General features: G+C 40.9%; 2 protein-coding genes and 2 long non-coding RNA genes across 5 annotated transcripts; 2 read left to right on the forward strand and 2 right to left on the reverse strand.

The window, feature by feature from the left end:
- The first annotated feature begins 6,771 nt into the window (after nt 1–6,771).
- Nucleotides 6,772–33,701, forward strand: ferry3 (FERRY endosomal RAB5 effector complex subunit 3). Its single transcript, XM_076302983.1, has 14 exons — nt 6,772–6,909; nt 8,807–9,064; nt 10,207–10,352; nt 11,051–11,232; nt 14,053–14,152; nt 14,255–14,376; nt 15,237–15,343; nt 18,841–19,038; nt 19,259–19,387; nt 22,305–22,376; nt 23,348–23,550; nt 26,776–26,833; nt 32,717–32,784; nt 33,029–33,701. Exons 2-14 carry the CDS (start codon nt 8,887–8,889, stop codon nt 33,119–33,121), a joined length of 1,656 nt encoding a protein of 551 aa, XP_076159098.1. The 5' UTR covers nt 6,772–6,909; nt 8,807–8,886; the 3' UTR covers nt 33,122–33,701.
- Nucleotides 33,702–52,322: 18,621 nt separating this feature from the next.
- LOC143142223 (solute carrier family 45 member 3) lies at nt 52,323–105,463 on the forward strand. The gene is made up of 5 exons (XM_076303003.1): nt 52,323–52,599; nt 82,594–82,898; nt 83,340–84,161; nt 101,024–101,289; nt 101,407–105,463. Exons 2-5 carry the CDS (start codon nt 82,751–82,753, stop codon nt 101,821–101,823), a joined length of 1,653 nt encoding a protein of 550 aa, XP_076159118.1. The 5' UTR covers nt 52,323–52,599; nt 82,594–82,750; the 3' UTR covers nt 101,824–105,463.
- Nucleotides 65,388–66,649, reverse strand: LOC143139089 (uncharacterized). Of its 2 annotated transcripts, XR_012990338.1 has the most exons (4): nt 66,485–66,649; nt 65,831–65,922; nt 65,588–65,717; nt 65,388–65,473 (listed from the first exon to the last, which is right to left on the reverse strand). It is a non-coding gene; the product is annotated as an uncharacterized LOC143139089 (long non-coding RNA). The 2 variants fall into 2 exon arrangements; XR_012990337.1 differs by having other exon boundaries at nt 65,831–66,645.
- Nucleotides 92,967–97,136, reverse strand: LOC143142220 (uncharacterized). Its single transcript, XR_012990908.1, has 2 exons — nt 95,895–97,136; nt 92,967–93,876 (listed from the first exon to the last, which is right to left on the reverse strand). It is a non-coding gene; the product is annotated as an uncharacterized LOC143142220 (long non-coding RNA).
- Nucleotides 105,464–113,841: the final 8,378 nt, after the last annotated feature.

The raw sequence follows: 113,841 nt of genomic DNA on the forward strand, positions 1-113,841 counted from the left end.
TAAAACCAGGTCTTGCGAAGCTGTGTGCAAAATCAGATCAATATAGAATGAAAAATTAGTACTTTAGACCATTATTTGCCAAGGTATGCTCATGCGTTTTGTTATGCCCTATGGAAACTCCACATAGGACTTTTGGTTACCCAAATGCATACTGACAATACTGACACAAAAGTCTCTATTTTTGCATTTTCTTTGTTGGCTTCATGGGTTTGTATAAGATGGACTATACATCTGCACAACTAATATTGGATAAAACAACATGAATATTTAATTCCTATGGATTCCTGTGAATATTTCAAGACCAGGAATGTAGTGGGAAAATAAAAGGTGGGTAACTATGAATTCTGTGATCACGGTAAAGTGGACTGCGCCATGCGGTATCAGATTTTTAGAAAAGGCATTCAGAACATGTTTGATGATGGTGGAGGTTATTGTACAATGCTTATAACAATACAAGTGGCATTAAGTGGTTCATAGAGTGTTGATGTGTACATATTGTTATTGTGGACACACACACACACACACACATACACACACACACACACACACACACACACACACACACACACACACACACATAAACATACACACAGGCAAGCACACACACACATAAACACACACACACACACACACACACACACACACACCATTAGCCCACACACACAGGCAAAGCATACACATGTCCGTATACACACACACACACACATACACTCTTATACACAAAACCAAACTCACACTTGCACACATTCATTTACATGCACACATGAGTTGCAGGAGTAGGTGATGGAAACAAATTGACAAACGTGATTTTGCGGAGAGAATGTGCAGGACTGAGCGGCGGCCATCTTTTGTACCGCTATGCGGTACATCTAGGCTATGTTTGCAACAAAAACGCTGTGGCTAGAAGGACACAGATGGCTTCAAAGAAGGATGTTTCGTGTGTTCTTCCTACATCTCACGGTAAGTTATTTCGTTGCTCTGATTGGTTAGGTCTATCCAATTCCCCCTCTCTATCGGTTGAAACACGCCCCATAATTACGTCCCAATGGAGCAGTATCAGACTCATTCGCCTTATTCACCCGGCTGCGATAACAAGGCTGAGGGGTACACTTGCCATTACACCTCAGTCCAGCAGATGGTGGCCATCGAGCCATCTCACAGCCCTTGGTCAAATCCCATTGTGTTGGTATCAAAGCCTGATGGGTCCTGGAGGTTCTGTAATGATTTCCGCAGTTTGACAGTTACCCACTTCCTCGTGTGGACGAGCTAGTGAAACGTCTTGGGAAAGCAAGGTTCATCTCCACCCTAGACCTCACTAAGGGGTATTGGCAAGTCCCCTTAAGCCCTGATGCCAAACCAAAAACAGCCTTCCGCACACCTAGTGGGCACTGGCAGTACAGAATCCTCCCTTTCGAGGTGCATGGGGCCCCCGCCTCGTTCCAGAGGATGATGGACCAGATCCTGGCACCACACCATGAGTATGCCGCCGCCTACATAGATGATGTGGTGATACATACAGAGAGCTGGCCAGATCATGTCCTGCGGCTCAGGAAAGCTCTAGCTGCCCTCCGCCTGGCCGGCCTGACAGCTAACCCTTCCAAATGCCACCTGGGGCTCACAGAGGCTCGCTATCTTGGTTACAAGATTGGCCGCGGACTCATCAAACCCCAAGAAGCAAAGATTGCAGCAGTGCAGAACTTCCCTCACCCAACCATTAAACGGCAGGTACGAGCCTTTTTAGGGTTGGCAGGGTACTACAGACGGTTCATTCCTTCTTTTTCATCTACAGCTGCAGTGCTCTCAGACCTGACTAAGAAGGGGCAGCCAGAGAAGATCTGCTGGAGCCCGGCTGCGGAAGCTGCTTTTGGTGAACTTAAAGACGCCCTGACACGTGAGCCGGTCCTCTGGGCCCCAGACTTCTCTAAACCTTTTCGCCTTTACACAGATGCTTCAGATGTCGGCCTGGGCGCAGTCCTGTCGCAAGACCAGGAGGGAGAAGAACATCCGGTCCTTTACCTTTCCCGCAAACTAAACTCAGCTGAAAGAAGGTATGCTACTGTTGAAAGAGAGGCCTTGGCAGTAAAGTGGACCATACTTGAACTCCGGTACTATCTGTTGGGCCGGAAGTTCACGCTCCTGACAGACCATGCTCCTCTTAAATGGATGGCTTGTGCCCGTGTCACCAGATGGTTTTTTGCACTTCAAGATTTTCAGTTTACTGTCGAGCATCGCCCGGATACTGCCAATGCCAATGCTGATGGGTTATCTCGGTCCTGGTCAGGGTGGGCTACCTCTGCTTGCCGGACGTGTTCCTTTTCACTCTCCCTGCTGCCTCTTCTCCTTATAGAGCCTCTCTTCACCCCGGCTCAACACCTGGGGGGGGGGGGGGGGAATGTGACCAGACGGCCCTCAAGTCGGTGTCATGCCGGGCTCACACCACCAAGAGTCGCTTCAGCACCCTCTGGTGGGCATGCACGGCTAAAAACACAGGGTTTGTCAACAGAAGCACATGGCCGACGCAAACCGGCTGGCAGCCAATCATCGCCACCCACACCTACATCGCATCATTTGTCGAAGTACAAAAAAGGAGCAGCGCCGTCGAGGAGAAGTGAGTCGGGATTTTCTAACCCTCACTCCCATATCTGTTTTCCACAGAAGGCGCCTAAAAAAAAGACGACCCACAAACGACTGGAGCCCCGACTGGCCGAAGCTTGGATACAGTGGTGACCTCCAGCCTCCCTTCCTCTCCACAGTGGTGAGCCCCTCCTCTGCACCTTGCCTGCCTGGCTGATTTCCCCAAGAACCTTCTACCCACGCACCGGACCATGACGAGGGGCAAGGGCGTCGTAGTGGGGGGACAAGTGGGAATAAATTACCCGGGCCCCAAGTGGGGGGAGGGCCCCTAAGGAGTTGAATTTTATTTTCCTTAATAATAAATAATTTCCTTAATTTAAAGATCTTAATAAATGTTAACTAATATAGATGCAAATATTTCGGGTAAATGCATCAGTTGATTGATGTATTAAATTGTATCCAAGCCAACATTGTTTGAGGGCAGGCACCCTCTCCCTTGCACGAAATGGTTCAGTCCGCCTTCCCCTGCTAGGCGCATTTTTGAAGTAACGTTCTTAGTGATGGGACAACCGACTCTTACAAGCAAGTCGGTTCAACCGGACGGTCGTTGGTTGGCCTACCGAGTTAATAGATTCGGTCACCGGTTCCCGCGACGGGGGGGGTATATCGCGCGTTACTTCCCCCGCCATATCGCTCCAAGACATGTAGCCTCAAGCTGCAAATGTCATGCTCTCCATGTCTCTGAAATTAGCTGACATACACACTCATATTGACCTACACTAGACTCAAGCACTGCCCATGGTTAGCCTACATTCGGTCTTGTTCAGTAGTCAGCTGTGCGCGCGGTCTCCTCGTGAGCCTACCAATAGCCTATTCACTTCTAACATTTAACTTAACTACCAAGATAACATAGCCTATGTCATATAATATTTCCCCCCTTTGTAATTTAGGATATGAATTTCAATGAACAATTCCAAGATGCACGAAACATAAAGGCTTTCAACTTACCAAGAACCTAGACACCCGTTTGATTACTCATGCATTAGCACGGTTACGGTCTCTAACCTGTTGTACAGTCCTCGTAACAGCCTACCAACAAACATCTCATTTAACAACTACCAAGATAACATGACGTGTATTTGTATTGTATATCCATCGGTAATGTAGCCTATGAACCTCTATGTAGGCTACATAATCACCTAAGATGCACGAGAAATAAATAGGTTTCTGCGATCGGTTGATAACTCAAACTTGCGATAACACCCGCTTGATTAGACTCATACCCTCGGTTACGGTCTCCTTCAGTAGCCTGGCGCGCGGTCACTTCGTGGACCTACTATGAAGCCAGCAACATTCACCTCTCTAACATTTAACTTTCTAACTACAAAGATAACATGGTGTATTTGTAGGCTATGTGATGAACTTCCCCATCGATATATGAATGGCCATGAACACAAGCATCTACGATGCACTAAAACAAGACATTAATAACTTGCCGCGAACCCAGACAACCGTTTTGATTACATAGACTCATAGCCTATACCTCGGTTACGGTCTCGTTTAGTAGGCGAAGTAGCCTGATGCGCGGTCTCTTCGTGACAAACGAAGCCAGCAACATTTAACTTTATAACTAGTACCCAGGTAGCCTATTTGAAGCGTATGTGATGTAGGCTACTTCCCCATCAATAATGTGTAAATTGAACACAATCATCTACGATACTAAGGCTTGGTTAATAACTAACTTGTCGAGAACCTAGACCGTTTGATAACATTAGACTCACCCTCGACTACGGTCTTGCTCAGCCTGGCACGGTCTTCGTGAGGCTAAGCAACATTCACTTCTCTAACATTTAACTTTATAACTTTAAGATAATATGACGTGTAGGCTAATATGAGATGTAGGCCTACTTCCCCATCGATAATGTGTGAATTGCCATGAATAAATAATCTAGGCTACGATGCACTAAGGCTGGTATGAATCAAACTTGCCGAGAACCAGATAAAGGGTACAGCGGTTGTTGCACGGTTACATTGTGACAGCCTGCAGCCTACAGTCATTCACTTCTAAGCATTTATTTAACATGACTAGGCTACTAAGATAACATTAGGCCTATGTGTATTTGTAGGTATGTGATCTAATACTTTCCCATCGATAAAATGTCCATGAACATAAGCATCTAGTTTGCACTAGAAAGGCTTATGTGATCGGTTGATTACAACTTGCCGAGAACTGTTTGACTCGTGTGGCAGCCACGGTTACGAGGCCCGGAGAACCTAGCGAACTGTTTGACTCGTTTGACAGCCACGGTTATGAGGCCCAGAGCCATACAGGCTCATCATAGTTTGACTGATTATACTACCACTCCAGTAGAGGCGCTAATACGCGATACGATGAAAGAGTAGCGACGAGAACACTCGAGCACAGCCAATCAAGCCAGTGTTGCTCTATATGTGAAAATGGATGTTAGGAACACTTAGTCGGTTTTTGACGTTTGGCACTCGATTCTCCCGGCTCAGTGACACGAACCGGGTTATTTAACCGACACTTCGGTCAGTTCGTCAACACTAGTTCATTTTGCCAAAGCGGCAATGCAGACGGTCACGGTGTGAAGATGTCTAAGTCTAAGAAAGCTAAATCCGGTTCCCAGAAAAGAAAAGAGAGGCAAGAAAGGGAGAAAAAAAGAAAAGAGGGAAAACAACAGCCTTCTTTCCCAATAAAGGTGAGCCCAATGAGAAAGCAATAGTCTACAAATTAAATGAATTCCTGAAGGTTACAAAACACTTCAATACCACCGCGAATCCGCGATTATCAGTGCTAAAACAGCATTAACACAAACTTAGAAATAACATGATGCCTGATTTATAGCCTACCACAACATTTCAATAGCCTACTAATTCGAAAATTATTATGAGCTAATAGCTTAACTTAGTAGGCTCAATGTTATATAGGTTCATGAGGAAAGGCTGTCAAATTAGTAGCAAAGCTAACCTGTGAAACGCATCACACTCAGTTTCAGAAACTCACAGAGGGTGATGCAGCAGCAGCAGACCTCTCACCATCTGATGTGGACTTGAGACAAGGTGAGCCTATAGGCTAGTTTAAAATGAAATCACACGAAAGGCTATACTGCAATGTATATTTAGCAACACTGTCTTTCACTGTAGTCTAGTCTAATTAGAATAGACCATTTTTTTGCCACAACCATCAGAAAAATAAAATGTTCTCATGTTTTTATGAAGCAAATGAAAAATGAAATTTGAGGAAATTTAACACAGAATATTTAAATATTAAGCATGTTCAGTCACATCCATAAGGCTACATTGGAATTGCCTGCTAATATATCTATATGCCTATATGCTTGTAGAGGGGTCTGTCCAGGTAGATAGAGAAGATGTGATAGAGGATGAAGGAAGTGAAAGCAGAGAAGGTTCTGAAAAAAGTGAAAGAGATGAAGAGAGGTCAGAAAGCAGTCAGGGCAGTGCTAAGGAGTATATGCCATTGCCTGAGGATCCAGCACCATGGCCAGAGAAGTTGACGAATGAAGAGAGAGACACAATAGTACGCAGATTGGTGAGCAGAGAAAAAACAAATAAAATCACAGCAAAAGACAGGGAAGGGAAACCATTACCATTATAAGAGTTGTTTGATTAATTCAATGTGTGATTAGATAGTAGTTAGTTGTGAACCTCATGCTTCATGCTTACAGCCGGTGGTTGGTTGGTTGAGGGGGGGGGGGGGGGGGGGGGGGGGGGGCATGGCCACCACTTGTGCATAGAGCCCAGAATTTGGTGCTACGCCCTGACGAGGGGTCTTCACTTGCACCCACCAAGCTACCACTATACATCCTGATAAAGTTCCCTTGGCCTTTAGAATTAAAATAACCCCACATCATCACATACCCTTAAACATACCTAGAGATTGTGATGGTTTTATTTCAGTTAGCCTAATAGCTGGTTTGATTTGCATTGAGAGATGATGTTATGGAAAGTACCATGCCAATGGTGAGATATGGTAGTGATTGCATATATATATATATATATATATATATATGTATATATATATATATATATACACAGGATTCTTGGACTTTTATTTTGATTTCCAGAAATCGAAACAGGAAGTGTGCTTCTTAGCAAAAATGTCTTTGGCTTTTATTTTGACACTTCAGTTCTCTCCTACAGAAATCGTGACCGGATGCAGCGATAGTTTCCGCTTGTTTCAATGATTTTTTTTGTTCCCTTCAAGTGTCAACGTATTGAAAGTGTCGTTTTTGTTTGTAAATATCAAGGTGGAAGTGGACAAGGTGGAGGCAGACGGAGGACTTTAGGCTACAGGTAATAGTTAACGTTACAGCCTTAACGTTTTAGCATAGGCTGTATTTAGTCATAGTCGCTGATATGACAACACTATTTGTGCCCATTAACTTGTGATATCTACTTAGGTAGCGAGGTTATTAGGTCGTGGCATTTATTTCACACAAACATACGGGCATTTGTGGATATGTGTCGATATTTGTGGGCGGTAACTGGTATGCCATGTTGTTGGAGGTGCAAACAAACGCTGCATCGCCATTGAGATCACGTAAGGTGCCTGTTTCGAAGTAAAGAGCAACTTGCAGGTTGGAAACCCCTATAAAGCATAATAGATAAATGATGAAGTAACTAGGACTCTAGAAAGACTCAGAAAGAAAGAAAATATAACTACCCCAGAAACAACATATTGTGATAAAATTATGAGAAAATAACTTCCGGATATCCATAGGGGACATGCAAAAAAGTCCTAAGGTTTAGTTTCATGTGCTCACGTGAAACTTTCATGTGCGCATGTAAAACTTGAAATGTGCAGCACTCCACCAAACAGGCCTTTATGGTAGAGTGGGCAGATGCAAGCCGATTTTTTCCAGGATTTTCCCAAAAAGCACCTGAACGACTCTCAGACTATGAGAAGTAAAATCATCTTGTCTGATGAAACGAAGCCTGAACTATTTGGCCACAATTTCCAATGGCGTGTGTGGAAGAAACACTGAGCTGCACTGATGTTTGTCCTTCTTTACGCTTTTCTCATCTTCTCAAAGGAACTCTGGATCTCATTCATAGTGACCATTGGGTCCTTGGTTACCTGTCTGACCAAGGCCCTTTGTCCCGGATTACTCAGTTTGGCTAAGCAGCCAGAACTTGGAAGACTGTTGGTTGAATGAAGTTTGTACGTTAAATGGTTCAAGCTGAATTAGATTCAGAAAAACTGTTGGAGGAATAATAATAATAATAAGAAGCCTAGTGATAACAGAACAGTGCATTTTCATGCACTGTAACAATAATAATAATAATAATAATAATAATAATAATAATAAACCTATTGAGAACGATACAGTGCATTTTCATGCACTGTAATAATAATAATAATAATAATAATAAGCCTAGTGATAACAGTACAGTGCATTTTCGTGCACTGTAATAATAATAATAATAATAATAATAAGCCTAGTGATAACAGTACAGTGCATTTTCATGCACTGTAATAAGAAGCCTAGCAAAACCAGTTTTTATGCAATGTAATTACAGAAATTTTGGTTAGAAGAAGAAAAAGAAGACGATGAAGCCTATTGATAACGGTACAATGCATTTTCATGCACTGTAATGAGAAGCCAAGGAATTTTCATGCACTGTAATGAGAAGCTAAGGAATTTTCATGCACTGTAATAATAAGAAGCCTGTAGTGATAACAGTACAGTGCATTTGCATGGATTGTAATAACATCCTACTTTCCTACCTATCATAGCTGCTTAGAATAAGGTAAACCATGTAGAACTCATTGTGTGTTTCAATTTCACTTTCTGTTCACGGAGCCTTTCACCATGGTCTGAAAAACATGTCAGCATTGATAACGCTTGAAACATACGATGCCAATGGATCAAAAATATTGGAACCGGTTCTACTCGATTTTGATTCTCGATTCTCACCCCTACACAAAACTATTGCAAACGAAAGTAATGGTGCATTCAGTTATGCGGAGGGACAGAGTTGCTAAAAAGTGTTGGCAAAATTGGAGCTTGCCAGATGAATGGCTAGCTAGCCATTGAACATAACAAGGCTTGTGATCATAACAAATGTTACATAACCATTTGTGTGGCAAGAATACAATTACCAATAACCATATAATAACCAATCAACTCCCTCACCTACAATCAGAGTAAATGAGATAATGATATACTGTTTGTGTGTCCCTTTTTAGGTATTGAATGACCGATACTAAGCTTTAATTAGCAATTGTAATATTCAGAAGAAGCATTCATACATTGCAGAAGAGGGAACATGAAGAGGAATAAAGGAAAAGTAAACATTGCGGAAAAGGAATTTATGTTTGAGTTCAAGGCAGGGAGGCAGCAGTGTGTTTTGAAAACTCCACTGCAGTTCCCAGTCCAAGAGAATATAAATGACCTCCATGGAAGAATCATGCTGCTGCATAAAATCCCCTGCTTTGTAGAGAATGGTAAATCCTCCTCATTTGTACAGTATTTGCATAAGAATTAGGGTGTTTTCACACTTGGTCCCTTTCAGCCTTCTAAACGAACTCCAACTCCGCTTTTTTATGCATATGTGAACATGGCAACTGAACTCAGACCCCTCTAACATGAACCGAACTGAGACCACCTCGGGAAGTAGTCTCAGCATGGTTCGCTTTGAAGTCCACGGCATGGTTCGCATTATCTGTGCATTGTGAACACAAATCGCCCTGGGTTCTCTTTCACATTTTGCATTGTAGGTTAGCTAAAATTGGACATAACAACAGTAACCAGGTGGGGCGGGCCTACCACCGAATTAGAAAGTGTGATTGGCTGACGTGTTGACTGACAGTTCAAGAGAATCTTTGCAATAACTCGTAATTCATTCTGAAAATGTATTATAATACTGTATATATATTTAAGAAAAAAAAATATTTCTGAAACAAAATCACCACACCAATTGTGGGTTATGATAATTATTTCAACCTGAGAGCAATGATGATGAACTCAAATTTATGATGATGAATACAAAATTAACTGTCCCTTTTGTTTTGGTCCACTTTCTGGTCCCCTTTTAGTGGACTGAGTTCAGGTCTTTTAGAAGGGACTATATGGGAAAACACCCTTACAAAGCAATTTGGGTTTGGAAGATACCATTTGTACTGATACCTGATTAAAGGGATACGCCACCATTTGGGGAAATACACTCATGTTCCACCTCCCTTTGAGATAAACAATTGATTTTTACCTTTCTCCAGTTCATCCAGCCTCTCATTACGCCTGGATGAGAGTATAGTTCCATGTCAAATCAGCCTAGAAATTGCCACGTTTCCCTTTCCGTTAGTCTTATTACACTCTAACTTGAGAAGAGACCTCTAAGAACTCTTAGTCACTTTTAAGCATGATGCTAGCGGGCAAGGTGCTAATGGTCTAATCCGATTCAATGATCTATGCTAGGCTGGAGTTAAAAGTGGTATCACCAGACTCTGAGAACGACTGGATGAACTTGAGAAAGGTAAAAAATAAATTGTTTAACTGGAGGGGAGGTGGAAAATGAGCATATTTCCCCAAATGGTGGCCTATCCCTTTAATGTGAAGTAACATGTAACATACTGTACCTTCTCAATAGACTTGAAGTCGTGTCTGTCCACCTTCATTGAGAGAGAAACCAATCAAGATTATGACAGGATTTCTGAGCAAGCCCTTCAGAATTTGTTGAATGGTGAAGTGGACATTGCTGAACTCACAAATGCATGGGCCAAGGCCTATTCTGAGGTAGGTGAAACATTAAAGCCTGTCCTTTTGGAAAGGACATTTTGCTGGCAAATACACCTGCCTGCACATGCACACTCCATAGAAAACCCGTGGGGTGAGGCACAGGTGCAAATACACAAGAGAGGAGCTAGGAATCTGGACAGTTTGGAGAGATTGTACTCTACAACTCTAACAACTTCATCAAAGGAGAAGATGAAGAGTTGTTTTTTATTGGCAAGGGGAGTCTTGGGTACCAATAATTATGGTACATGTGCTATTGATTTAAAAAACAAAAACAAATTAAACTGTTTATTTTTACCCTCAGAATACATTTGCTTTCCTTCAGGGTTGGATTTTTCCTATTTCTTATATACTGTAGACTCCCTCACTCAACTTTAGTTCATATGCCTCAGGCCAGCTTGGTTGCAAACAAAGAGGCCTTGAAGAGATATTCAGGACAGTGAACATATAATGGCAAATATTTTTCAATGTTCTCAAGTTCTACAATCATATTATGCATGGTTTTGATGAGATTGAAGGGCATTTTATGGGCTGGACAATAATTTTAAGTATTGTTTGTAATTCAGAAAAGTGTGGTGATTTCAATGGGTTGAATACTTTTGAAAAAGAAATCCTGAAATCTGATGACCAGTAGCCATTGTTATGAATAGTCATCCAACTACATGATGATGGCTTGTGTACTTCTTGTGTCCATCCAGACCACTCTGGAACATTCACATCCAGAAGAGCCAAGTTGGGATGAGGACTTTGCAGATGTATACCATGAACTGATCCACTCACCTGCCTCCGATACCCTGCTCAACTTGGAGCACAATTATTATGTTAGCATTTCTGAACTCATCAGTGAGCGGGACATGGAGATCAAGAAATTACAGGAGAGGTTGGTACGAGAAATGTGGCTTGCTTCAACAAAAGAAACCCACATGAGTATATACAGAAGAAATACAGGAAATGTTATGCCACTCTTGAACTTCAATGTCAACATATCATTTTAAAACCCTGTCAGTCAAAAAAGAGGTCCAGCCACTTTGACATTCCTCCAATCATCATATCCAATCATCATACAGCACCTGTACAGTTAAGAACAAAATTATCCATAGCCCTGGCAAATATGGATTTAATGTTGATTTTCTCTTGACCAATAGTTTTCTCTTGACCAATATGTTTGTTCTGACTGACGATGACATTGCCACGTGGCATTGTAAGACAATGTGGTAGAAACATGGAATCAAAAAAAGAAGTGGCGTTTTAATCTTTTTTAAAAAAAATTTCTGAAAAATGGCATGTCCAAAATTATTCATACCCTTTTTAAATAATCAGTGGAAACATCTTTTTTGCATTCACAGCTTTCAAAATGGTTCTTATAATACCGACCAAGCCTCTCCATGTCTCCACAATGATTTTAGACCACACCTTTTAGCTGCAATACGGGTTTTGAGGCAGGAACGATTCTTTGCCATCACTTGTGGCTTGTGCTCACTTTTTTGACGGATTGAGGTGTGGACTCTGGCTGGGCCACTCTAAAATGTTGATATTGTTCTCTGTTAATAATTTCTTGCCTTGTTTGGCTGTATGTTTTGGATCATTGTGTGGTTTCATGGTCCAGTGCCGTCTTTTGGGGTAGGTCTTTCGGCACTGTTGATATGGAGCCTTGTGGTCAGGAGAAATTAAGCGCAGCCAGTGACAATGAAAGTGGGTGATGGAAAATATATATGATTTTATTTGAACCGAATCCAAAACCGGAGAGAATATATATACAAAAGTGAAAATAAAGTAGAGAAAAATATTTTTTTCACTAGACAAATAACTTAAAACAAGCAAAAGAAAAATGGTAAGTCGCGCAACCGACTGGAGAAAACCCCGCAAATAAATCCGGCCACTGCCGCACAGCACATTACGTGCATACAAGAAAAAGAAGAGCTCCCCAGCACTCCCAACACTGGAATTTAAATTCACAGGTGCTCAGCCAATTAACCAATCACAAGACTCTCCTAATCAGACTGGCACTAGCCAGCCAGGGTCCCCACTAATGGGGAAACAAGGGGAACTTGCCCCACTGCGTGACATGCGCAACTCAAAGCAAAGTAGACCTACATACATAGAAAAGTAACATACAGTACAGACAAAGACATAACAGAACCCATGTGCACCTGGGGGATATTCCAAGTACATGATTTAGTGACACCTGGGTAAGTTAACTCAGAGTAAGTCTAATAGAATAGCTGTATGGCTTCATTCTCCTAAGAAAACAATGCCATAGGGCTCTTGTTGTAGGAGGTTTACCACTTACTCTTAGTTAACTTAACCAGGTTTGCCACTAAACCATGTACTTGGAATACCCCCCTGGTTACTGTCAAAAGTGTACAATAATAAAGAAAGGGCAAGCAAACAATAGACACAAAAGACAAAATGACCAAATATAATTAAATTGGACCCCGTTTACACGAGCATGTGTATTTTTATAAACGAAGACATTTCCCTACGTTTGAGCCTTTCATTTAGACGCAAACGGAGAATTCGCCCCGTAAAACGGTTATCCAAAAAAACTCCGGCCAAAGTGTTTTTTTTTTGAAAACTCTGTTTATGCGTTTGGTTCTAAACTGTGGTAAACGGAGTTTTGGGCAGCCAACGTCACAGTATGCGACAGAAGTACACCAAATGTGCGACCAATGTTTACATTTACATGTTCTCACGTGCGACTTTTCAGGGTTCTGATTGGTTAATGTGAGCTTGAGGCTATCGTTAGACTGCCACTGTGGTTTGGCGTGCTCATGACAGCATGTATGTACACGGGTTCGTGTAAACACATTAAAAAAAAAAAAACGGTCTCGTGTACATGCAGTTTTATTTGCAAACGTAGATGGCCAGATATTCGTTTAGGAAAATACCCTGCTTCGTGTAAACAATATCTTAATCAGTGAGATGTGGATCACAGTGTCACAGGCACACTCCCTGATCTTTTCCTCCCGAATCTTAGGCCCCGTTTACACGTACATGGTTATTTTGAAAAACTGAGACATTTCCCTTCGTTTGTGCCCTTTGTTTACACGCAAACGGAGAATTCGCCTCTGAAAACGAGGTTTAAGCAGCCAACGTCACAGTAGGCCTATGCGCCAGAACTTGCACCTGCAACCTATGTTTTGCCTACATTTACATTTGGCTATGGTGATCATGGATGCATTCAGAGTAGCATTCGCATTTATGTTGGTGCAAAATCTTTTCGTCTGTTTGCAATTGCAAATACAGTTTAAAAGAGAAAGAGGAAGTAATTTGTTGCTATTGTTGCTATTTTCGGGATTCTGATTGCTAATGTGGGCTTGAGCTTCTCGTTACACTGCCACCTACAGGTTTGGCATGCTCTTGACGGCATATATACACGGGTTAGTGTAAACAAAAACTTTTCTGAAAACTGACAGGTATACACTATGTTATTTTTGAAAACGGAGAGGGTGAAATGTCCGTTTATGAAAATAGCCGGCCACGTGTAAACGTTGCCTTAATGTAGTCCCTTGTTTTAGTGTTCCCATTCTTTGAGGTCACATCCCAGAAACATCCCAGAAGGTCACCAGGTCCAACCCTGAAGATTCTGCAATGTTTGACAGATGAAAATATTACTTTTGTAAGGGTTCAATTAAATTTGTGTCTGCAAAATTTGACAAACTGTTATGGGCATAACAAGAAATGTCCTTTTCAATCTCAGGCAAGCAGCTGAAATGGAAACTGTGATGCAGGAGCTGGGAAAGACATTCAGTGATCATGATGTCAATTCAGTGGCCTCTCAGCATTTTGATGCTCAGCAGGTAGGACATATTTCACAGATGAACAAATGACCGTTATCATTAGTTGTTCTCTGTCCTTGAAAACTGTAACAGTGTTCTCTCTGCTTCTTTGATTATGATCAGGTACTGGAAAGTAAATGGGCCACTGAGTTAAAGCACGTTACAGGCATTCAAAAACAAGAATACCAGGAGTGGGTGATCAGACTCCACCATGATCTGAAAAACCCTAACAACAGTGCAATTAAGTAATACCTTCTTACTTTTTCAGTGCATTATTACTCAGACCTGCCAACCTGTATGCATTTGCATACCAACCATGAATTTTCACATCAAAGTACGGTACGATTATTTACTTAAAACGAGCAGACATCCAACTTCTCCAGAAAGTTCCTAATTAGAATCTCCCGCAAATCTAGATGACCTGATAGACGAGGCACTGTTGCTCATCTGTCCATCATCGTACAAAGCCCAATTTGATTGGTCCGAACAGCTCTGGTTCGGGCATAGTTACTCCACAACGGAACCAAACTGAACTTCCCGACCTCAAATGTAGTGGGTCAGCTGACATCCAGGCTAACTGTAGCCCATGTTCAAGTGAATTAAGTATGTTGGCATAACATCAGGGAGATGTATTTCTTTACAAAAGAAATATCTAATATTAATGGATTTAAAAGAGCTAATAATAGACCAGGCATGATTGAATAGAGACCACAGATGAGAAAATGGACAACATATCCACATCAGTCCTCATCAACATTTTGGTGTTTTTCATAGGTCAGGATTAGTAGACTCTATAACAGATTGTCAACATTATAGAACTACTGTAAAAGTTTCAGTTTGCACTTTCAGGAACACATTGGATCAAATTTAGATAGATATCCAACATTAAAGATGGGTTGCTATCCAAACTGTATCCTGCGTGTATGGCTATGTCTGTTTTTGGCTGCATGAATGAAGGCCAACATGAGGATTTTTTTTTTCTCGGCTCGAGGTGCTACTCAAAAAATGTCTTCAAGGTCGGCAGGTCTGTTACATGTGCATTTTGTGTTGCTATACACGTTTAAAAAGTGATGTAGATACTTCCAATATTCTTTTTTTTTTTCAGTGAGGAGATTAAGGTACAAACCAGCCAACTAACAGAAGCCCTTGAATCTGGCTCTTGTCTTTTTGAGGAGCAGAGGCAACTGGAAGAAAGCTTTACAATCCACTTAGGTATGTCTCTGGACACCGTGAGAATCAAGAATCAAGCACAAATCATATTCATTTTGTTCTGTGTAGTTAAATGTTATACTTGAAGTCATTTTGGCAGAGGAGATATGTGTGTTTGGGATGAATGACACAATAGAAACAGATTTTCAACAACACAGAAGTAAACAATTTTCACATGCAACTGAAAATGGTTGTGTCTGCTGAACCTCCTGTTTAAAATAGCAATTGATTAGTAATTAATTAATTGTGTAGCAGTGTGTTTTGGTTTGAGCATTTTAGACAGTAAATAATCAGATAATGCACTGTGTTTAAATGAAGAAAGCACTTTATAAGAAATTATTATGACTTATTAATTATTGACATACTGTGCTGAGAATGGCCACTCAAAATATATCTCAATACAATATGGGAGGCCGGCGCAGCACATCATCTACCCACTTCGTAGAGGTGAATAACCTTGGGTGGCGAAATACAATCTTGCCATCTGACCTCCTAATTGTATTTTTTGTTTCCTCCCAAGTTAGCTTTTCCATCCTCTTCTGTCGTGTTATCCCAGTGAAGCGAACTAGCCGGAACTAGCCGTCCGGAACATTGAGCACAAGGCGGAAAAAAATACATTTCTAAAATGGCCGTGGTGAATAGATTTTTAGTTCTTCAGTTAGATTTTTAGAAAAAAGTTTTATCAGAAAAATATAGGCGTTGCTTTGCTTGTTTCTATGACAAGAGTAACTTCACAATATATTACCAGGATGGTTAGCTTGCTAATGTCCTAGATTTATATAGACAGATAAATACTTTTATTTATCCCAAGGGAAATATAGGCAACTTGCCTATATGCTCTAAGTTCACTTTCAATCTCGCTCGTTGTTATTTGTTAATCACTTGGTGTGATTAAAATTAATGGTTTATTACAACTGACTGTTTAATGGCGTGAAGATTGGTGTTGTTGCAGCAATTTTTCGAGGGGTTGGGTTTCAACTGTGATCAATTAAGAGTTAGTTTATGCGTTATGCCACTCCTACAGCGCTGTCAACTAATTATGCATTTTTCCACACAAGTCGTTTATCTGGTAGAGGAGGTGGGACAAGATTTCTTGTCTCTAACAACTGGAGCACAGTTGCTACCTGCTGATGGTAATTTTGATACCACAGATAAATGACGACCCAGTCAGGCGATGGAAGGAAGGTTATTTACAATGATTCACATCAGGGGAGAGACAGCATGACTTCACATTAAGATTCACCAGCTATTCTAACTAAACAGGAAAATAGGCAGGGTTTAAGTATCCTTCCAGGTTGACGGGAGATTTTTTTGGTTATACCATCTTACGTGGACCATACTGAATTAGTCCCTGATTCGTGCCAACCTTTTCCAGTGTTTCTCTGCAACTGTGCAGAGTTTGATGATCAGTTTGGAGGGGATGATGGTGTTGACTGCTGAACTAAAGTCAATGAACAGCATTCTCACAAAGGTGTTGCTATTGTCAATGTGGGACAGGACAGATTGAAGTGCCGTAGAGACAGTATCCTCTGTGCTCCTGTTCTGGCGGTAGGCGAATTGGAAGGGGTCCAGTGAGGGTGGTAAGCAGGTCTTGAGATGGGCCAGGACCAGACTCTCGAAGCACTTCATGATGATGGGGGTGAGTGCAACTGGACGGAAGTCATTGAGGCTTGTTGCAGTGGAGTGTTTTGAACCGGCATGATGGAGGTGGTTTTAAAGCATGCGGGAACAGCCGCCTGGGCTAGTGACAGATTAAATATGTCAGTCCAAACCTCAGTCACCTGCACAGCACAGGCCCTGAGTACGCGTCCGGGGATACCTTCAGGACCAGCAGCCTTGCGTGCATTAGTCCTGCTCAGTGCCGTACACATATCGGTGGCGGAGAGTGTGAGGGGCTGGTGATCTGCAGAGACCACTGCCTTGATGGCCACCTCCTTGTTGTCCTTATCAAAGCGGCCATAGAAGTGGTTCAGCTCATCAGGCAAGGAGATGTCGTGACATATTTGCATCTTTTTAAAACTGCTTTTCCATGTCTCCATAAAATATAATAATGTAAACACAGATATTTGTGCTTTTATTTAGAATACATAGGGTTACTGCCTGGACGGGATGAATGAAACACGTGTTTCATACTTTTTTTCATGATAAGACGTCTTAAAATAAGTAAAACTCTTATGAAACTCTTACATTACTTTGGGTGTCATGAATGGCGATTTTAAACTAAATGTATGATTTTTATTCCTTGAATTAAATAACATAACAATGTATTTAACATACAAGTTCTAACAATGTTGAAAATTAGGACAGAACAGGCATTGAAATCAAAAAAGAAAGTTTGGGATGGTGTGATGGAAGACTTTTTAGTTACAGTAACAGGATTTTCAGAGAGAAACCGAAATGGCTATGTTAAGTAAAAAAAGTGTGCAGTATGTATTCCTCTGTAACTTTTTAAAGATATATTGGGGGGAAAGCCAAACAGATTGGGTTCAGTGTTTTTTTTCTAGCTGGCCACATACACCATCTCCTCATTGGGGAAAATAAAAAAGAGGCATTCAGAAAAAAAACACTTCAACATCAGTGCTTAAAAATAGGTACTTCTCACAATGGAAATGTGAGTACAAGACCTTGTACCTCATACAAGACACATTCAGATTCTGGTAATGGCTACATGAGCATTAAACCTTAAATATTAGGGTGGTCCTTATATGGGGTGAAAACATTTTTTTTGGATATGTTCAACTCTCACCCCCTAAATGTGTTACGATATCAATAAAATTACACTCTGCAAAATTTTGAATTGTTCCTACAATATCTAGAAGTAGCTCAATGCCTTTGAAAATATTTCCGGAATCACTCATTTTTGCAGAAATTGTACCATTTAAGAACGCACAACAAAATAAAATGCAATATTATTTGTTGGTCAGACTATATAATAAGGAGAATAGCAATAATAAACAATGTCAGTTAAAGGGGAGCAATAATAAACAATAATGTCCATTTAATCAATAATAAAAAAAACTATAACATGGTAAGACTGCATTAAAGAGAATATCAATAGTAAACAACAATGTCAAATTAATCAACAGCCTAATGGAAATAAAACAATATTTTACAAACCATAACGCATAAGAAGCACTTAATGAACTAAGATATGACAGATATGCCTTTAGACCCCTCTTAAATGACCCAAAACTATCACAGGAACGGAGAGCACTGGGCAACTCATTCCACCAACATGGAACCACTGAGGAAAAGAGTCTTGTGTGTGTTAAACTTCAAATGTCTTAAGCAACCTCTAAATATTGATTAATATTGATACAATTTTGCCCAATTATTTTTTTTATTTATTCAAACATATTGGTGGGGTGACTTTCAAAAGTTGAAAAATAAGGACCACCCTATTAAATATTAATGGGAATGGGACCTTTCCCTCAAAGACAGAACTATGCATTTTTGTTTTGTTATACTATGATGTGATGTGCTATTGTCTTTGTGATCAGGCGCTCAGCTAAAGACCATGCATAACTTGCGTCTGGTGCGGGGCGATGTGCTGGAACTCTGTAAGCACCGTCGGCATGGTAGCAGTGGAGTGAAATTGCGCCGACTACAGACTGCCCTCTCTCTGTACTCCTCCTCACTCTGTGGCCTTGTACTGTTGGTAGATAATAGGGTTAACTCCTACAGCGGCATCAAGAGAGGTTTGTGAACCTTACCATGTTTTTTATTCTTGTCCCCATGCTACACAGAGTTAGGGTTACAGTTTGTTGATGGTACAGCCACATCTATATATTTACATATAAACTAACATGTGTCTCAGCTGTATTTCTCTGAGACATTCTGTATAAAGTTCTTCTTAAGTATTTTGTTAGGCCATTAACCTTCTTTACCCACATTTTTTTGCATTGGATTTCATTTCAGATTTTGCAACTGTTTCCATGGAGTGCACAGACTTCCATTTTCCACGTCTGGAGGAACAGTTGGACATGGTACAGCAAGTGATGTTGTATGCACGAGCACAACAAAGTAGTAAGCAAAGAGAACAGCCAGGTGAGTAACATTATCTATGAACTATGTCAAATGTGACACAACTAGTTAGACTGCAAGTGGTCGATTGCTGTAGTCAGCTAGCTTCTAACAAGCAATAGCTCTCAGATTACCCAGTTTTACACCCACACCGGCTGATCCTCAGATCAAACTAAACCTCAATAGAATTTTGGGTAACACTTTACTTGATGGGTGAGTTCATAACACATTCATAGCAGCTGTCATAAACTGCACATAAAGCATTCATGACTGTTTCATGAGAACCTTTCTCACGACATTCATACTAAACCTTTCATGAATGTGGAAGACAGAACAACGCCAACTTGTCAAGATACAAATCCAACAATCGCAAAGCAGCATTGCCGTTTTTGTTCCAAACCTCTTACCTGGGGCCTATTGCACAAAATTAGGATAAGGGATTAAGCCGGGATATCTTGGTTATCCTGGCTCAATTTATCCGTGATCCAGTTGCACAAAAGCGGGATAGGGGGCAGTAGGATATGTTATGGTATAAGTTACCATGGCGATTTATTCTGTGGAGCTAGCCTGCTCCAGACCAGGCTAAATTCCAGGATCTATTTAATCTCATCCCTTATCTCAGTCAGCAGTCACCACAAACGAAAACCAATAATTATTCCACTGCCCACTACACATTGTTATCACATATATCTAGACCCACTGTCATTATTTAAACGTTTGTGATCATTAATTAACTTTTACATACTCGCCATTCCCGACCTGTCATGCGACAATGTGACGTCACGGGAGTGCCTAACCATTTCGCGTGTGGTGGTCGCGGAACTAGTTGCAATATTCTCCTAAACAGAGGTGTTGCTGTTTGTTGCTGTTGTGAAAAGGCCATCACTACCTACTTCACACCGTAGAACAGGGTTGCCACGGTGAAATTGGACAGGGGGCCAGATTTTTTTTAAGTGAGACCTCGGGGGCCGGATTACACTTTCGGACTGAAAATGCCAAACACTGAAAATGCCAAACACATGGATAGGTAGGCTATTTGAAATTATTCATGAAGGCCTACACATCAAAAAGAAATTCCATTGGCACCAAAATAGCCTCACAATGAGCCCTACAATTACATAACCTGAAGCAGGAGACAGTTACCCTCTAAAAACGTTTTCCTATCCATCCAAGTAGCCTACATTTCTAAATTAGAAATGCAACAAAATAGACTAGGTGCCAACAAAACACATTTCCTATAAATAACACAAGAAAGTAAGCGCCAGAATAAAGTAGTCCAACAATAGGCCATGAGATTGAATATCCAGTAGGAATTAGTAAAATAAAAAGATACCTTTTAACTTTCACCAGCTTGTCCATATCATGGGACAGTTTCTGGGCAGTGGCTATTTAGCCTACATAACATCATTCAGATGTCCGTGCGTGTGGTGGCAAGGATTAATTGCAACAGATACATAGTAGGCTAATCCTTCGACGGTGCAACACTGCCGTTTAATCAGTTCCATTTGTATCGCCTCTGGGACCTCGGAAGCGTCAATCGTGAATGGAGAGCAAAAAAGCGCCAAGTCCTTTTCCAGTTCAGCAAAAAAATGTGAATCGATTGTCAAACTCCGGAAAGCAAGTTTGCGTAGCCTACATGTCCATACTTGATTAACAGGCTGAGATTTTAGACAGGGGAAGTGGGCTGCATTGCGCTTGGAGAGCTGCGTCTTCCATAACGCCGGTTTACTTTGAAAAGCACGACCACTATCATAATACTTCGTAACGAGTTTGATAACATTTCGATAGCAACTAGTCTACCGTCAGCATGCTGCTGTGGCTGAGGCGAGCAGCAGCAACAAACCAACTGACGGATTCCACCGAAAATTAAATACAAATAAAATAAAAATATGTTCTCCCCTTATCACCCGCAGGCCGGATGTGACATACAGTCGGGCCGGGTCGCGAATTTTTTTTTTGTAGGGTGGTAGGGGAAGAGTCCCGCCCTACTCGCCCTGTGATTGGCCAGCTGAGGCTAGAAGGCTACTACCTCGTCCGTTTCTATGGAGATGGGTCCGGCCCGCGGGCCGTAACCCTGGCATCACTGCTGTAGAAGAAGCAATGAAGCCGCTCTAGTTGCCATGGTGAATCAGTGAATCTGTGATCGGTGGCGGGGTCTATTTGAGGGAGCCGTGAACGCGCACTTATCCAGGATAGGTTTCACCTGGCTTGATGAATCTGTGTCTGCTCATTCTGGCTTGATCGTTGTGCAACTAATTAAGCCTGTACACTCTTGTTTTGGATTCATTGAGAGCAGCTCAGTAACTTATCCCGGATGTCTTAATTTTGCTTTTGTGCAATAGGCCCCTGAACATACCACATCTGAGTCAATGGGCTACTCCAGTGCCAAAAAGACAGAACATGGTCAAGCAAATAATTGTTGTTTCATAAAAATGCATTTGTTTTATGATGTAACCTTTGCAGATGATTTTGAGTATACGAGAACATGAAAACGCCATAGAAGTGTTTGGTGGTGGTGTCTGGAACACTCAATTTTATCATTATCAAGGCAGCTGTACATCATTGTATTTGAAACTGTGTTTTCACTGTCCACACAACAACACAAACCCAGCGTTTCCAAATGTATGCACCTCAGAGAGTGTTTTTGGTGACAGAACACGCCGTTTTAATATGGATGGAAGGGCTAAATGGAGAAATAATTAAGCCTATTCAGAATTACCCGGCAGAGTGTTGACAGAGTTGAAACTGAGAAATGTGTTATTTTATGAAAATATACAGTATATAATAAAATATCTTTTTGAATTTGATGCCAACAACTGGGGTTGTACTTAAACTAATGAACTATTGTGCAACTGTTCTCAATCTCATCTAACAACAGATTTTTTAGGTGAGGTCTTTAATATTGGATAGTGTGTTTGACACATATCTTTGTGCACAATAGAACTGCCAAGAACAAGTGGAGCTGAGGATAAGAACAAGAATGTTGACAGAAATCCTGCAAATATCTTGCCAGGTATGCCTGTCTGTCTGTCTATCTGTTTTGTTGTGCAGTGTTTGTTAAGAGCGTAATTAGCACGCCAGTCCACATTAAGTTATAATCACTTAGAGTTCACAGTTAAATTCTGATGAGTAAAGGATTAGCAATTAGTGGTGATGCTTTACATTCCAGGTGTGAGGTGCTGCCATCAGGCAGGAGGTATAGGGTACTGTCTAAACCAACCGGACTTGCAGATCATTCATCCCTACCAGTATTATACTGTTGAATACGTTACGAAGGGAAAATTATATGATCGTCTCTGTGTGATAATACTCTGGTGTTCTATTAAAATTCCACTGATGATATTGCACTTTACTATTGATACCGGTACTAATAATGCTGCACTTTACTATTTTATGTCGAGATACTTGGTGTTGTGTATTGTTTTTGTGTGGGGTTATGGGAGGGTTTAGTGTTCCTGTTGTTGTCTGTTGTCGGTTGTCTATCTGATGAGCCGCATGGTGATGAATTTTCGAAAGGATCAATATCTATCTATCTATCTATCTATCTTTTTAGAGCTAAATAAATAATATACTGTATAAAGAAGACATATATTTGGCCCTCCAACGTCTGTCTCACACCTAAGCAATGTACTGAAAAATACTTTTAGTTAATTATCTCCATTTCTTCTCGGAATTTATTTATTTATTTATTTATTGACAGTTAAGAGTGTTAGTGTGTTGCTTAGTGTGTCTTCCATATTAGAGTTGCATGTATTATTATATTCCGTTGACGGTATTAACATATTCCTTTACTTTTCTATCCACTTTTATTTTATGATGTGGTTTTCTTTCACTTCTGTCTAACATCTACTCCTTATTCCTTTTATTCATGTGTGCTTGTATTGCAAAATGATTAGTCTGAACTCTAAAGCACATTGGGTCAGTTTATGTTGCTTGAAATGTGCTATAGAATTGAAGTGTGAACTGACTTGACTTTTTCCCCAGGTGAATTCTACATTACTCGACATTCCAACCTGTCTGAGGTCCATGGTGTGTTCCACTTGTGTGTGGATGACAATGTGCGCTCTGGGAACATCACAGCCCGTGATCCAGCCATTATGGGCCTGCGGAATATTCTCAAGGTCTGCTGTACCCATGACATCGTCACCATCACAATTCCCCTTCTGCTGGTGCATGATATGTCAGAGGTGAGACTTTGCTTTGTATGGTCACATGAGGTATGTCATTTTTTTGATTGTCCATGAAAGAGCCTCTACAAAATAGGTTAGGAATTTCAGATCTCTATAATGTTTCATAAACATATAGCCTGGTTTCTTGCATACATTAACAAAAGAATATTCATAATTGGGTGGTCTAGTATTGCCATTGTGCAGAGCTTAAAGCCATTTCCTTAGAGCCATCTTCCTGTGGGGGTTTCAGTATGAATAATGTATTTTAAATCTTTATTTTTCATCCCAACTCTATATCCTTCCTTTCACATACATACATACACAGACACACACACATCAGCAGTTTTGAAATCTAATAAACAGCTTCTTTTCCGTTCAGAAAATCGAAATTCTGCTTTAAACCTCAGATTTTCACCCCAACTCTATATCTCCGACTCTTTATCTTCCCCTTCGTATATTTATACGTTGTACATTTTTGTAATTGCTTGCAGGGGGGTTTTCTACTAAACTTTATCATGCCATAATCAGTAGGCAATCACAATCTTCAGTTTTGTCATTTGTAGACCTTTGTCCCAAGAGTTATCACACCAACTTTCACGCCAAGAACAAGCAAGTCAGGGTTGCCTTCTACAAGGATCCTTTGAAGTTTGTGAAGTCTTTATTGATGGTTGAAAGAAGTGACTTAGAGGAGTATCTTCAACATTTCAACAGTCAGAGGCATGTGGATGTTGCGTTACACTCAGACATTCCTTCAATTGGAGAGATACATTGACCATAGGACAAGGCCCCATCTTGCACCCGTTGTGCACAGGCTGCATCCTCTCCCGGCCTGAATGGGACACCTTATCGGGTCTATAAAGGAGCACCTGATGTTCTGAAATTCATTGTGATTGCATGGAAGAAAGAGACAATTCCAAAGATGTGTTGCTGGGCAGGCAGTATTGTTATTCCAAAGTAGAGGAATGCAACAACCACAAGCCAGTTTCAACCTACAAGTTCCCTTAATGTTGAAGGAAAGATTTTTCTTTAGGCTGGTGGCACTTGCTAACAAGGCATTCCTTCAGAGAAAAGTTGAAAATGCCACTGACAGTAGCCAATTTTTCTCTACTTTCAAGTCTGTTCTCAATCCTTCACGGCCGCTATCATCTACAAAAATATGAATTTATTGTCCAAAATACAGGCAGATCCGGGAAGCAAAATTAGAGTCCAGGCATGAAATACAGGGTTCTTCAGTACACTCTACGCAACACTTCTTATAGCCAACGACCTAGGCCATTTCTTCTAGGCACCTGGTCCAAATAAGGCGACCTTGCAAAACTCTGGACCAGCTTTCCCCTTGCCTCACAGCAAGCAAGGATTAACTTTGTAAATTCAACTAACATTACACTTTAGATTCTCTGACTTTCTTGATTTCTGGACCTCCAGCTCTTCCATGTGCCTTCCCTCGTCTCCTGTGTTTTCCAGTCTCTAACATGAAATGAGCCAGCATTAAGTAGGCCAGCAAATTACCCAATCAAGACCTTGGGTTAAACCATTTTAGAGGGGTGACAGTCTGTACCAGTATCCCTATACTGTTAAAATCTTTTCCAGTACAAAGACACATACACCTACATACACAAAACATAAACACATACACAGCAATAAAACTGCCACTGAGTGTAGGTCGGTGTAGGTTCCACAGTCTTTGCAGATGAGGCACAAGGCAGTCTTTCAAAAGTGTATCGTAGGAGAGTGGCTAGGGGCTAAAGGAGAGGGCTCCTTTTCACACACAATTCCTCTTATGAAGAAGTTTCTTTACTTCTTCAGCAAAGTTGTCCCAAACATTCAGAAGTCCTTTGCCATGTGTAACAGACTGCTGTCAATGGCATTGATTTTGTGCTTCTGATTCATGTCTTTCATATCACTCCGCAAGTAATCTGTTCACTAATGGATTTCATTGAAAGTGAAAGCAGACGGGTTGATCAGCTGCGAGTGTTTTATTCAAGGTCAGTGTGTGTGGCAAACAATTTCTTTCTCAGCAGAACCCATGAAATGGTAAAGGCCAACAAATCGACACATAAAACACAAAAACACAAACACAAAAACACATAATTTATAATAACAATAATTAAGTTGTTACCGGGTTCGCGTCCAGCTTTATGCTGATATTGAATTTTCATTTCTGCCGTGTGAAGGCTACTGTGCTTTAAGCTGCCTGGATCTGTAGTGGTTTCCGCACGAGCCGGAAGGCCCATTAGGAGGGCATTGCAGTAGTCAAGGGCAGAGATAGCCATTACCTGTACCAAGAGCTGGGTGACGTGTTGGGGTAGATATGGCCTGATTTTTCTTACATTGAATAGTGTGAAGCCGCATGACCGCATGGTCAGAGATGGTTTGCTAGTCATCAATCATGACACCCAAGTTTCTTATAGCCTTGGTTGGAGATATAGAGAAAGAGACCATTTCCATGTTGATGTTGTGATACATGGTATGTTTGGCTGAGAAGACCAGTAGCTCAATCTAAGAGAGGTTTAGTTGGAGGTGGTGTTCCTTCATCCAAGTGGATGTGTCAGAGAGACAATCCGAGATCCACGCCGAGGCTTCAAGTTGTCTAACTTCATGGTGACTTCCTGTCATCTAACATTGCAAGAGATTGAATCCCACCATGTCCAAAAACAACTCCATTCCTTCAGTTATATCCTCACCACAGAGTACATCCACAAATGCTGGTTTTCTCCTGTCTATCAGTATTATCTGCCGTTAAAGCTGACTTCAGCAAAAAAGTGTTTACATGCGCTTCAGTATCCCGGTTATGATCTGGATTTTGAAGTATCCTGGTCTTGTATTTGTGCATGTAAACATCATACTGCCGGAATACTGAAGTGCATGTACTGTAAATGCAGTGAGAAGGCATCCATGCAAAATTACTTCAACAATTTCATTTTCAGGAGATGACAACACCTTGATCTCTATCTATATAGTATACTGTTAACCTTTATTACATTTAGCAGACACTGCTGTCCAAAGTTACTTACATACATCAACTTTTAACAAGGGATTACATTGTCCCTGGAGCAACTTGGGGTTAAGTGTCTTGCTCAAGGGCACAACGATGGAAGCCAGGAATTGAACACACAACTTTCAGGCTACTGCATGCTAGCCCAGTTCCTTAACCACTACACTACCACCACCTATGTAGTTAAAGCTGACTTGAGAGAAAATGAGAAAGGGATCATTGCAAAATGACTTCAATTTCATTTTCAGGAGATGACGATACCCTGGTGTCTGAAGCGAGCCGAACTGGTGTTCAAGTGTGTCAAAGGTGAGACTGACCAGGCAAATTAGAAAAACAATGCAATGCAGCACAAATTGTGATGAAAATGCAGGCTTTGAATTTAGTTGCTACCAAAATGCTACAGCAAAAATGAGGTGTAGCAACAGTCATTTTTTAAAAAGGCTTTTAAAAATGTGTCTTCAAAATAATCTTAAAAAAAAGAAAAAGACTGGTTGTGCAACATTTACAGCGGGTTTAATACATTTTTAGACTGTATTTGCAATTTCACCACCCAAAAAACGTCAGGTGGCGCAACCAAAAGTAAAAAAAAACAAAAAACGTTTTTTTGTAAGTATACCTAGTGTCTACAGTGCTTAAAGGAACCGTATGTAAGATTGTGGCCAAAACTGGTACTACAATCACTTTCAAATTACAGTAGAGTGGTGTATCCCCTCCCCCTCCCCTCAGTGTGGCAGAGCTGGCTACCCGGATGCCGAAACACTACTGACTTTGTGATTATTAGATAGGTGGAGGGTGGCGCATCAGGTCAAAACACAACATGACAACATCAACATCAGTTGAGGGCTGCAACTTCACTTTTTAAATGACAATATCCATGCCGGACTACTGTTGTCAGTGATATAAGTATTTGAAATGAACATGATTTCTTAATGTCTAGTGACATATCAGGGTCATTTTATGATTAATTGAAATACATTTCTTACATACAGTTCCTTTAACACATTATTATTTTGTAGTTGCCCTTAGTATCAAAAGTAACATATGAGTACTTTATTGTAGATAATAATAATAATAAGCTTTATTTGTATAGCACCTTTCATACACAGAATGCAGCTCAACGTGCTTTAAATTTGAAACATTTAAGACAATAAACCAACAATTTCCTACAAGTTCTTCAGTCATTCCTCTTTGTTGCTGTGGCCGTTTATGATCCGATCAGCAACATATAGACCGGTTTCAGGTCCCTAACAACCGTCGTTAAGGACGAACTCGGAGGACAAGCAAACCCAGAGCCGTATAGCAACACATTGAGAGAAAGACGCAAGGAGCTTGAAAATTGCTAACTTTTGGCAGGGAAAAGCAGACGGAAATTCCGCTGTGTGGTACAGGAGACATTTAATTTTTTTGTGATGTGTCCATTCAAAGCTAAAAATGTTTAAAACGCCAATAAAGTAGGCAGGCCTAGGTGCTAGACATTTGGATACGAAGCATTATGAAGCTACGAAGTTATGCCACAAATGTTATCTTCATGCTCAAGAGGAAAAACTCAAGTCATGTAGGCTAAATAACAGGGTAAAACAGTAAAACAACAACAAAGTGCGTACAGCGTTTTTATCATATTCCTCAGCATATCATTTTAATGAGAGACTTATGATCCATGAGAACGGAGGCTAACGTTAGCCTACATTTCAGGCAAATGACAATATGCAGGGTAGCCTAAGTTAAAGTTGACACTCCATTTGAGTTGTTTGTTTTAAGAAAGAAAACATGGGCTTGCAAGTAACGTTATTGCATAGGCCTACTATAAGGTAGCCTAGCTTATTATACGGCTCTTCACAATGCAAGTAGAATGCTCCATTGACTTGAATGGGATTTCCGAAAGTTCTAGCGGTCATTATTTGTTGGGAAAGGACCTCTGAAAACAAGAATGACCGCTGTCAATGGCAACGGAGTTTGCGCTTGGAACTTCATTCAAAAGTGAAAGCAGACGGTTGATCAGCTGTGTTCTAAAGAATGTTTGATTCAAGTTCAGCGTGTGTTGCGAACTATTTGTTTCTCAGCAAAAGCCACGACGAAACGGTAACAAAAAAGTGTAAAGAGACATATCATGGAGTTTATTTTTTCGTTTTGGCAAGTAGCCGTATAATAAGCGGGATAATGTATAGAACACCGGTCATTATGGGAAAATAAGCCCCTTCAGGGCGAAACAAGACCCCTCCGCTGGCGCGTCGGGGTCCGGTTCGCCCTGTCGGGACTTATTTTCTCCATAATGACCGGCGTTCTATACATTATCCCTTACTTATAGCTAATCCGTCATAGGCTCCTGCCCTGTCAGCTAACATCCAGCACAATGAATTTTGTGCATTGTAGTTCTAACGTTATTTCAGTCAATCGTTCAATGTGTGGCCAGGATAGGCTACTTTAAAGTAATTATCCTCTGACCTCAGGGGGAAATGATTGTCCACCCCTGTCATTATGTACCCTTTGAGTAGGTAATGTTCTTACTAAATCTAAACTAATTGTTTCTGCAGTCGAAGCCCTAACGTTAACATTAGCTTAAGCCTAACCTAACTTTACAGTGACTGGCCACATGTTTAGCCTACCTTCCGTAAAATCCGTTGCTTTTTCATAGGTAAATCCGCTACACCTCTAGATGAAAACAATTCAGACTCGGCTACACCGAAATATTTCGGCAATATGTTTTTATTCTTCATCTTATATCAAGTTCAGCCAGCTTGTTTTCTATGCGCTGTCAGTGTAAACAACTAGTGCTTGTCCTCCGAGTTCGTTCTTGACTACGGTTGTTAGGGACCTGAAACCGGTCTATACAACATAACATACCAAGAAATATAATATAATATAATACAAATACAGCGGTCGTGTCCTTCGTATGTTCTTTGTAATTGTTATGATTATATGAATTTATATACAGACGTTTAAGGAACAGCACGACCGGCAAACTGGCAGCCTTAACCCTAAACCCCCTACAAGCACGCCATATGGCAACAGTGGCAAGGAAAAACTCCATATTCCATATTCCTGGAAGAAACCTTGAGCAGAACCCGACTTAATAGGGGAGGTCCATCTGCTTCTGGTTGACTGCAGCACTAATAGCAGCAGTCAAATGTAGAATAACCTGAAAAGGTAGTCTACAAGATAAGATGACTTAACTAAAAGCTCCCATATACAGGTATGTTGTCAGGTTTTTTTTTAAAGATATCCACTGAACTCTCCTGTTTAATGTATAGAGGCAGGGTGTTCCATAGCTTTGGTGCATAATGGACAAAAGCAGCTTCTCCACTTTGCTTGTGGAGCACTTTGGGTACAATTAAAAGATTAGCATTGGAAGATCTAAGTTTCCTTTGTGGTTGATAAGATATTAAAAGCTCAGAGATATATGAAGGTGCTATGCCATTCAGAGCTTTGTAAGTAATTAACATAACCTTAAAATCAATTCTATAGGAAACAGGGAGCCAGTGCAGTTCAGCTAACACAGGGGTGATGTGCTCTCTTTTCTTGGTCATAGTTAAAAGTCTAGCAGCAGAGTTCTGTATGAGTTCCAATTTCTTTATATTTTTTTGTGCATTGCAGTACTCTAACCTACTAGTGATAAAGGCATGGATTAGTTTTTGTACCGTATTTTCCAGACTATAAGTCACTCCAGAGTATAAGTCGCATCAGTCAAAAAATATTTCATGAAGAGGAAAAACACATATAGGTCGCACTAGACTAGAAGTCACATTTATTTCAAAATTTATTTAACAAAATCCAAGACCAAGAACAGACAGAGACTATGTAACTGGACACAGAGGACAAAAACATGGAGGGCCCTATCATGACATTCTAAAGTGCATCGTCACTCGTCAAAAGTCTATTCAAATTTAGTAGGATGTCCAGTTCACATTGGGAGGGGTTTCGTTATCAAACGTGGAGCGCATGGCGCAACAAGGTGTTCCTAGATTTTTTAATCAGTCATGGGTGTGTTTGGGGCGTAACATCATTTTAAACCAATGAGAATGACATCTGTCATTCCCTTTAACGGCGCAAAGCGCGATATGTCAAATAAATGCATCGGTATTTTAACATTCAACGGCGCATTTGAAGGAGGCTGCTTGCGAGACCGTATGGAATAGTCATTCCTAAACCATGCTTTACTAAAACCTAGCATAGCTTTCACGCATTTCCACTCGTCTATTATTTGAACTCGTTGGCAAAGTGAAACTAACTTCACCAAGGAGTCAGTCAACGCAAGACAGTTATATGCAGTTACTTTCAGTATTGACTGACAATGGGTTACCACCGAAAACATAGGCTGGAAAAAGCAACACTTACCCTAATGTTGCTCAAATGACTGAATAAAACAACATTTATCCTGCAGAGGAGTTGCTTATATCTCGTGACAGTGAGTCTTCAGCTGTGCTCCATACGTGTCTTTCGCCTCTCCCCTAATCACTTTTAACCGTCATTACCAATTTGCAAATGATGGTGAATAACTACTCATCATGAGATGTACAGTATTTCGTAATATCTTTATTCTAATTATGTTTCCCATTGTAATCGTGCAATTTGTAATGCTTTGCATGGACGTGCGCTGGTGTGCGTTCATGAATGATAGAAGGATGGTGCGTGCACCTGCCAATATGACTGTTGACATGCGCTCTTAAAATAGCATATGAACAACTCGCCATTGACTTCTGACCAGGTTTAGGTGGTGTATGATAGCGATTTTTAGACAACACGCCAGGCCCCTCCCTAGGTTGTTAATTGCCACACCCCTGGGCGCAATGCTTAAAAAATAAACGTGCAAAATACCAAATTAAACTTTCCGCGGGTGAATAACGAGCTTTACGCCATGCGCTGGTGCCCAAAATACAGCCCGGAGAATTCTACCTGGAATGTTAATGAAGACGAAGGAGTGAAGGGCGACGAAGCTGAGGAGAGCCGGGCGATAACAAAGGCGGCCAAGTAGGAGGGCCCGAGGGTAATTTTAAAGCAATTTACAAAAGATTCACTGAACGTAAATGCTGATGAGGTACATGAAAATGTAGCAAAAAATGTGGAGAATGCAATGCAATCAAGTATTTTGGCCGATGTGAAGGCACAGGCCGGCAGCAGAGCAAATGCTCGGGAGGCTACCTCCGAGAGCGACAGAGTAAAAATGATCTGCGTTTTAAAAGAATGTGCAAACTTTCAACAACGCTTTACTAAGGGAGCTAAAATTATTTTAGAGACTGTTCACATGCCTTTCTTAACCAGTATGGACATTTAATCTGGAAAGGCAAGTTATTCAACTTAAGTCTTCAAAAGTATGTTGAAGGTGGTTACATTTATTTCCATTCCAATAACTTCACACATGCCTTTCTTAACCAGTATGGACATTTAATCTGGAAAGACAAGTTATTCAACTTCAGTCTTCAAAAGTATGTTGAAGGTGGTTACATTTATTTCCATTCCAATAACTTCACACATTACATTTCTGTTTGCACTGGTAGGCTATGCTGCTTTTCTTTGTCTAATTTTTCCTACTGTTTAGTTTACTCTTTTTTTACTCAACTACTTGAACTACTCTATTCCTCAGAGCCATATACGGCTCTGCTAATTTTTATCCTGGACTGCCACCTACTGGATAGAAAAGGCAACAACCTAGTAATTATGTGAATAAAAACCTACAACATGTTTGAATGGCCAAAAAAATGGACAAGGTGGTTTACCACACATTATCTTGGTGTTAGGGTACTGCTCATGTCATTGGAAACTTCAGTTATTTGCATTTATCATGCTAAAAACCTGACACCATGCACTATGCTGATGCGTGCGCCGTAAAAAAAAAATTAAATAAAAGAGAGACGTTGAACTTTAAAGTCTATAATGTTGGTTTGGCTCTTGATTGATTCACTCATCTGCCAAAATTGTTTTTAAGATGTTCATAGCAAATATGGATGCATGCGATTAATTTAGATTAATTAATCACAGAGTATGTAATTAATAAAAAAAAAAATTATCAATTCGTCAAGCCCAACAGCCCTAATATTTATATACTAAAATTTTATATTACTGTAATTTAAGTGGGGCAACTGTGGTATAAATGGGATAATGGGCTCTGCAGAGTTTGGGTAGCAGAACATGATGCACTAATAATAATATCCTAAATTCCTTTAAAATGACAAGAACCTTGCTTTCACATGATAGGCTTTATGATGGAGATGGCCTCGTGGGATGGTGGCATTTCAAGGACCGTCCAGTTTCTTGTTCCACAGGTAAAATCTTTGTTCTAAATGTACAAAATCTGAGCCCAATCTCTGCTTCATATACAGTTTGGTAACCCTTGTTTGAAATGTACTTTTAAGCAGTGCCATTGACTGAAGTATTAAATCTGTGCACTATCGAAATCATTTTAAAAGCTTTACAAAGCCTCAAAGTTCCTCTTACACTGTATTTGACATTTGTAGATTTTGTTTGTTGTAAATCCACTGAGATATTCTCTTTGTGCTTCATTCACAGAGTATCTCAGAAGAGATGTTCTATCAGCTCAGTAATATGCTTCCTCAGATCTTCCGTGTCTCCTCTACCTTGACGCTCACTTCCAAGCGCTGATTGAAACATTGTGTTGGACATTGGCTACATCAATGGCTGCTATCAGCCAATACCACTTTGTAGGCTACTCAAAGCCTACATGGTGTTGGGGGAAAGTAACAAACATCCATGTTAGGTGCAAATAAAACTGCATAGAAAATTTTCTCAGACTAAATCAACTGGCTGAAAAATGAGCCTATCAAAACAAAATTGTAAGGCCTGCTGTCATTTGTTTTTATCTCATTAAGATTTTCGAATTCACAGATTTGAAGGCCCCTATTCTGGGCCTTTTCTCTGCGATTTTTACTAAAGTGTCTAGTAGTGTGAACTTGCAAGAGATTTTCTAGTCCAAACTTTCCATAAGTGTCCTGTAGGCCAGAGTAAGGGATTTGAATCAGTCCTTTTAGGCAAGCCCCTAGCTATTTTTCTATTCAAGTGAATGGAGAGGCATACAGGAGGTGGCGGGATATGTGTAGAGACTACTGCCATATTGGTGTTACAAACTAATTCTGGACACTATATGAAGACAATGAAAAGTAACAAATGAATGAACTAATAACTAATGTCTTCTTTGACTGATTAAAGTTCAGACAAAACACAATGCTGCATTTTGAATCTGTAATGGTCTTACTACACTTGCAGGTAGGTAAGCTAATATTGCATTGCAATAGTCCAGTCCAAGAACCATGGCCTACACAAGAGGTTGCGTAGCATGTGAGATGGCGTCTGAGCTTCTGAATATTGTTGACTATAATTCAACATGACTGTGACAGGCTACATGCTCAGGGAAATTAAGTTGGTCATCAATTATGACACCAAGTTACTTACCATTTTAGCAGAGGTCACTGAAAATGAGCAAGCTAGATTTTGATGTTGGGAATAGCTAGATTGACTGGGATTAGGAGCTCGGTGTTCAAAAGACTCACCTGAAGGTGTCAATATTTCAACCACACTGAAATAACACTGAGGCATGCAGAAATAGTGGAGTCATCTGGGTTGAAGACAAGTAAAGTCGAGCATCATCTGCATAACCATGATAGAAATTTCTCTGCAGCAGATGGTCTCACCTACAGGTGGGTCTCAACAATTTAGAATATTGTGAAAAAGTTCATTGTATGCTTGATTGGCCAGTTCATCGAGTTGGCTGGCCAATCAAGCATACAATCAAGCATGGTCAGCAAACCACTTTGGTCCTTTTAGCACTGTGGGCAGGTGCCAAGTCCTGCTGGAATAGGAAATCACCATCTCCATAAAGCTTGTCAGCAGATGGAAGTGCTCTAAATTCTGGTAGACTGCATTGACTCTGGACTTGATAAAAAGACATTGGACCAACACCATTGCACCACAAATCATCACTGACTGGAAACTTCACACTGGACTTCAAGCAACTAGGCTGTTGTGCCTCTTCACTCTTCTTCAAGACTCTGGGACCTTGATTTCTAAATAAAAATTACACTCATCTGAGAAGAGGACCTTGGACCGCTGAGCAACAGTCCAGGGGCCAGTTTCCCGATAACGTTCACTCTTAGCAAGCTAAGGTAAACCTTACCAAAGTTGTTTACCTTTATAGTTGTGATTCCTGAACTGTCCCTTAGGAGTCTTCTTACAAAAAGCTCCTTACGTCCGACGTGCAAGGCACTGTCCACCCTGAAGGTGCTGAATTGGTTGACATCGATTGCTCAGAAATCGATTTTTCACTTCATGGGGAGGCATGAATGCGGTATGAAAGACAGTGCATTCTTTGCAAAAAAAAAAACATTGCTCAAATATCGCCTCCAGTAACGTTCAAGCTACTTCAACATGGATAAACGTATTAATAGGATACAATGATAAAAAGTAGAAATGAAATGATCTACCCTTAATTAACAAACTTTTCACAAGGTCTGTCAGGGGAAGCAATACGCAATCTGTCGGCATGACCAGCTAACCCCCTAACACCTTTACCCGTTATAGGCCTACCATCTTTCATCACTCCATATCAATAACTTATTTGAATAATAGTATTTAATTGTTGTTTTGTGCCATTGGTTAACATTAAACATAAAAGCAACCCCCCACATGAAACATTGTAGCCTAGAAGATGGTGTGGGAAAAGCAAGAAATAAGAGAATAGGCCTACAGCTTTTAATTATCAAATCCGTGCACATTATTTGTGTGAAAACATTTCCAGAAACAATTTTCTTAATTAGCCTACATAAAATCATTCCAACGTTGGAGGACAGTATACATTGGTCGTAGTGTTCCGTTTGCATCAATGTCCGAAATCATTCAGAGTAAACATGGTCTAGTGTTATCCAATTGCGTGCAGTGAGATTTTTAAATGCAAGCTTGTTGCCGCCCCTCGAGTTGGGCCATTACATTGCTCTTTGCCAGACCCTTAATCTTTCTAGATTATCAGGGTCTGGATTTTCCAGGCTAACAATAGACCACACTTCCAGACAGTCACTGTACCATTTAGTAACTCCTGCATTTTACATTGGTAATTAAATGACTGGACAGGCCTTTACCAGGCATGCCCTCTAAAGTCAAAGTCAAAGTCTGCTTTATTGTCAATTTCTTCACATGTCAAGACATACAAAGAGATCGAAATTACGTTTCCTACTATCCCACGGGTTAGAGACAAGACATATTTTACCAATTAGGTCCACAGACAAACATAACATTCAAGTAAACAATATAAAAAGTAAAAAATAAGAAGGCACATACAATGAAGAAATAAGAGCAGCAAAATTGGGTTGAAATTGTGCATACAGTACACAGTCAATATAATAGTGCAAAAGTCAGGCCAATAAATGGCTGAGGTAGTTCTGTTTGACCTAAGTATGCAAGTGGCATAGTGGTGCAAGTTATGTAAGAGCAGAAGTGTGTTCAGAAGTGTTTTCAGGACAACAGGACAACAACAAGTTGCAAAGTGTGCAAGTGTACAAGTGGAGTAGTGCAAGTGGAGTAGTGCAAGGCAGCCATTGTGGGTCCAAAAGTCCAGGATGTTATGTAGCTAAGGGTGGAGGGGGGAGAGAGTTCAGCATCCTAACAGCCTGGTGTATGAAGCTGTTGGTGAGTCTGGTGGTGCAGAGCGCAGGCTTCTGTACCCTTTTCCCAGAGGGCAGTAGATCAAACAAATTGTGAGCGGGGTGACTTGTATCACATAATTGTGGTCGCCTTGCGGGTGAGGTGGGAGGTGTAAATGTCCTTCAGGGAGGGGAGTGAAGCACCAATAATCCTTCCAGCTGTGTTCACTATGCGCTGCAGGGCTTTCCTGTTGTATTCAGTGCAGCTTCCGCCCCACACAGCGTTACAGCTGGAGAGGATGCTCTCAATGGTGCCTCGGTAGAATGTGGTCATGATGGCTGGTGGAGCACTTGCTCGCCTGAGTTTCCGCAGGAAGTACAGGCGGCGCTGAGCTTTCTTTCGCCAGTGATGCAGTGTTGGTGGTCCAGGAGAGGTCTTCACTGATGTGGCCTTTACCAGGCATGCCCTCTAAATAATCTATTAGCAGTGAGGTCACTTTTAAAGATTTTTTGGAGGACTTGGTGACCCCAAGATGACACCTTTGTCTGTAACTCTCCAATAGTGGTTCTTATGGAATTTTTCCCAGTCTTACCATCCTCCATACTGTATGTGGGGGCAAGATAACCTTGGGTCTTTGTCCAAGCATGTTTGTCACATTTCCAGTTGATTAGAACCATTTAATTATTGTTTTAACTGTAGATATAGGCCTAGGCATTTTCAACAAAGTACATAGTTTGTATCGACATTCCCTGACTTACAAATGTCAACACACTTTCTTTTTATTTAAATTTAGTGTATAAGTCATGAACTTCTGAAAGTTCACAGACACTTTGATTAACTTAAATAAGTTGAAAATATAACCGCAAGCGGTGATTTAACGGGGTCCGAGCAAAATAAACATAAGGTAGCATAGCTTTTTAGTTTACATATGCTTTGATTGTTTGGGCCCAAACGTGATTGGATTTCGGTTATCCGATTTCAGTTACCGGATTCCGGCTATCAGATTTCAAATCTTGAAAATGGGTTGTTCAAAGGGAAACAAGGATCCTGAAATTGGATTAGATCACATAATCTATTCTTGGTTTTGATCTGGATAAAACCTTTGTGTTGTTCAAAACTTTTGAGTTGGATTGGAATAAATTTGATCCATAAAATTAGGATTACCCTGTTCTGTAACGTTATAGTGTGCTAACCTCCACAACCCAACAGTATTCTAACAGTACTCTACTCTAGTGTGCTAATCTCCACAACCCAATAGTATTCTAACAATACTCTATTCTAGTGTGCTAATCTCTACAACCCAATATTATTCTAACAATACTCTATTCTACAGGACTATGCATTTGTCGTAGATAAGATGAAGGGTCTGATACAGAATTGAATTGTATTTGTGGTGGTAGGTGAAGGGGGGTGGGGGTGGGTTCTGTGTTGGAGTCAATAAGATGAACAGCCTATAATTATACTTGCCTTGCATGACAAGTCCTGACTAGTAGCTGTAATGTTATAGTGTGCTAACCTCCACAACCCAACAGTATTCTATTCTAGTATGCTAACCTCCACAACTCAACTGAAGGAACTCTAGGGGGCGATGTGGGTTGAGGTAGAGTGAGTGTGTGGCGAGCAGGCAGAGCCTCGGTCAGAAGGCTCAATGGTATGGAGTGATGACACGGAGATGGCAGGTTTTGGTGCAACACAAGTGAACTTTATTTGAGTTTCAATTCATCTGTTCTTTTGTTCTTTACTTGTATGTGTGCTGCATCAAAGAGGAAACAAACAGAAAATGTAGTAATCAGTGAAATGGGGTAAATCAGTACAGATCCCAACTCACAACAATAAACTGAAATCATATGGCTATGTAACGTACAACTAAACAATACTTGACATCCCAAGTCAACCAACATCATCTAATCATGGGATCACATGGGACTCCAACACACCAAACCAACAAACAAAGACCTTAAATTTACACATGATGGCAGAGCTACTCTACAAACTGATAAACATCACAAAAGTCATAGTGAGGGTCATTAAAGTGATGACTTACGTTAACTCAAAGACGCACACAATGCAGGACACACTGGAGTGCTGGGTTGAGATGAACAAAAGAGTGAACTGAGGGCGAGCAAACAATTTATCCTGGTCTGAGCCTCTGCTCCGGAGCTACAGGGTTTTCCAGCAGGTAAACTGGGCGTGGTTAGGTGGCAGAGCCAAACAATCCTGCAATTTCTCCACAGCACTTTGACCCATGGAGGTATTATATATAACTGGAGAGAGTGACTAAGTCCCGCCCTCCATACAAATGAATGGTGGAGGCTAGGCTAGTAAATCCGGCCAATTCATAGTCAACGCCATCTTGAACACTGGGGTTCGGATCCAGCGCCAGTTGACTCTGACCATGCGCCAGTTACAAAGCTGGAAATGACGCATGGACCAACGTCGATTTTTATTGGATATTCTGTGTCATCCTCCAGTAAGAGGGTGGCGATAATGCACATAAAGTCCTTGCCTCATAACAAGAAGAAGAAAAAGTTGCTCGGGAACGCGCATGGAGTCCGAGTGGAGTCGCCCTGAAGCGCAACTTAATTTCATTGGATAACACAGCGGCTCTAACTAGGAGCGGTCTGCTTGCTGTCCTGCTGCAAATATGCATTCGAACTTGACGTGAAATATCCGTAGTCGAACTATAAATAAACTATTCTGTTTTTAGTGCCAAGTGTAGCGCATTTTTACAGTCTATGATTAGTTTGTTTTTTATTTTATTGTTTGCCATCTCATAGCGGGTGCTCTAAACGTATTCTAGCGTTGGCCCATGACCAAATCAAGCCAATAATAGCCAGTAGCCACAATAATGACTGGAGCCAGAGCCCTCAATAGCCACCCTGTTTTGAAAATAATATTGAAGATAGTATTGAAGATAACGCACAAAACGGTCAGCCTGAGCGGACAATTACGTCCCCAACTCATCTAAAATGTGGAGTCTTTACTTTGAGTTGTACACCGCAGATGGTAAAGTAACGGTTAAAGAGAATGTTGTCTGCGGACTCAGCAAAAAACAGTTTACTTACGCATCCACGACGTCCAATCTTCGCGCTCACCTGTGGAGTTACCATCCAAATGAAGCAGCGGTGTCAGAGGCACAGTAGACGGCCAGAGCATCGCCAGGCGTCCAACATCGTATGATTGCATTTCCGTAAATCCTAAATTATGTCCAGGGTCTGCTATTTACTTAGGCTGCAAAGCACAAGTATTTATTTGAGGTATGCTTATTCGAGGCAGACCTTTATTTCTTACATTGTACGTTATTGTGAGACATGCATTTTGTTTGGAGCGGCATACCAGGCTATCAAACGCAGACGATTTTCGGCTTTGGTATGGGATTTAATTTACTTTTTGACTTTTATTATATAGTTAAATGTTGAGGCTGATGGGCATTTAAATATAGAGGGTATTTGATGATCACTGTAAAGTTTCGTGTAGTTGAAAAAGTGTTGGAATTTCCAGCTGTTTATTGCGAGACAAGGCCATTTTCATTCATTGAACGTGCGCTGTGCTCTAATGGAATCCTTATTGCATAGAGAAGTAGCCTAAATTGAGTTTTTTTTTTTAATTATGCATGGTTTACTTTTTATTAAATTCGTAGGCTGGAATGCCTCGCGGCAATAATTGTGTTTAAATGTAGTAGCCTAGTGCTTCAGCCTCTGGCAAGCTCCAAAGGGGGCGGCTAGGTTGAGAGCAACGTGTTGGATGGTGTAAGGTCTTTATGCCGCTGTTGTGTAATTTATTGTCTTTAATCATGTTTAGGCTACGTTTGTTCGGGACAAACAACAACGAAACAAGATCAATACAATTTTCTTTATTTGTTTATTTGTCATATGATGGATAAACAACCATAATATGCACGTCTTCTCATAGGATCCTCAAGAAATACGCACTGAATAACGTTTGGCTGTAGCCGCCGGATAGGTACCCGCCCACCAACATGTACGCGCATGAGAGCTCGTGCCCAACACGGATTTTCGTGCATGGAGCTGGTTCCAAATGCTCCATGCAGCGCCATATTTGAAAATGGCGTATGCTAACATGCCGAAGCTAATCTGCACGCTCTTGACCCCCTGCTTTGACCTCAAGGACTTTGTGCAGATTTAAGAAATTAGCATAATTAACTTTTTTTCCCCAATAGTGCCACCTTTGGGTGCAGTACCCCAAATTTTGGGTTATGGGTAGAGGGGGGTACTGGTAACCATACCTGAAAATTTGAAGAGTTTTGGAGTTACGGTTTAGGCTGCAGTATGATTTTTACAGAATTTTGGCCAAAGCTACGCTGCAGCTACGCTGCTCGGACTTTTACGCTTTTGGCCAAAGCTACGCTGCAGCTACGCTGCTCGGACCCCTAATTGGGGGCCAAGCAGCGAAGCTGCGAAGGCACCCATTGAGTTACTAGCTTTTCCTATTATTATTGGGGGCCAAGCAGCGAAGCTGCGAAGGCACCCATTGAGTTACTAGCTTTTCCTATTATGATTAGTCTGCCATTGGAGTCTATGGCAGCCCATAGAACGCCTGGCTAAAAAGTTCAGATTTTTTGGCAGAAAGTTTCGGGACACTCCACTCACCACTCATTTACAGACCACTAAACCCAGCCGTCTAGCGCCACCAACAAGTCAAAATCTGGCCGAAAATTGAACCGCTGGGTCTAAAGTTATGAAATTTGGCACACTGATTCAGCACTGTCCCATGATCACTTTCACCAATTTACAGAACTCTATGCCCAACACTCTAGCGCCACCAATGGGTCAAACCTGGATTGCATTCACGCATGTAACCATTGAACGGTGCATCCGATTTTCACATATCAAGCACCATTGGAATCCCTGGACGGACCTAAGTTCAGTGACCCCTATTACGTCACTTTCCGCCACATTGGACCTCCGCCATATTGGACCTCCGCCATATTGGATTTAGTCCAAACTCTACGAAAAGTTTCAGCAGTCACAAATTTAATCCGATTTTCACGGAACTTGGCGGAGATGATCTTCTGCATGAGCCGCATAAACGATACTTGTCAGATTTTTCAATTTCATTTTTGTTTGCCCGTGACAGCCAATCAAATACGGTGATGAACCCGGCAAACAGGAAGTGGACTAACATCTTTGTGACGCTTTCAGTTAACATAAATAACAAAACTTGATACCATTAGTCAAGACACTGTCCCAATCACTCACAGCAATTTTAATGCATATAAGTTGAACAGTCTAGCGCCACCACCAGTTCAATGCTGGACATGCATTCATGCGCATGATCCTTGACTCTTTTGTCTGTTTTTCACAATTGAGGTAGCGTCTGAATCCTTGGACCATCCCGAGTTCATCGACCCCTATCCCGTCACTTTCCGCCATATTGGACCTCCGCCATATTGGATTTAGTCCAAACTCTACGAAAAGTTTCAGCGGTTACAAATTTCATCCGATTTTCACAGAACTTGGCGGAGATGATCTTCAGACCGAGCCGCACAAAAGATACTTGTCAGATTTTTCCAATTCCACTTTATTGGCCCATGACAGCCAATCAAATATGGCGATGAAGCCGCAAAACAGGAAGTGGGCTAACATCTCGGAGACGCTTTAATGTACGAAGTCCAAACTTGGTACAGGGACTTCGTATCTGATTGTGAGGACACAGTAGGAAATTGACATCATTTGGCCTCTATAGGGGGCGCTGTAATACAGGAAGTGAGCTCGTATCTCAGCAACACTTCGGTGTACAAAGTCCAAACTTGGTACAGGGTCTTGGAACCTGATTGTGAGGACACAGTAGGAAATTCACATCATTTGGCCTCTATAGGGGGCGCTGTAATACAGGAAGTGAGCTCGTATCTCAGCAACACTTCGGTGTACAAAGTCCAAACTTGGTACAGGGTCTTGGAACCTGATTGTGAGGACATGCAAGGAAAGTGGTCTCATTTGGCCTCTAGGGGTGCTGTAATAAAGAAAGTGAGCTCACATCTCAGCAACACTTTGGTGTATGAAGTCCAAACTTGGTAGAGGGACATGGTAGCTGATTGTGAGAATGCACAAGGACATTGGTGTAATTTGGCTTCTTGCTGTGAGTGCTTGCTCATGCCATGGCAATGCCATTCCTGCTATAGCGCACTGCTTGGCCCCCACATTGCTGCTTGCAGCTATATTTAGATAGGAAAATGCTTCTGTTAGGTTTTGTATATAAGATTTTTATAGGGGTACCAATAATTATGAGCAATGTGTTTCGTTAAAAATATATATTTCTTTATGAGATTTTCCTTTTTCTCAGAATAAATTTTCTCCCCTTCAAGGCTGGATTTATTGGATCTGTGCTGAGGTCTCACACACACATGAGAAGGGATAGGAGGAGGGGCAGCCGGTGGATCACACTGTCTCCCTGGAGTGGGGAAAATTGCACAAACGCAATTAGTAGCACATTAAACGTTAAATGTTGGATATGCTAACTGTCAATTCGTGGGATATCTGATATGGAAATGTAAAATGCATAATTTAACGTTTGCATTGGTTGAGTGATGGAGGCTAGTTTGATTGTTGGTGTAGTTGTGAAACATAAACGCGGTTATACCGAGCAAATTGATAACAGTAGGCCTACTGTAATTGTCTCTTTTGACTGTCATCCCATTGTGTTCTGACCATACTGACAGGAGCTAAGTTAGTTAGCCACAACACTAACGTTCGCTAATGCAATGGTTTGCTGATGGAAGATATACAGGGCACCTGTCTCTTATGATGCACCCTAAACACCAAGCTAGGACATTTCTGATTGCTAAATAGGGTTTTCTGCTGTTGATTCGTTCATAGTCCTTGGTGGCCCTGTCAGCTGCTTCGTAAAATGTTGCGTTAAGACCACAAAAAGTCTACACAAAATAAATGTGAGCATCTGAGCTAACATTCATTCCCAAACACTCACTAGACTACGTGCAGTGCCAAGTTTGACGTTGTTTGGATTAGTAGGCCTATAATGCATAGCCTATATCCTATAACCTTAAATATATCAGTAAAAGTAGCACACATTGGCTTTCTCCGCTCTACCCCTCTTACACAGCACAGTGCAGGACCAAGGTACTTGGGACTAGACTGAGGGGGTAAGCAGAGTTTTAACAGCATTAAATCTTCACAGGTCAAAATGCAAGATGTTTGGATGATTATCATGTCTACCATCAACAATGAAGGCTCCCTGTATGCAGTTTGCTTGCATAAAATGATTCTGCGGATTTTGCAACAACGCCCCAACAAACACAAAAAAATGATGTGCAATAAACTGACATTTGGAATAGCTCAGGCTATTTTGGACTTACTTCGACAATTCCGGCAGCAAGGTCCCAAATTGAAACGAGCGATATTCTAATGGTCCCGAATAAGGACGTTTCAGAATGCCACACAGCTACAGAAAATGATTGGCAGACAGAGCGAGATGTCACTCATGCTGCCTACCAGAGACTGTTTTTACGTCACATTGTTGCAAATTTCATATGATGATGCATCATTCCACAAAATGGTTTGTCTTCTCTATCATGAAGTTATTCAATAGGCTTAACAATAAACATATAGCCTTAACTCAAAATAGCTGTTAGGCTCATCATTTTGAGCTGTAAAGAATGTTACATGCGGCCATGGAATGATGTTTTTCCCTATCATCTTAATTTTAAAACATGCCTACGGGCAATGGGTTTCTACAGGAATAGCATATTTGAACGGGCACTGCAAGTATAAATTGCTCACAATGTAGTTTATGGCAATGTGGTTATCACATAACAAAGACCTATTGTATTCTTATTCTTTTCTAGTCTATACATTCTTTTATTTCTTAAACAAATGAATTACTGTAATATGAAGAGCCTTAGACATCTAGATAGTTAGGCCTATTGAAATGCATAATGCCCTACCTTGATTAGAACCTTGTTATTGTGTTTGTTAAAAATGACTATTGGCCGATATATCGGTGATCAGTTTTTGAAAAATTCAAACATCGAAATCGGTAGGTTATCAGCCTTCAAAATCCCATATCGGTCAGGCTCTATAGAAGATGGAGACAAATTGACATACACATACGCATGCACACACACATCCACACAACCACACACACACACAAACAGGCATGCACATACAAGCACAAAAGTTGAAAGAGTAGGGGGTGGAGTAGGACATGCAGACAAATTGACAAGCGGGAAAGGATGTACAAGACTGAGCGACGGTCTTATTTTGTACCGCTATGCGATATATCTAGTTTCCCTTGCATTTTGCTGTGAGGCATGGCACGTGCCACAGAAATATTATTTCATTTAGTGAGTGAGATGTCATAGACTAATATGAACCCATTGAACAACGTGGGATGTGTGCCAAAATCTCTACCCGGGATGAAAGTCCTGAAAATGACCACAACAGATGACACTATTATCACACTACCACACTACTATTTTCCCTTTATAGATATCCCCATACATTTATACCAGATTAATCTTCATATTAAGAGAAATACTTTTTGTATTACACTTTGCCTAAAAAATAAAATAAAATATGCAAATGAGGCAATATCTCATTAAATATGCGTACATATAAACCCTTGAAGCTACATATTTTCTGAGGTGATCACAATGTTAAGTAGCAGGTGCGCGCACATCCAACTTACAGGTGCAGGGTAAAGTAGATCCGTGAAATAAAGAAAATAAGAAAAAAGTACCCGCACACTGTTGCTGCTGCTCCCAAAGTGATTTATTGCACAACGTTTCGACCAATTTGTCGGACCATTGTGATCACAATGTTCACAGTGACCATAATTATAATTTCTTAGAAGAGTGTAAGCATTCTGATTTGAAATAAAGAAAATAGCTTAAAACAGTCAACCTATTACATATGTAACCTGCGTTGAGTTGAACCTGCGCGATTCAGCCCTGCACACGCCCAGACTCGAACCCGCGAACAGCAGCACCTCGGATCGGGAGGCGAGCGCGCCGACAGTTGAGCCGATAGCCCAGTCTACTGGCCGGTTTGCCAGCAGCACTCTTGAGGCGTCGGGGAGCAGTGTTGGTCAAGTTACTTGGAAAAAGTAATTAGTTACTGATTACTGATTACTTATCCAAGAAAGTAATCTAGTTACTTTACTGATTACTTATTTTCAAAAGTAATTAGTTACTTTACTATTTACTTTACTTTAATAAATGGTGATGGTGCCCAAAGCAGAACTGTTAGTTTAAAATATTTCTTAAGAAATACTACTAATTTGATGCAGTTTAACTCATTTATAAATGGTGCGCTGTCACTTTAAGAGCATCTATACAACTCTCATAATGATCAGCTCCATTCAAATATAAGCCTATGGCTAGTCCACAAACTCCACATTTGGCACTATATTAGCAATAGTCATGATATTAAGTTGGTATAAACAGCTAGCTAGACATTTTCTGTTTGCAATTAAAAGTGATAGCCTATATGAGCCTGGTAGCACCTATCTGAGTGGAATGTGTTTAAATCGGCATAGGCTACTGTGCTTCATGTAAATGCTTAGTTTAAGGCAGTGGTTCTCAAACTTTTTCTTTCATTCCCTACTTTGATCAGGGGGGCCTTTTCGAGCCCCACCTGTCCTTCATTGCTCTAAGAAAGTGGTAGGTCAAGCTTAAAATTGTCAAATGTATTGTATTGGGGAGGTTATAAGGTTGCACTGATTCGGGTGTAGGGTAGTGGCACTATAATGGATGGTATATCGGTCAGAATATATGACGAAGAAGAGATGGGGTTTAACTCTGTATTGTTCCAGCATTGATATTCAGTTGCCAATATGCACTCACATGCATACATATATATACATATATAGTCTGAAAGAAAAGAACAAAATACAACTTAGATTCTAATTCCTTGCAAATAATCTTTCTGCAGCTCATCATACATAAGTGCACTATTTTGCTTATCAGGCTGAAATAGTAGGCTAGAAACACATACAACACGAATTCCCTTCAAATTAGGAAGTAGAACTTTAGTTCGTGACTATAACTATTCCATGGTCAATGTTGCCATCTAGTGGCTTAAAACGGTACTGTGTAATGACGTTAACGGCACATGTAGACTCTTTTCCTCCGTTCGGAGATGCTACGTTCTTACAACAGTCTAAACACCAGGTGGTAAATTCCTAAGCTTAACACAAGAAATATTACAATCTCCTAGAACAGTTACACTATATTACTTCAAGGAAACTACAGCAAGAGCCAGTTTAACTACGTTAGCAACTTCTTGCATACCAGTATGGATTCACTCGACATTAATTTCATACGAACTTACTTTTCGTCAATGACTCGACACTCTGAATATTAACGACTGGATTACTCAGGATAACTACAGTAATAATAGGTAAGTAACTATACTTTCTTGGAGCACCAAACTTGCACGTCTGCTCATTACTGCAGGCACTGGCAGAGAGAAAACTAAAACAGGAAATACGTAAATCTAACAAAGAAAATATCGCGACAAATGATATATCGCGGCCAATGCACGTAATTAGTCCAAGCCTTTTCTACATATTGAAATAATGACAAGTTCTAAATATATCCTCTTCAGCAGAGTTAAAATGGTGCTGCAGATATAATAATAAATAAATACATAATGTACCATTGTAAATTAAACACACATATTTCTGTTTTCCAGCAACATATTAGGAAGCATAAGCCAATATTTTACAGCATTGTACAATAGCCTATATTCAATGCAATACCAACATGCTGCATTAAATGGATCCATAATCCAGTCATATGAGCACTGCTGGTTGGGAAATATTTTTTAAATAAACTTTGCAGGGATGTGATGTAGGCCTACTGTTTAATACATGGGATCACAAGAGTGGCTCCCGAAGCAGACGTTTCAGCGATTTCACTCAGATTCTCAAAGGCATAGGCTACTGTTGCGATCGAGGCGCCTGTCCCATACCTCAAGTTTTTTGGTGAATGCAGTAGGCTAATCTTATCTGCTAGGTGAGGTAGGTGCTTGTCTTTGCCTTGTAACTGGATATTTAACTCATTGAGCTTTCCAAATATATCGCAAAGATAGGCCAGCTTTAAGAAATGTTCATTAGTGAACGTGCTTGCAGATTCAAACATGCACTCACGCTGCCTTGACACGAGCGATTCCCTATGAATAACACAGTGCGTCCATTGCGCATCGGGTGCTACCTGGGCCTAGGCTACAGATAAAAAAATAAATAAAAAAAAACCCATCTGGCATGTCTCCGCGAACCAGTAGAGAAACGCTGGTTTAAGGGAAACGAATTATTGAAGACTTCAACACTCACCAGTCCCATAAGGCAAAGACCACATTATATTTTTGCCCATTTTCCAAATCACAGTGAATGCAGCCAGAATATTATAATGCCCTGGCTTCTGTTATAACGGGCCAGTAGGCTACAGGGAACCCGCAACGTCCTCTATTTTCACCTGTTGCTGAAGCCGTCATGTCGGGATCTGGGGGTGTCTCAATGAGTTTCACATTTCTGTGCCGGCTTGCTAGGTGCTTGCTCAGATTTGAGGTGGAATTTTTCGCTGTAGACAACATGTTTCTTCCCATGAAGAGTGTACAGCGTTAATGTTTTTTTCATAATGTCTGAACTGCAATGAATTAAATGCTCCATGTTCGCGCTCTCTCCCTCACTCCATGTCTTGCACACGTGTGTTTGTTTACATCTATATCATGCAGCTATAGCCTACATCATTGTCACAAGTTAGTCTCACAAAATCCATATGGCAAAATCCCAAATTCTTTTACTGCCTATGACAAAATCACGGTTTAGTAACGCAGTAACGCAGGCTGCTTGCAGGAAAGTAAAGTAATCTAATTACTATTTTTGCAATTGTAATCCCTTACTTTACTCGTTACTTGAAAAAAGTAATTGGATTACAGTAACGCGTTACTTCTAACGCGTTACTGCCCATCACTGTCGGGGAGTGAGGTTTACCAACGTTCCAAAAGCACAGATAAACTAGCTGGCATCCGTTACACATACACTGTGACATAGGGGAGCGCGGGGCACAAAGTAACGCGGGGTTAAATGTAACACGGACTTTTTCCCTATTTGCAGGGGGTTGATCGAGGCATGCTATTGGTCAGTTAATCACATTACTATGAGACGGTGTTCCACAAATTTTCAGTCAGTATGGACGTGTTTCCACGTAGATCTGCAGCAAAACGCCTTTTGAAGACATCAACTTAAATGTCTAGGTGGTACTTGTTTTTCCATTACTGAGTTGTGGGTGCAGCTCTTTGACTCCAATCTTCTATCATCTTAATAACCGTCTTGTAGGCTAAAAATGAACACCGTTTTGAAACATGTAGCCAACTCATAGCAGGAGCTAGCTTATCTTATAACAAACGTGACCCAGCGGGGTTAGTTGTAACGCGCTGTTACAACTAAGCCACTCATACTGTACAATGATGTTGCAATACAAAAATATGCACGTATTAGTGTTAGTTTTTGTGATATTTTGCATTTTGCCTCATGTGTTTTCAGGTTTGAGGGCTTTTCTTGGCAGGATTGACCTTGGTTAGACTCATTTGCTTCCATTGGCGCATATTTCTCATGTTATTTCTCCGTATAGAAAATAAAGTCAATTTTCGACACACGTCTGTTGTTAGTTCATGACTTATGTATCATAAATAGTCAGATCCTATTCTATCATACACATTCAGATAAATTTATTGAATTAATTTAATTAAAAACAGCCTTTGGGATGAGTGTTACAACTAACCCCGCATATGGGGCAGGTTGTAACATTTCACCTATCGCCACTCTCGGTGGAATTGTAAAAGAACAGTAGCTCCTACAAACAAACTTCCAGTGCATATGTGTAACAGAGATATGTATGTTGCTTGTTAAAAAGTATAACTAGCGAAACTCAAATGATTTTAGAATTATTTAGCCATAACCAAAAAGTGTTACTTTGTGCCCCGCGCTCCCCTACATAAATTGCCAGTTATTTATTAACCTAATCTTTAAAAGCTTACATTTTCTACCTGATCTAAATATTGCTGTCATCACGCCATCACCTCCAACTTTTTTTTCTCCAACAAAAGCTTACTTGGCAGCCATAGTGACCTAGTGTTTTTGTTTTGTTTTTTTGCAAAATGGGGAAAATGTCATCACCAGATTGCATAGTCTCAGACTACAAATTTATGAAGTTACAATGTCTTCATGTCATGAAGTTATTCCTCACAAAAACAGATAAGTTGGTACATACCAATTACTCATATTTGAAACCTTATTTTACAAAATTCCAAAAGATCTGGAGAAAGTGAGAGAATAACTTATCCACATCTACATCACTGACACTGTCATCAGGTGACACAGATGTCTTTGTGTGCCTATTATACCATAACAATTGTTCTGGCTCATCCGCAACTCAGGAGTGAAAAGATCAATATTACCACTTCATGATTTCTGCATAGCGATGGGAGACGAGCTCACACAGTGTCTCCCAGCACTACTTGTGCTGACTGGGTGCAATACAACCAGCAAAATATCTACCAAACTTGCAGCTCTGAACAATGTCCACAAACCAGACAACTCTTTTCTGATTGTCAATGTCAACTGTCCACAGCTAACAGAGTGCAATACAAATGGCAGAAACATTCTTGGTCAAATGTCTCAAACCATCAACGGATATGGAGACATTTCACGATCTGCGCATTGCTGCGTTCGATAGATAGAGATTTTGGCACACATCCCACGTTGTTCAATGGGGTCATATTAGTCTATAACAGTTGAGATATTCTCTGCTAAATGAAGTGCATACAAATCTTACCCACGACCTAGACTAAGGATTTTGAATAATCGCACCTGTTAAAGTCTCGTGGGGATGAAAAAGTCTGAAATGCAGACGTTTTCCTGAACACGCTTTTGTCCTCTGCCTTGGAGTAGATACTGTGATCTCCGGTAAGTGAAGGCGGCACACTTAGATTTTTGCTACCCCAGAGCTAACTTGCAATGCAATTTGCCATAGGTAGTTAGCTTCAATTAACAAAATACAACTTAGATTCAATCAATAATTGATACAGTCAATTACTTGGCAGCCATAGTGACCTAGTGTTTTTGTTTTGTTTTTTTGCAAAATGGGGAAAATGTCATCACCAGATTGCATAGTCTCAGACTACAAATTTATGAAGTTACAATGTCTTCATGTCATGAAGTTATTCCTCACAAAAACAGATAAGTTGGTACATACCAATTACTCATATTTGAAACCTTATTTTACAAAATTCCAAAAGATCTGGAGAAAGTGAGAGAATAACTTATCCACATCTACATCACTGACACTGTCATCAGGTGACACAGATGTCTTTGTGTGCCTATTATACCATAACAATTGTTCTGGCTCATCCGCAACTCAGGAGTGAAAAGATCAATATTACCACTTCATGATTTCTGCATAGCGATGGGAGACGAGCTCACACAGTGTCTCCCAGCACTACTTGTGCTGACTGGGTGCGATACAACCAGCAAAATATCTACCAAACTTGCAGCTCTGAACAATGTCCACAAACCAGACAACTCTTTTCTGATTGTCAATGTCAACTGTCCACAGCTAACAGAGTGCAATACAAATGGCAGAAACATTCTTGGTCAAATGTCTCAAACCATCAACGGATATGGAGACATTTCACGATCTGCGCATTGCTGCGTTCGATAGTAATGCCCTTAAGATGGACTTTGAGACGGCCGCTTGCACCTCAACTAATGCAAGAAAACATACAAAGAGCCTATTCAACAGCAGTTTTGGGTCCAAGCACCATTTACAGACACCACCTTGATCTTAAATGCAGATGCTTATGGTTTTGTAAGAAAGGGCAGTTTATTAGTCCCTGAGATTGTAATCTCAAAATCTGAAGGTTTACCAGATCCCTGCTCGTGTGGCAAGTGTGCACACAAGAATGGGTGTCCCTGTCGGGTAGCTGGTATCCGTTGTTGCAAGTACTGCAAATGCAAGGGAGGCTATAGTTGTAAAAATCCTATCACTGAATGAGGTCTCATCATCATCCCCATACCTGGACTCAGTTGTGAAAGTTTTACCTTGCAACACAGGGAAAAAACCTGTTGTTTTGTATTTTTCAATTTAACGTTCCAATGATAATAGCAAGGTTGGATATAAACTTTTTAAAATATATATATAAAGTTTTTGCCCCCAGCCAACATTGTACCATTGCGGAATGAACATCAATATTTTACAGATATGTAAAATATAAGTTATAATAATACAAATTATCATAGGAAATCATCAAAACAACTGTTATATACTAGTTAAAAGCTCCACAAATCTCCCCAAACATTCTCCGGTACAGTATACAAACACACACAACCACACAGTTGTTGATAATACACCGGTAAATGTATACCTGATCAGTTGATAAAAATAAAAGGTTCCTAGGGTTAACCTTTGAAATTCCATAGAAAGTGCTTGTATTGGGGACATTTTTGACCCCATGAATGGAAAAGTGTGGTACTGATTTGTGGTACAAAAAATACAATTACTTAAATAATATACCAATTAGATACAAATCCAAATGGCTTCATGTCAAAGACAACCTATTTGAGGAATACATGGAAGATTAAACAATAACAATTTAAAATGACCAAGATATTGCAAAAAAACAACCGCTGGGGTCCCCACTTATGCATCCCTTGTTTGTATACAATTAATTTCCATTCAATACAGCACAAAACACAATTCAAAATATCAAACCAGAATTCGTACACATCCACTACATGGTCATTGTATAGTGATCACCTCATAAAATCTGTACCTTCAAGAATGAGATGAGATGTCTAATTTGCATATTTTGATTTATGCATATTTTATTTTATTTTTAAGACAAAGTGTAATACAAAAAATATTAATCTTAATATGAAGACTAAACTGGTAGAAATGTATGAGGATATCTATAAAGGGAAAAAAGTCCCATTCACCTGTAGGCCTAGTGTGATAGTGTCATCTGTTGTGGTCATTTTCAGGACTTTCGTCCTCGGTAGAGATTTTGGCACACATCCCACGTTGTTCAATGGGGTCATATTAGTCTATAACAGTTGAGATATTCTCTGCTAAATGAAGTGCATACAAATCTTACCCACGACCTAGACTAAGGATTTTGAATAATCGCACCTGTTAAAGTCTCGTGGGGATGAAAAAGTCTGAAATGCAGACGTTTTCCTGAACACGCTTTTGTCCTCTGCCTTGGAGTAGATACTGTGATCTCCGGTAAGTGAAGGCGGCACACTTAGATTTTTGCTACCCCAGAGCTAACTTGCAATGCAATTTGCCATAGGTAGTTAGCTTCAATTAACAACCGGATCTCCTTATATGGGCAAAGATGGCCGTTTTGGATCTTTTTTGTAGGCGAACTTCAGAGGTCTATGTGCATTTCAAAGTTACGCGACAGCAGAGGGTTTGTGCGCTGACATCTAACGTTACGATGATTCCGTTCATAGTAAGTTAATTTCTCCTAGACATTGTATATCCTGCCGTCGTTATGACAATGTCTCCGTGAAAGCCTTTTTAAAAGTTGCCTAGAAAATACTGAGTACATGTTTGTTATTAATGGAACTTATACTTCCGCCTGCTGTAGCCTAGGCTAGGATAGCAATAGTAGGCTACTTCTATTATTCCCACCAAATTCTGTGGTCTGATGAAAGTTAGGCTACTGAACGGCAAACGATTTCCCCTTTATGATACTCACGACATACGTTTTATCTTTGTTTGCTAAAGACTTCGGCCCGTAGCAGACCGGATTTCTGTGATGGTCCAACTGGGTAAAGCAGTAGTAGTTTTGACGGACGGTAGACTAACTCGAAGTGGGCCGATTTTGTTCGGTGTCTGGGGTGCTGATAAAGGTAACCCTGCCGTTAGGCAAATAAAAACATATTTACGTAGTTCATCCCTATTTCTATACTTTCACGTTACACGTCAAAACGTCCCGTTGACAACGATAGTTGGTGGATTGGATAACATCAGCTGTTCTCCTTGTCACACTTAAAAGTAGTGATTCTCATCCGCTAACACCCCCAGATAGCAAGGCTGGCGGACCACTGTCGGTACTGGCAGATCTGGCGGTCCGCTGGCGTTATGCTCATCGGTGGCAGTCCGCTGTCGGGTAGCAGACATAAGTCAAAGTCAAAGTCAAAGTCAGCTTTATTGTCAATTTCTTCACATGTTCCAGACATACAAAGAGATCGAAATTACGTTTCTCACTATCCCACGGTGGAGACAAGACATATTTTACCAATTTTTAGTCCACAGACAAACATAACATTCAAGTAAACAAAAAAGTAAGTAGATAAGTAAATAAGAGGGCACATATAATGAAAAAATAAGAGCAGCAAAATTTGGTTGAAATTGTGCATAGACAGTCAATAAAATAAAATACTAGTGCAAAGTCAGGCCAATAAGAGGCTGAGGTAGTTCTGTTTGACCTAAGTAAGAAATAAAGTGGCATAGTGGTGCAAGTTATGTAAGAGCAGCAGAAGTGTTGTGTTTACAGGACAACAGCAACAAGTTGCAAAGTGTGCAAGTGGAGTGGTGCAGGCGGCCATTGTGGGTCCAATGTCCAGGATGTTATGTAGCTGAGGGTGGAGGGGGGAGAGGAGGGAGAGAGTTCAGCATCCTAACAGCTTGGTGTATGAAGCTGTTGGTGAGTCTGGTAGTGCGGGAGCGCAGGCTTCTGTACCTCTTCCCAGAGGGCAGTAGATCGATCAAACAGATTGTGAGCGGGGTGACTTGCATCACTCACAATTTTGGTCGCCTTGCGGGTGAGGTGGGTGGTGTAAATGTCCTTCAGGGAGGGGAGTGAAGCACCAATAATCCTTCCAGCTGTGTTCACTATGCGCTGCAGGGCTTTCCTGTTGTATTCAGTGCAGCTTCCGCCCCACACAGCGATACAGCTGGAGAGGATGCTCTCAATGGTGCCTCGGTAGAATGTGGTCATGATGGCTGGTGGAGCACTTGCTCGCCTGAGTTTCCGCAGGAAGTACAGGCGGCGCTGAGCTCTCTTCGCCAGTGATGCTGTGTTGGTGGTCCAGGAGAGGTCTTCACTGATGTGCACCCCCAGGAATTTGGTGCTGCTCGCTCTCTCCACCACAGCACCGTCGATGGTCAGTGGCAGGTGTTGGGTGTGACCTCTCTGGAAGTCAACAACAATCTCTTTGGTCTTGCTGACGTTCAGCAGGAGGTTGTTGTCCCTGCACCACGTGGTCAGATGGTCGACCTCCAACCTGTATTGAGTCTCGTCGCCCTTGGTGATGAGACCCACCAGAGTTGTGTCGTCAGCAAATTTCACTATGTGATTGTTGCTGTAGGTTGCAGTGCAGTCATGCGTCAGCAGGGTGAAGAGCAGCGGACTGAGCACGCAGCCTTGGGGGGCCCCTGTGCTCAGTGTGATGCTGCTTGAGGTATTGTTGCCAACACGTACTACTTGAGGCCTCTGACAGAGGAAGTCCAGTAGCCAGTTGCAGAGGTAGGTACTGAGTCCCACAGTCCCACAGGCGCACAGTTTTTATTGATGAGTCGGAGTGGCAAGTGCTGCGCATAGTTGCAGTGGAATGTGGCTGCCCAGGGCATTATACAACTTCTCACTCTTAGACCTACTCATACACGGCGGTGAAATGGCGTATTTAGCAGTCTAAATTCGAATCATATGCTGGGGGAGAAATCGTCGGACATCCATGATTATTTTGTTATTCAGCTACCCTGGTCATAAATATGTTCCCGCGAGCCTGGAATTCAGGCTGTGATTTGAATGTAGACTGTTGTCAAATCTGGCAAATACAAAACGGGAGAAACAATATGGTTCATGCTCTCTCATGCTGTTTCGTTCGTGCCAAAAAGGAGGGAGAATGAAACATTAAGCACGTTCTTTTGCATAAATAATTCCTGAACAGTTTTGGTCAGGGCTGATAATGCAACTGTATTTGACAAAGGACCGATATAGGCTATTTGCTATAGTGACAAAATATGAGCTCTCAGTGTGATACGATCTCTTTGTAGATTACGTTTAATTAAAACGTGTTTCATCTGTTCTGGCTATCCCCGCTATTTGGATCTTACTGTATCTCACTCAATGAACAAAATCTCAACACTACTAAATGAATGATGATCCGTAATTGTCATCAGATAGCCTAGTCATGTAGGTAGACATTCAGTGTGTTGAAATAATTAATTCGATAATATTTTCCATCTTTGCAGAGGAAAAGTTTTGTGTAAAGGGAGTTAAAGGCCTGTCTCATATAGACGCCTGTCTCTAATACTAGCCGGTGCAGTTTGGTGATTTGGGAAAATAAAAGCCCGGGCTATTATTTGGAGTTTTACGGTATATTACTTAAACAAAACTAAGGAAGGCTTGCTTGTAAAGATGAGTTTTAAGGAGGGATTTAAAAGAGCATACTGACTTGTCTGACCTGATTTCATCAGGCAGGTCATTCCAGAGCCTAGGTGCCCTGACACTAAATGCTCTCTCCCCTTTAGTTTTGAGATTTACCTTAGGAATAGTTAGGAAACCACTACCAGATGATCTTAAAGTACGCACAGGTGTATAAGGTACTAGGACAGGGGTGGGCAACTAATTTCCCCAAGGGGCCACATGACAAACTGGGACTGTTGAGGAGGGCCGTACTCAAAATACCGAACTCAAGTCTGAACTCAATTCTGTTCAATTCTATTCTGTTCTTGTATAACATTAAGTAAATCATATGGTTTTGTTTACTAGTCGTAAGAACAGATGAAAATGTGAGGGAGACAAAGGAAAAACAGCAATATTTAATCTATGTCCAGTATTTAATCCTCATTCTCGAAAATGATTTTTTGACATTGACATTTTTTTCAGTTTTCAAAGACTGATATAAAAAAGTACTATAATATCTATATAATTAGGCTAGGTCATGAAAATGTGAAGGAGTCAGTAGCCTACAACCGATAGGCCTGTACCATTGCATCAACACTCAGCAATATTTCATCATTAAATCATTACCATCATTAACTTAACTCTATGCAGAATTAGACTACGAAAATGTGGAGCAGACAATAGTAGGCTGTCATTAGTTAATCAACATGCACAAAGAAAACTATTTAAAAAATGTAGGCTATGTTTTTGCTTTAACTTTATGCACATAACTGTGATTGGTGAACTCGCTCTGTGTGTTGAGCCGGTTGCTTCAAGCAACCTGTGGGTAGTAGCATCATACTAGTTCGCTAACATAAGCTTTGCAAATAAACTCAGACATATTTTGGTTACAATTACGGGGTTATCCGATTGTAAACCGTCTATCTGCCAGTAACGTTTTGAAATGAACACTTCGTATCGCCAACGAGCAGCAGTAGGAGTTCGTTCTAACAACCTTTGCGGTGGTGAGCGACGCAGACATAAGAGACACAAAACTTTGAAAGGTTTACGCCGACGTAAAGGCAACTGCATTGTGTCGACGCAGAAGCATAAATTCTATTCACCAGCACATCAGTGAGGGTGTTTACGTCGTATGCATCCACGCACAAATGTATGGGCGTACAAATAGCAGTCGCTTTGAAAATAAAAACAACGATATTGATTTGCATGCATTATCTCTATGCTAGGCTCTTGACTATTGTTCTTTCACGGACCTTACGCGGGCCGGTCAGGGAAAGCCCACGGGCCGGATGTGGCCCGCGGGCCGTATGTTGCCCATGTATGTACTAGGAGGTCAGATATGTAGTTGGGAGACAGGCCATGTAGAGCTTTAAAAGTAATCAGAAGAATCTTAAAATCAATTCTAAAGCTTACTGGGAGCCAGTGCAGTGAGGCTAAAACAGGAGTAATGTGTTTACAGTACTTTGTCTTAGTAAGAAGCCGGGCAGCTGAATTCTGAACAGTTTGAAGTCTCTTTATAGATTTTTGGTTCAGACAAGAAAAAAGACTATTGCAGTAATCCAGGCGTGAAGAAATAAATGCATGTATAATGGTCTCAGTGTCTTTAAAAGTTAAGATGGAACTAATCTTGGAAATATTTCTGAGGTGATAGAAACAAGACTGTATGAGCTTTGTGATGTGACGTTCAAAGCTTAAATTACTGTCAAACCAGACACCAAGATTCTTTGCAACAGGTTTTACACAGTCTAAAAATTGAAAGGGACCTAAGGATGGTATCATTTGTTTCACTATGTGCTGGGATCCAATGATGAGGACTTCTGTTTTGTCAGAATTCAACTGGAGGAAATTGTTTGACATCCAGTTTTTTATGTCACAAAGACATTCATTTAGGGAATTCAGCATACTAGGATCAGAGGAACTAATGGGCAGGTACAGCTGTGTATCATCAGCATAGAAGTGGAAGGAGACACAGTGTTTCTGGATAATGTGCCCAAGAGGAAGCATGTATAAACAAAATAAGATTGGTCCTAAAACTGACCCTTGAGGTACCCCATACTTGACAGGAGAAAATGAAGATGTGTAACTGTTTGCAGAAACACAAAACTTCCTATTTGACAAGTAAGATGAAAACCATTGTAAGGCTGTACCAGAAATTCCCACCCAATGTTCCAGTCTATGCAGCAGTATGCTGTGATCAATAGTGTCAAAGGCTGCGCTAAGATCAAGAAGTACAAGGACAGAACACATGCCATCATCAGCTGTTCTTAAAAGGTCATTTGTAACTTTCAGCAGTGCTGTCTCAGTGCTATGATACTTTCGGAAACCAGATTGTAGCTTTTCAAAAATATTATTATTTTCCAGTGCAGAGACAAGCTGCTTGGACGCTAAGGGCCAATCTCAATTCTCTGTTTTACCCCTTCCCCTTCCCCTATCCCTTCATCTTACCCCTAGCCCTTGTCCCTCGAAACCGAGTGGCAAGACATAGGGGTGAAGAATATTCCCCTTGGAAATGAGATACCACTAGCCAACCATAAGGGAGAGCGGGATGATTGAAACACTTGAATTAACGTCATTTACAGAGATCGTACCACACTGAAAGGTAATATTTTGTCACTAGCAACCTGTCTTCTGTCAAATAGGCTCTCATTGCATTTTCAGCTCGGAATAAAACCGTTCAGGAATTATTTCAACAACAGCAGAACGTGCCTATGTTCGTGCCTACCTTCTGGTCCGGGTGAATGAAACAGGGATGGGGGACAAAATAAACATGCAGTTTGCTATGTAAACATCCCACAACTCCTTCGATATTTTACACTAATATCCAAATGGTCGTTACTTGACATCAGAAGCAATCGCTACCTGTAATGCCTATGCGAGGAGTCGGCAGCAGTAGGCCTATGCAGCATTCATATCAGACGAGCGGTAAAAAAGTTCAACGAATTTAGCTGCTGTTGGACTTTACATTTCTGACATGGTATGCTGCCAATTCGGGGGGAAGACATGGAAATATGTAAAATGCGAGACATTCGCGCAAATAATGATGTGCTTTTGTGAACATTCACAAAACAGGCGATTTTTAAAAACTTCCTCGTGAAGAACAGGACCTTCAATATATGTTCACAAGATTGAATGCAACATAAAACAATTACCATTTTAATTTTATAATCCTTATTAATGGCAACATTTCATGTCAATGAATCTCTCGGTGTGCTTATTTTTCCGGTGTGAGCGTTGTATGTTGGGTATTTCTCTTACCCCTCGGTTTCACCAACTTGGTTTTAAGGGGTATCTACCCCTTGCCCTTATCCCTACCCCTTGATCGAAATGAGAATTGAGATAGCCCTTCGTCTCACGTGCACGCGCAAAACTAAGGGGAAGGGGGAAGGGGTAAAATAGAGAATTGAGATTGGCCCTAAATCTTTCAAGAATCTTTGATACAAATGGTAACTTGGAAATAGGTCTGTAGTTTTGAGGTAGAGATGGATCAAGCCCTGATTCCTTTAGCAATGGGCTCACACTTGCAGTTTTAAAGTAATCAGGGACAATGCCATTTAAAAGTGAACTATTAAAAATAGAAAGCAAACAGGACCCAACAGATTCAATTACTTCTAATAGGAAATTTGTTGGTACTACATCAAGAGGACTGGAAGATACTGTCATATGTGACACTGTCTCTAGAAGTTCAGATAAAGTAACTGTATTGAAGTGGTTTAAAGTATGCCTATCCTGTAAGAAAGAGACTTCAGAGTGCATAGTATTAGGAGTGATAGAGGTTCTAATTGACTCTTGATGTGTAAATGGAAGGCTACGCTGCAGAAAAAGCAAGCAGATCAAAACATTGTTTTATGCAATTTAAACAAGACTATATCCTTTGGTTTGGACACAAAACACCAAAGAAATATTGTGCATTTCATATTTGATATGTCCCATCACCAGTGTTGGGGAAGTTACTTTTAAAAAGGGTTTGCTCATTACTCCTTACTTCTTAAAAAAGTAACCCGTTACTTTACTTAAGCTTTTAAGCTTATAGATACCCTATGGAAAGTAACATTTGACGTTATTTGTTACTTTAACGTTACTTACTTTTATGTTGCTCGACTTTGGGCAGAACCAAATGGATTTCTGTGCAACGTCACGAAAACATGCGTGCACAACCAAGAGGCAGAAAACACCATAGAACAGCATAGAGCAATGCAAAAGAGCAAAAGAATAAAATGAGTTTTTGTGCTGAAAACTGCACCAATTCGAAATCACGATGGTTAGAGAATGTTAAATATGTTCAATATCCCTAACGGAATGCATGTCTTCGCCAAAAATGACAAAATACGATGTTATATTAATAATGCAAATGAACGGCAAACTTTGAAATAAAGTCTGAAATGAGATGTTATTATCATTGAGACAACAGGGGTTTACAAAAAAATAGGACATAACAGGTAATTACAGTGCATGAAAATGCACTGTACTGTTCTTCCTAACTTCTTCCTCTTATTATTATTCCGCTTACCACTTTTTCCGTACGCAATTTCTCTTGAACAGTTTAACTTAGAAACTTCATTCAAACTTTGTAACGTAGGTATTCAAACGGACCAAGCTGCTATGTCTTTTCAACTTTGAAACTTTTATACTTTTTAAACTATTAAAGAAAAACTTTTAAAAAATCCCCATAGACTTAACATTGCCGATTATGACATCATAATACAGCCATTAAGCAATTAGAATCCTATGGCAGGTGTTCAGGCCACCTGCAGCCTCAAGCTTTAAGCATACAATCTGGGTCAATTAAGACTACACATCCTATTCAACGGTTTCCTCTGCCCAAAACTGTTTCAAAATAAAAGTCCTCACTACAATAATCCACTGTTAAACAATGTAACCCATTAAACTACTGAACTTTTTACATTCAACTTTTAAACGGTCTACTTTTAAACTATCTATCTATTAAACTAGCTTTCTATCAACAACTTTTAAACTATCTACATTCAACTTTTAAACTTTTAAACTATATACATTCAACTTTTAAACAGTCTACTTTTAAACTATTATTATGACCGCCGCGCAGCGAAGCGGCGGTCATATAGGTTTAGTCAGATTTTTTTTTTTTTCTTTTTCGCATGTCCAAATTTCCGTCAATGAGTCCCGGGACACTGAAAGACCGGGGTAGACGAAACTTGGTGGGCATGTAACCCCATATGGATAGCATGGAACCATCGTTTTTCGTTTTGATCTGTAGCCCCCCCGCTGGACTGCACCCCCCGAAAGGAGGGTAGGGCAGACACAGTTTTCTGTGAATATCTCGAGAACCGTAAGGTTTAGGAGGACCATTTTTTTTTTGTAAGTTGATCTCAAGGGGCCATGTCAACCCATTCCATAACCACTCATTTCATGTATAGCGCCACCTAGTTAAACACAAAAAAGTAAAAATGAGGTGTTGTAATCGCAGGTATCTGTGACCTAACATAGTCAAAACTGCACGAAATTGGAAGTGTAGGATCATTATGACACCCTCTGAATGCACGCCAAGTTTCGTGGAATTCCGTTCATGGGGGGCCACACAATAAATTAATTTATGTTACTATACACCAACTGGCCTGTAGGTGGCCGGAGACAGTTTTCTGTGAATATCTCGAGAACCGTAGGGCCTAGGAGGTCCACCTTTTTTTTGTATGTTGATCTCAAGGGGCCATGTCAACCCATCCCATTACCACTTATTTCATGTATAGCGCCACCTAGTTAAAAATTAAAAAGCAAAAATGTAGGTGTTTTCATCACAATATCTCTGGCTGACATGGTCAAAACTGCACGAAATTGAAAGTGTAGGATCATTATGACACCCTCCGAATGCATGCCAAGTTTTGTGTACTTTCGTTCATGAGGGGCCTTACAATAAAATAATTTATGTGTACATTTAGTGACGTACACCAACAAGGATTCCCGGGACACTGAAAGACCGGGGTACACAAAACTTGGTGGGCATGTACCCCCACATGGATAGCATGGAACCGTCATTTTTCGTTTTGATCTGTAGCCCCCCCGCTGGACTGAACCCCCCGAAAGGAGGGTAGGCCAGACACAGTTCTCTGTGAATATCTTGAGAACTGGGCATAAAAAAAAAAATTCTTGGGTTCCGGTTTCCGACCGACCCTGTCAATTTATGTGCGAACCAAATTTATTTTATGAGCTTGGGGGAGAAATAACACTAAATATATTAAATAAATCCACAAATAAAAGGCGAACTATAATTACATTAATTACCCCTTGCGTTATCTATAGGGATGAGCGTATTCTCTCTTTTACAAAGTAGCCTATGCACAGCTGTTCACGAAGACGATTGTTTTCGTCACTTACCAAGGCACTCGCAATTTTGTCCAAACACCGCAACTTTTTCGCAAATTTGACCAATCATCGTAGTTTCACCGTGAAATTTCACATACCACAACAGTCCCTCGCGCAGAATATTGAGCCAGATGGCACACTTACTTCTGCACCTTTTGCATATGACACCAAAGACTGCCCTAACGTGTTCGTTCCTCTACAGTTTTGATGACAATAAATAGAAGGGTAACGTTAATGATCTGCTTACTTGCATCTCTCAACCTGGTGTTGCTAACCTACCTAGGCTATGAAAGTAAGTTAATTAAGGCCTACTTGGTTTACTGATTTTTGAGTAGGCTATGCAACCCATTGGCAAACGTTTACCTGGATATGTCCTTTTAGCTTATGTCATGTTTGCTAGCTTGTGGGCTTAGTTTGAGTAGTGCTACCAAAATCATAGAAATTAATAAAATTGCAAGACATTTACCTCTTCTATGATCCAATAATGATTTCATTCGAGTTGTTTTTTTTAACATTTATTTTAACTAATGACATAGAAGACATTCCCAATTGCATCCACATATCGTAATGCACTATGCAAAAAGTGATTTACACTCGTAGCCGAACACAGTGAGATGCAAGCCTTCCAATCCACTCAGAAATGTACTTAGGCTACTCTCACGTCCTTAAAGGGGCAGGTAGTCAATTAGACGTACACCACCAATGTAATGACATTAAACAGAAGTGTAGTCAAATAGTTTAAATCAATATGAAATTACTAGATACTTACTTGGCTATTAGTAATTATGCAGGCCACAGACTATGAATTATTAAAAAGATATGAACTTAATATGAATTACAAAATATATGAATGTATTGAAACATATGACATGATGCCATCTCTTTAGGTGACTGTCTTTTTTGGACAGTTCTACTATAATGCTTTGTGAATGACCTCAGTCAAAGCATTTTCACAAATAAAGTAGGCCTACTTTGATTTTCTGTAATCCTTACTGTTTACCTTTGATTATCCTTTTTAATAAGCATCAAGATTATCAGTGTGATTTTGGTCTTACTAACCTTAATTGCCCTAAATTGAAACTATTTTTGCAATTTTCACTTCCTCCCGCAATTTCTCCACAAGAAACAGCTAAAATCACCGCAACTTCCATCCAGGCATTTTAGGTCGCAACAGTCTCAAAAAACCTCGCGAAATCCTGGTGGGATTGATTTTCTACCTTTTTAAAAAAAAAAAAAAAAAAAAATGTCCCTACCGACCCATGGCCTCAACTGACAACCAACAGGAACCAAACCTTTTTTTTTTTTATGCCCTGTAGGGCCTAGGATGACCATTTTTTTTTCCGTATATTTGCCTCCAGGGGTCATGTTAACCCATTTCATGTGCACACATGTGCACAAACAGATACACACGCACACACACACATTCACAGTAATCATACGTATGACATATACTCACACAGTAGACATATGTACGCTTCCATGCACAGGCACATACGCAGGCACACACACAAGCACGCACACACACACACACACACACACACACACACACACACACACACCCACACACATAACATAAACATAACACAAACAATCAAGAATTTCTCAGAATTATGAACAGGCAAGATGGAGGTGGGGTTGTATAAAATGAATTTTACATGTGAAATCTATGAACTAATCATGTTTTGGGACTTGTTGTCTAGCAGATACCAGTGAGAATTGAGTGTGGATAATGCAATTTAGTGAGACAGTTAGAATCATATAGGCCTTTCAGCGTGATTTCTTTTTGTGGAAAAAATGTGCTGGACTGGGCGGCGGTCATATTTTGTACCGCTCTGCGGTACATCTAGTTAAACTATCTATTAAACTAGCTGTCTATCAACAACTTTTAACTTGTCATCAACTATGTCAACACTTGTCATCAACTATGACTCCTACCCACTGTAGCTATAGTTAGCATGGTTAGCATTGCTAACATTGTTAGCATTTTTAACAAAACTGCTAAAAATGATTAGCTAGGTTAGCTAAGTCACATGGTTAGCATGTTAGTATTGTTAGCATGATAGTTAGCATAGTTAGCATAACAACTAAAAATGATTAGCTAGGTTAGCTAAGTCACATGGTTAGCATGTTAGCATTGTTAGCATGATAGTTAGCATAGTTAGCATAACAACTAAAAATGATTAGCTAGGTTAGCTAAGTCACATGGTTAGCATAGTTAGCATGTTAGTTAGCATAGTTAGTATAACTATTGAAAAAATGATTAGCTAGGTTAGCTAAGTCACATAGTTAGCATTGTTAGCATGTTAGTTAGCACAGTTAGCATAACTACTAAAAATGATTAGCTAGGTTAGCTAAGTCACATCCCACACAGCAAAAGGACTCCGCGGCGGATCCGCCGCGGATGTATGACGGCCTCCGGAACGGACCCGCGAAACGGACCCGTATCGGAGTCCAGATGCTCTCAGGAACGGATCCGCTACGAAGGCGGATCGCGGACCCGACGTGGCTCCACGCTGCATCCGCCCCGCATCCGCGATTAAAACCTTACCTCCGCGGCGGGTCCGTTTGGGACCCGCAAATTGATACATACATCCGCCGCGGACCCGCAACGGACTCATAAAGGCTCATCTGGCCCGGGTCCGTTTCGGACCCGTTTATCTCATTTTCAAAATTCCTTCTGTTCTTGCTGTAGGATTAAATAGGATAAACTATAGGATAAAAGTAAAACTATCACTAGGCCTAGCCTAGGCTACTACAGCAAGATAGGCCTACGATTAGCATCGCCTCGTATTTTTAACTTAACAATACTGTCAATAAACCTAACAGAAAAGGTTTAAGTCAAGACATCAATTTACTGTACAAACGTGATCACTACTCAATGGAAATATAAAATGGACATTTATGGAAAGTTACAGGTTATAAGCTATTCTGTTTTTGTTAAGTAGCCTACGTTGCCTAGGCTACTCTACATGAATTTTGAGGTCAAAACCTAATTTAGTGCTTTATCAGCCTAGGTCAGTGCAGACATGAAATATTTTATCTAATAGGCTACAACTTCAATGAAATGCTGTGCTATGCACATCTAAAATATCAGAAAATGAATAACTGGTGAATGACAAGAAGTTCAATAAAAAGATTGTTTAATGCTTATTTCTCCTATTACTCCATTTGTGTGGATGGAGGCGGAACACGTCTCCTCGTTGCCCGATCCACCGCCAGTTGAAACACCTAATTGCGTGCTTGGTGACCTCAGCGTCCGTGGCTGACCGTGTCACCATGTTTTTCCTCACAGCACCTGTAATCAAACAGACAGATATGTTTATGTTTATGGTATGTAGCATCCAAAGCCAAGTATGCTTACACAATACAATATATGAGATAGGTATTAAGGAGATTAAATTTAAAAAGAAACATGACTTTGGCTGAGATTTATGTAATGTATGAAGTATGCAGAAAATCTGAGATGGTAATGCAGATGCAATCTGTTGATTTGAAATAGAGTGACTACTGCTGTGTTAATATAGATGGGGCCACTGTATTCCATTTTATTTCAGAGATCAGTCTTTACCTTAACAGTTTTCTCCAGGTTGAGGGGTAGTGACTCTGCTGCCTGGCACTCGGCAAGATGGTGGAGCTGGAGGAATAGATACAAGGAGAGGGGAATGTCTTTAGCACTAAGAATGTTAACCATATCTCTAATATTAATATTATGATTTAGTTATTTCAATGTTAAGAGATTATTACTTACTTTGCCAGTGCAATTGGCTTAGGTTTGAGGCTTCAACTGATATACCAGGCGAGTTGGAAGGTACCTCAGAGATGCAAGGTCACCATTTACTGGCTCTTCTTCACTCTCATCAGAGTCCCCGAAACGATGGCTGTTAAATAACCATAACATTATGGTTATTGCAATCCCAAAATTTCCAAATATACATATAGTACAAGCATCTCTAGTCTATTTTGGAATGCTACGGGAATGTGTTCACATTACATTTTAACAACCCAGAAAGTATCTTCATCAAGCGAACCCAACAGAGGCAATCGTAACGTTAGATGGTAGAATCCAGCCGATAAAAGTTGACGCTGCAGAACAAACAAAATAGAAGATGGGGACCAAGTTCCATACAGTTAAGTTACGTTAGCATAATAAATCACAAACAGACGCCAATACCCATTAGTTGTCTGAACCGACTTAAACAGTGATTAAAATGCCGAGGCTTTCATTACAAAGATGGCAGAAGGACACTAAAGTTAAGTTACGAATGAGACCAAACTTGGCAAAATGCAAACGTTAATGCACAGCTAGCTAGAAGCTAGGGCTAAACCATTATCAGTGAGTCAACATGCTAAAGTTGTAGCTAGGTAGCTTTCATAGCAGACGAGTGCTTCACTGACATCATTGACTGAAATACCAGTGCCAATGTATCAGCTTAATCAAGGATTGCATCGCAAACGTGATCTCAAACATATATATGTATAATAGACATTAGCAATAACTTATGCAATTGCGCCTAGCAGCATGCTAGCTAGCAGCTGTATGCCACTAGCATAGTAGCACTACGGACTATGGACAACAGCAACACATTAAAACAGACAAGACCAGACTAACGTTAAATAACAATGTGTGTTTTTTAAATCACACTACCATAACATATTCTGCCGAAATTGCTAACCCATTTTAAATCAAATAGGCTACAGACTCATATGAGCATCACAGCTAACAATAACGTTAACTTAGCCTGTTGCTCAAAATTACAAACGTCTGCACTAACGTTAACGTTAGTCCTAATATCAAACAGTGTACAGTCATGTTCAACCGTTACAGTACAGGCGCGTCCGCGCCCGCGGATCCGACATGGGTCCACTCAGGACCCGCTGTTGTACAGTAGAATTTACGGAGCCGCCTGGAGGCAGAGCTGATCCTCTGTGCGGCACCAAAACGAATGCGACAGTCACGCGGGTTTGGCGACTTGAAGGCGGATCCGCCTAGGAGTCTACTGCTGTGTGGGATGGTTAGCATAGTTAGCATGTTAGCATAGCATAACTACTAAATATGAATAGCTTAGTTAGCTAAGTCACAGCATGTTAGCATTCTTAATATTTTAGCACAACTGTTATAAATTATTAGCTAAGTTAGCTAAGTCACATAGTTAGCATTGTTAACATAGTTAACAGCATTAACATTATTAGCATTTTTTTTCAAAACTGCTAGAAAACATTAGCTAAATTAACTAAGTAACTTGGTTAACATTATTATCTTTGTTAACATAGTTAACATAACTGCTAGCAAACATTAGATCCATTCTAACTATCAGTTATCGTCAACTATCTACCTAAATAATTTAACCATTTAAACTATCCACCTATTTAACTGTTCAGTCATTCCAACTATATTAAACCTCATCTACCTAGCAACCAAAATAGTTTGTTTTTTCTCTGTATATTATTTACTCTGTTTTTACTCTGGATATTTTACCTCATATTTTTGCATTTTCATGCACTGTATTTCCTTCAGAAAATGCTTTTCTAGTTTCTTTTGTGCTCTTAGTCTTTATTATAAAAAATTGCCACAAACAGAGCACTTGACAAGAAAACATTGGGCTATTATAGGTTTCAACACCACCACTACAGCCCTATGAAACAATAACATATAGCCTCGATACATCTTAAGGGCATAGGTGAACACAAAATACATGAGGGCTTATTTTATAGCCTTATACTCTTTCATTAGGGACTGTACGATATTTACGGGGGGGACCGGTCGTCAGGGAGGGCCTAAGAGAATTTTTGAAGCCTTAGGGGAAGGCCCAGGAGAATTTTTTTGGCCTGGGGGGAGGGCCGAGGAAAATTATTTTTTCCTGATCCATGATATTTTTTTTCCCTGATCAATGATCCGTTTTGGATATTTTAAAAGGTTTGTAGGCCAAAACATGATTCACGTCTCTTTGACAGAGTGGGCGAGTCCAAAAAGTCGCAACCCTACCTGAATCTCCCACAACCCCACTGCAGGTTTTTAAACATGGCGTCTAGCAGTGTTGCGCGGTCTGCCCAAAATTAAGCGGTCACCCGCGGTTATGAGTCATAAACAAAATATTTTAATGATATTCGGGTCATTTGCGGGCGGGTCAGTTAAAATTAATTAAATATATATTTTCTACAAATAGGCCTACTTAAAATATCACGAGAAGGCTAGCATCAATACAGTAAAGCATCAATACAGTAAAGTCAACAGTAAAGAAGCTGAAGACGCAAGTTAAAATAAGACACCCCTTCAGGAAAAGCGATATAGGCTATGGGAAATATTGGGAAAAGTTCTTAAAGAAGATGACAGTAAGTTATGGTCTATGTAGGCCTACTTCTTGCGAAGCCATTTAAAAGTAAGACAGCCAAAACGGGCAGCCTGCAGGAATAAATGTTATGGCACAGACTACACAGCCTATGTATAGGTTCACGTTTGGACCAGCAATGTATCTGTCTTGCCTACCTTGCCTCACCATATCTGTTTTCAAAAGAAAGATGTATGTCCATGGCCTTCAAATCTTATCCTAGTGTTCTAATCCTTGGTGATCGCATGCGTGCTTGCGCTCTTATTCTCATTCTCTCTCCTGCGCAAACATTATGTCCTGCATGCCTAAATAGGCGGGTCAATATATGAAAAAAAAAAAACACCTAACCTCAAAAAAATGTCAACAAAAGGTTTTTCAACTGATTATGATACATTTAGATGTACTTAATAACATATTAAAAATGTAGTAAAATCTGACCCGAGTAAAGGGGTCATTTTCAAGATGACGTCCAAGATGGCCAAGCTAATTTGGGATATCTGAAGCATTATTCAGCCTAGCAAAGTGTTTAATCAGATTTAGAGGTCACTGATTCATATATGTCAGACTAAAGTATCAGTTCATCATTTTCAAAGACTTATAATTTTCAAGATGGCGTCCAAGATGGCCACCAGAAGCTAATTTTGGCTATATCTGACGCATTATTCAGCCTAGGAAAGTGTTTTTCGTGTTTAATCAGATTTAGAGGTCACTGATTCATATAAGTCAGACTAGTATCAGTTCATCATTTTCAAAGACTTGTCATTTTCAAGATGGCATCAAAGATGGCCACCAGAAGCTAATTTTGGCTATACTGTATCTGAAGCATTATTCAGCCTAGGAAAGTTTTTTCGTGTTTAATCAGATTTAGAGGTCACTGAATCATATATGTCACACAATCCTTCATTAAATCATGCCACCCTAAAAAGATGATTGTGGCATAACAAGAGGTCATGAATTAATTATAATCTATTGAATTGTAATTAGTCCCTCCTTTTCCACAACTTTCTAACCATGCTGCCAATTCAGTCTACTTAAAGCATAGAGAACGACATAATTTCATTCTACTTTTTTTCACGACTTTCTGTCAGTTCAGTCACATACATACGACAGACTATTAGGGCCACACATGAAGAAAACAAAGAAGCCAAACCCAACATGTCGTTTAAAGTCGACATGTCAACATTAAACACAACATTTTGAGAATAAAGTTGAAATATCATGTCAACTTTAATCACTAGGATCTTTGGTGTCAGCAAAAGACAGCATTCCAGAAGAGGAGATTTTGTCCTTCAGTCATGTGCCAATGCCTTCACTACTCCCAATCAGACAACAGAGGTGATTGGTGAATTAAGATGCCAAGTGATGGCTGTACTTTTTGGTGGGAAGTCCACAGACTCTCTTACAACATTACGGCACAACACCCTGAGTAGGAAGGTTGTCCTTGCGTCATTATTTGTGACTCCAGAACGTCTCCCTCTAACTGAATCTGCTAGTAAGCTTCACAGCTTTTGAAAGTTATCCTCTGTAACTGTGTGCATTTCGGCAAGACACTCTTCTGTTAATGTAGATACGGATTACGCTTCACTGCTGCCTCTGGAACATGTCAAAATGAACAATGTGACAATCTGCACAACTTCCTTTCAGAGGACTGGAGGATGATGGATGATGATGAATAATGATATAGTAATTATTTCTAATATACTAATAAATATAGTTTAATATTAAGTTGAATTAGCTCCCCCCTTATGATAGATGCCAACATGTATTTGATGCACACAAATATATAATGCATGCCTATGCATGGGTTATGGTTCACTAAAGTCATAGAACAGCCAGAACTATATTATAAAAGCATATACCCTGTACATGAAATATAACATCAATCAACTTATGTTCCCAACTTCCACCACACTTTGCCAAATACATACTCTATTCTGTATAGGCGGATCTAGTGTGCAGCTGATACATTTTGGTATGTACAGTCCAGGGGAAACAAATTAAACATCCTAAACTATATATTTTCTGAAAGCATATAACCTGTAGATGAGACATAACACCAGTTAAGACATGTCTCATCTTCCTCCATGAATACACAATACATTGCCCTCTATTCTGTATAGGTGAATCTAATGTAAAGTGGATACATTTGGGCATGTCCAGTCCAGGGGAAACAAATTAAACACCCCAAACAATGATTTTCTGAAAGCATATAACCTGCAGATGATATAACACCAGATAAGACATGTCCCATCTTCCTCCATGCCATGAACAATACATTGCCCTCTATTATGTATACACAAATCTAGTGTAAAGCGGATACATGTTGGCCTATATGGTCCAGGGAAAACATATTAAACATCCTAAACTATATATTTTCTGAAAGCATATAATCTGTAGATGAGATATAACACCAGTTAAGACATGTCCCATCTTCCTCCATGCCATGAACAATGCATTGCCCTCTATTCTGTATAGGCGAATCTAGTGTAAAGGGGAAACATTTTAGCCTATATTGTCCAGGCAAAACAAATCAAACACCCAAAACTATATATTTTCTAAAAGCATATAACCTCTAGATGAGATATAACACCAGTTAAGACATGTCTTATCTTCCTCCATGCCATGGAGATGGTTCATAATCCTGTATTGCATTTGCTCTGTATTAAAACGCATTGATTTTAATATATGGCTGAAAAAAGTAGAGCATTGAAACATGTTCAATATTACCATTTAAAATCATATTCTTGTTTAATATGACCACAATTTGACATCAATTCACCCCTGTAGGATGAATAGTAATTGAGATATAGCCATTTTAACCACTTGACAGCCATTTTGGTGGCCATTTTGAAAATGACCCCTTTCCCAAAGCATGTCCAACAGTACCAGAATCCATGAAAAAACCTTTTGTATCAATTTTTTTGACATTGAACCCTATATTGACCCGCCTAAAATAAATTAGTTTGTTTTACAGAAATGGCCTACTTTCACACTGCATGCAGGCTATAACCAAAAGCACACATTTTCTAAATAAGCAGGTCGGATCGCGGGTCGGTATAATTTTGTCCTAATTAATATTCGCGGTCGGTTCGAGTTGCGGTCGGCAAGCAAGCAAGACGCGGGCGACCACGGGCCGCTTGTGACCAAACCCGCGCAACACTGTACCCGTGTGTGTGTATTAGGGGTGTAACGGTACACAGAAGTCACGGTTCGGTTCATACCTCGGTTCGGACATCACGGTTCGGTACGAGTTCGGTACAATGGAGGGAAAAGCAAAACAAAAATGCAGAAAGCATTTTTTTTTTTACATGTCCCAGGCTGTACCACCTAGTGTCATACAGTCTCTTCCCTGAGCTATCTGCAACAGCCTGAAGTGTGTAAGATGTAGGCTAAACAGTACAATAAGTGCCCAGACTCAATCTGTAACTTGTAAACAAAATAAGACAATCAGCTATAAAACTGAAAATAGGCCTACAGCATCTCTTATTTCTGAAAGTGCAAATTACATAGAAAATGATTTGTAAAAATCCACTTAAGCAAGACCTTCAACATCTGTATTTAGTTGTATATGGAAGGGTCTACAATTTGCCTCAATATTTTTCATTGTGTGTAAAGTAATAATCTAGCCTACTAACTGTGAAAATATCACACTATTTTGCCTTTTTTTTAAAAACGAAATTGCTCCTTTCATTTCATAAACAGACTACAACTAGAAGTCACGTGACTTTGCCCTTTGACGTTAACTCACCGTAGCATGGTTTGTTTATTAGCCTGGTTAGCGTTGTCACTTTATTTTACTGTCTATGCACTTAACACTACCAGCTCCTCGTGTGAGAAGTTACAAGTTACCCCAACTTAAAGGTAATTACCACGCGATTTACATAGCTTTCTGTCATTACGAAATCATTTAATTTAAGCCATAGGTTTTGGCCCTATTTGTATGTGTATCCAAAGGCTGCTGAAGCGCACGGGAAGTTTCTTTCCCCTCGTTTCAGTGATTGGTAGCCTACATCATCTGGGTGATGGCTTCGAATATGTGTAGCATTTTTTCCACTCACATACCCAATGCTGAACAACGCCGACACACAATTTCATCTTATCCACCACTCTTTCGCCTGTACTAACGTTACTGTAACTGAAGTTCTCAAACTTGCGATCTTAAAGAGACCAGCGGATCCTCTAACTCTTGTAGGTCTAACCTTAGTGCTGCTAATGACTGACGGACTCGACCGACGACCTGACAAAAAAAAACATAGGCGCCAATCAGAGCTTCAGAGCTAAGGCAAGCCTACAGATTAGCGTTAGGTGTCGCTAAAGAACTCCCGTAACTCTCGCTACTTAACAGTAATTGCGCATGACATTAATTAATCCGCACACGAGTTTTATGTATTTTTATACCGTGTATTCTCCGTGTAAATTCATGCACCGAACCGTGACGCCCGTACCGTTTCGGTTCAATACGAATACATGAACCGTTACACCCCTAGTGTGTATGTGTGCTTATGACATTTGCTGGCCATTTTAACCATGTAAACGTAATTTTTCGACCAGTTTTATTTGATTCACGTAGGGGGGAGGGCCTAGGAGAATTTTTTTTGAGCCGGGGGGAGGCCCCTGGAAAAAAAAATTTGACCAGAGGGGATGGCCAGGCAGAACATTTTTAACCCAATCGTCTGGCGACCCCCCCCCCGCTAAATATCGTACAGTCCCTTAAACAGGCACTCCTCTGAAATTTGGTGCAAAGCTAGTGCAAATCGTGTCAATGAGTTAATGGCAGTGGACAAACGTTTCTCACCAGAGCGCAGTGTAGGCTACAACTTACACTCACATTCCTCCCCTTAGTTTCAACGAGTTCGAAGTAATGTGAATACCTCCCTCAGAAGTTAGCGTTGACTGCGTCTTGCTTGCTATGATTGCTCTTCATTGCCACCAGTCTCTGTCGCGTACCCTGTGGAGCTATGATTGTACTTCATGCTACCAGCCTGTCACGTAGGCTGCCATGTGGAGCTCGTGCCTATTGCGCAAGCGTGCAGCTGAGAAAGCAGCGTAGCTGTCAAATCTGCCCCTGGGAAAAGTAATGTTGCGGCGATTTGAAAAAGGAACTATGTTACGTTACCAAATTTTCAGTAGTAGCGCGTTACACTACTTTTTACCCGAAAAAGTAGTTACGTTATTACACACAAACACTGCCCATCACCCCCTAGGAAAGTTTGATAACATTCTGTAAATATTGTCTCATTTATGAAATAGGTCGGTACTACATGGTTTGAAATGCTTTCTTGGAAGACAAAACAACAAAAGCACTTAAGCTTTAATAAAAAAAAAACAAGAGTAGCAAAATATTTGTATTATACTTTGAATTAGTAATATACTTGGTTTGACACAAACAAGACTGTAACATCACAAATATAACTAGAATTGCACCTCCGAGGAACTGCAAGAGTGGGCGGGTGTAGTTTGCCAAAAGGATTGCAACAGTACCTCATTTTTGAAAATTGGGCACACGGATAAAAAGTTATCTGCATTAACGCAACATCCAATAAGCCGCATAAATAAAGTGGTTGCTATGCTGGTTGCTAGGGTAATCATTGTTGGTTGTTATGGTGGTTGCTAGGGTCACATTATAGTGGTGGTTGCTAGGTTATTGCTAGGGTAATTAGCATGGTTGCTAGGGTGTTGCTAGGGTAATTATGATGCCAGGGCGTTTCTAGGGTATATATGGTAGGGATGTCCCGATCCAGCTTTTTGCACTTCCGATCCGATACCGATATTGTAGCTTTTAGCATCGGCCGATACCGATACCGGCCGATCCAAGCATGTATTAAAGATTAAAGATATACTTATTTTGTTGTTATACTCATGTTGAAAAGGGGTTTACTATTAAGAACAACTAGCCAACTTACTAAGGTTAGTTTGAATAATCCACAGTGGTTGGTAATGAGAAGCTGACTTGTTTATTCTTAACAGGGTTAAATAAACACAAAATAATAAATAGTCAATTAACCACACAAACTGAATTGGCATCAGTGCTCTGCTCTTGAACAACAAGAGTGTAAACCAAGGCTTAAAAAGCCATCAGTGCAAACAATATTGTAAACTGTATAAAAAAAGCAAAACACACAGAAAAGCTGAGTAGAAAATAGTCAATTAACCACACAAACTGAATTGGCATCAGTGCTCTGCTCAAGAGTGTAAACCAAGGCTTAAAAAAGCCATCAGTGTAAACAATATAAAATTATATATAAAAGCAACACACACAAAACCTGAGTAGAAAATAGTCAAATTACCACACACACACTGAATTGGCTATAACAACCCAAATAACTGCCTTCTACAGTATTGCTATCTCCTCCACACTTTACTGCTCCATCTCCATACTCCCTTCAGTTTCTACTGTTTGCCCTGGCTGCAGTCTGAGCATGATGGGGAGATTCTTCTTCTATTCACAAAGGGGATCATTTCAACATGCTCAGGTGTCAGCCTGCTCCTGTGCTCATCAATGATAAGTGAGACTGCGCTAAAAAGCCTCTCACTGTTGCGTTTTAAAAGCGAAACTGATGCCACAACTGGTCTGGGTTTGCTGAAGTAACCTAGGCTACAGGCTGCATTTATTACAGAAAATCAAGCAACATAGCACGTAGGCCTATCTACACTATTTAGAGACAGGAGCTTAAGTTTACTGCGACAACAGCTGTCACTAATTCACATCGTCGTAGGCTGCGCCGATGCACAGACTAAATGGTAAAAAAATTTATGATAGCCTACTGGAAGCTTCTACCCTTTTGGATGTGTAGAGTTGTAGGCCTAGGTGCACTTAGTTGTTAGCGATTGATCAGGTTGCTTTTTGAAATGAAATGCGTTTGTTAGGCTAGCCGATTGTAAAAATAGGGAAATTAAAGTGCGTGCTGTGCCTATACATTACACAAACAATCTTAAATCGCGGAGATAACATTCGTTAGACAGGCAAAGCTGTCAGCAGCAACATGCATAAGAGCCTTAATAGTAAGAGGGTCTCGCGGACACTCGCGGTCGCGGTTAACATTAGGCTATATTAATTCAACTGTGACATGAAATGTTTGCTCGATAACTTTAAGTTTTAGTGGGACATGCACAGACAAGTGGGATGCTGGACAGGTCGCTAGGTGTGCTGAAAAACGCGGACCGGATTTGGGGGGGAAAGCTGAAAAAAACTGGAATGGATTACCTACATCGGTGCGCTGGAAAACACGGACCGGAGTTTTGAAAACAAACTGGATCGGGAGTCCGGATCGGGATTTTCCCGTGCAGGCCGATCCCACATTTTTTGCTAATATCGGCGGCCGATCCGATCCAAATATCGGATCGGGACATCCCTAATATATGGTGGTTGCTATGCAAAATAACACTATGGTCGTTGCTTATGTAATCATGTTTGTTGCTATGGTGGTTGCTAGGTTGACATTATAGAGGTGGCTGCTAGGTTGTTGCTAGGGTAGTTAAGATGGTTGCTAGGGCGTTGCTAAGGTAGATATAGTGGTTGCTATGCTAAATAACATGGTTGGTATGCTGGTTGCTAGGGTAATCATGTTTGTTGCTAGGTTGACATTACAGTGGTGGTTGCTAGGTTGTTGCTAGGGTCATTCAGATGGTTGCTAAGGCGTTGCTAGGGTACATATGGTGGTTACTATGCTAAATAATACTTGCTATGCTGGTTGCTAGGGTTAAAGCCAAACCATGTGTACAGGTCATGTACATGGTCTACTGTGGATCTACACTGTCTCTGTTTGTCATGGATTGGCTTTTTTACTATGCGATAAATTTACGATGACGCGATTTCTAAACATTTGGGTAGTGTTTCGTGTGTGGGTTGCGTTTTTAGACTTGTTTCCAAAAGTGTAGGTGCTTATTTGGGCTTGCTCAAATTTCTTCTGTCCACTATTAGCGGTCTAATAAATCACCGAAACGGCATAGTTATTAGGTTATGGCCAAAATGATAATCACGACTATTTTGATCAATATTGAGATCACGATTATTTATCACGATTATTAATTAATTTTAGTGACAAAAATATTTTTTCCCTTAAACATATTTGACTTGCTATCTGGCTCACCCAAATTCTTCCCCTCACATTTACTCCCCAAAATTACTGCAAATATAGATTGACTGCGACTTCCAAACTTCCAGCTTGCTACTTTGTTAATATTTGGGGAAACGTTAACGGCAACACAGTAATTACAAAGTATTAAGAAATACTGTTAATTTGATGCTTTTTAATTCATTTATAAATGGTGCACTGTCAATTTAAGACCCTTTGCCAGATCCACTCAAATAGCCTATGGCTAGTGCTGTGCCCGCTCAGTTTGTAAATGGTCAGTAATGGGAACTGTTGCCATTGCGCTCTCTCTCGTGCACGCTCAAATGCGTTCCCAATTAAATGGAGTAGCATAACGTAGTTAGATCTGCTGCAATGGAGATACTATGTATCTCGATGTAACAAGCTGTTTTGACATTGACATTGTAAACGTTCTTTAGGAAGAGTGTAAAGCAGTTTGCAGTAGCCTGAAGTTAATCACAACGTCGTCTATCGCTGGGAAAAAAATAGCTAGCTATGATAACCTAATTATATACTTGGCAGGCCGGATTAAAGTGTGGCTGCCGGATCTATGATAAACTAATAAATGCTCGGCGGGCCCGATTAAAGTGCATGGCTGGCCGCAGTTTGAACACCCCTGGTTTAGTCATTCGTTGATATGTAAAACACTGACGTGTAGGCTACAATTTCATTATTGTTCACTCGTTTTGAGTAGGCTGTGTCTTGAAACGCATATGCATTGTAGGTTGCACATGTAGCTTATAAAATACATAAATATAATTCACGGATCCCGTCGTTAGCTCAACTCTTATTATAGGCTATATCGGAGGAAGCAAACAAGGACTAAAAGTTAACGTGATAAAAAGGCATGTGTGGTTTCATGTGATGTGTTTCACGGTATGAGTTGAGAGCCCTGCTTTGCTTAAGTTTTTGGTTAACTCCACTTGCCTGAAATCCGAAATGTTTTCGAACAACGGATGATCCGTTTCGAGGGACAAGCTCTTGGCCTGCTGTGCCACACATTTGATTTTTGATCGTCGTTTTTTGTATAGTCTAACTAGCCTACTAATAGTTAACATAATGCTACTAGTCCACAGTGCATCCAAACTGAGCATTGCATCAGGCTGAGCAGTGCAGGGAACAGTTGTCATTGGTAGGCTGCATGCAGGCACATTGTTTTGTAGCGGAGTGTTCTATGGGTTGCCAGGTTGGTTCAATGGGTAGAGCACGCATTTTTAATATCGCTCGATCACGCAAATTTGATCGTGGGAAGCCAAAATCGTGATCGTGATTAAAATTCGATTAATTGTGCAGCCCTAATAGTTATGCCCTATTGCTGGATCTAGAACCCTTGTTTCTTACACCCCTCCTTTGCCCAAAACTGCACAGACTTTTTCTTTAGCAAGTTCAAAATAAAGGTCCAACTGCGAAATATAGGAGCCCATATATAGCCAGCGAAATATAGGAGCCCATATATAGCCTAACGTTACAGTGGTAGAAAGCCCGAGGTCTGGTAGCCATAACACTGCCTGTACACGCATCTTTACATGTTAGCCGAAAGTTACACCACCATAACCTGCTAGTGGCCCCGTGTTTAATTACTGCTTGAATCGATTGCTGAATTCAGGAATAGTGATGATGATGATGATGGGGATTGCATGCTTTCAAGTGTTGGTCAGGATGTAGATTGGATGGATGCATATTGTTGTAAATTGAGAGCAGTCAGCTCATGGTGTGATAGCCTTCATCTCTGCGACACATTGTAGCTTTTTCAATCTTGGCGAAATTTGTAGTACACAAGTTGTGTGTGTATATATGGTTAATTGTAGCCTACTGGGAATTAAATCAAAATATTAGCAGAAGGCATAGCCACACTATGGTAGGCCAGGCCTTTTTTCCTTTCGTAGCTCCTCTCTCTGAGTTTGATGTCACGTCATGTCACATTGTCAACATGGTAGGCTACATGGATACATGAAGCAGAACATAGGGGGTCATATGTCTAATGCTTTTTGAAAAGGCTTTCTTCTTCATAAAACGTGTCGGACATCATCACATTTTTGTATACATTTTTATTCATTTACATTAAGCTACAGGACTGCGAAAGAGAAAAAAAATGAATGCGTCATTGTACTCAGCACTTCTGAAATTGCACTTTCGATTGCGTCTCTGTCCCCAGCACATTTCAAACCAACCTGACGCCCATGCATAACCATGTTGTGGTGGTAGGTTTGCAGAATTAACTTTAATCTAACCAGATTTAAGCACAATTTAGTACAACCTGGAAAATCATTGTGTGGTGGGCAGTGTTGATATTGTGGTGAGCCGCCACAAATAAGTCAATGTATGGGGAAAACTGCCCTACCTGCATTATAGGCTACATGTGCTATACTGTAATAATGTTTAATGCACAGGTAGGAATAACCACAAACGAAAAAGCCCTCTGTCACAATCAAGATAGGCTAAACCTTCCTTGCACAGAGACTTTAGGCTATCAAACATGTCACGGCGGGCTAACATCTAAACCGTGTGGCCTACCTTGACGGTCATAGCTTAGGCCAGGGATTCCCAAACTGTGGTACGCTTACTACCGGTGGTACGAGAGCAGCCACGAGGGGGTACGCGAGATGAAAAGGGCAATGTCGGAAAGGTGTTAAAAAATGATTAATTCATTAATAATCAAATTAATTCATAATAAATCATTTGGTCCCAGCTGTGGCGCAACTTGCTGGGGCACCTGCACCGTACGCCGGCGACCGGGGTTCGATTCTGGTCCTTTCCAGATCCCACCCCTGCTCTCTCTACCATATGCTTCCTGTCACTCTCCACTGTCCTATCATTAAAGGTATAAAAAAGCCCCGAAAAATATACTTTAAAAAATAAATAATAATAAATAATTTTGAATCGGGTTATAATGATATGGAAACGTGAAATTAAAGGATTTTCATTAAAAAATACAAGCTTAAAAGTAAGACGGACAAGACCGGGGCTGGTTGGAACACTTTTCACTCTCGGCTAGGGGTGGGCGATATGGACAAAAAATAATATCTTGCTATTTTTTGTGATTTTGAGATAACGATAATTAGTCGATATCCTTTAAAAAAATGTTTTGTTAAAGTCTGACTTACTTTACAGCTCATTATTTATGAATAGCATCATTACAATAATAACCAATAACCTAACCTGTGACTTTTTAACCAAATCAACCAATGCACTCTGACACATTTCCAATTCTGCCCCCACTTGTGTGTGTGGCAATGACATGGTCTAGCCCGCTACATTAAAGAAGATGAATAGGCCTAACAGTTTCCCAAGAGAATTTCCTTTCAAACCTTTACATAGGATTCACTGTAAAACTAAGAGCAGACCAACAGAGTAGCCTACATCTCAGTTATTTCCATATGTTTTGTTTTAGAGCAATCACGTAGGTTAGCATTCCAAGTTACAGAATAGAAACTAATGCGTTAGCTTATGGCTAATGTATATGAGAAATCCCATAGAGATGCTAACAGTTAGCATAATCGGTAAACGTAGATATTTAGAGCGAACTTCAGTCCATTTACAAAAGAGTTACATGAGAATAGTTATTTGTTTACAACTGACTATTAAAATACTCAAAGGCTAATGTTTTCTCTCCATATAATACCGTCTAGGACAAAACGTGACTGTCTCGTCAATGCTACTTGAACAGAAGTAGCCGCATAAAACACAAAATAAACATTAGGCGTGTGTGGGACAACGTTGTGACCCACTAGTGATCACGTAACACTTGCTCTGCTGCACTTCTCCCGCATAGCCTACCTCCTGGGAATGTATGAGTCTTCAGTGCGTGATTTCGAGTGTTTTTTTCCCCATAAGTAATTTAAATACTCGATAATGTCAATTTCACATCGTTAAAACAACAATCACGATATTATCGCAGACGATATCGCCCACCCCTACTCTCGGCTATATTTCTCTGTCTTACAATGCGTTGAAATTGTCAAATTGTGATTAACTGAAAGCTTGGGATCTCAGCTACAAAATGTATACATTCAATGTCAACAAATTACCCCTTGTTTTGAGTTATATTAAGATATGATTAAAGTGGTGTTGTTCACGTGTGCCAACCTGCCCCATGCACAGGGTTGGTTGGCACATGTAGTCGGGGTTGGTTGGAACACCTATGTTAGTCCTTTGCAGCCCACCGTCAAGACCAATTTGGTCCCTACCGATTTGTTTTTTACTTCAAATGTTTAAAAATGTCTGAAATGCTTCCAAATGTAAAACTATGTTCAGTAATTCAGTAAGTCTGGGAGGCTGTAAATCAGTGTGCCAACCTGCCCTGCCCACATTAGGTCAAACTTTTTTGCACAAATGCTGTTAGCCTGCTAATAACCCAGGGTTACTTTGTTAAATGCACAATTATTATGACAAGTTATGAGGAATTAAAACCCACTCTACGACAAAAATCAAATACGTCGGCAGTGAACAAAGCAAGGCTGTTGGCAACGTATTGCAGATCGGGTAGCAAATGCCTAAAAGTAAAGTTTTATTCCCACATGTTCTTCAAATATGTGTTACGGAGGATTAGTATCTTGCGGAATGTCTGAAATGAGTTGAAATAATTAAATAGCCTATTTTGAGTTCATAGAAAGGCCTACAGATGCAACCCAATTCAGAAGTGGGCATATAGATTACAGTAATAAGGATAATTGAATGTTTAAGTAGCCCCCATTGACTGATTTAGTGTAGCCTGTGAACATTTCAGATGCAACACCATTGCCAAACGCACATGGCAGCAGGTGAAAATGAAACACAAAAACATTATTCAGAATAGTAGGTTTATATAGTTATAGCTTGCATTAATATTTCTTAATTATGAAAACATGTAGGCCTAGCTTATAGCCTTCACTTTGCCTCTGTTTTACAGCTAACAAGAAAAAGGTGTCTTTGAACACTACTGTAGGAGGAAAGGCACCAGCGTGTTTTACATTAGCAGAAGAGTTGGCCATCGCAAATAATAGTGGAAGGCCGATTATGGAGGGGGTTGAGGGAGGCATTCGGTCGGATTCTGGTGCTGTGGAAATGTGTAGCCTTTATGTGCAGGGTACAGTAATATGACATTCAATTCAACAAGTTTGTTACAATTTATTAGGCCTACTGTAGGCTATGTCTGATTTATTTTAGGCTATTCTTGCTCAGATTTTCAGCATACTGTAGTCCGATTTATTTTCGGGCAGTATTATTGCATCACTGATGGAATACATGAATGTCCACGTACTGGCAGCTATGAGACGTCTTCCTAGATCATCTGACAAAGATAACGAATTCCCTTGGCTGACAATATAGAGAATATCGTCTGGGTAGGCTATATATATTTTCTGGCGGTCTCTAAAACCCCTCGCCCTGCGAAGAGAGTCCCTCACGATTTGCGCTCCAATGTCGTATGGATCATCCAGGTACGCCGACATGTCTCGGGAGAAATTGTTAGTGGAGGGGTGGTACCACAGGGTGGTACTTATAAAGAGTGTGGTTAACGGAAACCTCGGGTTAACCAAGAACATAACCTGGTCGGAGCAGGTTTGAGATGCAGCGTAAATTGCCATGGCAGCATACCTCGGTTAAAACCTATCCACCTTTCGTAGTACGGGTTAATCGGGAAGTTACGCCACACGTGATCAAGTTACTCTCGAAGTTACCCAGATAAGCCAGTAACCCCGCTTCGTAGTACAGGCCCCAGTTACATACGTGAGTTTACTCTACTCAATAAGGCTGTCAGTTTAGTGTTGGAATTTTGTTGCAGCTCCCTCTAGTAGCCTGGATATTAACAGTGTTTCAACCTGCCCCTGTTCCAACCAGCCCCAGTCTCCCCTAATTATGCTTTTAAATGAAAGTTTTACTAGCGTACATTCATAAAAACACCCTAGGATGCATTTTGGCGAAAGTTACGTTTTAACGTTAACTTGACATTGTTGACGGTGTCAGCCAGGTTTGTTAATCAGAAAAAAAGGACTAGAATAACACAAAAACTATCGAAAATAATTACAGAATTTTATCTTTGGCTTGCATCAGATTTAATGTAGCCCACTGGCATAGCCTATTTACGGTCACTGAATAGTCTACCAAATGTGCATAGGCCTATATGGAAAAAAAATACAGGATCTATCCCAACCCTCATTGATTCAATATCGGACAAGCATTTTACTGTTCAGTGTGGGACATTCTCATAATTATATGGGGCAGGTGGTAAATCTACTGAATGGATAGAAGTATGCATACCTCTGTATTTCTTAATAAACATCTTATATGTCTATTTGAGAGGAGATTCTCTTACTGCCATATCTCTGACATTATATCCACTTGCTCTGTTTTGTTAGATCTGGAATGCCTAAAGCAGGATGGATCCATTAAGATATCTGAGACGTCTTGTCCCAGCTCCCATTCTCCGGTTGCCACTTTGCTCTCAGGCACTAAACTGGACCCTATCTGTTCGATTTGACGGCTCTGAAGGACAGGCAGGCAGGCTGTGAAAATATGCCTGAATGGAGGTCCCGGTGGCGACTCATCCTGCTGAATTCCATGACCTGTGGCTTAGAGATCTGTGTAGCAGCTGGGATCACCTATGTGCCACCACTGCTGCTGGAGGCAGGGGTGGCGGAGCAGTACATGACTATGGTTTTAGGTACAGCTCTCTATACTACATTGATCTGATCTTTCACTTTCTGTGTCTCTTTTCACTCACATGTAATATGCTCGCTTCCTAGTGAGTTCACACATTTTCCTACATATCAGAAATGGATTGGCGTAGAAATACACTGCATGCTTTGAAAGGTCAGCCATTATTTAACATTGGCATTGAAGCTTGAACTTACTGTATAAGTACACATTTTCGTGAGTGTGTGTGTGTGCTACCTATAGTAGGTAATGAACCCATGGCCTTGTCATTAGGGCTACCCGCTATTGGAAAAAAAAAAAAAAAAAATCCTACATTAAACTGTTATGATATGACTAACTGGAGAACTCATAAAACCTTTTTTTGTGTTGTTGAGTCATGTTGAATTGCATTAATAATTTGTATTTATGGAGATGAAGCACTATTCACACTCTGACCCTTTTTTTCCAGGTATTGGACCAGTCCTTGGACTACTATTCATCCCACTGATTGGTTCTGCAAGTGATCATTGCAACAGCAGTTATGGCCGTCGATGGCCTTTCATCTGGCTGCTGTCACTGGGTGTGCTGCTTGCCTTGATCATTATCCCACATGCAGATGCTCTGGCCGCATACTTCTGGGGAGGTCAGATGCTTCATGTCGGCCTGCTTATCCTGGGTGTGGGCCTGCTAGATTTCTGTGGCCAACTGTGCTTCACTCCTCTTGAGGCCCTGCTGTCTGATCTGTACCATGACCAGGGGGACTATAACCAGGCGTTTGCCATGTTCTCTTTCATGGTTAGTCTGGGAGGCTGTATTGGGTATTTGCTCCCTGCTCTGGATTGGAGTGGAAGTCTGCTGTCAATTTACCTTGGGGGGCAGGCCGAGTGCCTTTTCTCACTGCTCATTCTCATCTTTGTGTCGAGTGTCCTGGTCACTATGAAGGTATCAGAGGAACCGTCGCATCCGTCTGCATCTCTGGAGCCAAATTCCCTACAGACCAGTCGTTGGATGCCCTGTTCATGTTGTTACCTGCTCAGATGCAAGTTCAGGTTGCTGAAGTCTGGTGCCCTGCTGTGCCTACTGCAGACATGCTGGTCCATGACACCTGCCATCTACCGTAGCTATTGTCATGTGCCACGTGTGATGCGACAGCTTTGCGTAGCACAGCTTTGCAGCTGGATTGCGGTTATGTCATTCATGCTGTTCTACACAGACTTTGTGGGAGAAGGGTTGTATGAAGGTGTTCCCAATGCTGCTCCAGGGACAACGCTGAGACAACATTATGATGAAGGTAAGAACTACATCTATAGTTTAGTTTTTTTTTTGGAAAGGGCCTCATTGCACAGTTAATCAGCTGTTTTGAAGGGACATTCTAAAATGCTTAACGCGAAAAAAGCTTAATGTGCATTAATTTCCCCAAACAGTGATCAATCTTCAAAATTCCTCTCAGACATCACTTGTTATAAACACTTTTACCTCTCAAAACCGAAATCCAAAAATGAGGGATGTTATCTTACAAGTCAAGTCAAGTCAAATGTATTTATATAGCACATTTCAAAGCAATAGCATTGCACCAAAGTGCTTTACATAAAATAATAATAATAATAAAAATAATAATAATAAAAATAATAATAATAACAATGATACATATACATACATATAAACAAAACTTACGTTAAGCATTCTCTTCTCTATAGACTTCCATTATAGAGAATAAAGCTTAACGTGACTGTCCCAAAACAGAAATCAAATATCACCAAATTTCTATCAGACATTGTGATCCTTGTCGTAAACGTTCACCACTGTGAAAAGATCAAAACTATAGTCCAATGATTACTGATGTTATACATTAAATGTTTTCCCATAGACACCAATTGAAGGAAACTGTGACTTAATGTCCCAAAACAGGAATCAGATCTTCTCCCCATTTCTTCAGACATCTTTTGTCATAAACACTTAGCCTATACCAGTCAATGAATATGTCAAAGAAAAGTTTGGTGATCAGTGACCGCTGTTTTAGAGACGTTTTGGAGATTGGGTGCGCACATCCAAAGAAAAGTTTTCTGCAGGTGCCAGAAACAATGTCAGACAGTGGAAGAAGTGTGGTCTGCACACTGCAATTGCTCCAAAAATATAAACTTTATTACTTTAAAAACACTTTAAAAACATAACATTTCGATCACCCTGGATCTTCGTCAAGCATGTGGGTAACAGGAAGAGTGTGGCCTACTGTATATCACATGACGATTCATTCAGCACCCGCCTAGGCAGGGCACCCAAGGATGCCAATCATCATGACTGACAGGCAGCTCGGCCTATGTGTCAATAATAAAGAAAAAAGCTGTATCAATCAAATATTGTGTCAATAGGCATAGGCCTATGTGCAAAGTCTTAATGTTCCTGGCAAAGACAAATATATATATATATATATATATATATATATATATATATATATATATATATATAAAAAATACAGATAAATACATAGTCATTATACATAGTCATCATCCAAAAAGGAAAATCATAGAAAAGGCTTGAGATCAAAATACATGTGCAATGTGCAAGTGAAATCAATCAGTAATTTGCATCTGTCAGGAGGAAATAATTGAACATTTTTATCTGTAGCCATATTCAGATTAATTAAATATGTTGGCATGGCATGATGTATTTCTTCATAAAAGAGATATTGAATAGTAATGGACTGAAAATAGGTAATAATAGACCAGGCATGATGGATTAGAGATTAAATCTAGAAAGTCTAAGAATCTAAGAAAATGGACAACATATCCATATCAGTCCCTATCAAGTGTTTTTCATAGGCTCTAAGACAGACTGACAGCATTTATATTGAGCTACTGTAAAAGATTCAGTTTACATTTTTAGGAACACTTTGGATCAAATGTAGATGTCTGACATTAAAGATGGGTCCGCTATTCAAAATGTAGCCTAGGCCACTCTTGTGTGTTTGGCATGTCCATTTTTGGCTGCATACATGAAGGCGATGTGAGAATTAAGGTACTCAAAAAATGTCTTCAAAGTTGGCAGGTCTGTGATAATGATGTCTGGGAGAAATTTGGTGATCATTGATCGCTGTTTTGGGACATTAAGTATTTTCCAATAGGCACCAATATAGTCCAGTGGACAGCCCATAGAGCCCCATTGTGGACCCGGAAATGTTGAGTACACCAAAGTTTTATGATGGAAATATATAGTATGGGTTCCCAGCATGCAGAAACTGCCGGATGCTAATTTGCATATGTTGGCAATTTGTGTAATTTAGCTAATTAGCATAAATTAGCATAATAGCCTATATTGATCATATTATAAGAGCTGCTTGGCCAAAATGGACAATGTTAGTATGTTTTTAGGGGTTACTGGAGATGCTGAGTCCATATCTGACATTTTCAAGATTCAAAATCACTATTTAAACTTGGTTTGTTCACATTTTACTCTGAGTCCTCAGGTGGGAAAGATAGGTTAAGTTGAGTGTCGTCTGCATAGCAGTGAGAGTCAAATTCATGGGAACGAATGGTCTCACCTAAGGAAGTGGCGTAAAAGTAAAGGAAAATAATTTACAAAGTAATTTATTTGTAGCTAAATGAAGAAATGCTTTGGCTGGGGTAGGCTAATTCACAAAGCAGTACAACCTTTTGTAAAATAGTCCAAAAAAGACAGCCACCCCTCAAAAAGATGGCATCATGTCATATGTTTTAAATACATTCATATATTTTGGAATTCATATTAAGTTGCATAATTAATAGCCAAGGTAAGTATTTAGTGATTTCAATATTTCATAAACTATTAAACTATTAAGCTACACTTCTCTAGCCTGACGTCGTCATACTCAATTCTAGTCAGAATTTGAGTCTGATACTGGTCCATTGGGACGTGATTATGGCGTATGTTTCAACCGATATAGTGGGAAAAATGCCTCTGCACTCATTTGGATAGACCTAACCAATCAGAGCAACCAAATAGCTTACCGTGAGCTGTAGGAAGAACACCCGAATCATCCTCCTTCTCCACAAATGCCTTAAAGTTGCTCGAAGCGATATTACACGGTTTCTAAGCTAAAACATTTTTTGTCACATACAGCAAACATCACCTCACCATCCACTAGCTGCCTGAACAACATGTCACAATGCAAAAAACACGGTTTTCCCTTGATGAAAGTGAAACCGGAGTTTTCCACACCCACTTTGTTGTCGGAACTAATCGTTTTCAGTGATACAACCTCCGTTTTCGTGTAAATGGAAACCGCATGGAAATATATGCATTTTTCAGTAACAAAGAAGGTCTGCATACTTGCTCTCCGTTTATTTTCTTTTATTTGATTTCAATCCCCATATACATGACGTTTCGAGCCCTTCGGCTCTTCATCAGACTTGAACAGACAAAAGACCATCACCATTTTAAATAGGTCACAGGTCACCTGACCCGTATGTACCGGAGTGCACAATACAAACATACATCGTCCACCCCCAATAGTGAACACATTTAGAAAATTACATTTTTATTACAGAAAATTGGGGATTGAAATCAAATAAAAGAAAATAAACGGAGAGCAAGTGTGCGGACCTTCTCTGTTACTGGATCTTGGACTTTTGGCTCCTGCACCTTAATTTGGATGTGCACACGTTCCCAAACTGAAATATATGCATTTTTCCCATGTGTAAACGGGGTCTTAGAAGCCATCTGTCTAACTCTAGCCACAGCATTTTTGGTGCATGCAAAATCTACCGAAGCATGCTCAGATGAGGTGATAGACGAGGCACTGTTGCTCATCTGTCCATCATCGTACAAAGCCCAATTTGATTGGTCCAAACAGCTCTGGTTCGGGCAACAGTAACTGCTCCACAACAGAACAAGTCCAGACCACTTTTTTGAGGTGGGCATGGGCTCAGTGGTTACCAAACTAGGGGTCGGGACTCGACCCCTCAAGACCCCTCGGAACCAATATTAAGGGACAAAAATGTTTGTGGGGGTCGCAGATTTGCACTTACTGTACCTGCCCCTTGCATGCGTGAGGGACAGCATAAATTCACTGTCATTGTGTGGCCTGTGTGCTGTGTATCTCAAAGGCAATGGAACTCCATGTGGCACTTAATCTTTGTACTCATCTGTCATAGAGCAAGGCCTAACAGAGTGATTGTTTTAAAGCAGAACACCATCACATCTTGAGACAGGTTGTGTGTCTTCGACATGTCAATTTATTTCATAAATGAAAAATAAAACCAATAGTAAATAATCATCAAATACCCTCTCCAGCTCTTGAAGTTCCTGCTTGCTCCTGCTGGTTCACCATCTCAGTGTCAAGGTCCCCTCCAGCTCCCCTTGCACCTTGTTGCTGACTGCCACTGCCATCTAGAGAAAACAATGAACAACTCTGTTTCATATGAGTTCAGATGCAAAGCCCTCTAAAAGCTATGACAAAAAAAGGCCAATTTTAAGTTTCATTTTTAAGCATTTTCATCTATGACAATCAAAAATGTTACTATCAAGTAGGCCTACAGCAAGTCAAGCCCAAACAAAATTAGATTAGCTGATTTTTAAATGTTGGTCAATAGAAATATAGCCTGTTTTGTGAACTCATCACATGCACTAAAGGTTTTTGCATCTGCCATTATATCGCAGTAACAGTGTGGTAGATAATGTTATTAAATAAGAACAACTTTCCATTTGTTCACTTGCTTTACTGAACGATAGCAGTGAAATGACAATAATCAAACATGTCATGAGCAGCTAAAAGTGCGTATGTTTACATCTAAAACAAAGTCATTCACTTCCTGTTTCGCTATGTGCAACAACATAAAGGACCGTAGTGCAATATTCCCTATCTCCCCCTGAGCCTTTAACACTCTAACACAAAGGCTGATTAAAGAAAAACAGCATTAAATGAAAGGTTGTATGCACTATGCACCATCAAAACAAAGTCCAAAATGAACACGACTCCCACATCCCAAGTCCCTATGCCAGGCAGGCACACCGGCCTTCCTGGTGGACCGGCGCAAGTCCGTCGCCGGTGACATGTCGGGCACCGGTGGGTGAGGGGCCATAGGGGCCACTGGTACGATCAATCTTGACCACGTACTGATCGTGCTGGCGCACCTCAAGGACGCTGCCTGTCCTGTCCCACTTGTTAGGGTGAGGTCCCGTCTGGTTCTGCATGCGGACAAAGACACTCGAAAGGGTGGAAGACGCTTGGTGTGCTCCGCCCAAGTGCCAGCTGTGCGGATGTGGCGTTTGCGGAGGGCCTCCTCCCTCGCCGTCAGCGTCTCACGCCATGTTACCTGTATCTCCCGGGGGGAATTGGGATGAAGTCGCGGATGGGCCGGCCGAAGACACACATCGCTAGGGATAGCTTTGTGTCAGGGTCCAGCGTATTACGGTATTGGAGTATCGCCCTCTGCACAGTGTCGGTGTCGAGTTCGCCCTTCGGGCCTGTATTGTCAGTAATGAGCCGCTTCATTGTCTTCACCCCGACCTCAGCGCGGCAGTTGCTGTGGGGGAAGGCCACCGATGAGAGGTGGTGGTGTACGCCCCATCTGCGAAGGAATGACCTGGTCTCGGCGGAGGTGAACTCTGGCCCCCCCGTCCGATGCAAGCTCTTCAGGCGTCCCGTATGTGGCAAAGGCACGGCGTAGGTGGCATATGAGGTCTGCAGCGCCCCTATTGACCTCGAGATGATAGGCCAATTCGAGTAGCGGTCAACTATCACAAGGTAGTGTACACCCCTGTGCATGAAAAAGTCTGAACACACAGCCTGGAAGGGGTAAACGGCCATGACAGGTGGGGTCGGTGGCGCCGCGGGCTGAGAGGGTGCCATCCGGTGGCAGTGTTCGCAGTCATTCCGGGTGGCGCAGATGTCAGCCAACATGCCCGGCCAGAACAGATTCTGCACGGGCGGTCATCATGGAAACGCTTTGGTGGGCAGCGTGCAGGGCGCTCAGTACTTCGCCACGGAGTGAGGGTGGTATGACTACCCTATCCTTGTACAGGACCACCCCATCAGCTGATGTGATGTCCTTGCGGTACTGATGGAAGCCACGAGTCGCCACCGGCATACCAGCCCTTGATTCGGGGAAGCCGTCTGCTGCCATTTCCTCCAACGTGCGCATATCGTCGTCGCTGCTCATGGCCTCCCTGACGCGGTCCCATGTCACGGAATGCAGCGATTCAAGCCCCGCAGCGCACCAGGCCAGGTCGCCCTCCTCAACGTCATCGTCCACTGGCCCTGCCCGCCGTATGAGAGACAGCACATCAGCGTGTGCGCTGGGTGAGAGGTGGGTCACCATGGCGGCATTGTCGTCTGGGAGATCCATGGCCGACGGGCACGGCGTGCCGACCGGCCTGCGCGACATGGCGTCTGCAGCCCTGTTCTTCATCCCAGGGACATGTATGATGCGGAAACGATAGCGCCGGGTCTTCTCCTTGAGGTTCCTGAGACGGGGGTTGGGTATGTCGTCGAGTGCTCTGTCGCCAAGGAGTTTGAGCAATGGCTTGTGGTTGACTGCCACGATCAGGTCCTTGCAGCCCAACACGAAGTAGCGTGCATTGTCTAATGCATCAGCGACTGCGAGCGCCTCGCCCTCTACGGGCGCGTATCTGGACTCGGCCGCATGTGTGAACCTGCTGCCAACCAGGGTCACCTTCCATCCATCAGTGCAGCAGAAGGGCCTGACCGGCGTGCACTGACAGTGCTTCTGGAACAGCCAGAAGCCGACGCCTTCTTTTGACCAGTCCGTGGAGAGGCATGTTGGCTTGGACTTGTCAAAGATGCAGACGCCACGCTCGATCTCCTGGACGATCTTCTTCTTTGATTCACGGAAAACGTCCTCCAATTCCGGAGACCACTCGAAGCGTACTCCATGCAGTAGGAGTTTCCGGAACGGTTGCATGCGCTTGGCCATGCTGAAGGCGTAGGCCACCTGGTTGACCAGTCCGAACCAGGACCTGACGTCGGTGACGTTGCGCGGTCGTGGGAAGTCTCCGATAGCCTCCAGGTAACGGCTGCATGGCCGTACGTCAGACATGGTGACCGTGAAGCCCGCAAAATCCACCGTGGGTGCGGCGAAGACGAATTTATCCGGGTTGAGGATGATGCCGTTTCTGCCACAAACGTCCAGCCATTGTGCCGCCTGGAAGTAGCTCTCTTCAATTGTATCAGCCCACAGGAGTGTGTCGTCCACACACTTGGTCTTGTTGCCGATGTCCGCAACCACCTCATCATAGCGTTGTGAGTAACCGTCTCCCGACGCCATGTACCCTTGTGGCGCTGAAAGGTACCGGTAGCGCCCCCATGGGGTGATGAACGTTGTCTTGTGTCATCTTCATGCAGTGGGACGCTGTGGTGGCCATTCCAGGCGTCGAATACAGTCTTGCGTTTCCCACTGGGCACCTGTCTCGCCTGGTGGATGGGGGATTGCGTGTGGTGGGTCTCAAGGAGCGCATTCTTGTTCAGGGCTTGGAAGTCGACGGTGCGTCGTGGCTTGCCATTCTTTTTTGCACATATCACCATGCGGTGACACCACGTCACTGGCGTGCCAATGGGCACTTCTTCCAGCACGCCAAGACGAACGTCCTGGTCAAGGCCGGCTTTCACCTCACTTTGCCAGTGTATGGCGACTGGAATGGGGGTGTGGCAGGCGACTGGCGTTGCATTCTCATCGAGCATGAGACGAAGCGGTGGACCAGACATCCTCGGCAAGGGCTGGTGGGGGCATGTATTGAATGTGATCTGAGCGTATAGTCTAAGTAAGTGTTTCCGTGGAGCTTCCCTGTGGAGCTGCGTGGCCGGCATGGGGAGCGTGGTTGGCCTGGTTGGAGGTTCCACATGCCGCGGGCAGTCACATGGGTCTGCGGTCGTGAGGTTGACCTCCCCTAGTGTTGGGAACCTGTCTGAGATCATGCCCAGGTCCACACAGGCTGTACGAGACAGGAATATACGATCTGAGGTGTCGGTCACGTACGCATTCTGGCGTGTCACTGTTGTACGCAATCTTCGGTGCCCCAAGAATCTGTATGCCTTCATTATTCGCGGCCTTCATGGTCATGGATACAGGAATGAGGTCGTCTGTGCTCAGGCCCATCTGTTGGGCGACCTTGACGCCGATCAGGCAGCTTTGGCACCCTATGTCAGCCATGGCAGGCAGGGTCACGGTACGGGTGCGTTTCCGAAGGTCGTGGCCCAGTGCTTTGTAATCCTCGTTTTCAATGGTGAGTGTGAGGTGGATGTATGGCTGTGAGTCGGACGGGCGCTTCATCCACTTGTCACACATGTCATCATACAGGTGGTGAGCGAGGGGGAATGTGTGTACCATGTCGGCGGCGCTGGTGAGTGTGCACAGCTCTCCGAAGGCGGCCGTCTGCTGTTCGTCGCACACCCCATCAGTCTCCTCCGGTGCGGGGCTAGATGATCGGCCACCCAGGCAGACTTTGTCGAGGTGGTTCTGACGGCTGCATTTCCAGCACGTCTTGCCGTACGCTGGGCACTCTGCGTGCCTGGTGCGCCACTGAGGTGTTTTGCCGTGGCCTGCCTCGCCGCAGTAGATGCACGTCCCCTCGGCCTTAACCTTGGATTTCTCCGCTCTGGCGCCCCCTCTGGCACGGACGTCCTGCTGCTTCCCTCGTCAATATGAGCTGCTAATAGTGTCCGCGCTCTGAGGGTCAAGCACTCTGTACTCTATCATATCCTTTAGTGGCATATCCTGATTCTTTTCGCCAAGCAGATCGAGCTGTATTTCTTGGTCTGCTATGCCGTGGGCGATCACATCACGCAGTATTTCCTCTGTGAAGTCATTGACTTGGTCACACCCCTCCTTAGTGCATATCATTTCGTATTTACACGTGCCTGCCTGCCCCTTTAACCTGTTGGTGCAGTAGGCATAAATGGGCAATTTCCGCCTATATTGGATGGTTTCATTTTAAACTTAAATATCTATGGCTCTACAAATTGCATAATAATAATAATGGATTAAAGTAAAGAGGACACCTGGGCCATCAACTTCAAACATATTCAGTATTTTATTAAGTTAATTCTGTGTTCAATTTTACAGCTGCAAAAGCAAAAAAAAAAATACAAAAAATACAAAACGCCTACTGTTTTGTTTGTTTATTGTAGTGTGGAACTGGTTATGAGAGTCTTAGGAAATTAAAAACTGCACTTCATGATTCAACAACATCATGGTAGTAGGTGTGTAAATTTTGAACATCATAGGTAAAGGTTTACAGGTAATACAGAGCAGATTTCATATGGTATGTTTAGGCGTTTCCAAGTGTCTCATAGCTTATCCAAAATCACCAAATACAAAACAACACATCAATCACTGAATATCAAGTGTGTCTAGTTTTTCCATGCATTATATCCTACAGCAAACCATCCTGACTTAATTTCTGGGTAATGTGAGGCATTTTCTTATGGGAATCTAAATGATGGTCCTAACCCACTCCAAAATATACCCAAAACCTATCCAAATGAATGTTTAGTTACTTCTAAATCATTTAGCAATGCAGTAATGTATTCTACTGTAAGCTCTTGTGATGTTGACACTTGCAGTGGATTTGCACTTGTTTGTGAGGTTTCCTCACATTTGTCCCTGTCTTCCGAATAACAAAAACAAAATGTTCACATCCGAGTTCCATTAGCCAGAACAATTACTAAGCTAGTAATGTGCTGTACAACTTCAGGAGATCCACCTGAACTCCATGCCATCTGTCTGCTAAGTCAGGTACAGAAGCAGCAGCTACGTGCGGTGTTGCACGCAGTTGTGGTGGTGCGGCTGCTCTGCATAGTGCTGGTGGTGTGCCTTGCCCATGTAGCTCGTGGAAGGCCTGCATCACCTGACAGGACAGAGCTGTGGGGTGCTGATCGACTGGAGGCCCTTCAGCTGAAGAAGGCAATGGGAGGGACACAGGGAAGGAAGGGTGAGCTGTATACAGAGGGTCCTCTGCAGCCACGTTGAGTGATGGGAGAGACTGGGATGAGACAGGGACAGGTGTGGTTCACTCTGAAATGAAAAAGTGGCAAAAGATAAACATACAGGAAACAATCCATAGGCTAACCTACATATTAGATGCATACATAGCATGTTTACACATAAGCATGCATTTGACTTGGCATTGATATTGTAGAACAAAACACAAGCTGGACTAAATTTCCCTGTCCTATTATGTCAGCATGAGGAATACATGTACTTTACTAATGATTGACAGTTATACACAGGTCATCTGCACGACAACATGCATATTATCATACAAGATATTAAATCGAAGATTACAAAATTAGTTAATGTAACAAAGTCAAAGTCAAAGTCAAAGTCAGCTTTATTGTCAATTTCTTCACATGTTCCAGACATACAAAGAGATCGAAATTACGTTTCTCACTATCCCACGGTGGAGACAAGACATATTTTAACAATTTTAAGTCCACAGACAAACATAACATTCAAGTAAACAAAAAAGTAAGTAAATAAGTAAATAAGAGGGCACATATAATGAAAAAATAAGAGCAGCAAAATTTGGTTGAAATTGTGCATAGACAGTCAATAAAATAAAATACTAGTGCAAAGTCAGGCCAATAAGAGGCTGAGGTAGTTCTGTTTGACCTAAGTAAGAAATAAAGTGGCATAGTGGTGCAAGTTATGTAAGAGCAGCAGAAGTGTTGTGTTTCCAGGACAACAACAACAAGTTGCAAAGTGTACAAGTGTGCAAGTGGAGTGGTGCAGGCGGCCATTTGTGGGTCCAATGTCCAGGATGTTATGTAGCTGAGGGTGGAGGGGGGAGAGGAGGGAGAGAGTTCAGCATCCTAACAGCTTGGTGTATGAAGCTGTTGGTGAGTCTGGTAGTGCGGGAGCGCAGGCTTCTGTACCTCTTCCCAGAGGGCAGTAGATCAAACAGATTGTGAGCGGGGTGACTTGCATCACTCACAATTTTGGTCGCCTTGCGGGTGAGGTGGGTGGTGTAAATGTCCTTCAGGGAGGGGAGTGAAGCACCAATAATCCTTCCAGCTGTGTTCACTATGCGCTGCAGGGCTTTCCTGTTGTATTCAGTGCAGCTTCCGCCCCACACAGCGATACAGCTGGAGAGGATGCTCTCAATGGTGCCTCGGTAGAATGTGGTCATGATGGCTGGTGGAGCACTTGCTCGCCTGAGTTTCCGCAGGAAGTACAGGCGGCGCTGAGCTCTCTTCGCCAGTGATGCTGTGTTGGTGGTCCAGGAGAGGTCTTCACTGATGTGCACCCCCAGGAATTTGGTGCTGCTCGCTCTCTCCACCACAGCACCGTCGATGGTCAGTGGCAGGTGTTGGGTGTGACCTCTCCGGAAGTCTAACATCATAAACTGCAAGGTCTTAGACTGTTGTGGAAGGCTAATTATTAGAATTAGCCAGGCTATAGGCGAGTTTCCCTGCAAATAATCAGTTCCATACAGGACCTACTTACTTTTTTGCTGCACGATCGCGACGCTAATTAGATTAATTAAAACATAGCAGCTGCAGCAAATACTCTCTCCACACAATACACCTTTGCTAAGTCCTTTATTATCATTTTGCTCATGTGCAGAGACAGTAACCTACACATTTTTACTACCACTACATTAGTCTATCCACCTCGAGGAGAAAAATATCCGTGCTGGTTTGAAACATTTTTGCATGAGCTAAGCCTGTTTTACGTCTTCAAATGGAGTAAACTGAACTCAAGAGACCAAAGGCTAACTTTGAATAGTTGTTCCAAATCAAATGTTTCATTTGTAATTATCACCTACTTTATCTCAATGAATATACCATCGAAATTCTAACAACAACAAAAGCCCATAGGCAGACGTTTGTTCTTTCAGTATGCTACCTGGCCTAGGCCATTTTCATTACATTAGCTAGCATTAGCTAACTGTAGTTCGCAAACAGCTAACTTTAGCCAATACATATAGGCAATTCTACATATAGGCATTTCTTAAATATATCTGAATGCAAACTCATTCAAGCTCTAAATGCATGTTCATTTCAGTACGCAATCAAACTACAGATACTTACATGTTCAGGACCCAATTAGCCTGCCTTCAAATAGGATTCCATGGTGGCTGGAAGCTAGGCCATCAAGAAGACATGTTGCCATCTTCTCCCTCGCTAGAAAGCATGTTGAAAACCTGTTCCCTGTTAAATCTCTTCAATTCTGTTGGTTAAGTCTACCAATACTGCGAAAAGTATGCAGACCTGACTGGCACAGGCAGGGTTCGTCAAGAAGACTTGTGCGCATCTGCGCAAATGTAAACAACGCACGTGAGAGAACAATGGCGCAAGGGGGACAAGTCTGGTTACGCACTAACCAATCACACCTCAATGTCTTTCGAAGTCAGGCAATCGTCATACCATTTTGAAGCTGAAAGCCAGTACTATTGGATAAAACAGGTGTCAATCAGGTCAGGAACCATGGTTAGAAGAATCATGACATTAGATGGGCTGGTGTCAAATGCGGAAGTAGTTTAGCTACTTGCGCTAAACATGGAAACTGTTATAAAACAAGGAGTACAATGTGTTTGAGTGAATAAAAACCATATAGTATTGTAAAGGACATGTTAAGCTTTCGTAATATAGCCATGGTTTTGGAAAAAAACGTTTTTATATGACCCCTACGAGATCGGAAATATGTTGATTGCGTCATATGGAAAATTAATACACGTTTTTCACCATTATGTGAGTACGATAATAAACTACTCAAATGTGAATAGATAATCTACCCAGTCTTGTGATTTCATCTTTTAGATATGAAATGATTTTATATGGCAAAAAAAAACTTTTTTGACAACTGTAACATGACTAAATGAACGATTAGTTTGGGAGACGTTACCGTCAGGTTACAATTCATTGATTATGAGCAGTTTTTCTTTTAACTGTTTTCTAGTGAACTGTAGGACCTATGCATCTGAAACTGTGTGTGTTTGTATGAATATTAGTTCTTATTGTATTGCCACATTGTTTATGAAAATATATTATTTAGTTTTGTTGTTAGTTTGTTGTAACTTTGATGTTATCAGTTCGGGATCGGCGGCGCGACCACTAGGGCCGCTAGCGAATGAACAGGTTAAGCGAGCGTGAAATGATCGGATGGGTTCTTCGTGTCCCTGTCGCATGTTAGATAGGGCCACTCGAGCTACCATTGTGTTTCCTGCACGGACAGCGAGCACCCTCATGGCAGAGAGAACGTCCTTTTCATCACTGTCCACTAGGCTTTTGCCTGCAGCACGGGTGAGGTCTTTTCTGAGATCCTCCTCACAGCACTCTAGCAGTTGTGTGACAACATCTGGTCCGACTAGTTTAGTGCCCCTCTTGTACTCACCCCAGCGGGTTAGGAAGTATGACCAGGTCTCGGCTGTTCCAGCCAACGCTATGGAAGGGCGCCTGAGTTTCTCCATTTTGGCATTTGCGCGCAGCTCCCTGGGGGCTGCAGGAGCGTGTAGTGTTGCGTGTATGTTCAGCATAGCCACCACCACTGCTGCCTCTGCATGTGTAGCCACATAGTCACAATCCTCGATAGGGCAAGGCACACTCATCCTTGGCCACACAGTTTTATATGTTTTCGACGATGCGCTCATATATTCAGTTTCCCTGGCGACGTTACTTGTAAATACACTCGCGGTCCACTCATTCGTTTAATCGCATTCTTTCGCGACGTCGGAGATGTCTGCTTGGCTTTATCCAGATGTTTGATTATAAATTAGAACAACTTTCCATTTGTTCACTTGCTTTACTGAACGATAGCAGTGAAATGACAATAATCAGAGGAAAAAACGCACGCACATCCCAATCTAATCCTGGGTGCTGGACAAAACACTTACGATGAGAGAGAGGGAAAAAAGTCCGCAACACCAGTATATGCTCCCAAGTTATAATTTATTTACCGTGACGTTTCGGGCCAACTCAAGCCCTTCATCAGACGTGTTGGCCCGAAACGTCACGGTAAATAAATTATAACTTGGGAGCATATACTGGTGTTGCGGACTTTTTTCCCTCTCTCAAATGACAATAATCAAACATGTCATGAGCAGCTAAAAGTGTTGGTATGTTTACATCTAAAACAAAGTCATTAACTTCCTGTTTCGCTATGTGCAACAACATAAAGGACCGTAGTGCAATATTCCCTAGTTATTACCCATAAGTACAGATAATATATCTCTCCATCCATGCATACCATGGAGATAGCATGGTTCTGGCTAGTAAATAAAGTTCATGATAGATACTTAATCCAGGCAGCCACAGTACACATCATGTAGACCTTTAACAGACAGACATGGCGATTAGGAGTTATTCCCAAAGAAGAATCCCAAAGAAGAATCCCAGATAAACAAACTTCCAGAAATTAAAACTAAGTAGGGTAACGTAGATCAGAGTATGTTAGCTTGCTAGTATTGAGAGAAGAACGAAAGCTAGACTACAGCATGACTAGCCTGTGTTATTACCGTGTTATGTCCACAAATTAAACAACCTAGAAGGGTAACTTGGTAGCAATACAAGTCTCATAAAAAGCGTGAATGATGTTTTTGACTCTTACCTTCGGAAACGTCAGGTCGGGCAACCTTATTAAAAAAGTTCCGAAGGTCTTGCTGTCCTTTGCGCCTGGCCATCCTCGTCGTCCCCAACTAAAAACCTGGAACTCTGCTGTGCTGCTGCTTTAACCTGGCAGCTCGGGGTCGGGGGGAAGGCTACCTAGCGAAATTCACTGGCATGTTTTCCTAAATATTGAAAAATTAATTTTAAGTGGGTATACTGAACATTTTAGATGGGTATACTGAAATAACCAACATTTTGAGGTGGGTATACGGCGTATACCTGCGTTCTACGTAGACTACACCACTGGTTGTGTTGCATTTTGAGCACCATCAGTGTGAAAAGTTGGAAATGACTACTGAAAAGATACGTTTTAATGCGCATCTGAGAGTTTGGGGAAATTCTCGCATGTTGCGCAGTCGTCATTCGTCAGCATAGTAAGCTGTTCCTGTATTTCTAAAAAGAATGTTGTAGGCTACATTGCGTTGCAGACAAATGGGTCCATAACACTGTGGACGTCAATTCTGATGTAAACAGCAAATAACTCGTCATATTAGTCGTTATATTGTATTGTTGTATTATATTATATTGTATAGTCGTTCTATCAGAACAAGAGGCTTTTGTGCAATAGCCGGAAGAATGTGCCTTTACTTTGGAGTTAGCGAGGTAGAAAACGAGAGGAATAATGTTTAAAATGTCCATTTAAATTGTAGCCTAATATAATGCACTGTTGTGCATTTTAAATCAGAAATAAGAATATGAGGAGGTTGCTATTAACTTTAAAGATTGCATCTACAATGAAAACTATCTTATAGGTCTATGGATGTCGACTTGACTAGTTGACTAGTTGACAGCACGGTTACTAGATTTTAATCTGTAAAGTTCAGGAGTTGGCATCTGTTAATGTTCGTGCAAATAGGCGGATTCATGTCCCTTGTAGTTTGCAACTGCGAGGTACATGGCAGGCGCCCCACAGAACGGTTTCATTTTGAGAGTTAGATATCCATGCTCTGGCACCCCCTCTGCAATGCGTTCGTCCCCCAGTTTCATGAACCAGTTTCATGAGCTTTTATGACAAAACCGTGACTCTGGTAGTTAACAACTACAAATGGTATCAGTTAGGCCTATAACACAACAGAAATTGTGGTGGCGACCCAAATAAAATCTCCTGCGACCCAACCCTTGGGTCGCGACACCTAGACTTTGGGAAACACTGGTCTAGAGCGCCTGTTACTTTAAGGACGTGAGAGTAGCCTAATTGCATTTCTAAGTGGATTGGAAGGCTTGCATCTCACTGTTTTCGGCTACAAGTGGAAATAACGTTTTGCATATATGTGCATTAGAATTATGTGGATGCAATTTGGGATGTTTTTTATGTCATAAGTGTCCTGCAATGTTATTAATGTCTATGATTTTGGTAAGGACTACAAGAACTAGCAAACATGACATGACAACGACATCTCCAAATGTAAACGTTTGCCAATGGGTTGCATAGCCTACTCAAATGTCAGTAAACCAAGTAGACCTACATTAAATTACTTTCATAGCCTAGGTAGGTTAGCAACACCAGGTTGAGAGATGCAAGTAAGCAGATCATTAACGTTAGCTTTCTATTTATTGACATCAAAACTGTAGAGAAACAAACAAGTTACAGGGCAGTCTCTGGTGTCTGCAAAAGTGAGTGTGGCTTCTGGCTCAATATTCTGTGCGAGGGACCGTTGTGGTAGGTGAAATTTCACAGGGAAACTACGGTGATTGGTCAAATTTGTGGAAAAGTTGCAGTAGTACAAAATTGCAATGTCGCCCAGAATTTGCTGGGATTTTTTAAATTTGTGTTAATTGTTTCGATCGCAACATCACAAATTCTTGGAGGGACTGAATCCTATGGAGTAGACCGTGTTTTCAAAAAAAGTCCTCGGTTTCTTTTAAAACGTGATCGCAGGCCTCTATTTCTGCAGTTTAGAGCTGTTTTTAAAGTTGAGAAAATTCTAGCAGCTTCTAACAGATAAACGCCCTACGTCACGCTGTTTTTGACAGCTGACAAATCACAAGCGGAAAACTGAGAACTGTGGTTAAGACGCTTCTGGCTGCTTTTTGGAACAAAAACGATTTTTTAAAGACTGAAAAGTGGTCTGCACAACTTCCCTCATCAGAAAAAGAAACCTATGGAAGTGGCTGTGGAAGTCGGCCATTCTCCCTTCTGACTTTGAAAGCAAACATCTGTGTATACATCTGAAATAATGTGGAATTAAATACTTATTGCAGACTGCAATCTAATCAAACAGGGACATAGCGGGAAAGAAGGGAGAAGGAGCACAAATAATAGTAAAGCCTAATACACCTCATGTTGCCAGTCTACTGCTGGCTGGAACACGCTGTTTTTCCAAGATTAAAATAAATCATTCAAATGAAGTGCAGATTGTACTAAGCATGGGATTTGGCTTTGTTCTGTTATAAAACAAGTGTTTACCTCCTTGATCACTGACACTGTCCACAGACCTACAAAAAGAGCCTAATGTCTCAAACATAAACATATTGGTATATTATTATCAATATGACCATGTGTAAATACATTTTATTTTTATTTTTGAAACTTAAGTACCCCTCTTTTTACACAGGCATTCGGATGGGCAGTTTGGGCCTCTTTCTGCAATGTGCTACCTCAACTTTCTTCTCCTTACTCATGAGTCGTTTGGTGTGTCTCTTTGGCTCAAGGATGGTCTACCTTAGCAGTATGGTGTGCTTCACCATCTCTGCTCTTGTCATTTGCTTGTCCAAGAATGTGGTCTTGGTTACTACCATGTCTGCTCTGACAGGATTTGCCTATGCTACCCTGCAGACTCTTCCCTACACCCTCACTTGCCAGTATCATAAAGATAAAGAGGTAAGACCTCATAGAGCAATCCAATAGCTTATTTTTCTTTGGCATAGATTAATGGATATCTCACACATGTTTTGTAACATTTCAGTGTAATCACTATTACATTTTGTATTGCTCTAGGTTTACATGCCAAAAGGAAAACTCAAAAACTTAAACAAGAATGATATCACCATCACCAAGGAATCTGTGCATTTGAAGATTGATGATCATGGTGAGGTCTTGAACCATAAACCTGGCTCTGTCAATGGGCACTCATATTTCAGCAGGGATATTTCAGAATACTACACTCCACAGCACTACCAGATTGGCTTTCCATCTGATTCTATAGAGCAAGATCATGATAAGCGTGGTGTTGGTCTGGATTTTGCCATTCTGGATAGCACCTTTCTGTTGTCTCAAGTCTTTCCAACTCTCTTCATGGGCATGATTGTGCAATTTACAAAATCTGTTACATCTTACATTGCCTGTTCTGCAATTTTTGGTGCCATTGCAATTTGCCTGGCAAACCATGTCATTTTTGACCAAAAAGACTTGTGATGCTGCCTACCTAGGCATATCAGTACTAATTACATTTGTAATGGTGTACATTATTATGTGAGTGTGAGTTGCTATCAAAAGTGTTCAGCTAATTTCACATTACAGACACTCTGGTTTTGTAGTTACAGTTGATGAAGATGTGAGTAAACAATTGAATACTCTCATGTAGTTATTTGGATTAATTGATAAAGTTGAGTTTAGTAATAGTTTAAATGGGAAATCAGATTCTGCCCCAAAATGGCCTCCGGTTTTGAAGAATTTATGGAACCTGACATATGGTTAAGAGAACACCCCCCAAAAGGGCAGACTCCCCTCCATTCTTGGTTGGTAATGGTATTTTTCTTGTAGGCCTTGCTTATTTTTTGACAGGCATTATTGTGCTATGATTCATGGGGTCCTGCCACTCCATAAAATTACTTCCTAGGACTGATTAGTACTCAAGTAAGTATTTTTTCCTCCCTCTCGTCATCATTAGGCTGTATATTTACAAGGTTGTATAAGGATTACAGAGATACAAGGAAATTGAATCAAATGCCAGGGATATTCCAAAAAGCAGGTGTAACATATATTCTGAGAGTAACTCAGGTCTTTCTGAACTCAGATCAGCTGTCCAGGGGCCTGTACTACGAAGGGAGCTTAACCTACCCAGATGTAACCCAGGGTTACTTTGTTAAACCGGGGTTGACAAAACCTGGTTATCATAAGTGGTGTTAATCGGTACTACGACGCTGATTATGAAGTTGATTTGTTGAGCCGGGGTTAACCTAATTGGAGTTTGTGCGCATTCACATAAAAGGGGCGGGTTGCAGCGCAAGTCACCACTTTCAATGATGACGCGATCACCTTATTTTACGGATGAGGAATGCACAATTATTGTGACAAGTTACGAGGAATTAAAACTCACTCTACGACAAAAATCAAATATACATCGGCAGCAAACAAAGCAAGACAAGGCTGTTGGCAACATATTGCAGATCGGTTAGCCTAAATACCTAAAAGTAAAGTTTTATTTCCACGTCCATGTGTTACGGAGGATTAACAGCTTGCGGAATGTGTGAAATGAGTTGAAATAATTAAATTGCCTATTTTGAGTTCAAAGAAAGGCTTACAGATGCAACACAATTCAGAAGTGGGCATATATATTACAGTAATAAGGATAATTGAATGTTTAAGTAGCCTCCACTGACTGATTTAGTGTATGCCTAATCCTGTGAACATTTCGGATGCAACACCATTGCCAAACGCACATGGCAGCAGGTGAAAATGAAACACAAAAACATTATTCAGAATAGTAGGTTTATATAGTTATAGCTTGCATTAATATTTCTTAATTATGAAAACATGTAGGCCTAGTATGCTTATAGCCTTCACTTGCCTCTGTTTTACAGCGAACAAGAAAAAGGTGTCTTTGAACACTACTGTAAGGCACCAGAGTGTTTTACAGTAGCAGAGGAGTTGGCCATCGCAAATAATAGTGAAAGGCCGATTATGGAAGGGGTTGAGGGAGGCATTTGGTCGGATTCTGGTGCTGTGGAAATGTGTAGCCTTTATGTGCAGGGTACAGTAATATGACATTCAATTCAACAAGTTTGTTAAAATGGTGATTTTAATTTATTAGGCCTACTGTAGGCTATGTCCGATTTATTTTAGGCTATTCTTTCTCAGATGTTCATCATACTGTAGGCCTATGTCCGATTTATTTTCGGACATAAGCCTACAGTATTCTTGCTCAGATGTTCAGCATCACCGATGGAATACATGAATGTCAGCGTAACGGCATTGCTATGACGGGTGACATTAGAGACGTCTGCCTAGATCATCTGACAAAGATAACGAATTCCCTCGGCTGACAAACTATATCTTCATAGAAAATATAGTCCGGGTATCTGGCGGCATATCAGTACTAATTACATTTTTAATGGTGTACATTATTATGTGAGTGTGAGTTGCTATCAAAAGTGTTCAGCTAATTTCACTTTACAGACACTTATGTGAGTAAACAATTGAATACTCTCATGTAGTTATTTGGATTAATTGATAAAGTTGAGTTTAGTAATAGTTTAAATGGGAAATCAGATTCTGCCCCAAAATGGCCTTCGGTTTTGAAGAATTTATGGAACCTGACATATGGTTAAGAGAACACCCCCCAAAAGGGCAGACTCCCCTCCATTCTTAGTTGGTAATGGTATCTAAAACCCCTCGCCCTGCGAAGAGAGCCCCTCACGATTTGCGCTCCAATGTCGTATGGATCATCCAGGTACGCCGACATTGTCTCGGGAGAAATTGTTAGTGGAGGGGTGGTACTTATAAAGGTTGTGGTTAACGGAAACCTTGGGTTAACCAAGAACATAACCTGCTCAGAACAGGTTTGAGATGCAGCGTAAATTGCCATGGCAGCATACCTCGGTTAAAACCTATCCACCTCGTGTTCGTAGTACGGGTTAATCGGGAAGTTACGCCACACGTGATCAAGTTACTCTCGAAGTTACCTAGATAAGCCAGTAACCCCGCTTCGTAGTACAGGCCCCTGGAACTGAAAACTCAACCATGTCTGTGTGTATTCTACATTAAATATATGCTTGACAACTATGAAAAGTCATCATCAACTAAGTTCTGATACTATGACCCTGACTCCTTTGGAGATGTGCTAGCGACCAACATTAGCACCCATTGGTTTTAGCACACTCTCTTATTCCAAAGCTGTGGTTTAAAGTGCGAAGCTCATAGCCAGCCTTTCTTTGTGTAAGCTATCTGAGGTAATTGGTACTACAATGGTGGTTATCAACTTTCTTTGTTGACCCATGCTTTCTGTGCCAGACGCTGTGTGTGTTCACAGGAAAGGAGCAGTGTTGGAACTATATGATCTCAAGCTAACTGCACCGCTTTGATTAATTTCCTACGCAGGTTAATTGGTTTAAATACAGTGTTGGGTCGCAAAATCCTATTCCAACAGAAGACTGGAAATGAATGCAGTTTCAAGTTCGACAGATAAAGAAGGATAGAAAAACAAATGTCACAAAAGCTGCTCAGCTGGAGTATAGGGTCAAACTCAGGGTTTGTTGAGGAAAACCTGCCAGCAAAACGGTTCTGTTCATAGTCAGTTATTGTGGTAACTGATAAGTTTTAAATACCTCTCATTCCTCAACAGGAAGTCTGGAGTTTCCTTCATTTCAGGGTTAACAAACTCAGAGTTATAATAAATATCCACTTTCAGGAATACCTGCCGGATCCCTGGGTTTCAAATCCTTCTTTCTCCTATTCCCAGATTGGTTTGCTATACAAGGCTCTAGGCTGTGACCACGTTTTTAGTGTGCAAGTAAATGGCTCTGTTCGAAACGGTAAAAACTGCTGTCTTTTAAGATAACTGGGGAGCAAGGCAGCAAGACGTGTGGCTCAAAACCGAAAGATAGCTTAGAATTACCCGAATAACGGTCATTTTTGAAGGCAGCATCGATGTATTCTTCATGCTCCCTACTACCCATAATCTTTTGCGGCAACGTCTGAAACAACTGTGAAAAATAAACAAAGATGGCGAATGACACCGGTAATGGCTGCTGAATCTGTTGAAATGTGATTTGTTTGACATTGTTTTGCTTAGATTTGTCAATTTCTAGAAATAAATAAATACTGTACTATCTGATTATACCATTGTTGTAACCATTCATAATGTCTGGTCTGATATGTGTTGCCTGCCAAACAACTTTCTACCGTTAGCCGGCTAGCTTCCGTAAGAGAGTTTAGTTTGACGTTCGGATTCTAGAGTGCTACGCTCATTCCTAAAAGATGCATTCAATCTGAAGTCATGTCTAGTGAGACAGCTGTGTATTTAGGCAGAGAGGCATCGAGTCGCTGCCTTCCATTTCGAACAGAGCCAACATCTGGCATTATCACGTTCATGCAAGTCACAAGTGCATGATGATCAGTACACTGTTTTGGTAGTCCTCTTATATAAGTACTATGTTAGCCATTAGCGTTAAAAGTGGTAACCTAGGCAATTCTTTCTTTCGGTTTCTCCCTATCTGCTCAATATTATTACATTAATATAAAACTTAAAGAAGCCCTATGCAACAATTTTAGCAAAAATGACCTTAATTATGCAGGTTGAGAGTCATTCTGATGGTTCTACAACACTTTTTGGGTCGTTTGGTGGGTGCTTCGTCTCCCCCTAGTGCTTCTCCGCGGCAAAACAACGAATATGCAACTTTCTGGTCGCGGTCCGAACACATCCGGATGTGACTCAGCGGAAGTATCCAATCACGCCTCGAAAATGTAGTCAGATTGTAGTTTCTAAGAAGACTGCAAAACGGACTCCGACTTGGCTTTGTTGCTGTTGAAATTGTAAGTAGCCTACCCTTGGGTGAACTTCGTTTTTGTAATGTGATTTGATAGTCTCTTGAACAATGTGTTTGCTCGACCGTTTTATTGTGAGCCCTGTATGTGTTTAGCTTGGTTTCTTGATGGCTAGCTCGCTATCTAGTGGGGGTTTAGCGTAGCAGTCACTTGCTACCGAAGCTGCAGGGGGAGCAATGTCATGAAAAATGCGAGCCCAAATCAGGCGAAAAACCAGAAACAGCGAAGGAATAACCAGACCTGCATAGGGCTTCTTTAATGCATTGTAAAAAAACAACTGATGGCCTAGGTTTTGTTTTGTTATATCTGTTAGGTTAACAGTTAAATATGTGGGAGCATTTAATGTGACACGTAACTCAGTTGAATCCACAAACTTGCAATTTTAGTGAGTAGCCTGCTTCATTTGATTTTGACTTAAAAAAACATACATTAAAAACACCAAGTGCAAGATACCTTTACCAGTGTTTTTTCAACCTAACGATAGTATACCATGCTTCCTCTTGAATTTAAAGCCTACTTTATGCTTCTGTGTCAAACAACATCGTAGTCCCACGGAGCCCTCTGCGTCGCTGTATACCAAGCGCCATAGCCTGACAAGAACCTCCAAAGGCGACAATTTCACTGGCAGAATTATTCTAAGAGCTACAAATGAATGTATGAAAAGTGAATGGTTGACCTTCTCGCGATCTCCCTTTAGTCTTACCCTAAAAGTCTGTCTCAGTGTTATCATATCTTTGTTGTCTTTTAATTTGTTGGTGTTGGGATTTCTGCATCTTCATTTCAATCCTCATTTCAAAATAAAAGTCCGTACTTCGACTGCTACACATATTAGAAATATTCAACACAAACTGAGTCCGTTTTAATGGCCTTGATGGTTTTGGTGGAAATATGTAGTTAATTGGATATGGGATCTATGTTCAAAGATGCTGCTAAACTATTTGAATTGAAATGTGCTTATTTTGTGTTAATTCAACATTAATTCTGTGATACATTTAAATATCTATTTTTACAAGCTTCAGTTGTGAGGGGCAATATATAATCACAGAAAAATTGTGATTGCTTTGATTCAAAATGTAATCGATTGACAGCACTAATTAATTAAACATCTTTAGTCTTTAAATTTGACATCACCCTTATGTTTTGATGGCTGAAGAGGCATGTGTATGGTTCTAATTTCACATTGGCAAGATGATGCCTTAAAAAAAATCAAACGAAATTTGACCATGAACATTTTGTCTTCATTGTGGTCAACATTGTTACAGTTTTTTTCATGTCTCTGAGACCTATCAGCTGTAAGATTATGTAGATGAATATATTTTTTTGTGTGTAATCCATTTTTAAAATTGCTTCTATAAGTGATTGTCCATTTTACAAATTACACTATTTTGTTCAACAGAACAATGTTACCCAAAATGAGTGGAATCCTGAATCATGCTATTGAATATGATTTGTGATAATTGTGTTTTTATATAATCATGGTTTATGTACATGTACATGATTGTTTTTTATTGTATATTAAAAGTATGACTATTTTAATATTCTGTCCATCTTACAATTCATCTTACTGTCCATCGTCAATTCCAATATGTGCAGTAGATTTATGGATAGTAATATAATGTTATGGCTTGTATGTCATGTTTGACCATGCTACTTTTTGCTTCCCCATGTTTAGTTCAAACAGCAGGTTTTACTAACATGTAAGAAGGAGGAAATTATGAGACCTGAGGGGTCTAGAAGGTGTGTAGCCTACTGCAGAAGCATGTCTGATAGGTAGTGATGGGCAAATGAAGCTTTGGTGAACCACTGAACCACAGCAGTGTGAACCTAGCAACACTAGCTGAAAAGCAAAAAGATGGCCGCCACACATACATTTTTCAACATAAAAGTCCTTAGCAAACCAATATTTTTGGTTACATATACTGGTTTGGGTAAGGACTTTTATGTTGAAAAATCTACATGTGGCAGCCATATTGGATTTTTTCATTAGTGTTGCTAGCTTCACACTGCTGTGGTTTAGTGGTTCACCAAAGCTTCATTTGCCCATCACTACTGATAGGTAAATAGGTCATGCTCCATTTATGAGAAAATTATTCTTTTGGGATGTTTTTCAACCAGGGGGACCTGGGGTATTTCACAAAACCTAGATATCGGATTAAACTGGGATTGTTTTTGTTATCCTGGATGAATTTAGACTTGACTCGGTTTCACAAAAGAGATGGCACATAAGTTACCATTTACCATGGGGATTTATTTTCTGCACCTACAGCCAAGCTAGGTTAATTCTAATAGTAGCCTAATTATGTTGTCTTATTGGTTCAGATAGCTGTCATTCAAATCAGACCTCCATGTGAATTTTTAAGGAGCTTTATTCCATTTATATACTATTTGCTAAATATATTCGCTTCGCAAATCAAAACAGATGGTCTGCCTACTACCACATGGTTATTATTTTAATTGTGATAGCCTTATAAATATTAACATAGGCCTAACATAGGTTTGCTTTTTTGTTGATAGACGTTTGATGAATAGTCTACTGTAGTAGTTGATTGGAAATGAAGGGTAAATTTTTTCGAAGGTGTTTTCAAAGAATTTGGTTATAAAGGTATACAGAGTCGCATCTTTGCGGTGGCAAGCTCTTCCTTAATGACGTCACGTGCCGAAATAAGGAAGCATTCACACGTGGGTGTGTAGATTTGTATTCAGTTGGTACACCACGCCTACTCTCGCTGTTTTACAGAAATAGCCGTGTTACCCCATTCAAAAAAGGGAAACTTTACTTCATTGTTAGTCTATCAAAAGCGGTTGTTCACTTTGTGTGAATGACGCTATTTTCTGCATTTTTTTTTATTTCAACCATGGGCTCTTTGGAGCAGAAACAAGAACGCGCACACATCCTGAATTACTTACACCTGGCTTGACATAGTCGCTCCTACTCATCCTGGATTGCCGTTAGTGAAACGAGTTTAGCTAGGATGACCAGAAAACACTATGTCAAACCTCGCTTGAATGTGTTAATTCTGCCTTTGTGAAATACCCCTCTGGTGACCTTCTCAAAGTAAACAGTAACACTAAAACAAGTGGCTACATTAAGATTCTGGAGGAATAGATCAGGCAGTGTGCCGAGAGACCTACACCAATAGACTGCATTGGACCATTAAACCACACAATGACCCAACATATACAGCCAAACAAGGCAAGAAATGATTAACAGAGAACAATATCAATATTTTAGAGTGGCCTAGTCCAGACCTCAATCCGTCAAGACAGTGTGCACTAGGCCAGAGTGATGGCAAATAATCGTTCCTGCCTCAAAACCTGGATTGCTGCAAAAAAGATGCGGTCTACAATCATTGGGGAGACATGATGAGGCTTGGTAGGTATTATAAAAAACATTTTGAGAGCTGTGAATGCAAATAAAGATGTTTCCACTGATTATTTAAAAAGGGTATGAATAATTTTGGGCATGCCATTTTTCATAAAAATGTAAAAAAAAGATAAAAACGCTTCTTTTTATTCCATGTTTCTACCGCATTGTCTTACAATTTTTAGCCACGTGGCAGTGTCATTGTCAGTCAGCAGAGAATTATCATAATCTTAATGTAAATGGTATGGTGGGTATTTGAAATACGGTCCATATTTCAAATAAAAAAAAAGTTCAGAAATATAGCTGACCTGGTTGAACTTATTTAGCAGAGGAAATACTTCAAATGTGCCAAATATGATACAAAGTAGCAGCTTACCAACAAAACTCCACAGTTTGAACATCACATTATAGCTGATATAGCTGTAAAGTTTTCTATCAAACAGTTTTTGTCCACTCCAACACATTTTCCAGAAATAGGCCTAAAAAGTACATGACCGTGCACCTTACTTAATCAGTGTTATTCAAATGACGTTAACTCAAAGAACAATCATAAATACTACAAATATCGTATACAAATATTTAATCTTAATACTGATGGCAAAACCTACATTTCTTTCTGATATCCACTCCAAGACATGTACTTTAAGTAAGGGATAAACGCCGGTCATTATCTGAAAATAAGTGCCAACAGGGCAAACAGGACCCCGATGCCCCAGTGGAGGGGTCTTGTTTCGTCCTGAAGGGACTTATTTTCATATAATGACCGGCATTCTATACATTTTCCCGCTTATTATTCAGCTACTTGCCAAAACGGAAAAATAAACTCCACGATATGTCTCTTTACTGTTACCGTTTTGTCGTGGCTTTTGCTAAGAAACAAATAGTTTGAAAACACACGCTGAACTTGAATCAAACATTCTTAGAACACAGCTGATGAACCGTCTGCTTTCACTTTTGAATAAAGTTCCAATGCAAGAAGTGACCGGACTACTTGCGGAGTGATGACATTTTTTTTCGGTTGCCATTGACAGCGGTCATTATTTCAGAGGTCCTTATTTGAAAATAAGGACCCATAGAACTTTGGGAAATCCCATTCAAGTCAATGGAGTGTTCTACTTGCATTGTGAAGACCCTTATAATAGCATGGAATAGTGCAATTATTAAGGGACTTACATTAGCCTTAGATTAGCCTTACACAAACGCTGACTGTTATTAGCTCTGATTAAGAAATTAAGTCATTGTGCTATTGAAGATGACTCATGTCTGAAAACACAGAAAACAAAACAAAAATAATTTGAATTATTCAGTCTTCAACCGGTTAAACAATAGTGGTCCCAAGATCAACCCCTGGGGAACACCACAGGTCAAGAATGTTGGTGTTGAGTATAAGTCAATGGCAACAAAGAAGTTCCTGTCCCGTAGATATGATTTCATGTCACAAGGCTATTCTAATTAAAATGCATTTGTGTATTAAGGTTTTTCATGTGATTCATTAGGTTCTATAATGGTCCTTGTTTACTGCCACCTGGTAGGATCTATTGAACGTTGTTGTCAGCAGTTGCCTCTCGGTAGGCTACATCTTTGAAGATGATATATTTTCTTACAAGCTGTGAAATTTGGCCAGAAATGAGTCATACATGTCTTTTCTCTGAAAAATGACAGAATTAAACAATAAGTTTGTTAAGAATTTAACTGAACAGGGACAGGTTTTGGTACAGCCTTGACCCAGTAGACTTTTTAAACATTAGTAGGCTAACATTACAGTTATAGCCAGCGTTAGTCAGCATCATGTAATGTTAAAATCATGAATCCTGTAACATATTCTAACGCAAAACACTGATGGCTCAATCGAAGACGATCTGCATGGATATATTCAATCAACCAGAAAAAAGTCTGAATGTGAGATTGTTAAAGCTAATTTATTTATTGTATGAAACGATTAGCCCTTGCAGCATATATCAGGCTGTTAATATGCTATTATATTAGTCATAAGGATAAGGATAGTTCATAAGCTGCTTATTTCTTACATGCCTGAAGCATGAGGTTCAACAATGGTGTTTGAGGTTGCAGTGTTAAGTTCAGTTGTGTGTGATCACAATTACACCATACTTGGACACCCACTACACTTTAATCTTTTTTCTGTAGAATACCATGATTTTGTTGGGCAAGATCAAAAGCAAATGTTCATAAAGTAGGGCATCAACATTTGTTATCTAATGTATATTCCAAGGGCAATGTAGACATCTTAGATTTTGTACATCACTCATAACTAATGTCTTAATTGTAGTTCCGAGGTCAAGAGCTTGTGGTTGATTTGTTGAATTGTTGCCATTGTTCTGCTGTTGAATTTTAGGGCCTTTCTGGAAGTTAGCTTCAAGCTTTCATTGATACATTTTCAATGAATATACCTTTGACCTCGCCACTTGGCCTCTAAGACATTATTCTGCAACATATTGAATGACTCAATGAATTGAATGAAAAGTTAATGGCTTGCGTAGATGTCTCTCAGTGCTAAGGTATAGCATACCATTAGTGATGTATTCAGGCATCATCAGGTGTTACAGGTATTTCAACCTCACCCCTGCTTGGTTGAGCTGAGGTAGACCAAGCTCTCATAGTTCCAGTCTCCTCTCCTGACTTCGCAGAGAGTCTGGCCTAGATCCATTGACAAACGTTTATTTCCTGGTTGGTCTGAAGTATGAAATCATTGAAGTTCAATCACTAACGTTTGGTAATGACGTATGTTAACCACGGGGGACACAACGATAACGATAGGCTTGCAACTTAAACGTAAGCGCTCTCAGGAATGCCCTCTGTTCGCTGGTTGGTTCGGAGACAAGTTGCCGAAGTGAACGAGAGCTATTCCAGACGGAGTACTGTAGGGAAATGTAAATGACTGGAAGTACGTAGACAGGCGGAGTCAGGCTAAGTCTCCTCAAATCCTCAGCCCAAGTCTAATTTCGATCTTAACCACATGAATACAAATTTCAAGTTTTTGCCTGAAATTGCATAGTGCCTATTTACAAGGGCATTGTTCCCACCTCTTTTGGGGCCTACCATCAAATGTTGGACCTCTATAGAAAGCTGAGAACCTGTAGTTTTCGTAGGAAACAGTCAAAATAACTGTGTGATGTACTCACAAAGAGTTACAGAGGCTAGAATATACTTTTTTCTTTCTGCCGGATTACAAGTATCTCTAAACTGACCACATTTCAGCCCTCTAGGTCACTTGATATCCCTTAGAAACACAACTGAGCCCTAGTACCAGGTCTTGTGAAGCTGTGTGCAAAAGTAGATCAATATAGAATGAAAATTGAGTGCTTTAGACCATTTTTGCCAAGGTATGCTCATGTGTTTTGTAAAGTGCCTATGGAAACTCCCCATAGGACTTTTTGTTATCCAAAATGCATACTGACACTCAAATGCTTACTGCACATGAACCCCTTTGTGTAGAAGCATAATCCTGGTCTCAAATGAAAGGTAACACTTTGAGGTTTCTTGTGGACTATTTAGATTGTATGTCAGGTGTTCTGATATAGACTGACTACACAAAATATGGAATAATTACAAAAAAGTCTCTATTTTTGCATTTACTTTGTTGGTTCAATGAGTGTGTATAAGAGACTATACATCTGTACAACTAATATTGGATAATACAACACGAAGATTTAATTTCTTGGATTCTTGTGAATATTTCAGTACCCAATATGTTGCATCTACTTATTGTGCTGCAGCTACACTGCAGCCAGAAGTCAGGGTATCACCAAAAGCGGAGGAGGGGGAGGAGGGCATTTTGGATCAAATTGAATTGAGACATAATAAAATGAATCTGAGAATGTAAAGCACTATATAGATTGTACATGAAAAAGGAGCTAAAGCTTTGAAATGGTGTATAACATTACTATGCTACATAGCAATATGGTGCATACAATTGATTTAGAATGTTGGGGGGAGGGGGGTAACCGTCCCGCCGGCGGGACACTGAAGATTATGTGTAAAATGCTCTTTTTAATAATCAGCTGTTAATATAACTTTAAAACCCAAAAGAAAGATTCAATGGCTTATAAATGAATCTGAATATTTGAAATTTCCACAAAACAATTTAGACCTAAATGAAATGCCCTTTTTGATCAGAAGCATCCAAATGTGCTCAGGTCTTAGCTCATGTTATAGGCCTATAATTACCAAATTAATATTCTCTGATCATCTAAACAAATAGTGTGATGAGGCTGTTTCTTTTAGACAAAAGCCCCTTCATTATGACTATGACAATTAACACACAGACTGAGATGCATTCAAATTCG

Source organism: Alosa pseudoharengus, unplaced genomic scaffold, assembly GCF_046254945.1.
Source record: "Alosa pseudoharengus isolate Yale_2024_CS ecotype anadromous, Long Island Sound unplaced genomic scaffold, YU_APseudo_1.1 YU_APseudo_1.1_scf_10, whole genome shotgun sequence".
NCBI lineage: Eukaryota > Metazoa > Chordata > Actinopteri > Clupeiformes > Clupeidae > Alosa > Alosa pseudoharengus.

Bases quoted from the DNA above. Each gene is read 5' to 3' on its own strand.
- ferry3 (XM_076302983.1), top strand. From the start codon at position 8,887: ATGAAGAGGAATAAAGGAAAAGTAAACATTGCGGAAAAGGAATTTATG. The intron at 19,039-19,258 runs GTTTGTGAACCT...ATTTCATTTCAG, and splicing joins CTACAGCGGCATCAAGAGAG to ATTTTGCAACTGTTTCCATG. The intron at 32,785-33,028 runs GTAAAATCTTTG...CTTCATTCACAG, and splicing joins TCCAGTTTCTTGTTCCACAG to AGTATCTCAGAAGAGATGTT.
- LOC143142223 (XM_076303003.1), top strand. From the start codon at position 82,751: ATGCCTGAATGGAGGTCCCGGTGGCGACTCATCCTGCTGAATTCCATG. The intron at 82,899-83,339 runs GTACAGCTCTCT...CTTTTTTTCCAG, and splicing joins GTACATGACTATGGTTTTAG to GTATTGGACCAGTCCTTGGA. The intron at 101,290-101,406 runs GTAAGACCTCAT...GTATTGCTCTAG, and splicing joins AGTATCATAAAGATAAAGAG to GTTTACATGCCAAAAGGAAA.